General features: G+C 41.0%; 4 protein-coding genes across 6 annotated transcripts; all 4 read left to right on the top strand.

Annotated features, from left to right (window-relative positions):
* The first annotated feature begins 1,991 nt into the window (after positions 1-1,991).
* On the top strand, positions 1,992-36,743 carry LOC115036050 (apoptosis-stimulating of p53 protein 1-like). 3 transcript variants are annotated; one of them, XM_029494152.1, is made up of 24 exons: positions 1,992-2,169; positions 5,267-5,414; positions 7,588-7,695; positions 11,477-11,532; positions 21,839-21,934; positions 24,538-24,594; positions 24,818-24,938; positions 25,217-25,296; positions 25,392-25,559; positions 25,665-25,805; positions 25,923-26,118; positions 26,447-26,575; positions 30,216-30,283; positions 30,563-30,770; positions 30,953-31,180; positions 31,319-31,534; positions 31,898-32,048; positions 32,127-32,164; positions 32,275-32,648; positions 32,957-33,094; positions 34,026-34,159; positions 34,587-34,753; positions 34,905-35,104; positions 36,291-36,743. In XM_029494152.1, the coding sequence occupies exons 1-24, from the start codon at positions 2,053-2,055 to the stop codon at positions 36,330-36,332; spliced, it is 3,381 nt and encodes a 1,126-aa protein (XP_029350012.1). In that variant the 5' UTR covers positions 1,992-2,052; the 3' UTR covers positions 36,333-36,743. The 3 variants fall into 3 exon arrangements, with proteins under 3 accessions (XP_029350012.1, XP_029350013.1, XP_029350014.1); XM_029494153.1 differs by lacking the exon at positions 21,839-21,934; XM_029494154.1 differs by lacking the exon at positions 26,447-26,575.
* Positions 36,744-40,719: 3,976 nt separating this feature from the next.
* sdsl (serine dehydratase-like) lies at positions 40,720-43,975 on the top strand. Its single transcript, XM_029493868.1, has 9 exons — positions 40,720-40,850; positions 41,307-41,460; positions 41,554-41,590; positions 41,671-41,810; positions 41,900-41,988; positions 42,094-42,327; positions 42,434-42,564; positions 42,690-42,776; positions 43,154-43,975. The coding sequence occupies exons 2-9, from the start codon at positions 41,314-41,316 to the stop codon at positions 43,255-43,257; spliced, it is 969 nt and encodes a 322-aa protein (XP_029349728.1). The 5' UTR covers positions 40,720-40,850; positions 41,307-41,313; the 3' UTR covers positions 43,258-43,975.
* Positions 43,976-64,809: 20,834 nt separating this feature from the next.
* Positions 64,810-77,793, top strand: syt14a (synaptotagmin XIVa). Its single transcript, XM_029494059.1, has 5 exons — positions 64,810-64,897; positions 72,310-72,591; positions 72,693-73,126; positions 73,908-74,097; positions 77,480-77,793. The coding sequence occupies exons 2-5, from the start codon at positions 72,327-72,329 to the stop codon at positions 77,791-77,793; spliced, it is 1,203 nt and encodes a 400-aa protein (XP_029349919.1). The 5' UTR covers positions 64,810-64,897; positions 72,310-72,326.
* Positions 77,794-83,774: 5,981 nt separating this feature from the next.
* On the top strand, positions 83,775-100,430 carry sertad4 (SERTA domain containing 4). The gene is made up of 4 exons (XM_029494142.1): positions 83,775-84,385; positions 96,671-96,840; positions 97,145-97,263; positions 98,016-100,430. The coding sequence occupies exons 2-4, from the start codon at positions 96,690-96,692 to the stop codon at positions 98,886-98,888; spliced, it is 1,143 nt and encodes a 380-aa protein (XP_029350002.1). The 5' UTR covers positions 83,775-84,385; positions 96,671-96,689; the 3' UTR covers positions 98,889-100,430.
* The last annotated feature ends 14,515 nt before the right edge of the window (positions 100,431-114,945 follow it).

Genomic DNA, 114,945 nt, shown 5'->3' with positions numbered 1-114,945 from the left:
ACTTGGAAGAACATTTTGTTTATAAGAATACAAAGTCCTGCAGAGACACACACCACGCACACACACACACAAACAGTATAACGCACACAAACGAGATGCCTACATGGCAGTATATAAATCCCTTCTAAGGTCTTTGATAATAATTTGGCTCACAACAGTGCATGTAGTGCAACATACTGCTTCACTAATAGTCTTAAAAAACTCCCTGAAACTGTCTGAAATATCTAAGAAGATGCCTAAATTTTTAGCATTAAGGTTTTTACTTTTTTTCCCTGAAATGTGTTGAAACATAATTCTAGGTACTGATTTCCTTCAAATAAAGAGTTATGGTAGTTTAGAACAGGGTCTCCAGGAATTGGGGGACATAAATAAGTCAAATCCATACAACAACTAATCTGTGATTGAAGATTTATTGGTGCTTATGTGCATTAGAGAGAGAGAGAGAGACCTGCAGTAATAAAGAGGTCCAAAGGCATGGGGTAAAGCAGAAAGGATAAACAGGGCGGTTTTTCTTTTTGCTGGTATTTTAATGCAATTATTTTTTCATAAAATTCACAGGGACTATATTTACATTTATAGTAATTATATAATATGTCTGTATTGTTTGTAATCTGCACTCACTTCTGATTTTCTGTCAAATCCAATTAATACAACACAGCTCCAAATGTGTGTGTGTTTTGAAGCACATGCACTCAACATGTGATCTTGTCTGTGTGTGATAGAGAAAGAGAGGTGAGACAGCTTCTCTTCCAGTCCACCTCCTGTGTCCTGTCAGTGTGTGCGTGTGCTTGTGTGTGTGTTCGACAGCACAGTTGTGCTGCAGTATATCAGCATTGCCCCTCTAATCTCTGCTGTCCACCACTGCCTCTGGACAGCCTTGCTCCACACCACTGTCAAGCATTGCAGACATACTTATGTTTCACTGATACTTAGTACATTAATAAGTAATTCATGTTTTCAGGATTATTTTTAAGTGCATTGTTCAAGCGCAGACTCTGTCATTGCTGGCGGGCTGTCATATGTCTGTTATTTAGATTATTATAAAGGCTGTGGTTTTCCTTTTATGATAAGGACTCAAAGTAGGAAGTTCTATGAATAGGTCTGTTAGTCTGTAAGCATCACTAAAAGTAAAGTTCAACGAAGAACCTCTCAGTGTTTCAGTAGAGCAGCGTTAATGGTTTTGAAAGTGAAAGTCACTATTGACCCTGAGTGACCTGGCCGGCTCCAGCACTGCTGGACTCAGGGCTAAAAAAAAAAAAAATTGGCATCAGAATGTCTGGGGCTTTAAAAGACTGGTCAGTTCAGTTGTCATGTGCCTGCCCAGAGCTAATCAGACCACTGATGAAGTGAAGACCTGCAGATTTTTGGATTGGTCAAATTAAGTTTTAATCAATGTGCTTGCAAGTCTAATTAAATGCACGAATAGACGAACATCATGTGTAAATATATGCTGTCGCAACATCTGAGCATGAACACAGTTTAGAAAAGAACAAAAGCAGGCCTATATGAAGAACTGGAAAAAAAAGTGTTAGACTTTAGAAAAAACCAAGACGTAAAGTGCAAGATCACTATTCAAACTATGAAGAAGAAATCTGAAAGCAGGACTTAAACTACATCCTCGTATGTGATAAAGTAGTCAATAAAGATAGTAACTCCTCTATCGTATCAGAGGTGGGTGGTGTTGACTGAACCATATCAGATCAGTCGCATGTTGTCCTCCTACCAACAGGCAAAAAAAGTGTCCAGATTCTCCCATCTTATTTCCCATCAGCCTCTCCTCTCTGTCCTCATATCTACTGAAAGCCAACTCCCATGCTCCCCTCCGTCCCATCCCTCCCCCTTCACTGACACACACTCATATTTTATTTCCTGTCCTGGCACATGCACGCACACACACACACACACACACACACATACACTGGCATTCACCCATTGCAAACACGCTCTCACCTGCAAAGACACCACTCTCTCCAATTATCTGACCAAACCCACACATGCACACACACGCACATACACACACGGCTGTGCGCATCTTTGCTCGATGTTTTTCCAATGAGGCGTTTCTTTGGGCGGGTGTGGGCGCATCTGGTGTTTCTGTCTAAAAACCTTAAGCCCAGTAAATGCAGAAGACCGAGGAAGAAGCTGAGGGGCGTGAAAACCAAACCATGGGTGAGTGAGAGACAAATATCAAACCACATGTATGTGCTTCTCTCAGCGCGTCAGTCTTTTCCGGCAGGGTTTTAATCCAAACAAACAGAACTGTAAGAGTGTTTCAGGGTGTGGGATGATAAAATACTTTTACTAACACATGTGATGATATCAACATTAAAATAAAAGGCTTGAATGTTAAGATAGCCCAGATTTCAGAGGAGTTTGTTATACTTCAGCAGTGGGCTAAGGGGGCGGATGATACCAGTTTTGGGTTTCAGTGTAGAGGATGGGCACCAATGTGTTCCACCCTGCCATGAAATGAACTCACAGCATGTGCTGAAATGCCCCGGAGTAAGAGATAAAATGAGCACTGATGCGTTTTCCGCAGCTGTTAGACTAACTAAGGAGACTTAGCTGTTTGTCAGTGCTGCCTGATCACAGTCTAACTTTTTCCTTTCTGACTATCTGAACACCTCCTTCTCTCTGTATGCCTGAAATAGCCAAAGTCACCCCACTCAGCTACACAACTCAGTCTATGTATGTCCCGTTTACTGACATAGAGAATAAAGTCGTCACAGCAGGGAGTTCCTCACGATGTTCCATTTGTGCACTTACTGATCTGGTTCTCTATTTAGTTTGCCTGAAATCTACTTTAATTTAATTAAATTTCCCCCCCCCCCCTCCCACGCATTACATGATACTCTCTTAATGGATGTAATGTTGACATGGTCTAAGTGTAATGTGATCACTGTTAGTTGTACAGTTTACAGTACAGTGAAAACCCGTTTGCTGGCAACAGCACAGTTTACAGTCGCCATCAAACTAAAGTATGCTATGGTGATTTTCCAGCAGAATTAAGTTTGGTGTCCTTCTTATGACCCACATAAGCCTGTCTATTCATAGACGGATTTCAAGTAATATAACCTGTCTTGTAGTGGCTGTGTTGGAGGGGCACAGCGGGTGTAAACAGCTGATTGGATTCCTCACACAAATTTCCTACTTAAATAACTGATATTTAAAAATAGGTGAAGCTAATTCTTCTTCTTTTAAGATGACGTCATAGCAGGCATGTAAAATACGCTGTGTTTATTACAGGCCATCTGTGCTCAACTCCTCCGATGACTGCAGACAACTGCAACTGCAAATGGTTCAGATTTGTGTCTTTGCTTTGTGCTAATGATGTAGTTTTATAACTCTCATTAAATCATCACCCCCAGCACCAAATATCTGACAGAGATCCGTAATCCTGGTTTCTTTTAAGAGTGAGAATACGAAGGGGAGAACTTTTTGAAAGTTGGGATGACTTCCAGTCTCATATTTCTTTTAGTTTAACGAGGCATGTGATCAAAAGTGTGTAAAACACTCTTTGTTTTACCCATAATCAGCCATTCGGTTTCCACAAAATAGACGGATAAAACAGTCTTTCACAGTAACTTGCGTGAGCAAGTGAAAAAAGACTTTTACCTACACGTCTTCCAGTTGTTAGATATTTTCTCATTGTTCCTGCTGTGAACCTTAGTTCTTGTGCCAACCATTACAACATTTGTGGCTTAGCTACACAGCTACTGCGCGGTTCATCAAGTTCACAGCCGTGCTAATGGGTGGTGTGTGTTTCTGTGCTGCCATTGTAGAGGATGGTTGTTTCTGGGAATTAGTATTTTATTAAGTATTTCATGATTTTATGATTATCTGCCTTTGAATGATTTGATTATATAAAATATCTTTTCACCTCTGCCAACAGTCCTTTTTTAGTGTGACAAATGATCATGTTTTTGGCCACGTGAAACAGGACTCCTGCCTTTGTGTGGCCACGAGTAGCCTTCTTTAAATTAGATTTGTGGAATAGCAAGATTCCTTCTGTACTTGCAGGGTTTGGGGGGTTTAGATGTGTGTCTAATCCAAGCTTTAGTGAGAGTGTGCCTGGTCAGTATGTCTGCATGCAACTGGAGATTGTTCTGCATGATCTGGGACAGGTGTATAGAAAACTGGGGATTAGCGTATAGCACAATTTGTTTTGTATGCGTGTGTACAATTGAATGTGTGTGTATGTGTGAGACAGAGAGAGAGCGGGAGAAAGAAACATTGAGATTAAAAGTGTATCTGTTTGTGTGCGAGAGTGTGTGTATGTGTGTGTCTTGCTTAGTATGTGTGTTCATATCCCAGATTACCCTAAATTTATCTTTCTACCGGCGACTGACTATCATGACATCACCGGTGACATCACTGGCGATAACACAGGATGTCCTTTCTCTGATTGCTATTTTAATCTGTTGGCTAAAGATTTTGGAGGGTTTGATAACAAACTGATTTTAATGGAGGCCATTACTCCCTTACATTGGCCTAATAACAAGTGCCTGATATCAAACTGCAGCTATGCAGTGATTCAAATGGTTATATTATATTCAACTTTCTCTTATCAGCCTGAACAAAGCTAACTAAAGAACCAGATATAATTGAATTGGGAACCTTTTCTAAATAAAATGGAAAATTCAATGTTTTTTAAACCCAGACTTGGTTAACCTTTGTCCTGAGCCCAGAGGGAACTGTATGCATGAGTCGTTGCATATACCCGCAGTTATTATCGGTAATTAAATCTTTAATCACGCCTTGTGTTGTTCTGTTAGGTGGATGGCTTGAACGTGCTGCCAGCTGCATTTATCAGTAGCTACTGAACATCTGTCTCTTTCCCTCTTTTCTCAGTGACCTTATCACACTCTTGCATCTTGATGTCTTGAAAGTTAACATTTAATTAGACTGAATTTCCATCTGTAGCTCCCCTTACCAAGGTGTGACGCAGATGAAGATGCCTTAAACTCTGATTGGATTGAAGTGCATTCACATGATTGTGAATGCGATTAATTTGATCTTCTGGATTTTCTTCTTTGAACTGAATGCAAGCATTGCTGAGACGGGAACAGAGCTGAATAATGTCTCAGTTTTCTTTGACACAGGGCTGAATGAGTGGTTAACCAGAAGTTACCTGATGATGTAATCAGCTATCAGCCATGTCTGATGCCAGTAATCACTGAGAATTAATACTCGATACTTAATCCATGGGGGATAGGGACAAGGCATTTAATGGCATTTAACCTTTTTTTTTTCTCTATGGTTACAGGTGATACTTACAGTTTACCTCAGCGACACCAAACAGATGCTAACTGAGGTCCCCGTTACTCCCGCAACCAGAGTTGTTGATGTTGTTGAATACTGCAAAGAGGCCGGCGAGGGGGAGTGCCACTTAGCCGAAGTATGGAACGGACATGGTGAGTCCGTCAATGATAAACAAAAAGAACTGACTGACATCCAACTACTTGGGAAAACAACAACAACAACAACAACAGCAAAAAACCTTTTAGGTCTGGTATGGTCTTGACCAATGCTCCACTAGTTTTCTTTTTTCACTGGAAGTAGCTGCCTATTACTGAAACAGCAACGCTGCAGGTCATAAACACAGTAATAATGCAACCAAGTAATAAAACAAAGTAAAGAAATAAAAATATTGCCAAGAGGCCACTACAAAAAGTTGCCATTCGTGCAGATTATGCACTAATTAAATCAATCAATTGTTGCAGCAGCTTTGTGTGTGACAAAGCACATCTATCTGATAATACACTTAAAAATAGACACTTTCTAGACACAATCTGCATTTCCTTAACCTGTATTGTCTGGAACGTAGCAGCTGCAGGGAGAACAGAAAACTAAATAATTTATAATAATTCAACATTTTGCTCAGCAGGATCATCTTTACAAGGAGCAGAACTTTTGGATTTTAGCAGCCATGAATGCAATAAATACATAGATAAATATAAACCATCCGCACCACTGTGTTACAACTTCAGTGTCACCACTACATCGCCAAGAATATCACAACCTGGGAATTCATTGATGATTTTTATGTTGTGGAATAAATCCTAACCGAATTCTGATTCAAAAACCCAGTGACCTTGGTACACAGGAGCCAGAGGGGCTGAAAATGCAAATTTATTTCCACACCTCGTTCCTGCAGCATCTCTCCTGATGCGGAGCATAATCCCACTAAAACTCAGTTCATCTCATTCTTTGTCGTTTTAGACCAGACCTGCTTCTGTTCCACTGATGTTTGGTACTCAGTTGATTAATATTGACAGGCTATCTTTTGAGCATCAGAGTATTTACATGATTTTAATCTGGAATTATATGACAGGATAATCCCTGCGTGCCTCTGGCCTAGATTGTTTGTTTTGGAGCCAATTATAAACGAAGGCCTGTGAAATCAATAAGAGTGCTAAGTGCCTCCTGAATGCTGGCTGTCATTGTAAAACCTCAATAGTCCATCGCATGCAGACAAAGACAGTTACTGTGTCCATGAAAGCGTGGCCCACATTCATTCAATCATTGTAGAGCCCACATAACAGCATGGTGTGTTTGTGTAGCAGCGTGGTGTGACTGAGCGGTCAGACGGGCTATAAATGGCTCTAATACCACACTGTTTCTTAGAGGGTGACACTGTAAAGCGACACATAATAAATGGTGGTGTAAAATGCGTTGTGTCAAAGCTTAGCTGTGTGACGAGAGGCTGTGCCTCAAGGCCACAAGTGGCCTAACAGCCGGCACGCACGTGTGTGTGTGTGTGTGTGAGAGGTCTCAAAGCCACTGTCTGTGTGTGTTATTCACCCACATGGGTTGATGGACTCTGGTGAGAATATTTTTATTTGGTTTCTAAAACATGACTGTGGTCTGGCCTTCTTTCTTGGTTGTTTTTCTGCTTTGATCACATAAGTCCATGGTCGTGATTAACATTAACAGCTGTTTACTTCTCAGTCCAGAAGAACTGCTGTGAGCTCACCGTCAAACTGCAGTTCTTTACTCTCCGCGGTGCACAGAACGCAGAACGCGACACTAACGTTCACTTTTGAGTTGGTGACATCTTTTCTTATACTGGAGTCAGCTCTAACCAGCTGATCTTGCCCCTTTCTGATAGCGACTCCATTCTGGCTTGAATATGCGCCATTACTAAAAGGGTGCAATAGAAACTCGAGCTCCCAGCAAGAAACCACATGTCTGGCATTAGAGGAAACATACAAAAAGCTAATTTGAGATTATAGAAATCTGATTATTGTGTTACAATTTCTAATCTTAATGATGTTTACACAGAGTCAAATGTTCAAACTCAAGTCTGGTTTTTATGGCTGCACCACACTATTAATTGGAACTATTTTATATACGTTGTGTATATCCCCCAGAGTTGTTTTTTTTTTTTTTTTTTAATCTTTGGCAACTTCCTGCTGAAATCTGAAATCAAGCTCCGTGGGATCAGCCACACAGCCTGATTCATCAACATGACAGCAGCAATTAAAAAGTTAATCAGCTGAAATGTGGTCTTTCCCAAGCCTCTCTAAATTAGACACTTTTTGACTTTTCTCACATGTCCTCACGTGTCCTTCTGTCTCTCTTCAGAACGAGTCCTCCCTCAGGAGTTGCTATTGTTGGACCTCCTTCAGCAGTGGGGGGCCAGGAGACCAGAGGTCAGCTTCTACCTCCGACACTGCCCCTCCTGGCCACAAGGTACAGGAAATCAAACACACACACTATATGCTGAATCCAACTTAACATCTTTGTGATTGCTAATTGCTGACTGACAAGAACAACTTTCACAGAGTTCATATTTTTGTCAGTGTTGAGCAACATTCAGTCACATGTAGAAGAAAGCACAGAGACAGTGGTGTGTGTGTGTGTGTGTGTCTGTGAGGTTTAGAGGTTAGGTCAGGTTCTTTGTCAGTAATTAGCCAGATAAGCTGATTAGACTTACATAACATGGTACATACCTGAAGGAGAGAGAAATAAACTAAAACTAAAATAAAATGAACATCAGAAAATATTCTTTAAAAATATGTTTACAGCTTTTTGAATGCTTAACCAATATAACAGTGCTGAAGAGATTTCTTTTCCCTAAATTTGAAAAAAGGAAGTGGGTGAAAGATTGAGCAGTTAGTGTACAACTGCAGGGCTGCTGCTGGACTTTACTGTCACACTGGTGTGATTTTGTGTCTGTCAGGGGGAGGACAACCTCACCACCTGCTGGTGTATCCCCTTTATACTCCCCATTCATTAAAAACACAATTATCATTCATTAGAATCTTATCATTATCAAATTCTTCTGAATAGTGAACTGCATTCTGAAAAATCTACAGAGCGCCTATTACTTTTTTTTCCAGCTTGGCGGAGACAAAAAGCCCATTGCAGGATTCCATTTTTAGCATTTTCCCAACAGATACATTCCTTTTTATTCTAAAAGAAAAAAAGACTGGGGTCCAGTGTCTCATCTAGTTTGGTCTGCTCTGATCTGGTCTAGTCTCTACTCTGTCCAGGGGTCCGGTCTCTGGTCCGGTCCGGTCTAGTCTCTGGGGGGTCTGGTGTCTCGTCTAGTCTGGTCTGGTCTGGTCTAGTCTCTGGAGGGGGGTCCAGTTGCTGGTCTTTTCTAGTCTCTGGGGGGTTTGGTCTCTGGAGGCGTCCCATCTCTAGTCTGGTCTGGAGGGGTCTGGTCCAGTCTCTGGTCTGTTCTAGTCTCTACTCTCTGTAAGGGGCCGGTCTCTGGTCTGGTCTCTGGAAGGGTCACATCTCTAGTCTGGTCTGATCTGGTCCGATCTAGGACCTGGGGGGGTCATCGTTCCTTGCTGTAGCCCAGTCCATCACTTGTCATCAATTAAACAATTATTGGTTCTTTCCTTCTTATTGTAGGGCGACAGCGTTAAACACTACTCTCCATTTGTCTTTCTGTCTTGCAAAGCAGAGTGAAGTAGGCCATGAGGATCCTTTACACACCTATAGATTGAAGCAGAAATTATTGTGAATGAAATCGTTTTGAATCGAATCGTAGCCCCAAAAATTGGAATTGAATCGAATCGTGAGATAGTAAAAGATTACCACCCCTAATATCCATGCCACTGCTCTCTCTTGGAAGCAGCTAGAAGCGCAAGTTTTCAAACCTAGTTCAGTGGTTCTTTTTTCTTTTCACTTTTCTCTACTGCTCCACTGTCAAGGTGCTTTGCTGGTCTACTTATCTACAGTTTTAATTGGAATAAACTCTCATCATACCTAAAATGAAAGCAATTATGGTAAGAATAAAACTCAAATATTATAAGTTCTAAATCGTGCTTATGGTAGCTGTGTCTATTGTTTATAACTTTTAAAAATATGTGCCAAGCATCTTTTTCCAAATTCAGGTTAATACGACATCAATGCCTGTCCCATGCACAAAGCATTAATCACTTGTTAGATGAGAGATTCAAGGGGAGTGAATGGAACTGGCTGTAAAAGCAAAAAGACATGCTTGAGCAATGGTTCAAAAATCTGAGTATACACACAATTTGCAAGACCCAAAAAAAGGGAGATTAAAGAGAACCGATTTATTTTCTGCAAAGATGAGGCTCTTTCTGGCGCAAATCCCTTCTCAAAGTCCTTGATCTGCCTTAGGGTAAAAGAACACAAGAAACTCCCATCATGACAGAGCAGAGGTAAGAAATAGCTCCTCTCCAGTTGAAGCTGTGTAAGGCTGAAAATAAATGGGAGAAAGCACTTAGAGCCTGAAAAGCAACAGTGTGGGGTAAACTTCTTTGAAATCAGATCTTTGCAAGCTTCCAGGCTGCTGTTAAGACAGCCGGGAAGCAGCTGGAGGCCCAACATCAAGAGCCCCCCCCCCAAAAAAAAAAAAAAAAAAAAGTATTACAAGCCAAGGAGCGACAGTGGGCAGAGAGGTTTGAGGACCTCAAAGAGGAGTTCAAAGAAACAAGTGAGAAGAGGTACAGAAGGAACTGGTTTGTCAGGATGTTCGTCTCCGGCTCTGGACTGGATACAGAACAGAAGGGGGATTGTGTATGGTTTCCAGCTATGTACAATAATCCTCCTTTCAAACGTGCATGGCAGCCTTGAACTTATCTGCACATTACTTGAAGGAACTGTTTGTGAGAATGTAATTGCTGAAATCAGTTGGATCAGAAACAGATTCCCCTCTGTCCGCTCAATACTCCGAAAGAACTGCAGCAAATTTGACTTTTCTTCCCACGTTTCCAGCCCCAATATGCAAGTTTAATGTCAACTATAGCTCTTACAAAATACATGAGTGATTGGCTCTTTGATTCCTTTCCTGCAGCAGCCAAACTGTCTCCTCTGTTTGCTGCCAATTTGTGTTTGACTCGTCACCTTACATCATAAAACAACTGCTTAAACTGGACAATTGCTGCCCAAGGATGAGAGCAGCGCATTACCCTAATGCATTGCCTCCTCCTGTGATGGGTTTGCATCTCCCACTCAAGGACATCACCTTCATCATTAAAGCTTAGCCTGCTTTTCCACAGCATCAAATAGGCGTGCATCTAATGATGTCTGTCTCAATGAATGAATGAATTATTAACACGCTTCTGTCCTACAGTTCCTTGGTGTAAACACTGTTTTAAGTCTTGTGTTGAGTCCTGTGTTTAATCGGCTATGGTGAATGCTAAGTACTGCTGTAAGTGCTCTATTGACTGGAGGTGAAACTTGGAGCGGCCCTTGGATTAGCCCAGATTTAACATGTCTGGTCTTAGTAGCATTAGAACGAACGACGCTATTTATAGGTTACACACTCTCAGGGGACGATTCAGCCACACACATGAGAGAAAACAAGTGATTCCTCTTTTTCATGCGTAGTCAGAGTTCATCTTCAATTTTGCTCAGTGACCTTTCTATCTCACCCCAAAAAGCAAATAGAAACATTTTTCATGACCTGTTTTTGCTGCTATAAATAAACCAGCGTGCATGCACGCTATGCAGCATCAGGATTACGACAAGGCAACACCAACATCGCAGGCAAGCCGCCAATAACATCTTTAGTACGAAGAAAAACGACAACTGATGATAATCAAAGACAGTATGCATAATAACTTTCCCTGTTGTCCGTAATAGTTGGTAGAATTCCGAATTTAGAGTATGATTGATATAAAAAATCTCAAACACATATAAGAAAATAGCATCAATATATTTGCAATAGATTCTGATAGAAAATTTTGATTAAATTACGTATTTGTGATCTATATTAGATTAGATAATACTTTATTGATCCCCATTGGGGAAATTCGAAACATGGGGTGTATTGGAAAGGAAAGCACGTTTTTAAATCCAAAAGCAGATGTTGCATGTCCTTTTCACATTGTGCTAAAGCAACCACATGGTTGAATGGTTAATTGATGCCAGGACCCTTCCTCTCTCCTTCCGTTTCACACAAGGATCAACGCAACCAGGTTCTTTTTAATGTCTTGTTTCAGTCTCCGGCCACATTGTTCAGATTTCTTTTCATTGTTTATTTATGCAGGAAGTCAGCAGCCTTTGGAGCAGAGCTGGACCTTGGAAGAGAACTCTAATGACAGGGTAGGTGTTCACACACACAAACACACACACACACACTCACAGGTGGGCTTGAAGCTGAAACACATACTGTGTTATCTCCAATTAGCTCAACGTCAACCTCTGGAACTTTTGTACAAAGAAATAAGGACCTTCAGCACTGTAACACATAAATATATTGATGAGAGCTTGATTTTGAAAAGATATTGTAGATTCCATTGAACTTTTATCAATGCGATATGTCCTGTACCTGTACTGTATACGGTTACAGCTGATACCGTACCAACAGCACATTACAGATCAGATCAGATCTGATCAGATCAGAAAACTGATTCTCACATTGATCGCTTTGATCTCAATCCTGATGTAATCCTAATATCTTAACTACACACTCCAATAATAAGCTGCACATGCTCATTGATGCAGTATTCAGCTGCTGGTGCTTGTGATATTTAGCAAACTTCTAATGTGAAAGTTGAGAGACTACTTAGCAAAGAGCCAGCTAAATGAAATACAAGCCAATGATCAATAATACTGTGGTTGATATTGATATTTTGTTGGCAAATTCAAACATCTTTGCATTTGTCTGTTACTGTGAGTTGTTGCACACCATACAATACAGTACAATGTCTGTGCAAATTTTGAAAGTGTGTGTGTGTGTGTGTGTGTGTGTGTGTGTGTGTGTGTGAGAGTAGGCTAAGGGATTAGCTCACAGATTAGTGACAGTGATGATTATAGTTTACTGACAGTGAGACTTTTTAAACACACACACACACACACACACAGAGTAAATACTCTATATAGTATAATTATCATACATTGACAGACAGACAAATGCAACAAATTAGAATTAGCCTTTTGTCAACAGTATGACTAATTATCGTGAGGTAAGTGTTTTGTTTTGCCCACTCACTTTATCCTGTTATATTCGCCAAAATAATGACTGTCAAAGTAAAAACAGCGACTGACCTCATGCTGGCGCTTTATTTGTGTTTAACTGCTATTTTCATCTGCGTTAACTCTTGTATTGAATGTGGGCTAGACGTCTGCTTTGGACACACTGGTCAGGCCTTGGTTAGCCAGTCACGAGCCATGTTTGGATATGTGTATCTGTGTTGGTCAGTCTGCTGGTTAGTCACCCAGTGTAGATATCTGTGTGTAAGTGTGTGTGTGTGTGTGTGTTGGTCAGTCAGTGAAGGTAGGATTAGCTTGGTCCCATGACATAACCGGGCTAAGAGGATTGTTAGCTGGCCAAACAGCTCCTCCTCCTCCTCCCTCTTGTCTTCATCCTCTCACCTCACTCACTCCTTCACAGTCGTCTTGAAGTCTGTCTCGCTTCTGTCCTCTGCCTTTTATACTTGGTTTAAGGCAACAACAGAGAGTTTGGGGGTGAGTGTCTTTTTCTCTTATGTGAGGGTACATGTTGATGTTCCTATATTGATGTGCACGTGTGTGTGTGTTTGTGTGTGTAAGTGTGTATGCTTGCGCTACACTTTCTCCCCACCTCACACTTTTTTGCAGCCTCTACACATCAGCTTGTCATTCATAATAGAACAATGGGACAAGTGAAAATAGGAGCGGATGTAAAAGTGACTTTGAAATGTGACTGAGTGTGTGCTTAAACTTCTGAAAGAAATTCACTCTGACTTATTGTGCGATTCAAAATAAGAATATTGCCAGAATAGGACGTCTGGCGCTTTGTGTATATATGCGTGTTTGTTTTCCCAGAGCAGGAGCACGGTGAGTTTTTATGTCAGTGTGATGGGAAAACTGGACAGTAAATGCAGGAAGGGTGTGCCCTTTGGCCATGTGTGTTTGGACTGACATTGTTACTTTGTTTGTGTGTGTGTCTGTGTGTAAGTGTCAGGCTCACTTAGGGATGTTGGTGTATGACTCTAAGTTAGGGTGTGACTACTGGCTCTATATAATCATATCCAAAAGCTCTGACTTACTCACTCACACAACAAACATACACCAGATGCTGTTTATTCCCACACATGTAAAAATGACGGTGTTGACAGATGATCACGTCTGTGCGAAATAGCGCAGAGAGTTCTATGATTCCAGTGAAAAGCTCTGTTAGATTAGTTATTGTCATTCAAGTCAGTCATTGCAGTGATTCACGTTTACTTTAATGACTGAATGAGCAAAAATTAAAAAAATCAGGACAAGTGAATTCTTTTTTGGGGAATTTCTAGAATTTCTAGATATGAGTTGGCATTTTATAACGGTATTCTCCGTCTCTGAAGGATCAATTCTAATGATTTGTTGTGATATTTTAGAATTTTTCTTCAAATCTATGAATATTTCAGATTTAAATGACAGTGGCCCCCTCAGGCCAGAGCTCAGGTTCAGCCTTTCGGTCCACTCTGACAGGGCTTTGAAAGAAGCACAGCTATGCTAATAATGGTAGCCGCTTTAAAAACACACATTTACCAACTGAAGTGTCTCTTAAGGAGACTCCAACACTACCAGGACTCTACTCAGGAGTCCTTATATCAATTTTTGACTTCATTTGTTTTATCATTGATGTATCACAGATAACTTTTTGAATAAGTGAATATGTTAACCATAATATCACAGAAGGATTTGACATTACATTGTGACAACACAGCCCGCTACAAACTTTGCCTCTAACCTGACGTTGGCCTCAGGTGCAGTCACACTCTTGGAGATAAACCCCATCACCACACATACACGCACAATTCAGTTAGTCGATCCCTCAGTGTGTAACTCTGCCCCATCCAGCTGTGTGCAAAAGCACTGCTGAGAGATATATTAAGGACTCAGGTGTGTCTGTGTGTGTTTGCGTGCTTTTGAAAAAACACACGTTAGGGGTTGTGTTGATGCAGATTAAGATGAATGTTTTTACTGTACGCCATTTTCTAGGGCTATTTTCTGGCATCAGGTGAATTCTCCATTCATCTAGCTGCTGGTTTTGTATTTATTCTTGAACTCTGGTTAAGGTGTTCACAGTTCTCTGGGGTGGGGTTCAAAGATGTGCCCTCTCAGTGTAAAGGATGGTCTCTGCAACAAGCGGGCCACCCTGCTGTGTGAATGTTAGTCACTGGAGTGGCTCTGATAACAGAGTTTTTCCCTTTGGGCTGACCGGGGAAGCAGGAATGTCTGAAGGCTGTTATTGTAGATTTGGAGAAATATTTTTACTGGAGGCGTACAGCAGATGTGAAGGGGATGGGTTTCATTGCTAGGGGGACCTATGATCAGAAAAACCTGTGCGCATGTGTGTTGGTGTGTGCCCAGTGTGTGCGTGCACAACTATGAGAACAAACACACTGGAAACCATAATGCTCACACACTGAGCGGGTCAAATATTTCCATGTGCTTCAGATTATCATGTGCGTAAAACTGACATAAAGAGCAGTGACCAGCAGCAACATGAGATGTGTTGATAAAATTACAAAGAAATTGTTCGCAAAAACTGATCGATAGCAGCCACTTCGTGTTGCGCAATTTCAGCAAAATGATTCAGAGCGGAGCTATTCATTGATGCTATTACAACGGAACTTTGGAAATCGGGTTTCACGGGAAGTACAGGACTTCATTCTGAGAAAACATTAGTAACACATTTCCCATACTCAGGATCTCAACATTCAGATACAGAGGAAACTGTGTGCAGAGGAGAGTCTTTTCAACCAGCAACAGAGTTGAGATAACACTGCAGTCATTTCCACTTCGGTTGCCAGATTCTCTCTGTTGTTGCTTTAATTAGTCCAGTCAAAGCCTTTGCAACATTGTCTTTAAAAATCCAAATAACTGTAAAAAATTAGACAGCTGTAATGCTTCTCTGGAAACCTTGGCACAGATCAAAAAGGGGAAAACCCTGAAGTTTTAACATATATGATTGACATAGCTCCCGGCAACTTGACAGCAAAGTCTCCCACCATGGGCCGGCGACTTACAGTTTTTTCCAATTGCGAAAACACAATTTTGCGAACTAGTGCGGTTTTATCAAAATACTTAACACAATTCACAAAAGCACACACCCAAACTGCAAAATACCTCAGATATCTGCAAAATGAAGCACTGAAACCAAAACTACATATACCATTATCAAAATTAAAAAGTGGCACTCATGTCATTCATATTACCAGATTTTTGTCTAACCAACTACACACCGTTGGGCATAATGTAAAGCACTCTCATCTTTAGCATGCTTTGCCATAATACTAAAATAGTTGTAGAAAATTCTTCAGCCTGTTCACATGCACAGAAATATTTGCAGATATTTAAAATTTTTAAATATTTTTTTATTTTTCACCAAACAAGTCAGTGCAACATATGCACACCAGATATATTTTCATTGAAGTGAACAAAAATATGCTCATAAAAAAACTGTAAACTGAAAAAGAAACTTGCAAGAAAAATATAGGCAAGAAAAATAATTAGGCAGCATCTTGGGACGCCATCTTGGGTCTGGCCACAATGCCTCGTCCACATCACAGACAATATCTTCCCTTGCCAGACATCGAGGGAAGAAGCGCCTGTACCCCGGTGAACATTTGGCCCTTTCCTCCACAATGGTTACGTCTCTCTGTCCTTTAGAAAAACAAAAAAAGAAATATTGGACAATGAAGCCTAAAGATATTTCCCCCACAGTAGAGTAAATTGTACAGGAAATGTGTACAGTTAGTGTATGACATCAGCCATTCATGAAGTAAATAGGTGTCACCCAACTGATACACTATGACGTGGGGTGTACTACATAGTGTGATAGGTTACGTACCTGTGCTCCATCCAGTCCGGATGACAGAGGCAACAGTAAAACGGCTCAAGTTGGGCTGCACTCTCTGCCCAGCCTCTTGAATTGTCAGCCCATGGTTGATGACACGATCAACTAAGGTTGCTCTGATTTCAAGTTGTTGTCTCCTTTGGCTATGAACTCCTCTATCAGCTACCTCACACTCTTTCTCCCCCTCTCATTCTCACCCTCCCTCTTCCTCTTTTTCTCTCTGCAACATCTTCCATTGTTGTTGTAAAAGAAAAAGGGTGCTCACCTGTGGTGTTTTTATAGTGCTTCCTTCCTGATTGAAGTGTTAACAATTAAGCATTTAGGTGTTTGGCCAAGTTCAACATATATTGGCCAAATAACTCAAGTAGTGTTGTGTCATTTTGAATGGCAGTGTTTTGAAATTTCAAACGTGACTTAATGTCCGATTGTTGTGTCTTATGCAGAGAACCGTGTTCAGTTCATTTAAAAAGTGCCATTTTGAATTACAAAATGTGTGTAAAGCAGAAAACGTGTTTAGAGTTTTGGAGACTTGACAGGAGGTTATGCTGTGTGTCAGTTTAAATAATTGTCAGTTTAAAATGGGAAAAAATGTAAATGATAGTTACAGGAAGAACTGGAAAGGTTACAGGTAAACATGTTTTGGACAATAAACCACAAATGGCTTGTGGAATACAGTAGCAAAGTTTGTAGGAGGTCATGAGAGGTGATGGTGGCTGTTTAATGAGCTGTCTTTTAACATAATATGTTGGCATGGTTAGTCTACAGGAAATAATCAGTTCAAAAAAGCTCTGTTTTTCCCTCTTCTCCTCCTCCTTCTTATCCAACTGTTCCAAACAGACCAGAAATGTTTTTATCCAACCAGTCAAATGAAAGCTATCTTCATGTGGGTTGTCAATGACCTCGTATAACACTAAACTCTACCAATGATTAATAAGAATGCATCACATGCAGACTTTGCTGTAATTTTGCATGTAAAAATCTCACATATCACTTATTCAAAATGGAGCCAGCCCCATCTGGAGGAAATACTAAAATGATTTTCATGTGGCTTTATCATTTAATGTGATAGTGTTGTCCACAATTGCAACTGTGTCCCTCAGATCGGAAGGTGTTTTTTTTTTTTTTTTTGAAGAGCTGTTGATTGTACCAAAAAACAAACTTGAGCAAGTTTCAATAGTTCTGACAAACATTAATGTTTCAGCCTCCAGCAGCTACTGAGTATGCATGAAAATGTCATCCAATGTCAGTAAAACTAATGATAAGTTATATATCATTATAGAAACACAGAGCAGTTATTCACTGTAACAGTTCAGACACACACACACACACACACACACACAAGGCCCACTCCCACAACAGAACCTAGAAAAACAGCATTGGCAGAAATTCCAGTCTGCTTGCATTACTGGATGTGTCTGTGTGTGTGTGTTAGTGCATGTGTATTTTACTGAGGAAACAGATGTGTGTCTAGTTCACAGAATGAAAGAGAAAATGTGTGACGCAGCAGTTAGGTCACATGTCACTATGCGTGTGCATGTGTGTGTTTGTGTGTGTTGCAGAGAACGAGACAGAGACAGAAAGAAGAGGCAAATATGACGCAGCAGGAGTCAGCTGTTACTCTTTCGGTGTGTGCGCACACGTGCGTCACATCTGGCAGGAATGCGTTCCACGAGATCGTTGCGCATGCTTGCATGGCCACTCATCAGTGAGCATAGACGTTATTATCATCGCCGTTATCTTCCTCACAGCACACATCTGGAGCTGGAGGCGGAGGTTGATTGAGAGCAGCTCGTGCTCCATCAGGCTGTGGTGCAGTGATTTCCCTTCTGAGAGAAAGTGGGAGAACGAGGGAGGTGTGAGGGGGAGACAGAGAGCCAGAGAGGGGAAAGTCGCTGCAGCAAAAAGCCAGCTGCAGAGGAATGACAGGGACTGAGAGAAGGAGAGATGAAGGAATGCAGATGAAGAAATGATGTTGATAGGGATAGAGGAGGAGGACGGGGTGGAGACGGATGAAGTGATAAAAAAAGGCATGGATGGAACTAAAAGAAACAGATGATGGTGTTAGAAGTGGCTGGATGAGCTGTATAGTGTAAAGGGAGCAATGAATGACTCTCTTTCATTGTTCATTTGTACAATTTGGTTTACATGTTAGTAGTAATTAAATGCAGTTTCACATTAATGGGCCCTCCACTCTGTCCACACGTCATACGAAAACTCACCAATAACTGAGAGAGTCTGTGAGAGAGAGAGAGGGAGAGAGAGCGAGCGAGAGGAGGGAGGGAGGGAGGGAGGGAGCGTGGGCCGAGTAAGAGAGGCAGAGAGCGGGGGGGAGAGAGTGTCGTAAATCACAGCACATCAGCAGGCAGACGAGAGGGAAAGTTGTGATAAGGATCGCTCTCGTTTCCCCTCCTTTAAGCTTTTCTCCCTCCGGCCTCCAGCAACATTTTTCTACCTGAAAGCATTCAGGTCCAGTGTGTCTCTGAGTGGCTGTGAGGATGGAGTGGAATGAGGTGGATCTGGTGCAGGAATTCACTGTTGAAGGACAATGCAGCAAAATTAAAGTCCGCTCCTGCAGGATCACATGGGACAGCCTGCAGGTAAATACAGCACAGCGGGAGGCTGATGGGAACTGCATGTTAATGTCAGCCAAGTGGGGTGGGGGGGCTCCGAGCAGCACAGTCTTAATAACGGCATTAGCGGCAAGATACATGACACTGCTGTGAACTGTCAGGTGAACTGTTAACTTTTCAGCAGATGTAAGATGCATGTCATCATGCCATCATTAGAAAGGTACAAGCTGCAGTCTCTGCGCATATAAACTTCACTGACAGGAAAACTCCACCTTCTAAATAACAGATGACAGCCAATTAGGCAATCTGAAGACAGCGTATGCTTCCGCAAACCTGACACTCTGAATTTTTATGTTTGATGACTCAGCTGCCCACAAAATTAGTTTCTGAAATTGCCACGATTCAACAATTTGCTACTGATTGTATTGAGAAGCCCAGATGCAGTGGAAGGTTCTGGAAAATTTAGTTCTGTCATTTTTTGATGTATCGTCACCTGATGGATTTAATGCGCAGTAACATGTCATTCAGTCATTGGTGTAGCATTTGTGTAGCATTTAAAAGTAACTTTGAAATACCATATATCATACCTGAACAGTGCTGAACAATAAAGTAAAAAAAAAATAAATCACAGCCTTCAATTAAATAAAAAAAAATATATTGGAAATATTGTAACAAATTTATTAAATGTATCTACAAGGCTAGCAGTTATAGAAATGTATCACAAACTACCTGAAAAATTAAAGCACAATAACTGAGAAATGACACAGCTCACACAACTGGAAACTTATCGCATGTTATTGTGCTGCCGATGAGGCCACCTACTAGCTGTGTTGAATTTCCCAGGCTGGATTACTTCTGTCATTAATCCAACATCACTAATAGCACTGCTTGGTATGAGTTGCACCACAGCTGCTACAGCCGGCCACCATTGTGACAGCAAAATGGATAACAGCAGCTCATAATAACAATTTTAAACATTGAAACAATCTGAAAAAGGGAAACTACAGGGACAGCTCATCCAATTCTGTTTATAGTCTTGGTTTTCTGACTTACTGCTTTCCTGATGTGGCTCACAGGTCTCGTAGTGTTGTTGTCTGCAGAAGTCAGTGAATATTGGACTTGAGTGAATGTTTACCACAAATCCAGAAAATCAACTACAGATAAGTGACACTGTTGCTCCATAACAGTTGGATTTGTAAATTGACGTGTTCCCCAAATGATGTGTTTCTCTTGTGTTCACATCTTGTCTCTATGTGTTTAAGTATAGTGAGTCCTCTGATTGCAGTGCATATGTGGTTACTACTCTAAAATCAGTCAAACATTGTCAGACATCTAGGAGACTCATGTTGAGGCTATATGGGGGGAATCCTTGCTGGCCTATAGCCTCACCTAGCCCCACCTTAGTGCCAGAGTTTGACTGCATTACACTGGGAGATGTTTCTACCAGCAGGTGTCTAAAGCAGAATATTAGAAACTCCTCTGAATATATAGTGTTATAATACAACACCTCAGCCAACTCTGACTTCAGTGCTGAAACATATATTACCACCTCTGTGACAGTGTCAACAAACACGATGCATTATAACAGTAGACTGTGATAGGAAATAGTATTGAAACAGATTGTACACTGCAGGTTGAGCTTGGAAAGTGGAGAAAAAAAGAGAAAATCTGAGTAAAATAGAAAAATGCAACCGAGGTTATCATTGCCTCATATAGGGAATGCTGGTGGGGCTCAAGTTGTACACCAATCGCTTAACACGACATCACTGCTACGTGTCCACATGATAACAGTGATGGTAATTAAACCAGCACTGCTCTTCTTCCACTTGGCAGCACTGGACTGGAGTGGGAAGCACATCTGCAGATCCTTCATCATGCACATCAAAGTGAGGATCTGCAGAATCCCATAGGTCAGCAGTTAGCTAATAATATGTGGCAGCACTGCCTGGAAAAGTCTGTGTAATGTGTATAATGCCATCATCTAAAACATGATGTAGTGTGCGTTATGTTTGAAAACTGTGCGTCTGCATAAAGTTAGTGAATACTTCTAACAGAGCCTGTGGGCAGTGATGCTGTCTGTAGCACAGTGTGGCTATCGCTGTCATTAATCATTCATACTGATATTTAGCTCAGTGCTAATGCTGCCAGAGACAGAGATTATTCTCCCTGAGCTGTTAAGTGGCTGCTGGGTTTAATTCGTTTGACTGATTTTACTGAATTTCTCACCAGCTCCTCCCTGAGTCGTGGCACTGAAGTCTCCACTGAGATATGTGAGAATTTGCTTTGAACATTTAACAAAACCGACTGGGGCCTCAGTGCCTTCCAATTTAACTGCAGTCAGGGGTTTAGATCTTATTTCCAACTGGATAGAATTTGAAAACTTTTGCATTGTCTAGCCTCGCTGTGTACTGGCAATGAATGTAGCAGGCCAGTTGCTGTTTATGGATGTGTGTGTGTCCATGTGTGAACATGCACAATAGCAGGATGTGGCTGGGCTGAAACCTTCCTCTGTTGTCTGTTAAAGCCATCCCCAACCCTCCCACTACCACCACACCCTCAACCCCCCAAAATACACAGCCAAACATTTCCGTCCACAATCAGAGAAATGTTTGTTCTGTACCGCCACCTGACTGTGTGTTCTGGTGTGTTCCTGACTTGGCAAAACACCGATAGCAAAATACATGACGGATGATCAGTGTGATTCGTTGTTTTCAAGCCAAGCTTGACGTCTGTGTCACGGAGCTCGAATGACCAGGCCAGATAGGATTCCTCAAACTAGTGCCATAATTCTGTCGCTCTGTCAAGGCCACCAGCTGCTGGCCCAACATTTCTACGACACACTCAGGATGCTCTTTGACCTCAAGTGTGAGATGATATGTGTGTGCAGCTGTGTGTCATCTTGTCAGGAGCTATCCTTTTGCTCCATCACGTGTAAAGGAGATACACAGAAGGAATTATAGGCTTTTTTATGGACATACTGTATTAATCTGTGCAACCCCCGTGTGTGTAGGTTCCCCGAGTGGAGCTGACCCTCTCTGAGCTCCAGGAAATGGCCACAAGACAGCAGCAACAAATAGAAGCCCAGCAACAGATGTTGGTCGCTAAGGTAACTTGAACGGATTACCTGTCAGTAAGTGTGATGTTATCTACTCTAGAGTCTGCCTGAAAAGGTCAGCCATGAGGCACCAGCAGCTAAGGCCTCCAAAGAATGTGCGTGTGTGTGTGTGCGCGCGCGCACGCACGCACATGCAAGGATCACGGCTCATGCATCTTCCCTTGTAACAGGACATGTGAGCCAGGTCAAAGTTTAAGGACTGGAAGGATCTCAATTCACAGCTGTAGACAACCATTCCCCTTCCAGGTTTGTGTGTGTGAATGTGAGAGACACAGGTCATGGTCACTTGTCCCCTATTCCCACATTAGGAAGTGACCCTTCGGTTGGCAGGATATGCGGTCACTACAGGAGCCACAGCTGCTGGGAAGTTGAAGCAGAGCTGTATTCCAGGAAAGAGTCGGGGTGTTGAGCCAAGGAAAAGATAGTTTTAATTTGTTAAAGGCACTCTACTCATTTAACAAAGTGTCTACACAGGAAGGAATAAATGTTTTCAACAGGGAGCTGGAATAAGCTTTTCAAGGCCAATTGTGGCAACTTCTTGCTGATTTTAAGCATTTTTAAAAGCAGTAATTTCCGTGCTAAAATGACAGTTTCCTTCCAGTGTGTAAGTGCTGAAGCATTTCACTCTCCGCGTGGAAAAGTCCTTCAGCTGCCCCATTTTCCGTCAGTTCGATACATCCATCACTTCAATATAAAAGGATTCAAAGTAAAAAATGTATTAATAAATAAAATCTAAAACACAGCTACAGCATGTGCACATTTACTCCTGCATCGAAACAAGCTCCTGTTATGTAATTTTTTTTATTTGTGTGTGTGTGTCTGTGTTCGAGTGAATGATTGGAGGCTTCTTGCCAACATTCCATTTCCCACTTTGTGTGTGTGTGTGTGAGAAAGCGAGACACACACTGCAAACTGGTCAGCTGTACTACGTGCCAACACAACGCTGAGGGAGAGGTGTAAACTGCCTCAGTCAGCATCACACATGACAGGCCTTGTTTTTCCTCTTTCTCTCTCTTTCTTTCTCTCCCTTTTATTTCATTCCCTCCAACTTTGAATGCACAAATCCATGAAAACCAGTAGCCGCACGATTATACACAATATGGCGAAAGAGTCCTTTACTCCAATTATTTGACAATACTGCTGTTGTGGTGGATATCAGGGCAGGACAGGAAACTGGATACAGGGACAAGAGGCTTTGGTGACAGGAGTAACGAATGAACACCTCAAAGAAAAAGGAAATGACAGTGGATTTCCCAAAGGCCCCCTCCCTCAGTGAACATTCGTGGAGTGGACATCAAGGTGGTGCAAACCTACAGTTATTTGGGAGTACAGCTGGACGACAAGCTGGACTGGCCCCCTAACACAGATGTTAGGGGGACAGACGCTGTTTTTCTTAAGGGGTCGATTCCTTAGACGTCAGCAGAAAGATGTTGCAGATGTTTTATCAGTCCTTGGTTGCAAGTTTACTGTTCTGTGCTGTAGTCCAAAACAGAAGGATGCAAGGCAGCTCGACAAACAGGTCGAAAGAGCGGGCTCTGTGATTGGAACCAGATTAGACTCACTGGGGGTTGTGTTGGAGGGATGCACACAGGAAGGTAGACTTCATCTTAGATTACTCAGACCACCCACAAGTGGATCACAGAGACCACAGCAGTGGACGTTTAAATCCATCCACGATGAGGGTTGGAAAGAAAATCATTCATTCCCATTGCCATCAGACTTAACTATTAGAAGATAAGCTGCCAGATAGAAGAATTTCATCCCGGGGATTCCCCTGAGTACTTCTGATTCTGATTCTGATTATTAGGGTTTTAATAAAGACTCACTAAGGTAGCACAATATGTAATAAACACACATTATTGTGTTGTGAACTCGGGCCCCTGATCATCTCTGCTTCAGGCTTAATGTCCCCCGAGGAAACCAGTGTTTATGCTTTTCAGGCATAATGCAGTCAACATTACGTTACACCTCTCGTGTGTGTTAAAGCTACTCCAAAGCCGCACACATGTTTTCAGTTACTGGCTCACAAGGTGGGCGGCGCCATGATGGGAACTCATGTCACCAAAATCTGTGAACGAATTACAGTGATCAACCCCAGTTTGCATCCGTGAATGAAAACACGTTAGTGAGTTTAATTCATGAAAACAATCAGTTCGGAATTATGTGGAAATATCAAACAAGGGATGATCCAGTTCCATTAGAGGACGGGCCACTTGAAACAGTAATATTTATATTCTCTGTCTACTCTCTTGTAAATGTTATCTTTAATGGCAGCACCTGTATCAGTCGGTATTAGCACAATTCTGAGTGACAGCATGATGAATGTGAAACTGTTGCAACAATAAAAAGAGGTATGTGTATACAAACTGACAGCATGGGGCTGACAGCCTTGATTAATGACTCAAACACTCCAAACAAATTTCTTGTTTTTTTTTTTTTTTTTCACCAATATTGCGAAAGCATTCAGTGTGCTCTCCTTCGGACATAAATGTGGAACACAATCAGTCAAGTTGAGACCTGGAAGAGAGGAGGAGAAGGTGTAGGGAAATGCTCATAGCATTGTGTCATCGTGTCCTCATCTTCTTTCCCTGTAGGAGCAGAGGCTGAGGTATCTTCAGCAGGGAGGCAGGTCCAACCAGGGACAGACACAGGTCAGGTCCATCAGTCTTTGAAGAGACCTTCAAATCATTTTTTACATAAATATGTGCATTGGAAGCATCTGTCTGTGGAAAATTTAAAATTGTAAGCAAAGTTATGGCAACTTTGATATCTTTTTGATATTGCAAAACGTTAGGAATTTCTTATCATGCAATTTATACGTGGTTATATAGTTTTGTTTTGTTTTTTGTTTTTTTGCTCTCCTCTTTTGTACAGTCGGAAGCTGAGAAGCTGCAGCGACTGAAGGAGCGAGTGGAGACGCAGGAAGCGAAGCTGAAGAAGATCCGAGCCATGAGAGGACAAGTCGACTACAGCAAACTAATCAATGGAAACCTCTGTAAGCCTAAACCCCCTAAACTCACTGCAGAGATAATTGCTATGGATAACAGCCACTGCAGTTTATGGCTACAGGACTATAGACCATGAATTTAATCTTCTGAAGTATTCGTGTTGCTGCAACACGAAGGAAGCTTTTGAAAAACAGTGCTACACCTGATATATTTTCAACTGTTCACCTGATATGCAAAATATGCCCTAAAACGTCAGAAACGATTACTACCATGAACTGATGTCACCGTGAATGTGTCTAATTTCTCTCTTGGCCTCTGTGTCTAGCTGCAGAGATCGACCATGTCAGCAGTCTGTTTCAGGAGAAGCAGGCGGAGCTGCAGTCTGCAGTGATCAGAGTGGACCAGGTAATGTACTTGAGGGTGCGAGTTTATTATAAATGTGTCAATTCCACAAAAGGGTCGGTCGTGGCTAAGTCCTTTTTAAAACCTTTTTTCGCCAGTTGACTCAACAGTTGGAGGATTTGAGGAGAGGCCGCCTTCAGTTACACTCCGTTGCACCAGCACAGGGGACTCCTGGGGGGTCACATGGAGCTGTCCCTGGCCAGAAAGGCTCACCAATGTCAGGTCCTGCAGCCTTGGAGCTGAGGAAGCTTTACCAGGAGCTGCAGGTAAATCAGACCATTTACTGCTGCTGTTTCCTTCATTAGAAATACATACATTTTTCTCATATGGTTCATGAGAGCTTATGAGTGTTGATCTGCTGTGTGTCTCAGGCTCGTAATCGCCATAACCTGGAGCAGAGCAGCAAGTTGGCCCAGAACAAGGAGCTACTGAACAAGAGGAATGCCCAGGTGACAGTGATGGATCAACGCATCGGAGACCTGAGAGAACGACTGCATAAGAAGCGAGCCGAGGCACTGGACATTATTAGTCTTTATTCAAGGCTAACCAGCTAATTATAAATGCATGTCATTCCCCTCAGCAGCCCAAAATTTTCATGCTGTTGTTGTTTTAACTCTCTCCTCCAACAGTTAAGCCGTATGAACGGAGGAGGCATGTCCTCCCCTCAAACCTCCTCCCACCCCGGTGGTGGAGTTTTGGGCCGAGTGGCAGCTGTCTGCCCCTACATCCAGGTTCCATCTGAAGGGAGACAGGAGGCGGGGTACCCCCTGCCAGGCGACCCACCGCCCAAACCCACTCCCCTCAGCCACACCCGCTCGCTCTCAGGTAGGTCCAAAATGGCCTGAAGCGTCACCTTTCCTTGCTGCATTATCTCGACTCTCTGCCTGAGCTCTAACTTGCTGTCCTTCCTTTTCCTTTTCCTGTCTGTCAACTCCATTTTTTCCTCTCCCCTTATCTGTCGTTGTTGATGTTACCTTATATGTTGACGTGTTAATGTTATGGGTAATTTTCGTGATGATTGTTTTGTCACTTCTTGGTGTTGTGATGGTGGTGGCTGTTGTGACTCTTTTGTGACATCACCTCAATGTCATCAACTGATGTTTGTGCCGTACGTGTCGATGTCATTGTGATGCTGGGTGTGACCCTGTGACAGAGGAGGACAGGAGTGGTGTCAGGAACCCTCCCAGCCAATGGAAAGTGTCAGACTTAGACATCGTCTTGTCAGAGCCCACTGAGACATGGGAGGGACCTCAGTCCCCTCAGGGGGGCAACAGTGTCAACAGTGAGTCCCTCCCTAGGTTGTTAGAGAAACTTGTCCGCTGGGGATAGATTAGCTGCACCGATACAGGTGTAGTTGACCTGTTTACATCGCATTTCTAAATTATGTGTGATGTTTTAGTGAGATTATAACGCCTTTGGCTGAAAAATTGAAGGCTGCCTTCAAACCGTCCTTGATATGGACTGTTTATGTCCGGCTATAAAAAACAGATGGTGAAGAGGCGGAACATAATTGAATCAGATACACAGTCGCCTCAGATCAAAAGGTCATATGTATAAGGACACAGACATCTGGCAGCTGCTCGGGGTCAAGAAGGCCAACATAAACAACATAAATGTATGGACAACCATAATCCACATTTAGATTTTTATTCAATTATTCCCTCAAATCCTCCTGCCTGATGAGAGATAGTGAAGAACAGTTCACACCCAGGCTGGAATTCGCAAATGAGTTTCTGCTCAGTTTAACTTGCGTGTGTTTAACAAAGTGTCTTGAACCAGGAGTGTTACAAATCCCATTGTACTCTTGAATGCCAGAGCAAATGGCGCAGTTCTATTTTTTATCCCAGCTTATGTAACGTGGAGAAAAGATTGTTGTAAATCATGTCAACAGTCTACTGGTGGGCAGGCACAGCAGATGAATAAGAGGAAGTCTGAGGTACACTGACTTGTAGCTATATTCAGTACGTCTGTGTGAGTCAGATAACAGGAGACTGCAGATTAGGAGAGTGTAGGGTCATGAGAGCTGAGTGCTGCCATCAGAATGATTTAAAGCTCTCTAACAAATCTTAGTGGGCTTACTGTATGAATGCTATCAGAGGTGAAAAAAAGCATATTGCATATTGAAATTTCTTCTGATCAACAGAAACAGTTTCATGTTTCTCTCACTATCAATAGTAGTGTAGCGTAGTAACAGGCTCCACATGCCAGATCTTCTGAAACAAAAGCTCTTTTGTTTGAAAGTTCCATTCGAGGCCTCGGTTAATGATCAGTAGGAATAGATCCAAAATCCCTGATGCTTGTGTTTCAGAGAATACAGATACCCTCTCCTTTAATTAAGAATCTCATTTGGCCCAATAACTGCTGTGAATATGTGATATGATAGGTGATGGAAAATTGATTCATTACAACACATAATGTTAAATGTGGTGTTGATTAGTCTATAAATATTTATCAACTTTGCAGAAACAATTTATAATTTTAGGAAATATGTTTCTTTTTATTTTTTGCTAAAAAAAAGATTAAAAAAAAAAAAAAAAGATTGATACTACTCTTACTAGCTCTGCTAAATACAAAGCAACAGCCAAATATCCAATTATCGGCATCTCTAAAGATCATCCATTAAAAACTTTTTTCTCTACTTCCAGTCTTTATGCTGAGCTAAGATAATCAGCTGCTGGCAAGTTTTATACTTACAAATGTGAGAGTGGCATCAATCATCTAATGCCCCCCTTAAAATATTGAATACACTAACTAAATCTATTAAGCATATTGATCAGCTTCCACACACTAGATAATACATTATATACGTCTTTTTTGTGTGTCCGAGTGTGAAGGACTAATGATATTTTTAGACTATAATGCATTATTTTGTGCCACAAAGTAACATCATGTGTCAGTTGAATTGAATCAATAGAGTTGGTAGTGATAGGTGTGACCTCCCTTTTGAAATCATCTGTGATGGTGTGCAGTGCTGTACTCTGTGCTGTCCTTCCTCTTCAACACTGACTGACTGCGTCTAATCGGAGCTCTCAGGCAGATGGCCAAATTTCCAGCTCGCACGGAGGTAACTGTTTGTTTCCTGTCGTGACTGTTTTCTTCCAGAGGTCAGCAGGCCGCAGCAGCATTCCAAAGGTAGCAGAGCGCAGCTTAGTGTCCTGACGGCAGGACACACAGGTTGAGTGGTTAATCAGTATTAGTCTGGAATGTGCAAGAACTGTGACATGGCCGTACCACAGAGAGATAGGACAAATGTTACAGTAACAGCTTCCAGACACATTTTGACCAAATACCAGCCGACTACCTTTGACATGAAGCAGAACTTTAATGTCCCACAAACGACTAAATAGCATTTCACATGGTTTTTCAATGAGGCTCACAGGGATGGTACGAAGAACAACATGCTGGCCTGCCAGGCTGTTGAAAATCTTTCATAATTGCATTTCCTGACTTTTTAATGACCAAATACCTGCAAAACTAATGATATGCACATGATCTTTAAATGAATGTTGTGTTCACTGCTCTAAGCTGTGATGCTGTACACTAAAACCATGTTAAAGTTTCCTTCTGAAAACATGTCAGTGTCTGCTGATGTTTGATGGTGATGCTTTTAGCTTAAATCACCAGAGTGCCTGGGAGAACAGATAAATACATAGTTGTGTTAATACTGCTTTCAGTCAGTTCTCATGCAGAGACGTAATAAGAAAGCAGTTCTCTGAAGGCCTCGGAACACCACGGTTTGGTGATATTAATACTGTGTTTTGATACTAACCAGCTCCATGCTGACTTTCACGGGGCTATTTCCTGATAACTAGTCTTCTGTTTATATGTCAGCGTGTGTTTTTTTACCTGATGTGAAACTGTAAAGCATTAAGCAAGGCCACCGACCTCCAGCGTGGTCATGAGGTAATTGGCAACATTGGCTGAATGTAGTGATTGGCAGTGACTTTAACCTCAGTGTTGTGTTGGACTGTGTCATTTAGTTATGTAACACCCGCTAGAGGCTTGCTTAAACTGCTACTTTCTACATCCAGCTGATACCTTTGTTTAAGGCATTGGCTTTGTTTTCTAAAAGCTTAGCATTTTAACAGAGTCAGTCAGCTCAGTTTTAAAACTCCAAGGAGGCAGCTTTTTGTTGTTTGGGGTTTTTGGACTGCACTGTGTTACAGGGTATTATCCATCTTACTCAATAAAACACAGTATAATCCTTAAAATGAACACCACCCAAAAGCCAATCATGTGACTGAAATCATCAGTTACTGTAAATAAAGATTTAAAAAAAATCTAACAAGTATACTACTCATCCATTTTTACAACCAAGCTCATGTGTCTTGTTCCATTAAAAGTACTTGCTATGTTGTGGTTTGACAATAGAAAGCCTGCCTTGTCAGGTCAAATTTAAATAATTTCATGTTTTAGAGGCTGTTGCTTTTTTTTGTTTTGTTTAATTATTAAGTTGTCCATGTGAAACCAAGAAATTGACTGTGTAGTTCACCGCAGAATCAAAGTTTGTCAGGTACGCAGTCTGATTAATGATTTTATTATCCCCCTGAAATAAAGTGTCAATAATCAAATGCTTTATTTTAGTCAATTGTTTTTATGTATATTCTTTATTGCAGTGTGGAGTTACAAACTGCTCTTCAAATATTCTGGCATGTTATTCAACATGTTAACAACCAGATCTTTTCCAGCTTCCTCACACCATAGCATGAATTATAACATAGTTTAATTTAATGCCTTTTCAACATGCCTCCTGCTCCATAACTCCATTTTGCCTTTAACCTACTTTAACACACTCAGGAACTCGGATTTTCCTCTCTGTAAGTGTCTGTTGTGACCTCTTCCTCTCCTTAATAGTTTTTCCTGTGGTGATCTTTGTCAATTTCTGAGCACTTCCTCTCTCTTACTCTCCCCTCTGCATTTAGCTAATGAAGCATCCTGGCCTAGCATCAGTAAGAGTGTGTCAGACTGGAGGGCCAACAGTCCAGAACAGGTACTGTTTCTGAGCTTACCATTACAAATCTTTTTAGTGAATGATGCAATAAAGGAAATATTCTTCATTTTGCTAAAGGCACAACTGAGGTCACTAGAAAGCCCCCTTGGCTCCCAGTTTGCAAGCCAGCACATTAAATGAGTTTTCAAACCAAGAAATTTCTCCCAAGAAAAATCTTCCAAAACAATCATGAGCTTTTCAGTAGAGGTTGTGCAATCGCACTTCAAGAAACTCAGTTGTGGGTCTGTTTTTGTGTCATGCATCTCCTTCTCCCCCCAGCGTCCCTCTGGATACGGTACCTACCCCAGTGCCACCCACCAGGCAGGAGGACATCACAGTGCCACCAGCTCCCTGCCCCGTTCTGCCCCTGGTACTCTGGGCTGGCCACGATCTGGTGCTGCCAGCACAACATCTTCTTCCCCTTCGTCATCATCCTCCTCACAGCAGATACAGCAACGAATCTCTGTTCCTCCAAATTCAAGCCAAGGTCAGTTTATGACAAGGATTATTCTTAAATTCATGTGCCGCATCACCTTTTCTAATTGAAATTGCTTTATGAGTAATTTCCAAGAGAATAAGAAGTTTCTTTCATTCTTAAACAGAAATTGAGTGATGACTCTTTTATGCCATGCTAATTGTCTGATTTATTTCACTGGTCTGTGCTGGTAGGCTCTGCCACCACCTCCCAGCCCTCCCCACTGTCCCCGCAATCAGAGCGTACAGATCTCCCTCCAGCAGTGGCTGTACGTCCTTACGTCCCGGATCATCCCTCTAGGCCCCAGTCACCCAGGAAGGGCCCTGCCACGATGAACAGCAGCTCCATCTACAGCATGTACCTCCAGCAGCCTCAGGCCAAAAACTATGGCTCTCTCAGCAACAGAACTACTGTCAAAGCAGGTAATGAAACTGAGTGAATTAGAGCTTAAATTTGTTTGGATTGCGTAATTAGGCTAAATATATTCCTTCTTGTGTTGGTGTCACAATGTCCCCAAGTGAAAACAAGTCAATATCTCTTCTCTTCTTTTCCCTCCACAGTCTACGGTAAACCCATCCTCCCCACCTCCTCCACATCTCCGTCCCCTGTACCGTTCCTCCAGGCAGGAGGAGGAGGAGTAAGAACAGGAGGCGAAGATGTAGTGGATAAAGAGGGAGGAAAAGCAGGAGGGGAGAGCGCCGATGGGCAAATCATCCCTCCACCAAGCGTAGATAACATCCCTCGTCCCCTCAGTCCCACAAAGCTCACCCCGGTCGGTAGGTACCAAATGACAAATCAGACCCAGCCTGTGTGCAGCCACAAATCTGTTCAATCTGTCTCCAGTGATATCGTAGACTCTGTCAGTCAGAGGGCTATGCTACATTAGATGGAAATACATTTCCAAGTTTGTCTGTGATCATTTCCTGTAAAAAGAATATTTGGGGTTACCGAAATTGTCTTGTTCCAAATGAGCGATTATATATATTTTAAAAGTTGTAGTAATTTTTTCTATATATTTTTTATGAATATTTAAGACCTGGAGCAATGACTAACCTAACCTCAATAAATAAATAAACTTATCCAAAAAGCAATATTTGTAGCTGTAAGCATTGAAGACTCCACCCTACCTGTGTCCCCAGCCCACTCCCAGCTACGTTACCAGAGTGATGCTGACCTGGAGGTTCTCCGCCGACGCCTGAGCAATGCTCCACGACCACTGAAGAAACGGAGCTCCATTACTGAACCTGAGGGCCCACAGGGGCCAAACATCCAGAAACTACTGTACCAGAGGTTAGTATTGCTGTTGTTGAGGTCAGTTTTTGAGTGAATTTGACGCTGAAAGTGATTTCTTTGATTTTCCTTCTGCAGGTTTAACACACTGGCAGGAGGCATGGAAGGAGTCTCCAGTAAGAAACTGATCTGGGGGGGCACCCGTTGGTCTATATGACAGTGTGCATCTTGGATCTTTGCTCTTCTGATTTCTCTGATGCTTAATGTGCATGTTCTACTCCTCCAGGCAACACCTTTTACCAGCCTGACTGCCTTTTGAGCGACATGGACAACATCCACTCAGCCAACGGGAATGTTGAACCTAGTGACAAACACGTCAACGTGGCAGCTGTGGAGGGTGAAGTGAAAAACCTGAACTCGGACCCCCAGCGCATTTCCCCTCCTTCTGTTATCGTAGAAACACCCAAAGAGACAACAGCAACAGCAACAGCAACAGCGGAAACTACTAATAACGTGGCTCCGCCAGCTCAACCCAGCATGTCTCCTGCACCTGGGAGGCAAGAGGACCAGAACAATAACAACCACAGAGGATCCAGTCCCTGTCACAGCTCGGTAGACCAGACCTCTCCATCACCTGCTGCACCGCCATCACAGCCTAAGGTGGGTATAAATACAGTATTATTATTCCTCCAGGTTTTATTGAAACATACCAACCGTGAGCCTTCTTTTTCATAAAATGGACAATGTTATTTGTACATTTCTCCTCTCATAAAAATGTAAACCTAAATCTCTCTTTTTCATTGTATTTCCTTTCTTTTTTGTCTCTAAACAACATTACAGAATGCCTAAAAAATATAATTGTTGTTCCCTGTAAAAGCCAATTTGCCAAATTAAGCAGTAAGCAGTAAGCACTCTGCAGTTCACGTTCTGCATTGTCAACACTTTCTCCCTCTCCCTGTGCGCTGAAGACAAAGCGAACGAACCTGAAGAAGCCGTCATCAGAGCGGACAGGCCATGGTCTCCGGGTCAAGTTTAACCCTCTAGCTCTGCTGCTGGATGCATCATTAGAGGGAGAATTTGATCTTGTGCAGAGAATTATCTATGAGGTAAAACATAACATTTATTCATATTTAACTGTACTTGCATTAAGAGTCTGTTGTAATAAAAGAATAAACCAATGGGATAATACCTAAATACGGTTGTAATAGTATAAATTCCAAAGGAATTTATTAAATTGTTTGTATATCAAAGGGAAAACTGTGCTATGATTCTTCAACACTTGTGTTTTGTTCGTGCTAACAACCTTCAATCAATTAGATTTTTAAAGTCAACTGGTTTCCTTTGACAGAAAAAACTTTCTTTAATCTTTCACTGCTATTTTTTTTCCCATTTAACATTTGTTAAAAGAAAAAATACACTCCCTTACGTAATAGAAGATTAATTTTACATGCCAGCAAAAACGGTTAACCCACACACAGATGCCTCAACAGACTTGCTGTTAACTGGAAGAATTTTAGCCTTTGATACCTTGAGGACAATACAAATTCGGTATAATGTCTTTGATCCTCCTGCAATACTGTCGAGGGAGAAGTGGTCCCAGTTGTAATAGTGTGTTACAGGAGCAAAAGGCTCCTGTGAACAAAGCCTTACATCTTAAGAAGCAAACTCCATCTACTACCGACGGCTTTCACTTGTAGGTTGGACAAAAGTGCTTATTGATTCCTCAGACTGGAAAATACCAGCTGATACACAAAGAAGCATTAAGATGCTTCACATCCAAAAACAAGTTCAGTATTGAAGGTATCAAATCCACGGGCATTAAGACTCAACACGGCAAGAATTTTCCAAGCTGTTAAAGAAATGTGCAACATTTCTTTAACAGAACTCTTCTCCGAATTCTGCAGTGAAATCAGGCTCTTAGCACCCTTGCAATGGTTTGTCCAGGCCAGTTACCTATTGTTGTCATAGATAATAATAATAATAATAATAAAAATTATTTCAATAGTTTTACGTATGTTCTCATTATATGTCTTCAAGGTGGAAAATCCCAGTATGCCAAATGATGAAGGCATAACTCCTCTTCATAATGCTGTCTGCGCTGGACATCACCATATTGTCAAGTTTCTGCTGGACTTCGGAGTTAATGTAAATGCAGCTGACAGTGACGGATGGTCAGTACTGTTGAGTCATGTAATCATTCAGACTAACAACAGAGAGGCTGCATGACTGGAGGGAGTCTGGGTAATGAGCACAGTCTGTGGTGGCGATGCTGGAGCTCGGCTCAGAGGCAACAATGACAGAGATAATTGCATTTCTAAATTCATTTTTGGCTCAACTGCTTTAGCGGTATTACGGGGGAAGAGATTATCAAGTCTAATGAGGCTGTGTATTCAGAAGTTGCTTGATTTAATTACTGATGCTGCCAACTCAATTCGTGTTTAGTCAACGTCAGTCTGTTTTATGATGACATAATTGTGTCTGTTAGATTTAAGATGTGAGTGCATTGCGTGAACATTGTTGTCCTTTCCTTATCAGAGGCAAAGGACACTTGGCAAGCAGAGGAATTTTAAAAGTCATGTTTTAATTTGTCTCTCCCAGGACTCCTCTGCACTGTGCAGCTTCATGTAACAGCGTTCATCTCTGTAAGATGCTGGTGGAGTCTGGGGCGGCCATTTTCGCCACAACAATTAGCGACGTTGAAACGGCAGCAGATAAATGTGAAGAGATGGAGGAGGGCTACACACAGTGTTCTCAGTTTCTCTACGGTAGGTGAAGGCAGAGAGACTGATGGCAAATCAATATCTTAACTCTGTGGGAGAGCATGTAGATTTTTTTGTCAGGAAAACACATTCGAAACAGTATTCAAGCATGAAAAGAACAGTTGCTTTTCAAGACTGAATACCTTGAATTTCTCAGGTGTACAGGAGAAGCTGGGTGTAATGAACAAAGGCCTGGTCTACGGTCTTTGGGATTACACGGCACAGCAGGCGGATGAACTCTCCTTCAGCGAGGGGGATGCCCTGACTGTGCTCCGTCGACGTGACGAGACAGAGACAGAGTGGTGGTGGGCACGACTTAATGACCGGGAGGGATATGTGCCCAGGAACCTGCTGGGGGTGAGAGAACAGTCCAACACACATCACCTCACTGTAAATACATGCACACATAGAAAAACACGAGCGCTCATCAACTGCCAGGCCGCTGACATCATTATAATGACTAACCAGCAACACTCACATTCACAAAAGGTAAACAGCACAACTCTGATATTAGAGCAAATCCCTTCTTTACGAAATAATTCACACTAAATGTCCCTGCCAGACTACCCAGTAGATTGTTTGTTAACAAATGCCCTGCTTAGCTATTGTTGCCCTCAGCTTTCTGTTCTTGCAAAGTGCAAAGTTACAAAGTATTCTTACTTTTTCTGTCCTTCATAAGGGCAAGCACATCATTTTCTAGTTACCATTAACTTTGCCGGTTGTAAGGACATATGTTGCTCCAATAGACCATCAATATAACAGGTCTGTAATGTGTCTGATGTCTGATGTGTTGTGGGGGGCTAATTTTACAAATCACTGCTGGTGGAGAAATTTGACATACAGTTGACGACTAATGCCGACAGTGAATGTCTCATAAAGACACAAAATAAAATGTCACACTTTGCAGTTTATATAATAACAGCCTTTCAGTGGCTTTTAGAATAAAGTCAGTAGAAGAAGTGAAAATAAGTTTAATTTTAAATTTGTATAAACTGATCTTGACTGGATCTGTCAGTGACATATATCTGAAGATTTTTGAGCAGATTATACCTCTGAATGATTATTATTCTTGAGCCATAGCTACAACACTAGCAGCTAACATCATATTTCCTTCATCCAAAACACTAAAGCACTTATCAAGTAAAACTATTTAACTGCCATGTCTGCAAAGTGTCTTTTAAGGCACTATACACACAACAGCACTTCAACTCAATACTTATACTAGTAATGCTCAGCTATTATAGCTTTAAAAAAAACCTTTCCATCATAGCAGCCTTTACAGCTTTAACCACACAGCATGCCATGATGCCTCAGTGGAAATGGTAATTGAATATTGGAACTGTATATTTACAGTACAAACTGAAACTGCTGTTAAGTTCCAAGAAGTCTCTGTTCATTCAGTGAATGAAGTCATGTGACTCATCAGCGGACGAAATGTGTTAACTGGCAAATTTGTACTGTGTTCATGGTGTTAAAGCACCTTGAGAGCAATGTTAACATGATGTAGTCACCCAGCCCTCTCGCCTCCCCTCCATCTCTCCAGCTGTATCCAAGGATCAAACCCAGACAACGGTCACTGGCATAAAGCCCAGATAGGGGTCACGTGCACGCCCACAGAGGGCAAAGACGCAACGAAGAAGAGATGCAGAGACAGCTTGAAGACGGAGCATTCGCTGAGATAGAAGGAGAAAAGGATGCAGGTAGCCAGGATGCTGAGAGAGCAAAGAAAGAGACAAAAATGAAGCTCAAAGTTTTGATGGACATTTTTTCTTGGTTTGTTTGGATGTAACGCTGGAACCACAGAGACAAGTTCTGATAGAATCATAATATATTTTCACTGAGTTGCTGCAGAGTTAAAGAAATTGTCTGAATCTTATTTTGAGCAACAGAAGCTTGGCAACTTCACTAGAGGTCCGCCGCATGAGCGATGATGAAAAAAAAAAAAAAAGTCCCTTATCTTTTGGATGCAGCTTGAAGATCCGCTCCAGTTCACTTAGCTCAAAACATGATACCATAAGATTAGAGTTATAAAGCTTCATCTGACATTATCCAAATATTCTCAATCTCTGAGCATTTATTTTTGTATGGTGTTAGAAGAAAAAAAATAAAGTAGGATCGTCATAAAACCAAGCTCATTAACTGCATAGCGATATTGCATTTTTCCTCAAAGGAAGTGAGCATAGCGTGTTGTCTGAGAACACTTTCACATTGTGCAGAGTGAAGATTACAAATGCAGTACATTTACAGGTTAGATCAGGCTTAAGTATGTGCGAGATCTGAAACGTGAAAGTGAGGTTGGAGAGAGGGAAATGAGAGGAGGGAACAGATGAACGTGTGTTAAAGGAAGTCGGGTTTTGTCAGCACTGTGGCTGTTAATGGAGCAGGTATTTATCAGTGCGGTGCTTATCAGAGCAGATGTTGGAAATGCAGCAATGAGACGAAACCCAGCGAGCGTGCAGTCATACATCTTGACTCAGCGCAGGTCCATGCTGTCTTATCAACATCTGTTCAACTGCAAAATAGTTGCTGCTGATGAATCAGGCAAAAAGTAGGAAACCTGAACGTGTTTGGAAGGTGTTTGTGAAATACAAATGTTATCGTGAAACCAAAGTGTGTAAAAATGGGCTCAAATGTGAGGGGCAAGCACAAGGAAATGGATAGATGGTCATTTTCTTTACTTAGGTATTCACTCAAAATTTAGTCCAGCCTAGAGCGCCGCTCACACTGGTCCTAAGCCTGGTATGTTTCTGAAACTAATGAACTAACAGTACACAGAACATTTTCTCCCAACTGCCAACCACTCAATGTTTGGTTATTCAATAGTAATCAGTCCACTGTTGACCTTTTACACAAATGCCTGAGTATACATTTGGACAACTGTGAACATTGTCTTAAAAATCAAGTCAAAATCTTTCAATTTATGTGATCTGATCCAGGCACACTTAAACAAACCAGACAGCTGATAATATACACTTTATCCCTGGGCTAACCAGTTTGACTCTCAAATGGAGCTAAATTAGCTCAGAGAGAATGAAGAATCTAAAGTGTGAACACCACTTGACTTTCTCTCAAGTGTCATTTTTTTTTTTTTTTTCATGTTTCCAAATTTCAGTAGTTGTGTTAAATGTATTATGACTGATATTTTTTGTTTTATTTAAAACCATTTTTACTATTATTATTAATAATATAATAATTATTATTATTTGGACACTGCTCTTTATCTTTCTGTCAGTGTTGATGCCGCCACTCACTGCTGCCACCCAGTGTACAGGAATGTTTTGACACAAAATAAAGCATCATTTCCTTTAACATGTGCTGTGTAAAATATAAAGCAATAAAGCGAATGATGTTTGATGTGAGAATGGCGCATTGTTCTGCGTAGTGTGCACCATTACTTTGTGTATATGCAACGTATAACTATACAGCTAATGTACAATAATAATAAAGAAACTATAATCCGTACAGATAATGAAAGCAATGAGTGTGACTGAATTAATCACATATACGCGGTGCTCAGACTTTGATAAAAGCAGTGGGAGAAGAAGATAAGTATCACACACAGTGTAGCAAAAATATCATAAATCAAAAATGCTATAAATCAGAGTGAATTAACACGAAGGAAAATAATGTTGGTATTCGTGAAAGCAAAAGACTCAACAGTGCACACACACCACTGAAAGTCAGTGACACTCCATCTCCCGTTCTGAGACAGAGCCTGTGCCTGCTCAGCATCTGTCTTCATTCTGATAGCCAGAGCTCAGAGCGGGTGGGCACACACGGGAACGCAGCACTGACACTTTTTTATTTTTAAGTAATAGTGCTCTTTTCTGTCCCCTCCATTGCAGGTATGGAGCCATTTGTATGTAAAATACATCACCCAGAGAGCACTGAACATGTCACCACCTGATAGCTAACTGTTCTTTTATTCTTATTCGACTAACTTCCCCATCAGTGTGTGTGTGTGTGTGTGTGTGCGTCCATAGGGATCAGGCCGTGCCAGTTCATGTTAAGAGTGAGGCCAATGAGTCCTCTGACAGATAGATAAATTCACTGTAGGCCTGAAGTCACATCAGTTTAGTATGCATTGTACAGTTTATAGTGTGCAGCATCAAATTCATAATTCATTGTGTTTTTGCTTTTATTAGCCGACGTATAGGTGAACACTATGGCACTTTTCTTCTCGTCTTCAAGCTCTGCTGATTGTCACAGATCCAAAAGTATCTGATTGGGGCCTTTCGCATTTTTTTCCCGGGCATGTAGTCATAAAACTTTGTCAAGGAAAACTTGCTGTGGGAAAAGTTAGAAAGAAAACAAATTATGTTAAATGTTTCAGCAGCGATGGCAGCACACAGCTCTTCACATGCTTCTGCTGCTGAACGTTTCTGAAGTAGTATATTGAACCTACATTTAGTGATGTTTTTTATTATTTTGGCAAATACACGGTGTGAGATACAAAAAGACAGCTGAAGTTGTCATGAAATGTTACGCAACAAATTAAAGAGATACTGTACAATAAATACAACACAGTAAAATGGAGAGTGCAAAAAAAAGAACAGATAAGATAAATCAAGATATAAGGAGAGATTTTTTTAATGTCTGCAGTCCTGGTAGCAGCTAAATACTTTGAGGTTATAAGAGACAAATGAGGTGTGAACAGTCAACATAACATATCCATCAGTTTTTAAATCCAAAGGTTCACTTACTCATTCCACTTGTGCAGCGTGTGAGTTTCTTAAAGACACCACAGTAACCAGCAGGCCTCAGCCCTCACTGAAGCAGCTCAAGCTTGAATCCAGTCTCTCTCTCTCTCTGACCACAACTACATTAATACAAAATGGCCAACGTGCACACATGGACATGCAATACATGAATTCATTGATTCATCTTCTACTGCTTATCCATTTCTGGGTCGTGGGGGTGCTGCAGCCAATCCCAGCTCACACTGAGTGAGGGCGGTGTTCACCCTGAACAGGTCACCAGTCCATCACAGGGCCAACACACAGAGACAGACAGAGACCAACAACCACTCACACTCACACTCAGGCCTACAGACAGTTTAGAGTCACCAGTTAACCCAAACATGATGTCTTTGGACGGTGGGAGGGAACCCACACAGACACAGGGAGAACATGCAGATTCCACACAGAAAGGCAGGTGCTGCTTTACATGCATTGCATTGCCAGTGATTTTATTTTCCAGTTACATCATCCAGTGAAATTTGTGAATTCGCACACCACAAGCACACACAAATAACCACAGACACGCATGCAGAGAGAGAGAGAGAGAGAGCGATTCAAGCCTCGGTTATAAACTTTGGACTTTGTAAGGGAATTAGTTTGCAGCAGGCACGGGTAAGTGCATTTCCAAGTTTGTTCATCTGCACTGGTCTCTACACTTTTGTGTTGAAATAGGTATATGATACACCATGTTTCAACAAGTGCATCGTGATTTACATTACAAATAACTGTCAACACAAAGGTCACAGCATTTTCCGAATTATATCTGGTACAAATGAAAGCGCAGGACAAACAGGCAGGTGGACGGAACAGCTGAGCACACAGAAATTTACTGGATTTGTCTTCTCGTCTCTTGCACCTCTTACACATACAGAAAACAAAAAGCAAGTTACAAAATGTCCAATTTCCAACTAAGTAACGTTATATTATTGTAATACTAAACTAAATATTGACTGATTACTGCGTGCTAATGAGGGTTGGTTCATTTTGATCACCTTGTGGGTAGTTTTTGAAGTTATTTCCACGATGAATGGAGCCATCTTTTATTATTCCTTTGCATTTGTTAAAGGGATTGTTCATATCGGTATCTGAGTGCATTATTCAAGTAGATCTACTTAGTTTCTTTCTCCACCTGTTCTCCAGAATAAAGTCACTGCATTACTACCAGCTGCGATGGGGAAATCTAGCCCAGTGTTTATTTTGAAAGTAGAAACCGGAAGTGGTAGTGTGTTCCTCTTTTCTCCTTCGCCCATGCTAGATGCTACATGTAGCATATCGGGGGATATTTGAAAAATGTGATGTCCCATTAAAACTTCTCCGGTTCATCACCGACCAGAACCTCATTCATCGAGTTATTGCATCCAAACGTGAGTGAATATTCAGCCATGACTTTATCCAAATATTGATGACTTTGTCTCAATAGTTTCCGCTCCTCCATACAGAAATATTCCCAGATAAAGCTGCCCCGCATGTAACGTTTTTACTTCATATCTACTCTACTGTGCTTTTGCTCCTCCTTTCATCGAGTTCAGCAACATGTTAGCTCCGAGATTTTAAGTTTTAAGCAATGTTCAAGAAGTCTAATTATTTTGTATGCACATTTACGTGCATGTCATTTCCTTTTCCACTAACACCTGAAGGCAACATCTGCTGCACAACACCTGACAGGCCACAGAGCAACAATAAAGAATTAAATATATTTAACGTTTTAATAAAGTTGAAAGGCAAAACAAACATCTCCACTGTGCTAAAATCAACACACCTTTCAAAGGCACGCTGACATCACACTGACCAACATATACTTTGCAATGCATCGACATTAGTGGCATCATGGCAGTACATTTCCACCTGAACACGCCGCTGCTGGACAGTGTCAGCATGTCCAAACGGGTGGGGACCACCGTCTATCTAAAGATGGAGAATTCACAGCCCTCTGGCTCCTTCAAGATCCGTGGCATTGGACACCTCTGCCAACAGGTGGGGAGTGAACTTTAAATTCAGATACTACTGCAAAAATCATTGTGGGCAGAGAAACACAGATTTGTCTTTCGTCATGTGTCTGCTCCACAGCTTGCCAAGCAGTCTAAAGGAGTTGTCTGCGCCTCAGGTGTGCCTCTTCGACATAATAGCCATTGGACCAATAGGTTGACCCTGATATAACAGGAAGTTGTTGTTTTTTTTTCCCAGGCGGTAATGCAGGCATGGCTGCAGCGTATGTTGCCAGGAAAATGGCAGTATCAGCCACCATCGTCGTTCCCTCCTCCTCTCCTCAGACGGTCATTCAGAAACTAAAGGATCAAGGTGCCAAAGTCAAGATTATAGGGAAGGTGACGAAGAATAATATTATATTGTTAAGCATGTGGGATCTCTTTGGGGTAGAACAATGTTTTTCACTTTGGAAGATTTCCGTCCGTAGGTTTGGGATGATGCTAACGCAGAAGCTCTCAGACTGGCAGAAACTGATGGACTCACCTTTGTGCCTCCGTTTGATCACCCACTGCTGTGGTAGAAACATTAATCAAAATGGCACAGCTTCTGCAGTGGAGTGTAGCATTACATTGTTTTTATTTAGATTTTTTTCTGAATGTCTGACTTCGCACGCACCACCAGGCAGGGCCACGCGAGTATGATCTCAGAGGTTGCAGCCTCTCTCGGACTGACTGCAAAGCCCGGCGCTGTGGTGGTGTCCGTGGGTGGAGGTGGGCTCCTCTGTGGAGTCATCCAGGGCCTGAAGGATGTAGGCTGGACGGATGTACCGATCGTCGCTATGGAGACAGAAGGGGCAGACTGCTTTAACGCAGCAGTTAAGGCAGGCAGAATAGTCACTTTGGATGACATCACCAGGTTAGAAGTCCAAAGAGCTATGCTAAAAAATTTCTGTGAATTTCTAAGATTAATTACAATGTCTACACCTTCACCCTGATCTCTGGCTCCATCCGTCTTCACACAGCGAAGCCAAATGTCTCGGCGCGAAATCTGTTTGCAGGCAGGCCTTTGAATACAGCAAGTGCGACGAGCTGACAATCATCTCTGAACTGGTGACTGACCAGCAGGCTCTGCATGCAGTGGAAACATTCCTGGGTTAGCATGAGCATGTGCATTTTCCTAATGACGGGTGAACTTCTAATTTTAAGTAAAGTTGAATAAACACTTGTTGGCCTTTGTTTTACTTTAACTCAGCACGTGTGTGTTTGGGCTTTCGATAGATGAGGAGCGAGTGCTGGTGGAGATGGCATGTGGAGCAGCACTCGCAGCGGTGTACAGTGGACTTATACACAGATTACAGGATGACGGTAAGTACTCTAGAGTCCTTGTCACAGCTGTGCTTCTGATCTGTGTGGACAGAAGCTCCTTAGTAGGAACATGAATCTTATTTCCTCCTCTGTCACAGAGGGTGATCCACAAATGTCCCCTCACTTTGCATTTTTCAGATTTGCTGTGACAGGAATGGAGATGCATAAAGCAGTTTCCATTGGCAATTGGTCCTTATTTTTATGCATATCTAAAGTTCAAGGCCTTTTTAACCTGCAGACATCTTAGTGGAAAGTGCCTCATAGCAACAATCTTTTTGGAACAAGTTGGCACTTTTAAGACACTTACTGTGCAGAGGAACTAAATTTTATTGAGGGGAAATTTAGGCCGATACTCATCTTTGTTGTGTTCTCCTCAGGTCGCTTGCCCCTTGACCTGGGCCCCTTGCTGGTGATCGTGTGCGGTGGAAGCAGCATTGACATGGATCAGCTGACAACACTCAAAAATAAGCTACGAAACTGAGCAACTGAGTGTGTGCTGGCAGGTGTGTGTGTTTGGGTACATTGGAACAACTTTGTCTCGGTGTGATTGAACAATGTTGGACTACACAGCAGTATGGTTTCTGGGAATGCTCCCTTAAATGCTGCTGTGTTAAACTATGTAAAATTATTTATCATGAAAAAATATTGGATGAGTTATATATGAATACAGCCAAAGCTCTGATTTCAGTTACAAGGCTTTCCCACATGGTGGGGTTATAGTTCACTGTTAACACATGCACTGAAAAATCAGTCTGAGCTAAACAGATAATTTGTTGATTAGTTTAAGTAGATTCTCTGCACAGTCTAAGCAAGGACACAACTTCTAATCTAATCTATTAAAAAAAAAAACTGCAAATATTTGTGTATTTTTATGTGGTCAGAAAAAAAATACTGTAATACTGGCTTGTCATATTCACCTACACATTAAATGAAGTTGACCAGTCAAGTTGTGCTATGTGCAAGATGCTATTGCTCCTCACCGTGCAGCCTCTGTCAGAGGAGAGAGATGATTTTAACAACCCGTCGATGGGCTCTGTCTTGATGGCTCTAAGAGTACAGGCACAAAATTGACAGCCTCACATTCACACTTCAGTGTGGTGTAGATTTAATTTTAAAAGGATACCTTTTTTAGTCTACGCTATTTAACCCATAATTTGAACTGAGAATTCATCAAAAATGGATAATTGACTAATTGATCTAAGTTTCAGAAATATTCAGACCCTTAATTCATTTTTATTAGCCCATTTGGCAGCAGTTGCTTCTTGGCTGAATCACAACAAACTGAGTTCACCTGGATTTGGGCAGTCTATCCCATTGTTTCTGGCAGATCCTTTTGGGTGCCATCAGATTGGTTGGGAGCCTCCTGTGTGCGTTGGAGCCTCTCCACTGATGTTCTGTGGAGTTTGAGTCTGGGCTTTGGCCAGGCCACTCACTGACAGTCAGAGACTTGTTCCAAAGCTGCTTGAGTGCTGTCTTGGCTGCAAGTTTGTCATGCTGGGAGGTAAACTGTCACCCCCAGTCTCAGTTTTGAGGTACTCCTCAAGGATCTACTCTGGATGCATTCATCCTTCTGGCCAGCTCCCTTGTCCCCCCTGCCACAGTTTGCCACAGGTCAACTCATTCAAAGTAGATTTTCAAACTGGAATGGAAATAAATCCATAACACTGAGAAGGTGAAACTTTGAAGGCTTTGCTATAATCATGATAAAGGCTGATGTTGTGATGCAGTGTTTTGGTATGTTTACAACAGATGTTTGTCAAGTGCCTTACCCTCTAATTTACATATTTGATGTACGATAATTAATGTAAACACCATCAATATTCAATTGCTATTATACTCCTGTTTTATAATGTTTAATTGCAGTTGCTATACATGCACACATACTTTCATGCAGTTGGAACTGGAACAGTCACACAGCAGCCTGACAAAAACAACTGGACAAACTGAGCAATAATTGTCAGCTATTCTTAACTGGATCACTTGTGTTACACTTTGCACCAAATCAGGCAGAGAAAAATCTTTCTCTTAGAAGCCGTTTGCGGTTCTTACACGTTTTTTCCACAAGATCCACGTTCTGATAAAATTCATCATGGGGACTGAGATTATGAAAATTATGAAAATGATGTGACTTGCTTGCTTATGAATTTGACCGCACAGCTTTTTTGACCCCAGGGATTCTGTTGGACCAGTGGAGTGACAAATCACCTCTCCAGCGCTTCTAGTATAGTTATTGTAAGAGCTTGAAATGCATTACAGCACATACATCATGTATATATCCTTCACAAATCAGGAATATAGCCCTCAGTGTGTTATGCTCATGTGTGTCATGTTCATGTGACATATATTGTGCTGGATTCTAAGCATCCCTGTTTGCTTGGTGCTAATAAGATTAATGTAAACAAGATGATATAAGTCTCTGTGTTGCAGTTATAAAACTGTTGCACTGCGTGGTATAAATGCATGCTCTGTGTAGATGAACTTGCTCCACAGAATAACCAATGTTCCCAGCAGCACCATAACAGCGGTAGGCTGATGAAGTGGGTAATTCGCATGAGCACAGATGCAGCGGTCACACCACAAGGTCACACGGGGACCGGGCATAACTGTGTTATAAATGCTGCTCTCGCTCGCTCTCTCTCTCTCATGTCATTAGTGTGACACAGGAGCCTTTCAGTCTACTCAGAAGAAAGATGCGATATGGAAGTTAAATGGCCGCTCTGCCCGCTGATCATCTGAATTGATAGGAACCCGCGACTATCTGCATTATTCTTTAATGGCCGAACTAAATCATCCACCTGCTCATCTAGCTGACCCACAGCTGCGCTTCCTCCTCTGGTGAGAGTGATTTGGGCAGCCAGCAGACCCAGATGCTAATGCAGGTGCCAGCCATTTCTATGACAACAAGAATCTGCCTTGATGAACCCAGGAGAGGGTATTTAAACAGAGCTGCAACTGAATATAGGACAAAGTAAATGAGAATGAATGGAGAGCCGACAGAGAGGGAAATGGTGTGCTTGTTTGGGAATGCATGTCTTTATGTTCATGCATTTGTTTACATATGTACTTTACTATGACAGCCATTGCTGTTGCCAGCTTGTCCCCTCTAATGCACTGTAGTTCACATTTCAAATAACCAATTGAATTTGGATAATTTGTTGCCAATTTTACTTTTATCCAATTTTGAACTCATCTTCGATTTTGTTTATTCTAAATGTAATGTGAAGATGATGTTAAGAGGCTGAGTGCTCAGGGCCAAGCCCCGCTTATAGTCCTGGTCTAATAATATTTTTGATCTTTTCTCTTCACGTTAGTGTAATCTATACACAAGGTTTTCGATATTGACTGAACTGCTATTGGTAAGATTCCGCTAAAGGTATAAAATAAAAGTGTTACAGATGGGCAACAGGATCAGTTAAGTTTTAACTTTTAACATCATTATGAAGTCATCATTTAGCCAATCAGATGCATTTTCATTTGGTGATTGTTCTAAACAAAGAGGAAAACTACTCCTCGACCGAAATGTGTACAGATCACAAAGACACAACCCATGACAGGCAGTCAGAAGGCAACATTGCTTTACTTATGAGGTTGGGAGCTAAAAAACAAACAAACATTGACATTGAGCTAAACGTGATCTTAATTGTTTTTTATCGACTAATGAGATGCGATTTCCTACCATCCCCTTTGTTGTTTAAAAGATCACATGAGGAAAGAAAATTACACCTCACTTAAGTGTAAACATGCTTATCAGTAGTTCTATAACCTATAATCTATTATCTATTAAGCAATTTGAAATTTTGAAGGCCACAGCCAAAAGCCAACTGCTTTTCTCTGCCGTCCCTGGGCTTTCTGTTGGGCATTATCAGCCTTCATGTTTCTATTAGAGTTCTGTCACGTTCATGCTATTTAAGCTTCTTGTTGGATCATATTGGAAAGATTTGTCTTTTTTTTCCCCCCTTCACATATGAACAGACAGTATCCCTCTCCTTCTTTTATCTCTGTCTTTCAGTGTGTGACAAAGTAGACAAAGCCTATTTTAAATGCATGTCAGATAACACACAGCTCTCTTGAACTGATAATTAGGTTCTAAAATTAGATGGGGAACAGAATGATGATGCAGAGGTAGCGTGTTGCAGATGACTCGATTGTGTTACATTCGCTCATGTTTTTGATGGGGAATTGCAAGGCACAGCTCAGCAGCTGCTGCATGTAACCATGGAAACCTGCTGACGGCATTTGGATATAAAATTAATCTTAACATTTTGTTATTGTATTCTACAGGTTCATAAAATACAAGAGCTTTTTCAGAGGCTGAAAAGTGTGTTCTGTGTGTTTATATTTTGGCAGGGAAAGTTTAATTACAGTGCGATTAGATAGAGATGAATTAAGGTTTAATGAAGCACCAGGAAATGGGATGACTGTAGCAACACAAAGTGATTCAAGACTAGGCTAAAATAAATACAGAGCATAGTGAGGCAGTGATTATACGAGAACAAACAGGTTAGGAGTAGTGTACTTTTTAACCTTAAGTAGGAGTGTACAGCTTTGAGGATTGATTGTACAGGTATCTCTTAATCTACACCTCTGACAGTCCACCTCAGAAAACACCTCAATGATGATGTTTAGAGTTACATTGGGGTGGGAAGTTGTAATTTACTGGGTTTTATTTCCAGCAAAGACTTGCTGTTTGGATGTACAGACTAACTGTTGAAATGTTCTTCCTGTGCTGCATTCTGCTGTATTTAGGCAACCATCCGTGTTTAAAGCCACATCTGCCACTTTTGTGATGGATTTCCGCCTGCATGCCTGATCACTGTCAGCGAGGCGAGTGTGGGAAGAGACTTCTTTGGCTTTTAGGGGCTGACAAAAATACTTGCTGTTGATTGTTAGAGTAGCAGTCAGTTCCCAGGAATCAGAGCCCTTCTGATTTCTTTTCCAGCCATCAGCAATCAGAGGATGATTAAGAGCCAAAGCAGTGGGTGAACCATCAGCACTGAGTCATTCACTCAGAGCTGAACATTTCCCACAGCTTCATTTTCATACAACAAATTGAATTATTGTATCCAGAAAGTTCGTCTGCTTTGCTTTTATTTGTATGAACTTATGAAAAGTATGTCAATTACAAACAGTAATGTCCACTGAGCTAGCTAAACTACAACATTACATAATAATGTAGTTTCATATCTTTATCATCAGAGATTCCTGTTTTCATTAATAACCTAACATAAGATTTTTATAGACAGCCTTTGTGTTGGTTAACACTGAAATTTGGAATCCAGTAATCCATAAGGAATCCATAAGGGAACATGCCTTTAACTTGATTTAGGCTACATAATTATATAACAGGACACCATATCAAATGACTATGCTTTGTAATGTTTTTATCAGATAACAAAGGTTTGTGTATTATACTTTGGACATTTGAGGGATAGATGAATTAGAATAACTTTTGGTTTAGCTCAGATACATTACTGATAGCGATCATCATCATTAAGTCAAGTTTACATCTAGCTTATCTTGGCTTCGGCTGGATAAATTACATGAAGATGAATTTACCATAGTTTAATAATGTAGCTTGGTTTGATCCTGTGCTAGGCTGAATAAAAGTGATGTGTCCACCCTGGTTGCATGTTCTCCCCTCAGCTGTAGATGATAGATTAGACATGTTTCCAGCACTTGTTCCAGGCACTCCTCTCCCTCCGCGGTGTCTCACGGACTGTACCACCCCGTCAGTCTCCCCCTGCCCTCCCCTGTTCAGTGGGCCGCTCCCCCTTCTTCACCGCCCGCGTTGGTTCAAGCCAAAACAGAACATCATGGCGATTGATGGTAAGTAGGCCAATAACGTCTCTCCTTTCCTTGTAATTAACTTAAGATGGAAATATTGCGTGTCATTGATGGGTTCTTTGGTAGAGGAAAGTGTGAATTAATTTCGGGAGAGAGGCGCTTTGCTTGGCTTGAATCAGTCAAAGTTGACTTATTTTATTTTCTTGTATTTATTTTTTCCCCCTCTCCATTTCTTTTGCTTTGCTGTGACGGCCGGTGGTGCTGAAAGGACAGCTCTGATCCGGACTGTTTTCATTGGCACGATCCGGCTCCATAATGCTGCTTCCATGTATGCTGGTACTTCTCAACTTGTATTAAGAAAAAAAAAAAAGACTGACTGAGGTTTAAAGCTCCAGTCACTCGCTGCAATGTTGTATGCAGAGTGTGAATTGGTGCCAAGTTTTGAGACCAGCTTTTGTCCCGTGTTTTAACCTCTTTTTTTGCTGTCTTCAAGCATGCACGGCGTCCAGAAGTGTGCATTCACTCTTCACCTTTCTCTGCTTATATAACCTAACAGGTTGTAAGCAGCTTTGGTGCTTAGTTTACCAGTTTGAATAGTGCGACGCCTGCAGCAGCAGAATGCATTGCTTTAGTTGTCACTGGGATGAGGACATTATAGCTTACTGATAAATGATCGGCTTGAATAATAGTGGTGGCCTTTCCTCTTTTCAGTCAGAATCAAAAGCTTTGCCCTCAAAAAATATTATCCACTGATGAAGAATTTTCCATCAATAATTAATTAAAATAAAGAGTAAAATAACAACTATGGCCTCAAATGTGCTCTTATTCCCTTCATTTAAAAATTTGATAGTTCATATTACTTTTATGAGTGAAAGGCTTTAGGGCAGTACAGACTGAGTAATGGTGACTATAAGGAGAAACACAGCTCCACAGTAGAAGTAATGTAAATCTAAGTAGGTGTAGCTATTGTTGCTGCTGTTAGGAGCCAAATGAAATCACTGTCAGTAGATGACAGAATGTGAAATGTTCATCTTAAACTGAAAGTTTGCCTTTCAGCGCAGAGTTAATGTATGATGAGGGTTTATGTGGGAGTTTTATGTCTTTATTTAGAGGTGGGCAACAAAGAGGCCACAAGAAGTGATTGAAGAGAGCGAGAGAGAGCAAGAGAAAGCGTGAGAGAGAGAGAGAGAGAGATAGCAAAGTTTCCAAGCCGGGAATATTGATGTGGCTGTTTATGGTATCTGTTTTAACTGTCACAGGCAAGTAGGATTACTAAAACCTGTGAAAGTTTAAGGTCTTCACCAGTCCTTGGAGACGTGAAGAACAAATATAGGCCAGGAGGAAAAGAGGATGACAGGGTTCACCTCTAGAAACAAGCACAGAGACGTGAACCTTCCTGCTCTTACTGTAAACCAGGTAACTACACCATCCAACAACCTGATGCTTCTGGGTTGAAAGATCAGGGAAAATCATTTTGAGGGGAGCTATATTCTGATGTATTTGGTTTGAGAAGTGATGCATTTTTGTGTCTTAATTTTTTTTTTACAAGTTTTCAATTACCATAAAGGGGGAAAGCAGAGAAAGCCATTCAAACATAAACATCACATCACCAAAAGTTTGGAGTTTCATTTCATAATCCAAAACTAAAGGAAATTATCTGATTCCCAGAAGTACATCATTAGAAGCAACAAATTTACCCGAGTTGCTTAAAATCCCAACCTCCTGTTTTTTCAGACAGCCACACCTCATCTGAGTTAGCTGCTTATCCTACTCCGCCCACTGACCTCAACTTCTAACTACATTAGTCAACAAAAGTGCCGCTTCCTGAAAGGCCATAATTATAGCAGCCCCCACGTCAGCGATATTTCGCCTCAGCTTGTCGGCTCACTGAGATTTATACAGCAGCTGTGAGGCTGATTGACACATGCAGCATCCAGAGGCCGGGCTGTGAACATCAGGTGTTTCTGTGAGATGAGCATCATGAGGTGTCACAAAAAGCAGGAACACGTTCTGCCTGTCATTTCAGAGCGAAGAGTTAATTGAGCTGCTATGATTAAGTCTCTCTGCATCCATTTACACTGCATTTTGTCAGCAGCGATGCGCCATCCGTGCACGGTTTGTTCTGAAAAAACCCAAAAAGTTTTTCATTCCTGATGGAAATACCATTTTTGCTGTGAATTCTATGACTGGCTATTCTCTAGCTTCCATGATGATTCAAAGCAGCGCACAAATCAAAATCTTCATTAACCTCCACGGACATTATGTTGTGTGATCAGGTCTGGTTTTTTTTATATATAGATATTGTGCTTGATCTAAGACTCATCATCCTTAAACTACCATTAGCACAGTGTGCTGCTTTAAATACCAAATACAACAGCTCCTTAAGCTTGTTAATTGGATATAGAAACAGGCTCTCTGAAAAGATCACTGAGTGACTAAACTGAGCTTGTGCACATAAAAGCTTTTTTTGGTTAATTAAGTGACTGCAATATAAATCAAAGTAGTGAGGAAATCTAATCAAACTTGCAGAAGCGCTGCAAAAACACAACCAAAATTTGGATTTTCCCGCACAAATATTTTCTTAACAGCTTCCACTGCTCAGCCTTGGGCACGGGCTTGATGGATCAGCTCCTGTTACATACCGACAGATTGACTGCCAGCCCAAATGGATTTCACGTATCCCGGTTGTGTCCGCTTTTCTGGCCTGCAGACGCAAAAAGCAGCCCAGCTTGCATGCCTGGTATTCTCAATATATGTGGTGTATATGAAGCTTTGATGAATCCCGAGCCGAAGCCAAGAACAGAGTTGGACAGACGCTGGGGGTGTTGAGCTATGGAAATATCATGTGTTAAAATAACAGCAGCAGGGAAGTTCTGCATGCTGACACTTTGACAGGATATTCCAAATGCTGCTGAACTTCCTGCCAGATCATTCATTTTCATGTGCCTTCCCAACCACAGCTGAAACACGCGCACACAAAAACATAAATAAATAAATAAATAACGTGAGAGAGAGAGCATCTGGGTGCATTACAGTTATAGTTTGACCTGAGACAAAAACAAACAAACCATAAATTATTCTCTGGAAACATTAAGACCACATTTTCTACTAACCTTGTGGCTTCCAGGCAAGACTCTTCCATCATCTCTCCCCTCCTCCTCCTCCCTGTTTGTTTTTGAGAGCAAGAAACAGGATATGAGGTGATAATAGCCAATATGTCTTCAGACCATTTTTGCTAATGTGAACTGTGAGAGATTTTAGCTGGAACACAATACATGGATTACCTTCAAAATAAAATCCTTGCCTGTAACATCCCATAAATCATGCAGGAGATTCCATGTAAGCTAGCAGGCAGTGACGAGGCTCCCCGTCCATACAGTGAAGGTGTTCATTATTTATGATGCTTATAATTAAAGCTGCACTCATGAATACTTTTTGCATTAGCAATGGATGAAGTGGCCATACATAATATTCAAAGTGTTGCATAGACCAACCTGGAAATATCTTCTGGCAGGAGTTACATCCACATGTATTTACTCAGTAAAACTGCACAACCCATAGTAATGTGTATAACAACCAACCCTGTAGTTCTTCTTAGCTCAGTGTTTTAGTGTCTTTCACCTGGTTGTTTTATGAGTTCGCTGTGGTTTTGACACTCTTCTCTGTAGTATATCTGCTTTTCTTAATGTTCCTCGCTGAGCTAATCCCCAGAGATCTCAGAGATTCAATGTGTGGAGGGTTTCATGAGCATGTAGTTCTTACTACATGTGGCTTTTCTCTGGATACACAAATGTAAACACACACACACACACTGCTCCTAAGCCATAGGCAAAGACGGATTGCCCACCCAAACAGTGACTCATCATCTACATATTTTCATGCTGTATTAGACTTTTTGGTTTCTTGGGACTTGGGAATTGTTTTGTCACTTGGAGGATTTTTGTCCAGTCTACTTTTTGATTGTCCCTTCCAGTTGACACACTGCTCGGGAGACTGGGAGCTGAATTGGTGGGATTGCATCAATAAATCTCTGATCTGATCTGAACAGATATTTGATCCTGAGGGCTGCTAGTTTGCTAGTTTGTTTGCAGGTGTGAGGATTTTCAACTATACATCATTTGTGAAATGAATTTTCTGACTCTAATTCGGGCATATGCGGCTTTGTTGGTGCTAAAAATAAGATATTGACTGCACTACTTTGAAAGTGTGCTTTCATTGCTCTTGGCTATGGACGGCCCTGGTAATATGGAGCAATGGTTATCAGTGATTTCACACATTTCTCAGAAAACCAAATGCACCAGTGCAGATGTAGTCTGGAGGAAAATGCCACTGCTTCACGAACTTACAGGTGAACTGTCAGGTGTCTGACACGCTCTATCCTACCCCAGCTACTTGGCTTAGCTGGAGCTCATTCTGAAGACCCTCTCCTTGTGCACTTTCATTATGAGAACACAAACGCGCTTCATGAATAAGCTGATGTAGTACGAACCCTCCTTTGCCAGTGACTGATTTTCACGTAAAGGGCTGCTGACAAACAGTCGTCCTTTTAAATCAATTACTGCTGTTGCTGAGAGGATGTGTAGTAACCTAAGTAGAATAACTCAAAGTGATGATCTGTTATTGTTCTACAAATGAGGATGAGGGCCACAAATGTTTAGTAGAAGTAAACCAGATAAAAGGAAATCCGTGTTCGCAGACGCATTTATTTATTAAGTAATTTAAAAGTAATTTAAGTAAAGCTGTCCTTGTCTTTATTGTTATATGAAAAGAGTCAAACGCTGTGTGCTCTCTGCGAAGTAAAAAAGAGCACTGTACAGATTACTCAGTAACTAGCAACCAACGGAAAAGCTGTCAGCATCTAAACACTGAGACATTTTTCTGAGAAGGCATTGGAGACCGAAGTAGAGAGAACATTACTCTTAAATTTGTTAGCCAGCCAGAAACATGGCTCAAAACAAATGATAGTGTTGGCAACGACAACAACATTTGGTCATGACTCATTGTTATCGCTAACAGCTTGACTTGAGCCAAACTTTAATTATGTGACCTTGTCTGTGTAGCCATAATTATATAATATAATGAGGTCGACACCAGAAGTTTACTTCCCTGAGTTCATTTGTGTCATGGCACATTCACTGACCTCAAAAAACCAAACATCTCTGTCAGGTCAATTTCCTCAGCTCAACTTTCTGTGCCTCATTTAGTCCTTCCCTCCTGAACCCAGAGGTGTTGGACTCAGCAGTCTGATCAGAGGGGGCAGGTAGAGGAGATTCCTTTAAGAAACTGGGACAAACCCTAAAAATGCTGCTAGCCCAGCCCTAGATGTCTGAAAGAGAGAAGACAGTGAGGGCGCCGACTTCACCATGATTTAGTGTGCAGAAGTGAGGCTGCATTTCTGGTGACATAACTGATGAGAAGAAAAATCTCAGAAACTGCACATATTGATCACAGCTCTTGCTTCGAAATTGATTCTCGTCAGACTGGAGGAGATTACGTGACCATCTTTGAGTACCGGGAAGGTTCTAAGAGCCTTTTCAGTGTATTCTCAAAAGAATCACAGGGAGGCATGAAGGGGCATTTAAAGTTTTGAGCACTGTCAGAAACTGAAAAGACAGTTCTAGGGTTGGAAAAGTGGAAGAAGAGGTTCGGTCGAGCTTGTCAGATGCTTTAAAGAAGCTCATTTGTCTTTAAATGCATTTGTTTGTCATCAGTATGCTGGGAATTTTGCTGAGCGTCCTGGGAAAATCATTCTCTCGATAATAATGTTCTTTCCATCGATTGATAATTTACAATTTGTGGTGTAGAAAATATGGGGTTTAGTTTTCTTGTCTCTAGGTTTCTGGTGATTCTTCTGTCCTTCCCTTATGTTGTTGCATTAAGGGCAGGCCATTTACCATTTAGTTAAGTAGACAAGACTTTAGGGAATGGATGTAATGTTGTAGCAGACGCCATGATAAAATCCACCTTTTTTTTTTTTTTGGAGACCATTAACACAGTACAGTGCCAAGAACTGGCATCTGTACAGCTAGATGGAAAATTGTAGCTTTTTGAAAATATTGAAAATGGGAGTTTGGTAGCATGTAGTTTGAAATGAACAACCAGGGCTTTGTGCCCTATTCAAGAGTGCAGGCATGAAAATGTTATTTTTGACATTTTCCCTCAGAGCCCACACTTTGACAAGTGCAATGTGTGCTGAGTGAAAGAGGAGTGAAGGAGCTTCTTCCCACACACAGCTGCTGTATCGATGAGCTGGATGGCAGCAACGACTCGGCTCTTGGTCTTGGCATAAAAAGGTTTTCCCACAGTCTTGTCATATAGTGGAAACGCAACTTCCTCGAGTGGTTGTGTTTACATGGGATTCGTACACAGACTCCGGTTCAGGTCTAAGGAAAATTTTTGTTTACATAACCTCAGGTATCATTTGACGGTCTTCCCGAAACCATGAGTTAGGCACAGATTCACGAGCAGTGATTTAATCATTGGAGTGTCAGAAATGTGTTTGTTTACTCACATAAACATTTTTATTTATATTTCACATCAACCAATATTTATTTTCTGCATTTTATTTTGTTTACAATGTTTGAACCTCAGACTAATTCCGTCTGGTGTAGTTTGACTCCAGGTGTATAGCATGCATTTCTTTAGTCTTTATGTGGCCGAGTTCAAAGATTAGTTCGCTGTGAAAAATGAGGCATCGGGCAAATGGCGCATGCCGGTGCAGCCCTGACCTTCACACCACCAGCTATAACATTTGTTTCATTGCCGTCAGGCTTTTTGCGGCTGTAGTTCAGGACTGTACAAATCTTACAAGCGTCACAGTTGAAGCAGCCCAAGCTATTTGAAAGCACAACCTGTAGCCAGATCCCAGAGGTTGCAGAGAGCTCAGAGACCGGGAGGCCTTCACAACTGTGAGTAATAGTCTTGAATTACAGTCGGTCTGGGTGAGGAGAGCTCTGTGCGATGGCTCAGTGTCTCAGGTGTCTGTCTCACAGCGTTCTGGTGGACGCTCACACCCGTAAAGCTTGCTTCCGTGTGGTTCCGGGCCACTGAGCTCGCAGTCTTTGGTCAAATTTGGTGCGATAGAGGACCTCAGTGGGGACATTCTGGTAGAAATGCATCCTTCTCGCTGAATAGAGTTAACGCTGCATCAGTGGCCAGAGTCACGGAGTTGATCTGTTGGTCAACGTGTTTGGTCAAGACTAAAATTATCATATGAAATTTTTTACTCTGGAGGATCAATCTGCCTGAGACTGATGTCAACCACGAGTGACATCTGTCTATCCCTTTTTGTCGGTACGCATATTTTGCTTTCCGATTCAAACCTTACTGCCATGCTCATTTTAGACGCAATCAGTTGTATAAAGCACTGTGTGCTAAAGAGAGAGCGTATTGACTTCAAATGGACCGTTACAATAAACACGGCTGAAGCTTTTTGCTCCCCAAGTCCCTGTAGGTGAGAAGGCAGAAGGACAGAGCTGTTATCTCTGCTGGCACAGTGGCCGTTTACAGAAAGCCCAAATCAGGCCTTCAGTGTGCATTAAGCGTATCCCACCATATCAAGGTTGGGGGGGGGTGAGCTTCTTGCTAGCAGCACACTATATGTGACTATAACGCATCATGTGCAGTTATATATATCTATATCTTAAAGCTCTCACAGATCACATATCTACAATATGAGCGCTCTCTTAAAATCAGCACATCAAATACTGACCTGATGTGAATCTGATCACTTGTGTTAATGGGCCCTTAAATATTCAGGACAGAGCATTACGATCGCTCCGAAATTCAGCTGTGCATCTGTTCTTCTGTTTTGTTTTGTTTTTCTTTTATGTAATCATAAAACCAAACAGTGATACAACACCAGATATTGCCAAGAGTCGCACAAGGAATAGATGACACCGTGTAACATTCAGAATGTTTTCATGCATGCAGATCACTGAACCGTGCCGGCTTCGGATCACACAACCATTTTCCCCTTCCTGCGTTTTAGAGAGCCCAGTGACATACATTCAAATGACATTTAAGGGCGCTGCAAAACATCCCAAGTCTCCCGTCTCTGCTCCCTGCAGCAGCTCCTACCAGCGATAAACGATATCAGCTAACTGTGAAACACAGATGCACAATCAAAGGCATGAGTTTCTATCAGGCTGTGGGCTTTTCTAAATGTCAGTTGCTGCACAGTGACTGTCACAGTGTTCAGTAAATGCCAATGTGGAATTTCTTAAATGATTTTGTTATAATAAAAGATACAGGGGTAAGTGCTGGGATGAATGTATGCATTTTAGTTCTATACACGGGGGCGTCAAGTAACAGTGGGAGAAGCAGCAGAAGCTGATAAGATAAGAATTATTTTTATGAAAATAAATGAACATTCTGTGAAAACTTTCTTGTCAGGAGTTAGGTGAGAGGTTGCGTGATTCAGTATCGAAACAACAACCAGAAGCTGCTTAGCTTAGCTTAGCATTAACACTTGAAGTAGAGGGAAACAGCACAAAACGGGGCATTTCTTATTTCCTTAATGGCGAAGAGAGATTCAAATAAAGTTGGTTGAATTTGAGGTTTGGAGCACTGAATGTACCTACGCAGGCAGCGACATGTAGTATAGAAGCATCAGATAAACATGAACTCATGATGCTAGCTAACTATCACGGTATTTGTGTCCTGCCCTCCATCATCCAACACTCCTCTGCCCACAGAGTAACACAAATCAAGCGGCAGCACAGACGCCTTTCATCAGCTGCAGCTTAGACACTCGGGAACATTATGTAGGCAGTTAGAGCAGAGAAAGACCAGCAGCTCTTTACTTAATTCACTGAAACTCATCAGAAGAAAACACAATGACAGTCGAAGTCCCCAAAAAAAAATTGTACACATGTCCACTGCAAAGAAAGACAGTACACCCACATCAGACTGTCGCCATCCAGTCTTTGTCAGTGTCCTCTTCTCTGTGCTGCCCTTGTCCTGTCTTATTTTATTTTATTTTTTTTAAATGTCTAAATGTTCAATCATATTAAAATGTGATCCCATAAATATGTTTGTTTTGTCTGTTGTTCCCTCCATCCCGGTGTGGCTCATTGAAATTGCATTGTCTTTCCAGGTGGCGAGCGTAACTGTGGAGTACATGAGCTGATCTGCGTCAGAAAAGGTAGGGCAGATCAGGGCTCTGGGAGGCTGCCCCCCCCCACCCATCACCACACACACAGACACACACACCTGCACCTCCCACTCCACCTTCTTCATCAGCATTTATCACTGTTGCCGACTGCCATCACTGTCGTTGGGCTTTGTTGTGTGTCTCGTCCTTCTTCTGCTCAGTGAGCTCAGGGGAGTTAAATGTCAGACACATCCTCACAAGTCAAACCAAGTTTCAGAAATATCATTACACATTACATACATGAATGTTTACGCTGTTACCAAGGCTACTGGGGCTATACACTGCCAAAAACACAATAACTACAATTTCTGAAAAGTAGATAAAATATATAATCACAATAAAAGTTCTTCCTAAATAAATATACACGTGTTCAGATCTATAACTGTGAACGATATGTGCTATATTACACACACACACACACACACACACAAATATATCTACATTACTGCAATTACTAGACAAAGATTAGATGAAGATTCCTCTCTCTCATTTATTTCGAAATCTTGTTGAAGGACACAATTTTTAGAGCTATTATAATTTCTTCAGTAGGTGTTTTATTGATACCCTGTGTATGCAAAATAATTAAACACAAGCAGCACAAGCAGTGTGCAAGCAGTGTTATACAGTTCAATCCAGACAGAACTGCAATATTTTATGGATTATCAATAAAAATAGCAAGTGATTACTTTGTGTCGCAGATTGGAATGGTTTGACTGCATGTTTGTGATAACTTATAGGAACAATTTGCAACATTTATACATTTGAACTCTCATGAGTGAGTAGAGATAATTTATAGAAGATCATGATGATCATTAAAAAAAGAGCTTTTAACAAGTCAGGACAGTTTGAATGCCAATCATTTCGTATTGTGAGTACCCAGTTCCTCTCTGCTGTGGCATTCTGGATGGAGATGAGACTATTTTAATCACAGAAAAACAAAATATTCAAGTGGATTCAGAGGTGCTTCACTGTGAATTAGCCTGCTGAATGGTTTGGTTGTGTAAGTGTGTGTGTGTTTGCCTGTGTGTGTGGGTTTAGTAATTTGGGTTTTGTTTTTTTTGTTTTTTTTTTATCAATTCCAGAGGTGTGTGTGTGTGTGTTTTTAACCTATACAGTAGGTATTGTGCTTTGGAGCACTGTCTGAGCATGTGTGGGAGTTTGTATGGGAGAGCTGGTGAGAGTGCTAATGCACTGCATGTGGAGTGTGTGGGCATCTTTGTGGTTTTGTGATGATTTTGTGCTTTTTGACATTCAACATGGCGACTGTTCCCGTGTGGACAAAAAAAACAACAAAGGCATGCAACAATCAACATGAAGAAGAGGCATCAATAGCAGGGATTTATTTTGCCTGCACAATGACATCATTGTTTCATAATGTGCATTAGGTATGGATTCGATGTTCTCTTTACTCATAAAACTAAACCGTTACAAACTTTAAGTAGCCAGTATGACGATCAGCCATATAACCATCTTTTTTTTTTTGCCATATACCAAGGTCAGGTTGCCATGGCAACAGAGTCAGCTGAGCATCTCGGATGTCCTTTTCCCCAGCAACGTCCTCCTGTTCCTCATGAGGAATCCTTAAGTGCTCCCAGGCATTGTGGGAAATGTAGTCTATCCGATTTGTCTCACCAGCATCAGAGATCCTTCTGTTATTGAAGAAACGCTGTCGAGGCGTCCCTGATCTTCTTGATCATGATGGTAGAATGATAAACACCAGCTCTCCAGCTGTGATTTTAATGCACCTGTCTGTCGGCTCTGATCCAGGTTTTCTGATTTCTCAGCATTTTAAGTGAAGTGAACACCCTCTTCCAGTTAATATAACTCCACTTCTCTGAGTGTCCTGAATATTTAACTGAATTCTGTGACTTGACTTTAGTTCATATTTTATTTTGAAGCAAATTACATGTAAATTTAACAATGTCAGGTTTCCCTTTTCCAAAATGTTTTAGCAGTTCCCCATTTTGGAAACAGTCATTATTTGCACTTCAACTTCCATCGCATAACTCTCCTTTATGTCATTGAGCCTTTGATGGGTCTTTGCAATTGCAGGAAAAATACCTAGAAAGCAGCTACAGATTGAATTTACAAATAAAATATTTCTGGTTATAAACAAGCAGAACATGTAGTTACTCAAAGCCACAGACACAGCTCTGACATGTTTTGCACATATTGGCATGCGAAGAAGAGAGACAATTCTTTTCCTCTCATCAGTCTTATATCTTACTGATCATAATCATCTTTGAGGGGAACATAAAGGTGGCAAGTGTTGGAGCTAATGTCGTCTTTTAATGGCGTATGGTTCCCATCTTATCTTCGAATCCACTCTGAACTGTAGCGTTAAAATGTGTGCTTCACTTTATCATCATGACAAAGTTGCTTCCCCACTTCTCTGTTCTTTGTGCTTCTTTTGCAACAAAGTGTTTTAGTGTTTAATCTTCCAGTGAGTCATCGATCACCTACACTGTTTTACAGCAGCAGAGCTCCCTGTGGCAGAACTCAACATGTGCATGAAGGGATTAAAAGAATGGAGGGAAACAATGAATGCAGAGTTTGCTTTCAGAATAAAATGAAAATAAATCAGGGTGCCCAATGTAAATAGAGTAACTGTCCCTGGGTTTGTGTGATTCAATTTTCCATTCCCTCTTTGAGCCAGTTTGGGAATTATACAGAGCAGGATCCCTCTCCATCTGGGCCGTGAATAATTCAGTCAACAGCAAGAAGCTGATACAGTGTGAGCAGACAGGCATTCCCCCTGAGATAACGCCTGGTGATCCTACCTCACCATGTGACCAGACATTGTGAGCAATAAAGCAGGCTCATTACATGCAGGCAAATTCACCCAGTGGTGCGGAAATGTATTTTTCTGGGGGACAACAACTTAAAGCAAAGATGAGCCGGAAATAATAGCTAACAATATATTATGTAACATTCTTTTCTAGTTCTTGAGGTGTGAGGCAGTGAGTCTGGCTGTGAATATGTAGCAGGCTTACTGCTGTGGCCAACTGGACTGCTCCTCGTTTCCATAAGAGGTGGATGTTAAACATGTCAACTGCATTACTTATCGGAACTTAATGGTATGTTTTCTGTATCAGACTTTGATTGAGACCAATTCAACTTGACAAGAACCCTTATAAACTCATAATAGGGTGAAACATACAAAAGTGCAGCCAGCAGAGTTGTTTCTCCTGATACAAATGACTGAGTGCAGATTATTGTTCCAGGCATAATAAATAACAACACATCATCATCATCATTATTACTGGCCAGAATAGGACATCATCTAGATTGCTCTTTCTTGCCAAATGAGCTCATTATGTTCCATCTGTACAAAGGCATTTGCACATATTGTAATTTCTGTGTTGCCTAGAGTTTCATTCATGCTAGATGAGTTCAGCAGTAATTTTAGAAGTGGGAGATGGATTCTTTCAAATTGTGCTTAAAAAAATAGTTTAGCCTTTGTCTCTTTCATCACATCTGTTTTCGTACTGATAAGACCCTTTGGAAGACATCGCTGCTGCTTTGGCATAGTCACATCCTTTTCACACTTGGTTGTTATTTATTGTTCATGACATTTGACAACTCTTGGCCCTCTTTAAAATCTCAAAAAAAATAAATGTTGGGGGCCGACATCTGACCCTGTAACCATACAGAGGGACTTTTAATGCGATGAGGAAGAGTAACATTAGTCTCTTAACTCTGTTGTTAAACAATAAAAATTATCATTGACTTATCACAGTGATAGACAATGTGGTCATTATATAATGAAATCCTGTAGCCAGGCCACAGGTTGGGAAGATTTTCTCTACGAAAGTATCAGATGGACTGTATGAAATAGTTGACAGCAGCTCGACCGCTAAGACGTCTCCCGTTTGGCCTGATGTGACAATCACATAGCACCAGCAATAAGCTGTCTGAAGGTCGTATGCGAGGAGGAAGGTCGTACGGCTGTTTTTCTCTCGTCAAAAATTCAACAGCTTTCATTCTGGTTTAACAAAACAAATGAGGTTTATTTCCAAACCCAACTGGGTCAGCTGAGCCTCGGCACTCAGTGTTGCATTTAATGAGATTTGGCAGGGCCTGCCTGTCTGGGATCTGTGAGCGATGCTGCACCTGAGCCTGTTGCTATGGAAACCAACAGGTTGTGTCCCTGCAATGATACAGCCTCCGCCTTTGTCTCCTCTCCTCTTCGTCTCGCCCAGGCCAGAGAAAAAGTGACTTATTGTAGTGGGTATTGCGTTAAAAACATTTATTTGTAAAAAGAACTTTAGTCTCCCTTGAACATAAACCAGCCAATAATAAAACACCAAGACCCTTAAAATAAATAAATAAATAAATAGAGCCATTCCGGTGGCGGGAAATAAGTTTGTTTTATGCATCCATGTGGGGGAAACATGACTTAAAAAGAAAGAATAGTTTATTTTAAGTGTGTTTCTGAGAAGCACAGTCTTGAATCACTTTGAGAGTGGTTTTATTTGTTTACCAAAAATTATGCGAAAGCTAAAACAACAGCATCATTACATTTAATTTCTGTGTTTCAGTCTCTCCAGAGGTGTTGGGGTTTCTGACGGCCATCGGACTCTTCATCATCCTTATGACCCTCCTGTTCTGGTACCTCAACAACAAGTTGGCACTAGAGAACCCAGGGAGCCTTCAGTGCCTTGATGACTTCAGGAAAACCACAGAGCAGCAGGGTGAGGCTACGTTCAAACACCTTTCATTGCTGCGATGCACAAATCGTTTTCCAAATACATTCAATGATGTATATGATGTAAAAATAAACGGTCCAAGTGTAGACTACCTCTGAATACTACGGCCCATTATTCAGCAAACAGCCATGGTTTGAGTGATGGTGGAGCGTTGAAAGGCAAGATGTGTGGGCTGGAGACTTGTCAGTCTGGACCTATGCTCAATTTTCACCTGATAGCTGCATAGTGGATAGATATCTCTGTTAAACAAAGGCACAACACAAAAAATAGAGATTATTTTGGTGGTAAATCTAATAAAAATAATGCTAGTTTTATAAATTAAAGTGCGCTACTGAACTCCAGGGCTCTCAATCAGAACAAGTGAAGTCACTTAAAACTATGGATCAGTGCAGCATAAGGCCTGACCTCTGCAAGGGGACATTTTCCAGTGGCACTGGCCTTTCTCAGCCCACGACGGGATTGCTGTTGCTGACAGATGTAGGGCTGTTACCGCCTCGTCTGTCCACAGGGCATCAAAAGTTTAATAGGTTGGTGGCTCAGGGGGAGCCCCTATAGGGAATCGGCCCAAGCCTGACGCGCCACGTAAACACTCAGTTAGAAACAAAGGGGGGCTATGTAAAGTGGTTATGTGATTATTCTTGGTGTCTAGTACATTTTTATTTATTTTTTTTACATTTTTGCTAAATGTTTCATCTACAGAACGGCTCATGACGCTTGATCTCTTCCAGGATGTGTTAAATTAATAATTGCACTGTCCAAACACCAAACAGCGCAGCTGTAAGAATATTAGTATTTTAATTCTTTTATTCTACCTCCAATGTGCATTTCAAAAACACTCTTTACACATACTGTTTACCTCCTTGAGGTTGTTCAGGGTGAAAAGGAGACATTTTAAATCTTTGCTGCCGCCTGCTGGAAGACACATGACACTCCCATTGCTGCGTAGGAGGTCAGTATGAAAGCAACTGGTCTGATGTGATAGCGATTTACTGTGTATTGGAAAATACAGAATTTCCCATAAAACATCTGAATTTAGAGATGTGTATGCTGATAACATTCAGTCTTAAAGAGGTTGAGGCTTAGAAATATAAATCAGTATAGCACAATCCAAATTGGCTGCAATAAGATTTCACAATGTAGGTCTTATACATCTTTTCCAATATGTTCCTCCAACATGGCAGTATATTATATTTCAGCATATGGAGGTTTTTTGTCATATATTTTGTATAAATATGTAACTGTTTCATAATAAGACTGTGTTACATAATGTCTGCTGATGGACAGAGCACCATGGTAACGTGAGTGTTGCCAAAAACCTTTGCTCCGCTCAACATGATAAATATATATCAGCATATCTGGCTGATGTTAAGTGTGTAAAGTTCCCATATCGTAACGTGTAATGTTCCACCCTAATTGCCGAGCCGAGTTTTATTAAGTTTGTGTTTCTCTTTCTTTCTTTCTTTTTTTGGGTATGCACCGGCAGCTGCTGTCTTTCCCGGCCCATGTAGGCCTGTGATACATGTGTTTATGGTTAAATGTGATTCAGTGAAATTCCCATGTTGACATCTTCTGAGTAAACAGCAGCATGATTCGGTCTTTTAAGGAAACAAACATTTAGATTTAGGTAGAGTAGATGACAGCCACGTCCAGAACAATTTGAAACATGCATGCTGTAAAATGAGAAGCTCAGGGATGACTTAATCCATATCATGGATTTTCAAGACTCATAAATATTATGCATCCTAGAATCTTTTAAAGGATTAAAAATAAAACCGCAGACACCTTTGAGAATGGATAACAGGACAACACCTGCAACCATAAAAGAAAGTTAATCATGATTTTCTGTAATTTTCTAAATGAATTCAACACATTAACAACACCTGAGGATAATCTGGATGATTGATGCAGGGGAATAAAATAAAAAAAAAAACAAAGACTGTGTTGCAGGATGAGTGTGTCGATCTTTGTGTCTTTTGACTGTAGCACTTCGACACGGCTTTGTTGGAAAATTTAGTAGATGTCTGTCTCAGCACTTTTCTGATGTTCTTCCTTGAAAAAGAAATTCACTTAATGTCTTCATTTTGTCAATCTCTTCCTCGTTTATTTTGTTACCACCGATGTGGTATAAGTGTCATTCTAACAAAAGGCAGTTTGGGGCAGTAGGATGTGCCATTGCATCGTTTAGCTCTCCTTTGCATCACAGCGTGTCTCACGGTAACCACACCACGATTCTGCTCCCCAAACAGACAAGGCCTGCTCTGACGCCGACCTGCAGGGCTCGTCATCGGACAGCGAGGATGAACTGATGGGGCAGTACCAGGAAGCAGTCAGCCGCTCGCAGGGCCTCCGGGGAGCAGCCAAGGCGGCAGCTAATGTCAAACGCGCAGGAGGTTTCAGCTGGGAGAGTCGACAGAAGTACAGCCCCCTGACCGCCGATTATGATGGCTACAGCAGCGAAGCCTCGGCTGATGATGGTAGGATCCGTATCTGTGAAATTAATTAGAAAAACCAGCATGCTTCCCCATTAGTATTCATATGTGTGCATTGCCTCTTACAGTCGCTTCCACTCATCTGTTTATTTTTCCAAGAACGTCCAGAAAAGGACAGCTAGACTGTACAAAAATGTAAAACAAATCAATTTTAAAACAAACAAAAAAGTTGCAGTGAGATTAGATGCTTCCCTCTTATCACTGCAGTGAGCTGCAGTCAGTCGTGCAGACTTCTGTACTTCCACCATGCCAGCAAACACAAAAGCACCACACAAAAACATGCACACTGACGCACACTGCCAGTTAATCCAGAGAGGTGATCAAAGCGAAGCTCCCGTTCAGTGCACTCTCCGTGGGAGGGTTGTGAAACAGTCAACTGTCTGCATAATCTGCACAGCCGCAGCCTTGCACTTCTCTTTTTTCTTTTATTTCTCCATTTACTGATTTGACGCATCCCCGTTTTACCCATCTGCCACATCCGTCATCACAAGGCTTTCACCGTGGGAGATGGAGATCTCTTTATTATTATTATTATAATCATTTATTTAAGCGCAGACCCAACCACAGGAGAACACGGCCAATGACCTATTTGGATGAGTCACTTTGTTCTCCTTCTCATCTGTTAGACTTCTAGACTGAAAATGAGGTCTTCTGATTAATTAAGCTTGATAAAACTAGGCAACACACTTCAACTGAACCCTGAATGTGAAGTCACTTGATATATTGAAATCTTTGTCATCACGTGCTACAGTAGTCTGTAATCATTTTGTTCTAGTGGATCCATGTATTGGAAAACACAAGTGAGTTGCTGACAAGATGAATGCGATCTTAGCATCGCCTTCATATCAGCATGTTAACTATGAAGCTCCAATCAGCAGGTGGTTAGCTTAGCTTAGCTTAGCTTTAACAACTAGCCTCGCTGTTCAGATTCCAAAATCCATGTAGCAGCTGTGACAGAATGTTTTTTCAGAGTTTTGCTTTCACAAAATAGTAAATAATAAATGTTTAAATTGAAAAACAAAATAAAACATATCAAACGAGTCAGTAAGAACGATGATTTGTAACAACTGCATGCGAGAGCCATTTATAGGTTCGTTCTAACTCTGCAGTTTAGTTTGGACACATGCAAAGATGCAAATAAGGTTTGAAGCGTTTGACATCCTTAGACAATAATCAACCATGTTTATGACTCACACTGTTTTTCAAAGACAAACACAATCCAATCTTTGTCAAGGTCCTCAACTAGTGAATCACGTCTGAACCAGCTCTGTGTTATATAAGACAGTGGGTTGCACAGCTGAGTGTCTGGCGCCGTCTATTTAAAGCAATGTTTGAACTCCTAGCAAAGAGATAAATAGTGCATGACATGCTTCTAACTCCATTAGTAAGGAAGCAACGCACTGCAAAAGGTTGTTGTTATGCAAATGCTGCAAAAGTTGCGCGTGTTCTCATAACCACTAGATGGTCTCTGTCGTCCTCAGTTGGAGTTCAGATACACAGGATTGTAAAAAAAATATACAAATAAAAGTAGGGCAGCTCAAAAATATTTTATTTTTAGATTTTCTACGATTTTCAAGTTATTCTGAAAACCATACACTGAAATAGCTGGGGGGGAGAAAACATCAGCTTTCGTGCAAATAACAGGTTCTCTTTTTAAGGCCATATGACAAAACAAAACACAACAGTGTCATTTAATCTCTCTCTCAGCAGCGATTCCTCATCTTGAGGCTTTAAGGATAAGAGCTAATCAATGAGTCTTGGCTAACAGTCAAGTAGCTCTCTGAAAGTGGTGAAAACAAGCAATCTGGATTACTGATTCGTTTCTGCCCACCAAGAGGACCACTTTCCTCAGAACAAAATCTGATTATTGTTCATTCATCTTTGTGCCTGTTTCCTGCAACACAATTCATCTTTATCTTGCGTTTTCACGGTGCCACATGCAGCTGTTTTAGCGCAATGAATGGTTTCAAATAAGAGTTATTTAGATCTCGCAGTCCCATCGTACAAAAGGCTGGCACTTAAATACCGTATTTTTCGCGCTCTAAGGCGCACTTAAAATCCTTACATTTTCTCAAAAATCGGCAGTGCGCCTTATAGTCCGGTGCGCTTTATGTATGATTTCTTGTTGTGCTGACTGACATCGAACCAGTTTTATGTGGTACACAAAATGTTTTAGTCCGACTTCGGTAAGTGAAGCCGCTCAGTTTGGACTGTCGGAGCATTCCCAGCTGACACAGGGAGGTTGTGTTAACGTTGTTCCTTGGTTGGATATGGGCTGCAACGTCAGACAACGTTAGATTACTAATTATGTAGTGCCGTCCAAAATTTAGTCAGTGTTACCTTACTATAATTAGACGTCAAGCCAGGTTTTTAACGTAAACCAAATTTTCAAATCCGTAACACAATCCAATTATAATCAAATGTTGGGAGACAATGTTGTTCCAACGTCACACTAACTTCAGGTGTTTGATATCGCTGGCAGCGATAAACCAATCAGAGAGCAGAACGCAGTGCGCTTTATTTTTTCGCTCTATACGTTTTATCATGCGCCTTATGTATGGAAATAGACCCGTGCATTGATAGTGCGCCTTATGGTCCGCAAAATACGGTAATCCAAAAGGAGCTTTTTTGTTTTGTTTTGTTTTTTTTTTTGTTTTTTTTTAAGACAAGGATCACAAAATATGTGTAACCTTCATACGATTCTACATCAACCTTAAACTACACAGCAAAAGCTTTTAAATGAATTTCAAAGAAACTGTTCACACTGTATTCAAGACTTTTTTGTATTTTGTGGTCATACTTTTGAAGTCTGGCTCTTTCAGTGGTAGTAAGGGACCTTGTGAGGAAGGGAAAGCAGAGATTTGACTGATTGAGCTGGAAAAACGTTAACCTTTTATGTCATATTATATTTTTATATTGCAACACTTTGAATATGAAAGGCCAACTTTTTCATTGAAAATTCAAATTCAAGGGTCAAAACAGATCGCAGATTATTTCCTCCTGTGAAATAAAAGAGCACACAAAGTAAACATCCGAAGAAGGAAATCAGTTGTGTTTGCAGTTCCTAATCTTTTGTATCATTACCAGATTATTGCCATCAGATTACTTTTAACACACAACACACTAATCTAATCTTCACCAAGGGAAGTGAAAACGCACACAGTCACAGCTGCAGTTTGGTTGAAAATACCGAGGTTCATTATTTTCCTCCCCGTGGTACGGCTTTGATGGCTGTGGTTTTCTCTCTCACCAAGTCATCATGGATCCCAGCAAGCCATCAATGGATCAGCAATGATGAAGCAGCAGCCTCATGCCAGCGCCGATATTAAGTCACTTTGCAAACAAAAAAATATGAGCAATTTGGAGAAGGGGAGTTTTTATTTTCTAGATTTGTATTTATTCTCATTTTCATTTCATCAATTTTAAACAAGCTATCTGCCAAAGTTCTAAGGCGTCTGTAATATTTCCTGCTGCTGCCGCTTTTGTTTGACTGGAAGCATGTAAGCTTGGTCCTTGGGACATATGTATTATACATGCAGGAGATTGTGCAGAGGCTGCAGATTCTGGGAGGATGGATGCCCCGGTGGTTCCGCTTTCAAAATAGAAGGACTCCCAAAATAGTAAATAAGAAAGCAATGAATAAAGGTTTGTCTGGATCAGCTTCCCTTTCCTGAAGTTGGAATGTCTCATTGGACAAAGACAATATATGTCACAATACTTTTTCCTAGGTGTCCTATTAAAGATGACAGTAGCTAATAAATACTTTCAATGTAAATGTAATTATTAAATCAATTTCTAATAATCATAAGAAATGGCTTAACATCTTTATTGAATTTAAACTTTCACTTCTATGAGTCTCAATATAATTAATTGTGATGAGTCAAACGGGTTAATTTGGATATGACAGATAAGAGAGACATTCACATTCACGTTCATGTTCCCTGAACATGAAAAGTAATAGACCGCAATTGAATGCATCCAACTAATTATGGAAGCAGATAGAATTTTAGCCGTATTGGTCATAGATTAATGGAGTACTGTGGGAATGAGTTAACCTTTATTAGCACTTTGACAGTTACGTTTAATTTAAGGGATTTTTGAATGTCTTTTTTGTTAGATGGTAACCTAAACCAACAAGTTCTGTCATACAAGTTAAAGATATTTTCACATAATACATCAGTCAGCACCATGGCCGTGGTTACATGACTTTCAAAAGTGGCTAAATGAGGTTGTTATAGATGCATGCAAAGTCAAACAACAAATTGGAAGTCTAGGTGAAGTCATGGAACAATGGTGCTTTTTGGGTTAATATTAGCTTTTGAACTCCAGTGTTTGTCTTGTAAATTGAATAGCAGGCCACCTTTCAGGCTGAATATTTAGGATGCAACATATTATCATTATTGACTTTTATTTCAAATTCAGAAGTTCGGAAATTATTTGAACTGGAGTTTTTTGTGGAACGTTTGCGATTAAAAAAAAGTGACAAAGCCTTCAATACAGTGTAGCACAGCAGTCGCAGCCAGATTTAATAGCACCATTTAATGTCCAACAAATCCCTCACTCATTGCCCATATTCCTTTTGTCATATACAGATTTAGTGTCAGCGAAATCAAGCTACGTGTCTTTATAGGCTGCAAAAGAGTTCCAAAATGTTTTTACACAGGAAATCAATACCAATCTAATGTGATTCCACAGAAATAGCAAAGAAGGAACGCTTTTATTGCTGTCCAGAGTTATGAAATATGTCTACTAACACAGCAACAACAAGTTTTAGGTGTTGTGGGCTAACAATTTCTCTGTTCAGAGTCTAGTTAAGTCTGCAGAAATGTGCTCACCCACCCACGCTATCGCCTGAAATAGGTGTATTTTTGACCTTTTGGGAGATATCAGTTTTATGCTAATTACCTCCTGAGTGTAGCCTTATGCTTTATGTTGACGTGACAAGGATATCATCTTTCTCAGAGCAGCCCAGCTGAGCTCATTCTCTCAACAAGTGCGTTGGGTCTTGTATGTGCTCATTTATACACAAAAAGAGGTATAATAAACACCAGCCGATGTCAGAGTATGTATACACAGGTCCATAAAACACTATAATTTTTATTATATCTACACATTGTTTGGTGTAGTTTAAACTTACCTTTCACACATTGCTTTGTTTGAATGAGGGTGATCATTATACATGATATGTTACACTTCACTCTTGGCGTTACTGACTGCTAGAATTTGCACTTGATTGTTGTTTTTGAAATCTTACTGCCTCATAAAACTGCAAGGTGCTGAGTGCACAAGAGGGCAGCCATGCCCCCCCCCCCACACACACACACACGTCTGTGGACACAATGAGGATAAAGTGTCGCTCCTCTCATTTGTCACTTAAAATTTTTCTGCTTGAGTTTCACAGTCAAAATTCCCAAAGCTCAAACAGTTTCCCCACTCAGAGGTACAAGAGGGCAAAACAAGGCAACTGCCAGTGCAGACAGGGATGAAGCTCTATGAAGGAAGGCTGAGTTAGACAAGAGGAGGAATAGTAACCATCCCAATTAGCAGGCTGGAGAAAAGAGTACTGCTTTTACACAGCAGCTTCCATCAAATCAACCGCCCCCGGCACAAGAGGAAAAAAAGCTGCTCAAAATGGATTTTCTCCTTTTATCAAGCCCTACATGACACTTAGTTAAGACTCCTTTGCCTCTATCCTGCCACTGATATGTGCCACTTTGAGGTGCTGTCTCACTGACATTATTAAGAGCGAAAGTTTCAAGAACTTGGGAGCAAGCTTGAACAATGAGTCGCAGCAGATTACATCATCATAGCATTGGCTTTTTCCAAAAGTTAGGAGACGGCATGAAAAGAAGTTATTTTCTCCTTCATCTTTTGTTTTCTTTCAGTTTTTTTTTGCATGAGATTGGATATAAAGCACTCTTTGCAGTGTCCCTACGGGAGTATTAACATCGGCTGCTCAAATTTTATGAATCCAAATTGGACAAGGGAGGCAGATTTGAGATTGCAGCTGGCTACGCTATTCAAGGTTGTGTTTAGGTACCCAAGAAAAGCTCAGTATAGCCTTTCTGTTTGCCTTGTGGGCAACTGAATCATTTAGAAAGGTTAGAGGCATGAAATCTGTGGCAGATTACGAAGAATTCAGCTCGGTCCTTTTATGGTGCACATGATGTTTTATGTAGGTGGTGCATTCACAGAGCATGTTATGCTCATGAGGATGGGCAGAGTATGTTCCATTTATCAGTGAAAATACATTCTGTGTTAAATATAGTTTTGTATGACTCACTGATAAAGAATTAATGAACAACAGAATATGCATTTTTGATAGAAAGTAACATAAATGATTGACACATTTACTCAGAGTTTGAATATTGATAAAGTATATTTTGCAAGACTAGGGGAGTTGCACATGCATTCACTGTTTTAATTTGATGATGATTTTATGCTGTGTAATTACAATTGCTTCACCCTCATCTTGCACAGTTACATAAAAAAAGATTAAAATACTTAAATACTAAAAATAAGATCAATCTATCAACATTGAATACGATTTGAAAGTTGCAGAGGCTTTTAAATAAAATGCTGCACAGGTGGTTCCAGAGACGCTTCTCACAGTTATTACTTAAATTAAAGGTGAAAAATAAATCTACTATTGGATTTACTTAAAATGTAATGTATCTTATAGAGCGACACACTTAATTGGATTTTTTCAGTTTTGTCTTTTTTTGGTTGTTGTTGTTGCTATTTTCATGTTTGTGTGTGTTGTGGTTATGCCTGTGTCCTATTTAAAGAACCTTGAATGTACAAATAAACCCTTCTTACCTCTCTTTCAGCTGCAACTGCAGCTGAAGTGTATATAGGAGGGCGTTTGTGCATTTCACAAAATGTTAATGACTTTGATTTTCCACGAAATGAGGAGGATGGGAAAGCTGTGTTTTTCTAACTCTGGTGTGTTTGTTGTAATATAATCAGACTAATGTTTTAGAAATTTAACTTTTGGAGAGTTTATAAAAATCCTAAAGGTTCTTTCCTTAGTTTGTGGTTTAGTCATTCTGTTTTGATTATTTCCTCTTACATGTCAGCACCTCACCAGAGCAGACTGCCGCTTTCATCATCAAAGGACCATGACTATCGAGTGTAAAACATTTTCTGCAAGCCAATTCAGTGGATGGTTCCAAGTCAGAGGAATTCATTTTCTGGGGACCTTGAATGTCTCCACCAAATTTTAAGGGCCATTTTGATTCACAGTAGTTAAGTATAATTGGTATTGCCATTGCTATAGTTGTGTTACTGCTGTGGCCACAAGCCGAGTTGGCTCTCTTCACATGGTTCAAACAGTTATTGTATTGTATTGTATATTACTGTGGTTCTGAATTCTCCACTGCTTTCCTCCTAATCAGTAAACTGCATCCAGCGGATGAGACGAACGCCGCCACTGGATGAGCTTCAGCCTCCACCCTATCAGGATGAGAATGGCTCTCCGCGGATGTCCTGCACGCTGTCTGACTTGGGAGATGCCAAGTGTGATTTGTCCCATACCAGTGGTAGTCCCCACCTGTCCTTCGGCAAATGTCCCAGTGAAGGCAGCGACGGCCATGAGACTGAGAGTTACCTCAACAAGGGCTATGAGGAAGATGTACCCAGCGACAGCACTGCCGTCCTCAGCCCAGAGGTAAATACAAGCGCAATTATGTCAATGTCAATATATATGATTGAAAATTTTATTCATTGGTGAGACGTTGAACATATCACCAATATGTTCTTTAGGATATGTCGGCCCGAGGATCAGCTGCACAGCTCCTGAAAGGTTACGAACCAGATCCGATTGCAAAATATGGCACCCTGGATGTGGTGTTCAACTACGACTCAGAGGAGCAGCAGCTGGCGGTGACCATCATGGCGGTCACGGACCTCCCCAGCCACAAACACACCGGTAACATCTCCTGGCAGGTCCACCTGGTGCTGCTGCCCACCAAGAAGCAGAAGGCAAAGACGGGAATCCAGAGAGGCCCTTGTCCCATCTTCACGGAGACCTTCCGCTTCAGCCATGTTGAGTCAGAGATGATCAGCAACTATGCCATCCGGTTCCGCCTTTACAGTATGCGGCGGATGAAGAAGGAGAAGGTGCTCGGGGAAAAGGTGTTCTACCTCACCAAGCTCAACCTTCAGGGGAAAATGTCTGTGCCAGTCATATTAGACCCATGCTGTGCTCTCCCGGTAAGTATGATCAAAGCAGGTGTTAGCTTTTAAACACGTGCGCAACATCTCATTAATTGATGCTCAATGTTGGCTGATCGTTCATGTAATGTTTTCAGAGTGAGATTATTCATTGCAGCTTATTAGCACGTTAAGATCTTGCTTGGTGAACCACTTCATTTTGTTTTGTTTGTTTTTATGTATATATATGAGAAATAGATAATTGTACAGTTGCCTCTATTTCACATCAGGGAATAAAACAACAATGTCTTTTTTTTTATTTATTTATTTTTTACACCGAGATACATAAATGCCAAAGATTAAAGAGAAGAATAGCTGTCTAAAACAGCACTGTGTTAAAACTACAAAGGGCCATTATTCTGCAAAGAATTGGCCATGCATTAGTTCACTTGCCTTTTCTTGTTTCTCAGAATAGTATTTTCTTAGTATTGCGCCCTTTAATCATGCAGAGATTCAGACTTCCAATTGTATCAAATTTTTCCCTTCTTTCTCTGCTTCAGTTGATAATGTGCTCTCCCTTCGCTCAAACTGTGGGGTGAGTGAAAAACTCAAATGCAAAGTTAAGGAGAAGCGCAAATTGGTTGGAGTCAGCATTTAACACTGACAACTAAATCTTTTTGGGGCTCAAAACAAGAAAATGAGAAATCCTGCTTTTGTTTGCTGCGAAAGGTCAGACATTTGTAGACGTCTCTAGGTGGTGTCATGAGAGGTATAATGAGTTTGTGCTTTGACTTTTGTCATATGACTGAGAGATTTTCTGAATGTCTGTAAACACTTCCAGGGTGGTGAATCCCAGGTCAGCCTCTCAGATATGACATGCAGTGAAAGCGCCTCATCATTCCAGTCAGTAAGTCAGACTTCCACTCCAGAGATCCTTGTGGGCCTGGTGTACAACGCCACAACAGGACGTCTCTCTGTGGAGGTCATCAAAGGTATCCATTTCAAGAACCTAGCTGCCAACAAGCCACCCAGTAAGTACCCGAAACATTTTATTTGAGTAGTTGTGGAAACATGGTTTAGGATACTAGAAAACCCAAGTTGCGTCTGCGTGGAGGGATTTGTGTATCGGCCGTCATAATGCAACTTTAATCTTCAATCATATTGTAAAGATAGGCAGTCAAACTTAAATACATCATTATAAACTGGGTTCTTTTATTTAAATACAACTGAGCCAAAGAGAGACTACTGTATGCACGCTGTTTTGGTTTTCCTCTGACATGATCCCTGGTTTCCCTGCTTTTTCCTGATCAGTCTCCTAAGCCAGTTTCCAGGGATCTGAGCAGCAAGTTCAAACAAAAATTACCTCTTGTTGAACTTTGTGCAATGTTGTTGGCCTTCTGACCCTTTTTTCTCTTTCCTCGCATCTTCTGTTATGTGTGCACCTGAATATCTCTCACCCCTACTACCTTTTTGACATCTTGGTCCGTTGTTTTTTCTTACTGCTGTCCAACCCTTGTTGTCAGATGGGCTGTTCTGTTGTCTAAAACACTTGATAGGTGGACAGGTTTATATTATCAGAGGTGAGTCTCTGTCCCTGCCGCAAAGTGAGGTGCTCTCTGTATTGAACACTAGACCTTTTTGTATTATCCTCATGGATGAAGATAGTTAAAAAATAAGGCATTTTTCTAATTTACATGACATGAGGAACAGTTGAATTTTGTTCACTTAGGTTACTAAATCTGCTAAATAATTCAAAGCTCAATATATCGTTGAATTCAGGGTTAGGTTTAACCCTAACCCAACTTCAAACTATTGATTATTCCAATCAATAGCTCGAAATTTTAGGAAACAAGCGAACCTGTTTTCTTGCACAGAGAAGATAGATACCAGTTTAATGCTAAAGCATTTAAGCAATTAAGCAAGACCAAGAAGCAAGCTAGCTCAGCCTAGCATAGCTTAGAATGATAAAACGCAGAAAATTACTGAAGCAGGCTAAGAAATAGTGCAACACGCCACCGCTGTAAATCAATGTTTAATAAAGAAAACAAAAAAAAAAACAACCAAAAACAGCATTAATAAATATGTTAATCAGGAGCATCCGATTTTATTACATTTGGACAGACTCTTGTGGTTTGTGGCGTCATATTTTACATCCATCTCACTCTTGGCAAGAAAGCAAATGTGATTGTTTCGAAAAAGTTCAATCTGGCCACTAAAACAATTACTACTCATTTTAAATGTAAATTTTGACTTGGACAAACTCCTTAAATCCGACACACTCATCCATGAAGATGATTGCTTGCTGAAACCTTTGATCCCTTCAGTTTCGAAGGTTTACCTCTTGTTTTGCATGCATCCCCTGTTCCACCCTCCACAGTGTCTCATGTCTCTCCAGTGTTTGTGCTTGTGATGCCTGAAAGTCTTTCAGTCAGAAATAACACTTTTCATGTTAACTCAATGCAATTTGCTTGATGGCTGATGGCCAGCTAGAAGGAAATGTTGTGTGTCACTGGCTGTGCTTGCTTAATTCAAACAGTACACCTTGGGTGTAGTTTGCATTTTTTGAGCTCTGCCTACAGCACATAAATCAGAAACAGGACTTAGGCATAGACTAGCTAAAATGCTCTAAAACACACACAGTGGTGTCCTCCCGTTCATTTCTGTTTCTTTTATTTATGAATGTCTCTACCTAATGACTAGCAGCGAGCTTTTTATATTGTTTGTTCTTTCCCGAATAGCTTACCCACACACTGTATAGTCCTCAAATTACGTTTAGGATACAGTCACATCTGGAAACACTGAAAAAAACCTTTGTGCAAAATCCTCATTGGGGCGTTGATTAACTTTGTGCGTCGCACAAAGTGGAAGGAGCGCGGTGAAAGATGCGGAGCAATTTCAAAGCTCCGTTTCTATAATTTCAAAACAGTACCAAACCGACAAGTCAAGTTAATCATCAGTTGCAGCCCCTCTCATTCAGCAACAATACCCAAGAGTCATGCATCACTGCTACTGACCACTTAAGACATCCACAGCTCTACACAGCCCATTCAGCAGCAGTCAAAAAAGAAATCAAGGCAATTTTTTTCACTGTGCTTTTATGTCAAAGAGAGCAACTGAATGTGTGATTCAGGGTGGTGAGCTAGGCGTTGGAAGGCAGCTGGCACTCGACGGCATGAAAGCCTCTGCAATTCATTCCTTCTACTGCCTCTCAGACAGGAACATAATACACAGCATTATTACTGCGTATGGTTGTAGACGAGGGGCGAAACACTCTCAAAGACCCATTGTGATTGCCAGTCTTGCCTCATTTACTTCAGCTGGATTTGTGGCTTCAGTTTATGTCATGATTTCTGCATGTAAATGAGGAGTGAATAAAGAAACCGTGAATGCTGAATCACTTGATAATGGCGAAAATGATACTGTTTTTCCCTCTACGTTTTCCTCTTTGCGGTTGAATGAATGATATTTATTAGAAGCAAATGTTTTTTCTTTCTAGGAAATGTGCTCAGATTTGGAATTTAGAACATAATGGAATCGGCTGAAAAACCGAAAATTGAAGATGTCACTCAGATAATTAGTGAGAGAGCCGTTCTAAATTTTTTAACACTTTGACTATAATGGTCTCTGGCTAAATTTCTTTTGTGTGGCCAACCTGTAAGTGACATGCCATTGTCAGGATATATTAGAGTCACGCAGCAATAGCGGACTTCTGTATTTGTCTCTGAACGTTTGAGCATTTGTTTGCAGCAGGCATGCATCTCGTCAGAAATATGTGACTTACACTGTGGACATAGCACGTTCTGGGACATTGCCACTGGGCTCTAAAAATCCGCACGTGCCGTGTCTGTGCACTCTGATATGTTAAAAGTCAGAGAAAATCATAGCAGCTCCTGGGGGCTTCTCTGATGAAGAAAATTAATTTCAGCTACACAATTTATTCCCGAAAATGCCCCTCATCCTCTGAGCACATGCAAATCTATTGTTAACTTTTCCCAGTCAATTTTTATTTTAGCATTATCCCCTATTTCAAGTTAGATTTACAGTAGTTGCATAGCAACAAGACTGAATTGCTTCTTGAACCCTTTGAGTTTCTGCTCTCAGGAGCAGTTGCAGCTGCGCTTTGTGTTAGATCAGAAGAAAACCGCATACTATGTGGTCAGGATCTTATATATCAGTGACTGGGACATCCACAAGAGCAAATGCTTTGGGGGGGAAAATGTGTCACAGTTTGCTGCAGAAGAAACAGCTGCAGCGGAAGGTGATGCTTTAATACAAAGAGAATCAACTGAGGAGACAGAAGGATTTTGCACAAATGATTCACAAATGTTTGAGCACTGTAAACCACATATTTAAAAATATGCCAAAAGTTTGACATTTTATTCCGTCCAATAATCAACTGATTTCCCCGTCTAGACACATACGTTAAGCTGACGTTGCTGAACTCCATGGGCCACGAGATGTCCAAGTGCAAGACATCCATCTGTCGCGGTCAGCCCAACCCAACCTACAAAGAGACGTTTGTCTTCCAGGTAGCCCTTTTCCAGCTATCAGATGTCACGCTCATCCTCTCCGTCTACAACAAGCGCAGCATGAAGCGTAAGGAGATGATCGGCTGGATTTCCCTCGGCCTCAACAGCTCTGGGGAGGAAGAGCTCACCCACTGGACTCAGATGAAGGAGTCCAAAGGACAGCAGGTTTGCCACTGGCACAGTCTGCTGGAGTCTTAACAGCAGCAGAAGTGTAAGGGGAGAGCATGCACGGGGCGACTGCACAGAGCAGCAAGAAGTAGATAAGTTCAGCTGGTGTAGAGGAATGTGACAGAGCCATGTTTCAGTTGCTCAGCGTAAGCATTTTCATCACTCTGCTTGCAAAGTCACACTGACAGCCATTTATTGACAGTATGGCTTTCAATGTGATTCCACATTTTCCAAGGATTGCCTTGTAATGTCCTTCGGGTTTCTGCAGATGGCGCTCTGTTTTTGCCTATTGAAGTTAAACAGCCTGTTCCAAGAAGCAGGCTCTCGATAACGTCGATGAACGAACCAATTCAAATTCGCATCCCCACACCTCTAGCTGAAACAACTGCAGCGCAGGTTATCATTAATCATGTCATAATGATCTCACTTACAATTCTTGAGCAAGCCCTCAAACCGTTAGAGCCAAACTATTGAATTTTTCTCAGGTTTTGTTTTTTTATTTTTGGGTCACTGAGATGACCAAGGGAGGGAAAAGAAACATTAGAAAGCCAGAAAAAGACATACATAGCCATTGTTAATATCAGAAAAGTGTTTTTATCAGCCTTTACATGGTCTGTGTGCCACTATTATTAAAAATGCTGACTGCGAAAACCCATTTTCACAGGAGACATTTTACATTTGCACTTGCTTTTCTCACTGCAGGCTGTGTCATGTCATTTTCTGCTCTAGCCAAACTTTGACTTGTTTAACTTAAACTTAAGAATAATAATTTAAAAATAAAAAAAAAAAAAGTCGGTGAAATGAAAAACACCCAGCTGTAATCTCCCTGTGCTATTTCATTTGTATTTTGCTACATACTAAGTATGCGTCAGATTATTTTTATATCAAAAAGGCCTCCCTGTAAAGCATAAGCAAATTAAAATGGCGGACTCTGCACTCAGGGGAAGATGCATCCTTTACTCCTTACATCACTATGTTTTTGTCAGCTCTGTCCAGGCCACGCTCACTTTTGAAGACAGCCAATCATAAAGGATCTGATTTCTTTTTCACTATAATGATCGATTTGAACTGCTTCTTCTTGATTCAGCAGTTAATCATCAATATCACTGAGAAGTCCTGTTTAGGAGCTTTAAGCTATTTCCTTTGACCACTTTTCCCAGCTGTCCTGTTGCAGCAGTAAACAGTGCAGGACAGAGCTCGGCTCTGCATGTGAGAAAACACTAACTAATGGCAACATTCCTACATAGCTCTTAAGTTTGGACTGCAGCAGATGTTGGTTGTTTAAACCAGAGGCGTGGCTACATTGAGCTATCATCAGTGCTCATGCTAATTACTTTTTTTTTTTTTTTTTTTTATAATTTTACGAATCAAAATAAAAAGATTATTTTGGGACTGCGAACATCAAACTCACAGTTTCTTCCTTTCAGGAAAGACATAAGTGATTCAACTTTCATAAATGAATTATAAATAGAATTTAGGTTAAATCACCATGTTGTAAATGTTGCTAATTACGATTTTGCCAGAGCTTCATTTGCCATCTGCTGCACCAAATGCACAAGACTCTAAGGGATTTTTTAAAGGCATGCTTGATAATGGGCTATTGTAGAATCTATGGAGAATAGATTTAGGGAATTCAGTTGACACTACTACAGTTTTCGTAAATCCCTGTTCAGTCGACACTGCCAAGGTACAACACCTCAACATTGTTTGAGCCTCAACTTAAGGAAACAAAACCACAACAAAATAATTTCAGACATTTTTGTCAAGCAAATAAAATGCATGACAAGTAACTTGACATCACTGACAGCAACATTGTCATGCTTGACGTTAAGATGAAGTGCAGAAGTGATCCCTGGAAAGAAATGAGCATTTCACATTGTCAGATATTTTTGAAACTCCTGACAGATTGTGATATGTTATATATAGAAAAGTGTAGTAGTTACTGTGGTGGTTTTATGATCTTGAGTTTCCATCCACCATTTGAAAGTTCCACTGAATGTCAAACAATTTTCAGAAGAAATTTCAGATACTTTCTTATAAATATATCTTGAATAAAATATAACTTGGTAACACATCACAGCAGTGACGCTAACAGGTGAGGTGAAAATGTACCTGTTATGTTCTTTTACCTGCTCTGGTGCTATGTATATGTGCTGTGGCTGCACACACACAGAATCCCTTGCCTTATGCTCTAGTCAGTTCACACATTTCTTTAAGTGGACCCAGTTCAAAAAGCAAACACAGACACACCGTAATTACAGAAAGCACACACACACACACACAGAGTACAGTGACACGCCGCCTCACTGAAGCAAATTCAGTCTTTAAGAACTGTTTTCAAAGGAGCCTCAGTGTGCATCAACAAACTCGCAGAATGTAGACGGGAATGTGGGTTGTATTTTCAGCTGTGGCCACTTCTCACTTCATTTATTTTGCTAACAACAGAAAAACATATACTCTTTACTGTGCCTGTGGTTGTAGTGAAAGCTAGCTTTTTGCATTCTTTACCAAGTGAAAGTACACACGTGTGTGTGGGTGTGTATGCGTTTGTGTGTGCGCGTGTGTGTGCATGTGTGTGCATTGAATGGAGAGGTACAGTAAAGGGGGCGTGGGGGGCTGTGATATAGGTAGTTGTTGCTTTTTCTTGTTAAGTATGACAATTTCTGACTTTAAATATAGTAAGAACAAAATAAACCACTTCTTGATTGTCTGCCATATACTTTATATACAGTAAATGTTTTCTTATCTATTTTTGTAACAATAATGGGGAAGAAATTGTGTCAAGACAGTCAGTAGTGAATCAAATAACCCACTCTGTGAGCAATACTATTGTGGATTGCTACTCTTTTTGTTTTAGTTTACGTTTGAAGGATAAAGTAACATGATTATGTATTAAAGCTTTGGTCCTCCTTACATTTCTATCTCTAAATACAGACAGGGACGTGATGGAGACCAGCAGAGCTCATGTCAAATCAATCTGTCATGACTTTGACGCTTTCTAACAGCGCGAAACAAAAAGCACAGCCTTTACAGCACAACAGTGAAACACACCATGTGAGAGACTGGCAGTAAGATCAGTCATACACATAAAGAGAAGATGCATTATTTGTATCCAGAATAAGCAGCCAAAGCTATAAATTCAGTTTCATGATTTTGACATTTTTGTTTTGTTTTGTTTTGTTTTTTTATTTAAATGCGAATCATTTTATAAACCTACAGAAAGGACTCACACATCTTGTGTGTTGTCACAATTATTTAAAAAAAAAAAAATCTTAGCACCAAATAGAGACAAAAATGATAATTGTGTTATTTTACAGTTCACAAATTAAGACACATAATTTTCCATTTTGAATTTCAGACTAAATGAAATCGCGTGAATGGTTTCCAAAGTGAAATATTGCATTCAAGTACTACTAATTTTGTGAAATTTAAAGTCCACCATCAAGTAATAAGTAGTTTGCTTTTGAATTAGGTAGCGAGCGTCTTCTAACCATTGAATGACTAAGGCCTGTTTCTGCACCAAACTGCACCTCGCCCTTTGGTGTTGTTCTTGTCTTTCACAAGATGTGTTTCTCTAAAAAGGTTTTTAAAAAGACATATTTATTCTTTGCAGTATTGTTACTTTTGTTTTCATGTACTTGACACATTTTAAGTACTCTTCTGGCTTTTAATTCTGATCTAGAGTTTTGTTTTGTTTATTTTTTTTTTCTCAGAAACTACCTATGCCACAGATGGCATTGGTGCCTTACTGTTTTTCACTCAGCTACCTTGTGTCACAGTGTCTTAATGTATTTGTAAAAGTATTTTTCCTCTGTACTTAAGGCTGAGTTTGACTTGTAAAATGTCTTATAAATTGATTCATGATAGAGACAGTTTATATGTGATGATATTATTGTTTAAAAAATAACAAGGAAAAAAATACATCTGTTGTAGTTGGGTTTTTTTTTTTAAACCACATACTGCATCTTTGTGTGTGTTAGGCGATCAAATGCATGGTGCAATAGCTAATATTTCATTTGTACTTGGAGGTACAGGGGGTTGCTTGTATGACAGAGCTGAGGCTTTACTTACATTAAGGGTTTGGGCTTTTGCCTCAATTTGGCAATGTGCAGCTCGGCGTTAATAAATGTAAGGCTTGCCTGGTGTTGCCACAAAACAGCCAACAGGTGGAGCAAGTATTGCATTTTTTTATTATTAGTTTTTATTTTTATCATGTGGCCAGTTGGTAAATAAGAACAATTTTGAACTTAAGCTGTTTCAGAAGCCGTGAACTTTTTAGTGTCTGCGAATTTGCATGAGTGCTGCAAGTTTTTCTATTTCAAAAATCCTGCCGCTCTCATGGGCACTGCTTGACTTGTACAATGTTGGCTCATTTCACTGTTCTGTTCACAGGGTGAAATAACTATTCAGCTGTTGAAATGAAAGCAGTACAGAGTAGTGTTACTGAAAGAGAACATGAATGGGGTTAGTACATGTTAGATGCATTAATGAAAAAGACAAATGCGCATATGCCCAGGTGGAGCAACCACTACTACCTTTAAGTCCAAATCTGAACATAGTTGTTTGTTGTTGTTGTTGTAAATAATGAAAAGGCATACTGGGAAGCACTTAGGATGAGTGTTTACACTTTGGCTTGCTGCATCTATTGTGCAGACAGATAATATCTTTGTAACCATTCGTTTTTCCTTCTCTGCAGGGATTTTGTTGTGATGTAAGACACCCCTGCTTTGTGTGATCTCGGCACAAACGTAAATTGTTCATTTCCAGTTATAGCTGCAAAACAAAAACAAAAAAAAAAAAAGAAAGAAAAATGATAAAAAGGTAAAAAAGAGAAGAGCAAGACCAGACATATGAGGGATTTTGTGGTGTTTTTTTTTTTTTTTTTTTTTTTTTACACAATTAACTGTGTTCTCCAGCACATTCCACAGCTGAACACAGAACAAAGCGCTTAGGGGAAGAAATGCTGGAAAATAAGATTCAGTGGCTGCTGCTGAATCAAAGGGGAAATGCATAACAGATGAGAGGGGCTTGCTCCCTCCCCTCTCTTTGTCGGTCACATCCCTGCAGAGCAGATATCCAACACACAACCCATCTAAAAAAAAAAAAAAAAAGTGTTGAAACGCCTTCAAGTGCTGTCGGAAATATGATGATTAGACACTCAGTGCACAGGCCCAACCAATGTGGTTTTAATTAGACATTTCGAGGACTATTAAATGAAAATGGAAACACTGACGAGTAAAACACTGGTAAAGCTGGTGATGTAGGGCTTTGCTAATGATTTATTAATAATTGGGCTTACGAGGGAGCAGGAATTATTTATTAGGTGATACTAATAAATAATAAACAAAGCTGAAACATTTAGCTGATTGACGTTGACAGAAAAAAAAGATGTATCAGATTTTTGAGCAGACCTGCACTGAGCACTGAAGTAATTATCAGAAAGTCTGCATCTATTCTGATGAACAAATGGCAAACCTTTAATCGTTGTTGGCCTTGAATGACTGTAAAATGAATTATGGGAGTATTTTTGGTTGGCTTAAAATTTTCAGAACGCAAATGAACAACTGTTTGATGGAGTCAGCAAGAAAGCATTGAGCAGATGAAGCGATAGTTCTCATTGCCCACTTTGCCGTCAAAATATATGAAGCCTATACGTATTTTTTTGAATGAATGCGAAAAACGTTTTGGTTCCACCTTTAACATTTGTAAAAGTTGTTTATTTTACTCAGAAAATCTGGTATCATTCGATTGTTAGATAAAGCAAGCAATCTTAAGAGCACTGAGGAAGATTATGTAGAAATGAATCAATAATGTTAAAAAAAAAAAGAAGAAGAAATCGTTAGTTGTGCTCCCTATAATAATCAACACAATCAGCGATTCTAAATCTGCTTTGACAATTCGACGGCTGTTCGCTCTCCAACTTGTTGACGGGGGAGACGGAGGAGGGGAGATGTCTAATTTCCGAGCAGCCCCTGAAGCCGGCTTGCTTCGGCAGTAGTTGACTGGAGGGAGCGGAGCTGCGTCGCTGCTGTTTTCTCTCCGCCGCACATTCACATTAACTGTCAACCCGGCCGTGACGGAGCCAGCAGCTCGGGACCCTCAGCCGCCGTGAATGGACTAGACTACCGCACCACCGACACGGACACACGTAGCCTCTTCCGTTTTCTTTTCTTCTTCTTAAAAAAAAAGAACAAAAAAAAAAAAAAAAAAACACTTCACCGCGGAGGAAGCAGGGAAAACAAAACAAAACAAACAAAAACAAAACGCTGCCAGCTAAAGCAGAGCGCGTGGGGATGCTTCACGCGGGGTCTGGCGAGAGAAAGGCGCGCGCGCTTAATGATTAGTATTTGGACAAGTCGCCAATTAGGCGGTAATTACGTAAGTAGCGTTTAAACAGACTGCGTGCGCTTCGCGTGTCTGCCGCTCGGCTAAAATTAGAAAAACAACACGGAGCCGGCGGAGGACACATAGTATTTATTCAGCGGGACTTTTCTTTCTTTCTTCCCTTTTTGTTTTTGTTGTAATTTTTTTTTTTCATTTTCATCAACCCACCTTGGATTTCAGTCGTTAAACCACAAAGCAAGTGTGGAGCCGAGGACGACATTAAAACAATTCAAGACAGGTAAGCTAACGTTCCCACGGCTACATATGTCCAATATGTAAGTATAAGGTCCACCGCATACAGAAGTTAAGGTATGTAATTTTGTTTTGTTTTGTTGTTTTTTTGCCACCCTAAGTTATCCTTCTCACATACTCGCTTGTTATTCTTTTTTTCCCCGTCTCTCTCTAATACATGAGGTCCAATTTTTATGTGTCTTTGTTTACGGGATGTAATAATTACAGCATCCATCGGGAGTCAAACTAAATTTTAGGAAGTGCACATGTCGTCGCCCATATATAATACACTGTTACAGTCAGAAGGAAAACAGTGAGTTTGTTGTTAAGTAAATGAAAGAGATCATCATAAATGGTAAGGAAGTACTTTTACTGTAGTAGTTCTGTCCACTCCAGTCCAGCATCTATCAATGTAAACTTGTAATACACAAAGCTGATTGAAATTGAACATGTTTAAATTGATTCTGTGTATTTTTCCAAAACTGTATCAGTCTAGACAACGTGGTTAATGTATGCAGTGTCCCCTGAACTAGATAAAGGTGTATTATATTGATTAGATGTGATACTGCAGGATTAATGAGATTCGTGGCAGCCAATGGCTCATAAGTATGACATGACAGAGACCCTGGTCTAACACATTATGCAGGCTGACATAACCAGCCACCCTCCTGGCATCCATCCAGCCTCACTTCATTATTTTGTGGGGACAGCACTTGGCTGCAAATCCCAAAGTGGCGGTTGCCTGTATTACTGCTGCCTTCTGAAAGCACGGGGTTTAGGCGATTTAGCTGAATTCTGAGCTGCTGTTGTAATTCTCTCCTTGATGTCATTTCTCTGCTTTCTTAGACTTAGTGTCACGAGCATCGACTCTACTCAGAGTGGACTATTAGCACTTTGTTACCCTCATTAAAAACGATTAAAAGGAAAGCAATTCCAGAGGAACACATGTTGTGAGTTGATATCATTAATAAACTATTTCCCCTCTGTCTTTAACCATTTTATCGACTGTTTTGATGAAACGGAGGCTTCTACTGCAGACGGCTGGTAATAGGGTTGGATGCGCTTCACCTCCACTCACTGCCAACAACATCCGGAGTCACTTGCCAGGAATTCCACCTTTGCTATTTGTTTCACTTGGAGGGAAAAGTGTGTTATGTGGAATATAGGGAGGCACGCAACAGGGAAGAGCATCCAGCTCAGATTAGACTCACAGACCAGGGAAGAGCGGTTGTAACAAGAGGAAACACTCTGGCTTTGCAGCATGGTGGACGGGTTCCTGGCATCTAGCTTGGGCTAGTCCGATGCCAGATTTCTTCTCTTTGCCGCCTGCCAAAGCCCTCCACCCCATCATCTTTATCAAAAGCCCTTGCTGCGATTTCCCTCTTTCATTTCTGTCGCGGCGCTATCAATCATATCTTGCTCTCAGCAGACTCTTCTGCTCATTAAGGATGTGAACCTGTAGGTAGCCTGCAGCCCCCTAAACATTCATCTCTCTCAGCAGGGTGCAGAGTCTCACATCTGGAACAGCATTTCAAAACATGGCTCTTAGCAGACATGTAGTGTAAGCTGAAGGAGATTCAATACATTTTTAAAGGCTGTCTTTCAGCAGACGCAGTGCCAAGCATAAAATTAACATCACTCGAAGTGGGCTGCTCATACACAAACCTGTAATGGTTTGTAATGTGCCAGAAAGGCAGAATAAAGCAGGTGCAGAGGGTGAAGTATATTCCAGTGCAGTCACTGTTGATGATAGTTGGCTGGCTTCATGTCTCATTCCCTTTGTCCCTCTCCTTTGGTGCTCTGTTTTGTGTAAAAGGTTTCAGCCAAGACAAGTTGAGCTGATTTAGTGCGTGTGTGTGTTTTTTCTGCTAGTGAGAGAGAGGACTGCAGGGTGTAGCCCCAGACTTCTTTCTTCCCCTCAGGCTGCTTCCCTGTCATGAATACGCCTTTGTGCTTCAGAAAGACACACAACTAAGGTGGACAACTTAAGAGGAGAGAACACACATTTGTTTCAACACAAGTGTAAAAATAGAGGAGCGTGTGACGTGACCTTTATTTATAGCAAGAACCTTATGACTAGCATTTGCAGCCTGCACCTAAATATCCGTTAGTTACTTAAAAAAATATATTTTCCCCAGAGATCATCACTTTCCTGTATGTTTCTGTAGGTAATTTAGACCTGCCCCAAAGTGTTCCATTTATTTAGATGATATTAAGGCAACATATTCAAACAGTGGTTTGAAATGTACAAGTAGTGTGTCATTTCCCTTAAGTGGTCAAATATGTGTAATTTTGGTGGATTTTACATCCCTTTCATTAGCTTTGAAGGTGTCCTTCAGTTTCATACTCTATTGCAAAGAACATAGTTTGAAAATCCCCTGAACGTTGTCTGTTCAGGAGTGTAGAATGGATTACTTGAGGATACTGTAATGTGACAAAACAAGTTTTTTTGTTTTGTTTTTAAAATAAGCACATGCCGATGCCCTTGTCTGTTTTTAATGTGGTGCATCCACCTCTAGGAGAATGTCACTGATGTACCCACAGAGTCCTGGCTTGCTAACCCTCACAGCCACAACAAGCCATTCCCAGATAAACCATAATGGAGCTCCGTACAGCCGCCTTGTCACAACACATGTGTCACCACTCACCAAGAAGCGTGCCCCATGAAACCCTTAAGGGCTCTGAACCCAGCTTAGTCACGCCACCGCGGCCAAGACGGCCCTCCACCATTTGCACACGGCTCTGATGCCTCTTGACAGGCTGCAAGCTGGCACAAACAGAATTGAAAATGCAACAAAAAAAAATTGATATCATCAATATAAGACGGCATAAGAGAAGAATGGCAGAGGAGGCTCCTATTTGGTTGGCTGCAATTTCTAGCCGTTACCAGACTACCCTTAAAACAAACTGAAACAAGATGGTTGATATGGGATAGAATTTTTTCCCAAACCCCGAATTGCATTCAATGACAGGGTCTATTTACACTCTGTGTCAATCAGGACAAATTCTCATGGGCAAGAATCCCTCCCTGACCAACAGAAAGGCGGGCCGTACAGAGCCAGTATAGATGTTGTCATAAGCCCCAGTTATAATAGAACTGGAGAGACTCTCTTTGCTGAAAGTTGAGCAAAGAACAACGCTGGTGTTTTTTCTTGACAATAAAAATGTTCTGTCCTCCTGACTGGCTTTAGCAAGGTTGTTTTGTTTTTGTTTTTTTTTTTCTGTTTACCCAAGTGGCGGTGCTGGTGATGTAAAAAAATGGTATGGATGCAGAATCTGATTGGTTGAAGTTAGCTCATAACAGCTAGCGATAGGCAAAGTAAATCCAATCAGCTGCAAAGTAGTTTTTTTTGTTTTTTTTTTTAAGAGCGTCCTATCTCCCAAACAGTTCGATGAAGCTTTCGCAGATGGTCCTGTGTAACAAACCATCTGCAGATGTAGAAATTAGATTGTAAATACAACATATTATCACCGTTGGATGTAAATCATGTGTAATCGTCAAATGTGGATGAAATTACAAAAAGTCCAAAAAACATTGCTTAGATCACACTCAGATCACGAACATGTGCCTGCTGTCCTCCTCTTCATTATAATTTCAATTAGGCATAGAGATATGCACTAATCTAAGTTCCATCTGGTGTTATTTTCAACGCCTTGAATTATACCACACACACATAATTAGTGTATGTTGCATCATGTAAGTGCACTTTGAAAAAATAGTGCTGCTTATATTATGAAAAGAGGGCAAAGATATTACACTGCCCGGGTCTCTGAAACATTTTGTGCGTGGACATCCTGTGCAGAAGTTTGTATAGATGTTTGCCCATGTAACTGTAAGAAGTGTTTATGTGTGCACTAGGACTTAAGTGGTATGCTTACTAAAGCACTGTAGAAGAATTTTGGGGGAAGCTGTTTTACCTTAATGTAAATTAGGCCCCCGCGATTCGGAAATGGAAAAGCAGTAGAAGATGGATGGATGGATGGATAAATGAGGCCTAACATGTATTGCATAAGGCAGAGAACTGATTTTTTTATTTATTTTATTTTTTTTAAGAATCTGAAAACCTGCACAAATTCCAAAGCAAGGACATAATGTCACACATAAGTACATAAAAGGAAAAACCTTTGAGGTTTCCCGCACAGCATAGTTTTTGCAAAAGCCTAGAAAGCATTGATTGTTTTGGCATTGATTTATTTTTTGAGCTTGCTTCTCCAAAGCCTCTTTAGCTGTTATGTCTGATTTGCCCACTGTGGTAATTCTCAGTGTTTCTATGTGACTGTGGTCCACTCCAATAATGGGGGGCTAATTACTTGCTATTTGAGTGTCTCAGTTTTGATTCATGGCGTACATGCCTTGTTGTTGCCACTCTGAAGGAGAACTTGATGTCATGAAACCTATTATCTATTCTCTATCTGTGCTGTCTTGCTGTGTGCTTCACCCTTTGATGCCGGCACTTGCACACTCTCCACCCCCACGCCACCAGGCATATTGATGGAATAAAGCTTCTCCATACCGAGAAGAGGTGGGTTGAATCTTGGCTTAGAGTTCTCAGTTACAGTATGATGATCAAAATCATACGACCAGCTCTCCTACCATTTATTAGTCATTAGCCTGCTTTCTTCCTGGTATTTACCTGTAGTTTTTATGTGATATAGATACTAGATTGATATTATCTATAGTAAGTAAATAATTCAGCTATTAGTGATGTGCCAGAGATATCTTATGATAATGACGGGCGAGAAAGGATTTGGGGGGGTTTGTTTGTGTTGGGGTTTTTTTGGTCGATTTTGAACATAATGTTTTATTTCTGTTTGGAATGAAACTGAATGTCTACAGGATTTCTAGAAAACTGTTTTACAAATATTAAGAGTTAAGCAAATCTACATAAAAAGCTGGAAGTGCTAATTCTCTAGTTGGGTGTCATTAAACCGTGGCAGAAGATAAGGATGCAACAAGATGACTTAATTTGAGAGTCCCAGTCAAAGGATGGGAAAATATGTAGATTGATGGAAAACATTCATGTTGTCTCATGTATTAAAATTTGTGTTTAGGTTTAAGCTTGAGTGACATTACATTTGCATTTGCATTTACTTGTTGTTTAGCATGATTTATTCACTCAATCTGTTTCTGTTGCCATTTGTTACAGTTTGCATTTACTGATTTATTGACTCAGTGTAAAATTCAAAAGTATTTCTTTACATGTCTGTTCATTCATTCATCTTCCTTCACTTATCTGTTTCCGGGTTGTGTGTGGGGGGGGGGGTAATCACATTGGGCAAGGGTGGGGTATCCCCTGGACAGGTTCCAGTCCATCACAGGGCCAACACACAGAGACAGACTGAGACCAACAATTACTCACACTCAGACTTGTGGACAATTTAGAGTCACAAATCAACCTAAATATGATGTCTTTGGACAGTGGGCGGAAACCGGAGTACCTAAAGAAACCATGAGGGAATTGGACCTTAGCCCAAAGTGTTTTGTGTCAGATTTGATTGGATTTTCAAAGTAACTTTTGCAGTTGCACCTACATTTGAAATCTGAGTGTGCATGTAATACAAGAGGCAGAAGAGAATTTAAAAGGCTGAGCATCAAAGCTTGCAGGTGACAGGAAATCCTATGGTGAAAACATACAACAGGTACTCCACATGTGACAGATTTCTGTGGCTCTGTCCCTGTCAAAACTCATCAACATTCTCTTTCTGTGTGTGTGAGCTGAGGCAGCAGGCATCAAATGAAAAAAAGAAATGCAGGGGAGCAGGGACGGCAGCAGCAGTACTCAAGTTTTCCCTCTTCTTGGGAGATTCAAAGTTCCTGCCGTGAGATCACAGAGCTCTATGGAAGCTTGCTGTTGAAGCTCCTGTCAGCGCAACCACAGGCAACTCTTTCAGGGCTACGCCCACTTATCTTCTCACTGTGGAGATGTATCACTTAGATTTGGTCCACCACACAAACTGTCACTGTATGTGTGCATTTGTATTTGTGTCGCACAAATACACATGCACACCTGTCTGTGTCTATACAGGAATAAGTACTGACATACACAGGCACTGACACTGACAAGAGCTGACATTGTCAAGAGTGACTTAGAGGATTTTTCTCGCTTTGTACATATGCACAAGGTTACCGTCAATGCAGTTCTCAGTGTTTGATACATATGGAACGCATTTCAGTGTTCCATATGTATGACACTCCTAGCAGTTTGTTCCATCAAATTGGCCATTTCCTGTGAAGTGTCTCACCAGTAAAATGATATGTGAGGCATGGCAAATGGTTCATCGCTGTGGTTGAGCATTACAACCAAAGTGCCTTCACTTTGTCCCCAATTCAGTTATTTTCTACATTTATTTGGTCTGTCAGAGAGATAATATGGTATTATCAGAAGTTGACAGTTAATCACAGATAATAATAGTTAATCCTTGATAATGCATATGTGTAGATGTTAAACATTATTCTACTGCTTCATTCATTCATTCATTTTCTACCGCTTATCCATTTGCGGGTCATGGAGGGTGCTGGAGCCAATCCCAGCTCACATTAGGCAAGTCGCCAGTCCATCACAAGGCCAACATACATTTATTAAACTGGTTCTTCAATTAAATGTTGGTATAAACTGATTTCACAATTTGGAGGGAAAAAAAACAAGGCCAACATACTGAGACAGACAACCACTCACACTCAGATTTGTGGGCAATTTAAAGTCACCAATAAACCGAAACATGTATGTCTTTGGACGGTGGGAGAAAGCCGTAGTACCTGAATACTGAATACTCAGAGAACTTGAATACTCCACAAAGGACAGTTGTAACCACTATGCTGCTGGCCTTTTTTTTTTTTTTTTTTTTTTTTTTTTTACATTTTTGTGTGATAAATCATACAATTTGTCATTATTAACTGTTTTCCAGTGTGTAAGCACTTCCATCTCACACAATTTGTTGCAATCTTGGAAGATCCAATGCCAAAGCATGTCAAGATTGAGGCAGGAAAATTGCCCCAACATGAGTGAGAAAAAATATATGGACTATATTTTTGTTTAGGACAGTAAGAATTTTTTGTACAAAGAAGAAACATGTTTGCCCAGGAACACACAAGTATGATTAGTGACTATAATCACTGTTCTCAGTCTCTGTGCAATCATAACACCGTCATGTGTTTTATCAATAACATTTTTCATGAAATTATACAACTGTTATCAGAAATGTGTAGTGAAAGTGTGTTGCACTGTTTTGGTCTTTTTTATTGGGGGGGGTGGGGGTGTTGGTTTTGATCTTGATGCACAGGGTGTGTGGTAATGGAATACGGCAGAACAAAATCTAAACAACACACTCTTACCTGTAGAATTCCCTATCCTGCAATTTATCTTCCTGATTCTGTGTGTGTTGTGAAGACCCTCTTGGGCCGCCTGGGATCTGTTTTGATGTGAAAACCACAGACATGAACTCTTTTCACTGCTATCTGTTCCCCTAAGGGTCGGAAACACTTACTAAAAACCTGGCCAAAAGTACAGGGAGTAAACACTTGACACGTACACACACACACGGGGTAGTACATGCAGCACACACTCTGTCAAACACATGCTGGATCGATTAGCATTTTTGAGGCCACGGAGAAAATTACTTTGAGAGAGCACAAAGTTTATTAGAGACATGTTTCATACTGCCCCAGAATCACAGTTGAATCAAAACTGCCCCCATGTTTGCCTGAAATATCATATTTTCTTCAGGTGTTCTTTACTAAACGCAAGGTTTAGAGCAAGTAAGTGGAACTTCAAAACACTTTTAAAAAGCAACAGCTTACAGAATGAAGATAACAAGCAGATAAGCTGAAAGCTCCCCCGTATACTGTTGCACTATTTACTGTTAGGCTGCTTATTTTTCAGGTTGCTATTTGGCTCTGAGCGAAGGGTCATAGTTTATCCACCTTAATAACACAAATGCATGTGACCAGAGACAGCACTACTTTCGTCTTCAAAACCTCCTTTTGATATTGAACAGCATTTGCGAACAAAATGTGAAACAGTGCTCATATCTGAGGCATGCAGCCCAGCAATGTCTGCAGGGAAACAAAAATGGATTTGCTGAGTCAGTCCTTAAATTCAAAACTGCAAAGTTGAATAGGAAGAGGAGGAAGTACACAATTAATTTACTATAATTTACAGTCACACTTTTCACAAGCACCAGACCAGTATATCTGCTTGGCTGATGGTAGATTGAAGATATACTTGGACACGTGTCAGCCAGTAAGAAAACAATTCCTGAAAAGTTATTTGAAAACAATGTGGACATTAGACAATCATCATTATAATACTCATTAAAATTTTAATATTGCTTTAATATCAGACAGAAGACAAAAACAGACTGCTAATTACTAGCTGGTGTCCTAGATTTTACTGTGAGACAACAACAGCTAGCAAACTCATTAAGCTAATTCGGCATCTATGAGCTGGTTAAAGACTTTTCTTGGGTTGACCTTTTAATGTTTTCAGCTGAATTTTAAATGTCTTTAAAAATGGTTATGAATTTGGATTTCAGCAACTTGTCTCTAAACTTTTTTTTTTTTTTTTCTGTACTGAAGCTAGCAACCAGCTAGCACCAGCCCATCTCATCGCAATCCGGTAACGACAGACTGTAGCCTCCAATCAGACCCAAAGACCCAATGCTGCTTAGAGAGTGTATTATAACTGCTGTATTGTAAACACAGTAATGGGGATTTTGGGGGGATTTTGTTTCCATAGATGCTGGAAGTCTGAAGAGTTTTTGGTATTTGTTTCCAACAATCACTACCACCTATTACCTAACATCAAGAAACCATTATGTGGTGTAGAACACATAGAAATAGCCTGTTAAAGATACTTTTATTAAGATATGTTGTATCCACATCCATGCTGTTGTGTACCACATCATCCGAAGAGCATACTCCTGACACCCATCTAGATTTGATGTTGTCTAGAGGTTGCTGCTCTTTTGAAGAATGCAATCTTTGTTGAAATGAAAATACCATTAATCAAACAATACCAAAATTTAATACAAATCCCAAATTAAAATCTTCAAAGCTGCCAAAGACATTGAATAATATTAGGATGTGGATGCCAAAAATAGCTTGGCTTGAGGAAGATAAAATAACACCTACAGTATATGTGGGAAAAGTAAGAATCTCACATTAGTGTTGTGGTCCTGGAGCACCTTGGTTGACTGTCATGGCCTTAGCTGACTTCCTCTCCAAAATATTTGAGGGCACTACAAGCTGTGCATGTCTGAGTGTGTGTGCCTGTCTATCTTAGCGCTGGAGGGAGTGAGTCAATCACAGCAGCAAAAATCATCCCTGCGGGCGATCTGTCTCCACTCATGACAAGGCTCCTAAGGCACTTATCTTTCCTTCCCTGACTCATTCCATCTATCCATCCCTCCCTCAGTCCTCCCTTTATCTGCTCCTCCACCTCTTCCCATTCTCCTCCTCCTCCTATTCTCCATCACTCTGCCTCCCTCCCACGGTTTGTCTCGTGCACTGGCACTGCAATTAACTTCTCATCATCAAAGGGTGTAATGAAAAAGAAGGCGAGATAGAGAGTTAGACAGAGGTAGGGAAGCTGTGAGAGAGGGAAGATAAGAAGGATGAAGCCAGAGGAGCTGTGACTTAACAGAGGTGAAGCAGTGCCTCACATACACACTCAGACACACATACACTCATTTACACATGTACACATTCACAGGTACCTTTTTTTTTTCTCAAAATACACACTCTGTTAAACACAATCTCACACACACGCAGTCACTCTCACATTCCTGTGAGTTGCAGACAGAAATAGAGAAAGAGAGAGATGATATCCCCCCAGGAGATTTTTCTCTCCTCGTTCCTTGTTTTTATTTCTCAGCCCGTTTCTCCCTTCCTCTTTCACAGACGCACACACACTTGTTCACAGTCTACCCCCCTCCTCCTCCTTTTCTTTGAAGAACAAGAAGTATTGCTGTACATGCAGGGAAGCTGCTCTGTCGGTATTCCCATTGTTTTGTTTTTTTTGTGTGTGTGTGGTTGTGTTTTTTTTATATTTTTTTTCTTCTCCTTTCTCAACCCCCCACCCACCCCACGCACCCTTCCTGGTTCAGAGAGCTGTCAGCTGTGACCGCTGTTGAAAGGATGTCAGTGACAGAGGGAGAGAAACACAAGGAGAGAGCGAGACATTGAGACTGGGGGATGAAAGACGGTGAAAGAGGGTGGGGGCGATGTCGAGATGGAGGTCCCTACGGAGGGCAGAGGGAGTGATGGCATGCTTGTTTCTTTGTGCCCAAGCAAACGTAGTAACAGCAGCAGTGAGTGGAGGTGATGGAGAGGAAAAAAGCTAAGGGTAAAAAAAGCAGCTCGGGGGGAAATGAGAAAGGCCAAAGCTGCTAATTAACCATGGCGCTAGCGCTTGATAACAGTGACATAATTGGCCCTAGTTGGTGGGCCTTGGTGGGGGAGCCCTGAGCAGCAGAATATAGCTTGCACAAGTGTGGTTTAACAATGACAACAGGTGATAAAATGTGAATAATCCATAATATTACATTGGGGATTGAGGCCAAAACAGGCTCCATCAAACTAAAAAGACAACCTCATCTCTTCCATCTAGATTTTCTCTGTAGTTCAGCCATATGCAGAGATTATCGGTGAATTGTTGATTTGAACCATAATATGTTTTCTCATTCCCTAAAATTTGAATTTGCGCTTTCAGCAACTGCAGTCCATATTACTGTTAACATAAGCTGTGTTGCCTGAAGTGTAGGAAATGATGTGCTCTCTGAAATACAGAGCTGTCTCTTCACCTCCTGACTGAAACCTTTGCTCGAACCTTAACCTGAATCCCACTCTCTGCATCTTCTTTATGAGTTAGGATAAGATGGGGTGTAAAATTTACAAAATAGACAGATTAGTGATTCAGCTGCAGCAATACAGAAATAGTACTGGGTTTTTGTAGTTGGCTGTTGGCCTGATGAATCCTTAAAAAATAGAAAATGTAAAGCTCCTCCATGTAATCCATTACTCCCTGCAGCTGGTAGATAGGGTTGGTAACAGCGACACAGTCTGAGGTGACGTTTCAGTGGTTTTAGGTGTGTCTGATTAGTCTGTTAAAAGCAAACACTTGAAAAGAAGCACAAAGAAATAAAACTGCATCCAAGCAAAGCAGGGAGCTTATTGAAGCGGACATTTTAATCAGCTACCCAACAGGGGTAAGGCTGAGATGGTGTCGCCTCAGTTTGGTCTGTCAAGATGGTTTGTGGGCGATGACGTCTCCTCGTGTGGGCAGGTGGAGGAGGGGCAGGAGGAGCTCTGAGGAGGATAGTGGTGACAAGGAGGTCCAGCCGCTTACGCTTCAAACAGCTGGCTTTGCATTGTGCATGAAGGGGAGGAAACAACAGCGAATCAAATGACAGCCATTCATTGTGATCAAAAGGACGATGCAGTGTCTCACTGCTGGTTCAGAGAACGACTTTGGCTCTGAGACTCCTTGGTTTTTTGATAGCAGGGCTTTGTTGTCAGATTGGGGGGGGGGAGCTCAGTTGGTGCTCACCACTAAGCAACGTTTCTCATGTTTTGTCCTACTTACACCACTTAAAAAAAAAAAATGTAGTATGACCCCAAATATCTGTGTCAAGTAGAAAAAAAAAACATCAACATTCAAATCAAACCTGCAGTGAGCCTGTTGAATACCTTTTGTGAAGTTGTTTGCCTTTTTCTGCTGGACCCACTGACCCAGTCAGTGCACATCTCTTCCTCCCAGATTACCATGCTATTGACGCAGCTTCCCAGTGCATTTCCGCTTGTGGGGTTCATTTCACTGAGCAAATTGGTGTCAAACATCTCGCTGACTACCCAACCGCCTAATCAATAGGGAATTCATGGTGTGAGTGGGTGTCATCTCTCCATCTGTGTCCCACTTGTAACGTATCACAGAGTTGCCAGCCATCTGCCAATTTTTAGTATTTGCCATTATTGTCGTTCGGATTTCTCACACAGCTTGCATGGAAGCAGGTTCCTCCACACAACGCCAGCGTATTTTCCAGTATCACAGGCAAACTTGTTAACATTTACCACATCATTAGGAAAACATATGCAAAATGAAATCCATGCAGTGACGTGTTCATTGGTAATGTAGTTTACAAACTGGTGTTTATTATGAAAGATTTTCTAATTAACATATACAATTGGAAATGTTCTGTTCCCACATTTTTGAGCTGATGAATATTTACTTTGAGTACAAACCTGTTGTCCTCTCAGTTGGGTGAATTTCAGATATTTTTTTTTATTTTTCCCCAGATCGAAATTGGAGAGAGAGATGACCCTTGTTTTGTCAATGAATCCCTTCCTGGACCCAGAAGGAGACCCACCGCTCTCCACGTATCCGCCCATATGGGAATCTGAGCGCTGTACCAAGACTTGCCTGTCAAATGCCCCACCATGCAGCTCCGAAGAGCAATTTACACAAGGTACACATGCCAACACAGATGTTCATTCAGTCGTTTATTGAAGCTTGACTTAATCAGATACTGTTCCACAAAACAAGCTCAGCCTGTGGTAATTGAATAGATATTCAAGGAGTAAAGCTTGAAACGAGACGGTTGCACCTTCACTCCTGAAAGTGATGAGACATATTTTATGGATTGAGCCTACAGACTATTGCGGCTGTTGTAACTTTACATTATCAAGACATACAGTAATGCTTAATCATATGTCCGTAGTGTTAAATTGCCATGCCTTTCAGCTGATTTATGGTCATGTTTTGCCACTCAGAGCCCTCTTGCAGACGAATTCCTGATCATGTTTCGGTGTCAAGGATTGCATACTTCAAGAGGAAGTTTGTTGATGATGATGATGAGCCTTCATTCAGTTTCAGAACATACTGCCAGACTGTAAGTATTACTACACCGATACTGAAATCACAGTAGTCTTGTTCTCCTTTAAAATCTTACTGTTCAGATGTGACTTTAAACCTACAATGTCTTAAATGTTTTAAACAAATATACAGGTATTGAAAACTGATTATGATATTTTAGTTATTAATTTCATTTTCTTTTTTTCTTTTTCTGTCTCTTAAAGTTATTATAATTACGTTATTACAAAATCTTCTTTGGTTAAAGTGTATGAAAAATATGCATCTAATTAAATGAATATAACTATTGCAGAGTAATAGCACACTGGTTGATACTCTGTCCAAAATCACTATTCAATCAATAACATATTGCAATCACTGATAGAGCCGCCCTATCAAAGACACAGCTTAGCAGAGTTTCATTTTGGCATCTATGAAAGTGCACCGCGGGTGTTCTAACAGTTACAACAGTCCATGTAACACATAAAATCTTGGCTTTGTTGTTCATCGTGTTTTTCATTTTCTTATCTTCTTTCAAATGATTGCTACATATAACTATTCTCATGAAATTGTCTTCTATTCCAAATCTCAAGTCAGATTTATGTAAATACTACACAGTTACAAAGTGGAGTGATTTTAGAATTGAGGAAAACTTCTTTTGGACCTTAACTCACGTACAGCTGCTGATTGATATGATCAATCGGTATGATGTGTTCCCACTGAATCAGTATGTACGTGGCTATTTAAACAATTGATCAAAATACATAGATCTAATGGAATCATATCCTTTAGGTTGCACCAGTTTTGGAGGAGCGGGCCCATGTTCTGCGTCTCTCCCTGGAAAAGATGAGATTCATTGACGACCCTGAGGCCTTCCTCCGACGCTCTGTGCTTGTAAACAACCTTCTTCGGCGTCTGCGAGCTGAGATCCTGCTACAGAGCACGGACTGGTGCTTCCCACCAAATGCAGCATTCGCCCCTGGCCCCTGTGTCCTCCCAGCAAATAACAACCCTGCTCACCAGGCCCTCCATGGAACATTACCCACCCGGATCTGCTTAGCCCCCCAGGCTGGACCACCCTTCAGGAAGCGCTTCCGAATGGTCCGTGGAGGACAAGGGGAGCTTCGCCCTGACTGTGCCCAGACATGCTGCTGCATCTACGCAGCAGCAGCTGCTGCAGGACACTACCTCCACCTCCCCTTCTCCATGTATGATGCAGCGCTCTCTACCTGCCCATCCACACCGCACTCATCCTCATTTTTTCAGATAGCTAGCCATAGCAAGTTAGGGCTGACCGTGGCTGTAGAAGAGCGTGATGAAGAGGATGAAGATGTTGAAGAGGAAGAGGAAAATGAAGAAGAAGAAGAGAGGGAAGAGGAGGACGACGAGGAAGATGATGAAAGGCAAGCAGGGCCTTCTGTTGTCAAAGACAAGTCAAGACAGAAAAGCAGGACTAGAACCTTGCTGGGTCATGCACGTACAAGGACAGAGGAGGACAGCTGCATGGCAGGTACGTTAGAAGAGGACGAGGATGGAGAGCAGGAGGAAGAAGAAGAGGAGGAGGATGAAGAGGAAGAGGAGCATGTTGGGAGACCCTGTCATTGGGTGTCAGAAAGGGAGCTCCACAAAGTTAGCTTTTGGCACCGCAGGGCTCATAGACAATGATTGTGCTTTCTGACAAACTTTTCATTCTGCTTGAATGAAAATGTAACAGTGATGACTATTGTCATCAGCTGAAGGTTATTCAGATGAAGACGTGAGCTAACTACACTATTATGATGCCATATCAGCTTTATTTTAATGCTCCAATATACTCTACACAAACAAAACAAATTCAACTCTTTTGCTTGTGTTAAAGTTGAATCAAAAAATCTAGAATTCATGGCCCCAATTGGCATTGGAAATATTTCTCAAGCAATCATTGTCTCATTTGGTGGGATCTAAAATCCCAAAGGTGAAGTGGATCTTGCTATTGCACTGTCTCCAAGACCATTTTCAAGCCCCGCAGCACGAAACTAAAAGTCTCAAATGGGGCTTTATATTGGTGCAACGGTCTCATTTCAGGACCCTAAACAAGCATATGAAATGAAGGGATGTGGATACACGAGTGGATACTTCTGTGCGTGTATGTGCGTGTGGGTGTGTGTGCGCGCGTGTTTGCAAAATATGATGTAGCATTTTAAAACTTGATTTTAAGCTGTTCTTTTTATTACACATGGGTTACACATCAACAATGTGTGCCTGCTGATTTTGATTTTGATTTTGATTTTGATGCTGTCTCAGGCAATGGTGAGTGACTGTGCTGCAGTGGTGGCACAACATTTATTCTTCAAATTATTTCAGAGACAACAATCACAATCATTGGAAATGTTAAATCGCAATTTCAAGTGCCTTAGTGTTTTTATAGATACATGTATATTGTGTGTTAATGTAATTGTTCTTGTTACAAAGTAGCTATCATCTGTTCCAAATGACTGCGTTTGACTAAAACAGGGCATGTAGTTGAATGCAGGGGTTCATTCAAATGTTGTTGAAAGGTTCCAATTTCAATTCAAACTAAATTTCCACTCCCAAAATGTGCTGTGTTTTCAGTTCAAAATGCATGTTTTCTAGCCCTACCTGTCTTGACGATGCTCAAACATAAAGCCAACCTTCAAGGACACTTGGCAAGGCCTTGAAAAGCCAAGCTAGCTCACCACATAATTTATACATTTATTGTATTTGTTTGATTAAAACAGAAAAGGCTTGTTATAGTTTGGTAGGTCTGTCCATTGATGTTCAGTAACCAAGAATGTACTCAATCACCAAGCATGAAAACTGGATCTTATACTCTGATTTTAACTGTTTTAACGTCATCATTACACTGAGAGACTGTAAATACAGATGAACCAGTGTATGGTTTTATCTTTATCCTCCCAGTCACTGGAGGCTAAAGGTTCTTGCCAATGGGATTCAAGAAATTCATTTATGTTGACCTCAGCGTTTCCCATACATTCATTTATTTATAGTGGCAATATGATCGATTTATAATTTTTTTCATTTCAGTTGCTATTTCAACGAGTCATTCAAGAAAATGAAATAACATGTATTTATTTCTGTTTCATGTGTCTTTCAAAGGTGAATCTTTGAAAAACACTGGACCCAGTTAGCCTCAAAATTTAACAAAAAAAAGCTGTTGAATTGTGTTTTGGTTCTTTGTTGTTGTTGTTGTGTTTTTTTTTTTTGTTTGTTTGTTTGTTTTTCAACCAAGAGCCTAAATATTTGATCATTATTGACAATATGCCTCTCTGCTCTCTGGTTGACAGCAAAGTCAGAAGATGGATATTCCTTCAATGTGAGTTGATTAGCCAAGAGGACGACTGGACTAGCCTGGCTCTGTCCTGATGTAACAAAATGTATTTACCAGCACCGCTAATCTTCTCAAGAAATGTCCATCCATCCATCCATACATTTACAGTCACACCTGTTAATCCCTGAATTAACATCGAGCTTGGTTGAATGAGATCACATTTGTTGGCGAACACCGTCAGCCTGTTTGGGTACTGTCTGTCATTGTAAGATAAATAAGTAAACACAGATCCATGAGATATTCCACAGTGCTACCTTGATGAAAAAAATCAAGGACTACCAAATCAAACCAGATCTAATCTACCTATATGAGCCTTTCTGTCACAATGGCATGATCAGTAGTTTCTTATTCGTTTGTATCTGTTTGACACTTCTGAAGATTACACTGGTGATAAACCCACACCAAAGTTGTTAAAAGAGTAAAGATGTATTTGTCAGATTTTCTTTTATGTTTTTTTTTTGTGATCTATACTTAAATAATTTGGATGGTCTCATTTGGTTTGCAAGGTGGATTTATTCCTCCCTTGTCCTCTCTTTTCACTGATACACAAAACTGACAGTTTGCATCACTACTGACATCAGTGCCATATCTTCAACAAGACGAGCCGAGAACCAGCCTATTTAATTTGAATCCCCGAAACCCTGTGATTATTGGTGGTATTTTTGAAAAATGAAAGAATTTGATGAAGCAATATTTGTTTCTGACACAAGAACATGTAAAACTGCATTGTCTGTTATTAAAAACAACAAAGGAGCGTGTCTGCTCTGATAAATCTATGTGATGTTCTGTGACAAGTGTAAAGATCATTAAAAGAAGTGTTGGAAAAATCCAGCTTCCTCCTTTATTTCTTCACACTATGATCATGCTGATTCTTGCAGCTCTCAAATACAACACAATGACACGTGCGTGCGTGCGTGTGTGTGTGTTTTAATTTAGGTGTGTGAATTCCTCTTTATTGCCTTGCCTCCCTTCCTGTCTGCTGTTCAGTGGAGTGCAGCACTGCAGCTTACTGCTCGTGCCAAATGTCTCTCAGGTGTCACTTTGCTGCTCGATTCATGTTAATCTTTTTGACATTATGCTCAGAGCAGTCACCTCCACACTCCTCCCTGCGCTCCCTGTCTTATCTATTGTTCCTGCAATATTCACTTTTGTTGCAACATAAAATGGACCCTTCTTCCTGTATCCCATAGAACCTGGAGAGAAGCCAGAGACTATTTGACAATATTCTTTTCATACGAGCATAAAGCAATCTAGGCTTACGCAGTACTGTCATCCACTGGCATTACTGGGCTTTTTGTTAAATGTTCTTTTGATCCAGTAATAGTGCTCACTATGTGTGGCCTAATTACTGGATTATTTCTAATACTGCACAGGTTTTGCGCGACATTGCTCCGGATTGCTTGACAGCAGCTAAGCCATTGTAGCACATGATGTAGAGAAAATATGCGTGTGTGTTGGGAGGATGTAGCGGTGTGAAGTGGGGAGGTTAAATCACGGGTCTGAACATCTTGACAGCTCTGTTGCGAAGGTGAGGATGGGAGATCATCTTTTCATGACACCTCTGCCGCAGGGCTGTGTGTGTATCCTGCCGCTCAGTCTACCCCATCTTCCTCCTCTGCTTCTGATCCATCAGTATCACCGGCTCTCTTTTCATCACTCTCACTGTTAGCAGGCTGACCTTTTAGCAGATAAACTGCTGTAAAAAGCAGCATACTGCACACAACAACGATTTACACATTTATTTATTTGTTTTTGTCATCTTGTATGAAACCCACACTGAGAGGAAAATTCAGTGGCATCTTTACGAGCTACTGCGTCGTCGTCCGGTAGTACCCAACCTGTTCTGTCCGCTGCACCTCAAAAGCACCGTCAACTGCCACAATGTTTCCTTTAGAAATGACTTAAAAGTGGATTTTATTGAGTGTCGCTGATTCATTTATAGATCATTTTAACTGGACTAATCATCTGTCAGTTGGATTAACTGGCTAACTATTTCAGCTGTTCAATCAGAGGTTTTCTAGCTGATATTTCATTTTGCCTGTAATATTAGCAAAATATAGCTATAGGAGCTATTTCACTGGTCAGCTGTGACTTGTTGCGTTGTCATTACGTTAACCTATTCAAATGTTCTGGCTATCTTGGTGATTTTAATCCAATGTTTGTTTTTTCACTAGTTTTTTCTCTTCATTTTAGCTGTTAAACCTTTTATTCATTACTTTTAGCTCGACATTTTAAGCAGTTCCTTTTAGCAAATGTACCCCTATCCCAATACATTTAGAGGCATGTTATTCAGAAGATACTAAGGGCGTGCCGGATGCGTATGTGTGTGGATGAGGTCCAGTCCTATACTTGTGGGGTCCAACAGGTTTTTGAAGGCCAAAGTGCTGCACCCTTCAAGCTTAAATGAATGTTTAAGGATGAAGACTTTAGAGTTAGAGTTATATTGGGATTAGGTTTAGGGTCAGACCTTCAGTGCTGACCGTTGGGGGTAGAATAAGGGGCAAGTGAATCCTTCGTGTCAACGATGGGCAACCATGAAAAGGCATGAATTAGTGTGTATGAGTGTGTGTAATAATACTGTTTGTGTGTCTGCATACAGAAAACAATGCTGTTCATCTCTGTGTGTCTGTCTCTGCCCCACACCTAAGCCGAATAACACACACACAGACATCGCCAGGCGAGTGCTGAGGAGAGGGAAGCTGTCATTTGTCAACAAGGAACTTTGGCAGCTCACCGTTGCCATGGGAACTGTCTGTTGCCGAGGACTGGTTTTGCATCACAAGGTCCTCAAATTGGCTCCAAAGCCTCAGAGGTCCCACCCCACCTCCACCCGGCTCACCTCCGTCTCTCCCTGCCTCAAACATATTGTCAGAATTTCCCTTTTCCATTTTTTCTCCTCACTTTTTCCCCCCCTGTTCTGCTGTCTCCTGCCTTAGAGACAGAATTCCTCTGTTTGGGAGATTCACCACAGCAACACAGATAGATAGGTGGACAGATTGGAAGGCAGGTAGATAGGTAGCTGACTACGTGGATATAGGGCGATAATTTTCAAACACAGTGGTCGCAGGTCAGGACAAAGCTGTGTGGACGTCCTTGGTCTCCAACCTTGGATGTGCCTGACCTTCAACGGGAAGAAGCCCAAACCAACCTGACCGGCTCCGCTCCGAACTCCTTACCTTCTTGTCTCCAAGGCTGTGCCCATCCACCCATCAGAGCACACTTCTGCCCAGGGTCACAGTGGAGACTGACTGGGAGTGCAGTCCTGATCCCCTTCATCTCAACGCTCCACGGCATGTAAATATCTTGCCTTTTTGTGTACTAGTAGACATTTTGACATGTTAGATTGACATGAGAAGATTGCAAATGTGACCTGTTATTGCAATTACAAGTCTAACAAAAAAGCGTAGACATTGTCATGGCGACCTCAATGATATGATCTCAGTGAGTCTGACTCTTAGAATCACAAGGCAGAGGCATGTCCAATAAAAGGCAGTTTGCCCCCTTCCAGCACTTACACGTTATTATGCCTGAATTTTCATCCGTGTCCCTGCAACTCAAGCCCAACGAGTCGATCCCCATAGGATCAATTTGATTCAGCTTACATAACAACCGCAGTTGTCGGGCTGTTGTTGATGTTTCTGGGTCTCTCCCGCCAGCATAATGCGCTTGTATTTTCCATGCAGAAAGAGGCTGTTGGTATTTGATAAACATTTGCAATGAGTAGGATGTCCTCAATCCTCGACTGTGACGCTCCACCAGTGAAAATTTCACAGCACCAACACAAAGTTGCCCATGAATTGTTAGTGAGATAAAAAAGAAGAAGAAGAAGAAGAAAATATGTTTCATCGGATTTGAAATAACTGATACATTTTTCAGGTCTTTCATAACAAAAAAAAAAAAAAACAAAAACATTAATCCTATGGTAGATTTATTAGTCTAGCTTGTAAACACCCTAAAGCAAAATATATATATAAAGGAGGACTCATTGTTCATGAGACACAAGTACTCACAACTTGCTGCTCAGATTATTTAATGACGCTTAGCTGAGGTAAGACGACATCTGCTGAACTGTCTGTTCATCTGTTTCCCACAATACACTGGTGTATGAAAACACTGCCTGCAAGCAAATATGGGCATATAATGAGTCATTGTCTAGGTTTGGTGCTACACTCCCGCAATACGAACGAACCGTTCCGAGACGTTCTTCTATTGTGGCATTTCAAAACTGATCTGATTGTTTTATCATGATGTACATTTGCTCTCTGCAAAAGATCAAGTTATATAAATTAGACATGAGAAACCGATATCAAGGCACACCTTGCTCCAACACCTACATTTCCTAAACTTTATGAACTTAAAGCCCCACTTAGCAGTTATTTTACAAACAATGGATGAAATCAGGTTAATGTGAAAGGAGACATTTGCAAGTATTATATAATAATATACAGTATATATATATATATTTTGCAAACCCAACAAAACACATCATACTGACTCTACTCCTCAACTTTTTGAGTTTTTGATGTTTTTTCAACTAATTGGTTTCACAGATGAGACTGTTCTCAAGTCTCATCTGTTGGGGACGTTCAGTGGAAAATTACAGATAACTTCATGGAGAACTACCTGGAAATCTGATTTTGAATTTTGATGATGGCCAACCCGCTTACAAACCCTGTTTTTCTGTAACTCTTGCATCCTTAAGAAGTAAATGATTGCTTAATGTGCTGGCAAACAAACTGACAACCTGCCGGAATATTATTCAATTTTTTTCACAATTGGATCCACATTAAACGTTTTTTATAGTTGGATTTTACCACAGTGTTCTTAGTTCTGAAGCCTCATTGATAATTAAAAATCTGTTTTACGTATTTTTGAAACAAGAATATTAATTTAAAAATAAAAATGTAGGCTTCTCGCCTGATGAATGGTGTGATATGACACTTCAAACGTGTCTGCTGAATATGCTGCCATCCGACGTTTTAGACCGAACATAACGATCATCGTTACTAATGCTCAAGGTCATGAATTATATCAAATGTAAGATTACCTTAGTCCTAATTAAACTTTAATCTCGATTCATTAGTAGTCTTTACGCTGCTATGAAAATTGCTGCAGAAAATAAAGAGACACCGTAATTTGACATTCAGAACCTGTGACATTTATTTTCTCCCCCCATTAGTCTTTCATCACTGTCAAAAGCGTTCTTCCCGCAGCCAAGTTTTTCGAGTGAGCAAATCTTAAATTGCAAAGGATGCATGGGGGAGGTTCGTAAGTTTGAGTATCGTGTGAGAGGAAAGAGGCAGAGCGAAAGGCCACACCCTGTCTGAAGACTGATATCTTTGGCAACAATTCACAGTCTCCTGCTGCGGTCCTGAATCACTCTCCTTGTTTTGGCTTGTAGCAGCAATGAGGCCTGACAGACCTGAAAGAAAGAATGAGGTTAAACATTGGAGGAGGGGAGAGAATGGCCTGAGAGCATCCACAACATATCCTCCTTTAACCTTGTTCTATATCTGTCCTGCCGCATCCCTTTTTTTGTGTTTTTTTTTTTTTTTTCCCTCCACACCAACTGCACGACCCCTGGGATCAGCTGATAAGCTACACATCTATCCACTCCTGCCCCACTGTCCTATTTCCTCAAGTCATGTCCTTTCCTGCTCTGCACCAAGGTTTCCTTTAAGCGACTGAGAAGTACACGTGGAATCAGGAAGGACAAGAATGAAATGTGAGAAATATGAAAAATGGGTGATAGAGGAAGACCTGGCAACCCTCAGTGTGAGTCTCCTAGCTTTGATCTAACCCTTTAAGTCTGGCCCTGCTTGTACTAAGCGTTTTTTCTTGTCACTTCTGACTTTCAAATGTCAACGTCTTTTTTTTTTTTTTTTTTTTTTTTTTTTCCCCACCCTTTCTGGCTACATTTATCATGTGAGGCAAGCCAGGTCGTCTGTGCCTGATTAATGCCACTCTCCTGGTCTCTCAGCTTGCTGTCTCCGACCCAGAGCTCCGTTTGTCTCGAAATGCAGCAAGTGCGTTTTGAAGCGCATATGAGTGGTGCAACCAAGCTGAAAGATGCTGCAGACAGAAGGGCTTCAGCAGGGTATTTTAACAGCACACAACTGAAACTGTATATTAAACGTGCATTGGTGACTGATGTGCACGCTGTCCAGTGGTCGACATCTGCTTGCAATTCCTATCCCTGTTACATATAAGCCCCGCTTCAAGTTCCAGCCACGCAAATACAAATGTAGATAAATTTAACAAGGCATCCACAGATATCACAGCCGTTGCTTTTTTGTCTATAAATCATGGTTTCCCTTTCCATAAATTAATGCAGATAAATAATTTTCTATCAAATGAGCAGGTGATTTTGACGAATGTTAAGTATCTGTAACTGACATTTTGACACTAAAAGCACTGATCAAATGTGTTGATGAAGGTTGTGAGCTCTGGAAAACAGCTATCTTGTTGACCTTGACTTCAGATTGTTTATTCATTCATTTGTAGAAATCATTCCTAATAGAATCGAGAAGCTTTCATGCTTCGTTGCTTTAGTGCCGGCTTGTGGCGACAGTTCAGTTTGAATAGCTTAGAGAGCAGGAAATAGTGCTTGTTCACTTTTCTCGACAAGAGCTAAATTCGACTCATTCTATTTTCATCCATGTCATGTCAAATGATAATATACATTATCCCAAGGCACTTTGCAGAGTAAGGCCCAGACATTTCCAAGTTCCCACCATGAGGAAGCACTCGGTGACCTGCTCCTTTTCAACTGGAAGTAACCTCCAACAGAACCAGACTCAGGGATGGGAGCCATGTTCCTGAACTGGCTGATTTGAGAGGAGGAATTGGAGAGAGAGAAGGGAGCGATACCAGGAACAGCTTTATATGTCGTTGTATCCAGCTGGTGGTGACGGTGGTGAGAGAAAATTGCAGTGGTAATACTTAACTAATTGATTAATTCATTCATCTTCTTCTGCTTGTCAGTTTCCAGGTCTCGGGGGGTGCGGAGCCAATCCCAGCTCAGCTCAGTGAGGGGCGGGGTCACCCTGGACAGATCACCAGTCCATCACAGGGCCAACACACAGAGACAGACAGAGACCAACAACCACACACACTCACACCTACGGACAATTTAGAGTCACCAGTTAACCCAAACATGATGTCTTTGGACGGTGGGAGGAAAACGGAGTACCTTGGGGAAACCCACACAGACACGGGGAGAGCATGCAAAGTCCACACAGAAAGGCCCCAGGCCGGGAACCGAACCTGCAACTTTCTTATTGTGGGGCATCTGTGCTAACCACTGCAACCGGCAGCATGGCAGCATGGTGGATGTTTGTCTCTGTATGTCTCTCCAGTGCTACTAAAGAAATGAAAGATCAATGCCACTCTTTTGGTTCAGTAAATAGGATCAATTTTAGAGCTCATGTCATGTCTCCTGTGCTGAAAGTCAAGTCCTCCATGCACACTGTCTGGGCAGATATTATCATTTGGTATTCACTAGAGAGCTGGCATCAGTCCATTTTCAGGCTAATGCAGAATCACTGAAAACGTTGAGACAGTCAGGACCAGCTCGATATGTTTTGCATGTTGCTTACTAGCTATGGGGCCAAATATGATACCTTCCTTGAGAAAGTGAACCACAAAAGCTTATCAAGTGGAAGGCATTGAAATCACAGTGAAAGCAAAACGTAAATGTAAGTATTGTCTTTTTTTTTTTTTTTTTTAAATACTTGAAATATCTGTAAAGAGGTTTTTCACACGTGGTTACCAAATTTTACACCACTTCTTCCAAGCCACCACAGACTGTATGCAGGTAAGTGTAAATATAGACTCAGACTGATCTCCCACTCTGCGAGCATTCATCATATTAAAGCTATGACTCAGATCGCCCTCTGAGTCATTTCTACTGCTCCTCACAGCCTCAAATAACCTGAAACTCCAGACTCTAATTGGCACAAAAGCTACATTTTTATAAACTGGTCTCTGGGTCTCCTGTGTTTTTGTGGTTTAGTCAAGAATTATGGTTCCCAGTGTAAGCAATACCAAAATAAGGGGGCATAAGGATAGGTCATAAGTACACTGTTGAACCATGCAATACTACAACAGTATGTGCTGAGAAAGAGCCCATACTGGTCGGCTCTCATTCCAGTCTCAAACACTTTCATTTACTTTATTCTTTGCTGCAGCTTCCTCCAGTTTTTATTTTCTTTAATCTAAAGTCAGTTGGAACCCTGTCGATTTATTCATTTGACCTTAAGGGCAGGATATACTGTACACTATATGTAATTTTTGTGTTATCTCTGTTATCACTCCCACTCACAACTGCTGTCTGATTATTAGTCATAGAGGAAGAAAATACCTCCTACGCATTAATGTACCACTGAGAAAGCATTTAAAATCTATGTTACCTGAAGAAAAGAGGCAAGAGATTAAAAAACAGCTCTAATGGGATTTTCCAGTGGCTTTACAAAATGCATCAGTAAACTGTTGCGCAGCAAAGACGGGTCTTTGTTGAGAACATCCTCTGCAAATTCAATACAAATGTAGTTAAAACTACATTTCAGGGCTTTCTGGGAACACAAGTCATGCTTTTAATTTCCAATAAAAGGAAAACTTCTCATCTTGGAGCCGAGAGTTGAGGAGAGTAACTTCCCCCAGGCCAAACAAACACAAATTAGCCAATTTTATGACAAAAGAAGATTAAGTTTTAACCGCAATGTTAAATTTATGGAAGATGGTAGTTGGAACTGGATCAAAAATCCCACTACAAAACTTTCCCCTGGTAGCACAACTGCTTAGCAACAGGAAAACATTGACAATGTTGAGCTAACACGGCAAAGAGGATATGATTATAAAAGGCACTCAAGCCAACTGACATTAAACTAAATCGAAAAAATGTCGACAAATTCTGTCTCCTGCCCCAGAGAAAGACAGAAAAAAAAATCAGCGTTTGAGACAATGATCCAGTACAAAAATAAATAAAAAATAACTCAACAAAGAGTAGTGGGATGAGGATATCTCAACAGCTGTTACATTACTTGCCCTAAGCTTTCATACTGACATTCATGGTCTCCAGATGTTGAATCCTTAACTTTGGTGATGCCTGACTTTTCTTTAAATGCAACCACAAACGCTTTCTTCTTTGGCAGCCGCCCTAACCTCGACCAAAGCAGTTTGGAGTTTTCTTTGCCCTCCACCCAACAACTTTGTGTTAACTGCCATCCGTTCTCATTAACGAATGATGCTAAATGGTTACACACTGTGTTAAAAAGTGACACCTACGGTTCCCTGACTGAACTCCCGTCTGTGATGGCTGATGAGTGAGAATGTGTTGAGATTTGTTAATAACGCCCTGACTTTCTTTCTACACCATGAGTCACTCAATCTCCAAAACGTGTGTGATGGATGGCCATGACATTTGGCGCATATATTTATAGTCCCAGGAGGTTAAGATGTAAAAACTTGCTGATGGCCTCACATTAAGCGGCTGCATATTGTCTTAAACAGCTCCAGTCTGGTTAATTATGTCGTCTGTGCAAAGTGGACAATGTGGATGTTTCGGAGACTACTTGACCTTTCTTCTATTACCTCACATGGGCAAATTACTGACCGGATTCATGCTCTAATGGCAAATACTTATTGGTTTTCTTCACTTCATACACAGTTCACTGCTGGACTCGATGATGTTCAGCGGCTTAGATCGTGCGCTTCACCTTCCTAAATATTTAAAACCTGTGGAAACCTTGAGCCTTGAAGCAGACCAGCCAGGAGGAAAAACGCCTATGAAGACTTTATGTAATGATGCTCATGCCTGCTTCTATGTGTGTGTCTGTGTGTGTGTGTGTGTGTATTTGAGACAGAGCACGGGCTTGCTGTACAGTTTGGAGAACTCACCATGTGGCTGCAGTTAGGAGAATGAATCCAGCTACACTGGTGTGTAGAAATTGATACCCTCCCAGAACCCCCCTGAACCTCCAACAACACCCCCCCCCACCCTCGCTCTTTTGGACCCACAAAGCTTCTGAACAACAGATGCAGTGTACTCAGGACTGTCAGTGAAATCACAGCGAGCCCGCCTGTGTGCGCTTTGTGGACACAGGAGCTACACCTTCCATGTGCGTGCTAGTGTGCGAAAATGACACGTTCGTTGCTACATGCCTGCTGGTTTGTTTTGGTGTGTGTGTGTGTGTGTGTGTGTGCGTGTGCAGTCTGTGCCATTTCTCAGAGAACTGAAGATACATTCTTTGAGGGGTGGGCGGCCCGGAGGAAGCAGAGGGGCTTTCAGATGGGATGACGAAGTTGCTGTTTAACTTGGAGAGTCTGACTGTTTTTTCTGTCCAACCTGTGGCGAGCTGGAAACAGTCTGAAACGAACCCGGAGGACCGCTGGGAGGAAAACCAAGTGTAGGGCAGGAATGGGAAGCTGGGTGGAGAGATGGGCATAGACAGTACAAGAGAGAGACCTCACACATCAACACTTTCTAGAGTTTAACTGACGAACCCCCCCCACCCACACACACACAAAACCAAACAGTGTTGTAAAGAGGCCTTAGAGTCATGGCTGTCATGACTACACCTCTCTGTGTGCATTTGTGTGTTTTCATGTTTTTCCACTGGACTGAATCTACGGGACTGGGCAAATGTGTACACATAAAAGGAGTTTTTGTGTGTGTGTGTGCGTTAATGAGCATACAGTGTAGTAGCTGCATGTACAGTAAGGCCACAGCCCAGTTTATTGAGCTATAACTGGATATCTGGCCCGGACGAGCTACAGCAGGGAGCTTTGGCTGACATACACACTCTCATATACACTCCCATTGATAGGAAGTGGTACCAACAGAAAAACTAGGTCCCAAATTAAAGCTCAATTTAAGGACCACAAATGTTTCATCAAGTACATTTAAAGTTTTGAGTGTAAACGGCAGTGAAGCTGTACATGTTAGCTTTGGCCGCATGGCACCGTCCCCCAACAGGATCATCGGCTCACGACCTTCTCAAAGTTCATCCCGTTCCTTTTTGCCCATGGCAAATGGATGAACTTAAGAGTCAGACAACATGACGCAAGCAGATTTAACACAAGAAAATGTGAGTGTGTGACAATGGCGAGCAATGTGTAGTGTATGAGCATAAAATTTAACCGACCGCCACCGGCTGCTCAGCCTTCATGGCAGAAATAACTTACAACCAACAACTGCACACGTATTCTTCTCCTCTGGTCATATATGTTCCTAACGTGTTCAGCATAAGCTGTGAACAAAATCCAACATTGCCAATCAATATTCAATCACATTGAATGTAGAGTATTTTTACCATGATAAAAACTAAATCATGCACAACTCCTATATATACTGTTGCATGCTATAAACGAAACACAGAAGATACGGATTTCAGATATATATATATATATATATATATATATGTGAATGCAAGCAAAGTCGCCCTTTAAGTGATGGAGCACCGGACTGTTCCACTGTGTGGTCACACATAACTGAAAGGAAACGCATTGGTTTCTTACCATTAAACTTAAGCATTCTCCTTTGATATATGTGCCTGTTTAAACTTTGGGAGAGAAATGCAAGCGTAGAATTTTACAGCAATTACAAATCTGTCTCTGTGTTTTCTCAAACGTTGCCTTGCAGATTGATTACAGCTCACATTTGTTTTGTCCTCATGCAATCCTTCTGCCATAAACAAACCATATTGATTTCCTTATGTCTGTGTGTGTTTGTGTGTGTGTGTGTGTGCATGCGAGCATGTGAAACTGAGAGAAACTTTGTCATTTATTTGTTTAAGACCCAAAAACAAGCTGAGCGTTGTCCAGTCGCGGGCCTCCAGCCAGAGTGCTCCCTTCACTCTCCACGCTTTATTGTTCTTCAGGCTCTCTCTCGGCTGCTAGAGGATGTTGTCTGTTTCTGATTCTCTTACTGGCCTCTCTTGTCTCTCACACACACACACACACACACACACACACAACACACATCCACACAAACATACACACAGACTACAGGCAAACACACACCATTCATGTGGGAAAGAATGGGCCCAGTCTGGATTAGACTATTCCCCAGAGTAACACTAGACAAGGCATTCAATATCTCCAGCGCTCTCTGTCCAAACAGTATCTTGGCAGAGGCTGAGTGGAGGGCTGGAAAATCCCAGAGCTGCTGTTGAGTTTTTGGTGTGACCCACTCTTTTATTATAACGACTCTATAAATGCTTACAGGCCCTGGAGTTGGCCCGTCCTGAGGCGGGCTTTCAAGAAAGACCCGTTACACAAACACATGGACATTATGCACACATGACGCACAGTTGGTGCACATACATACACAAACAAGCCCCTTAAGAGGTGTAGATACGGAGAAGGAAAGAAAAAACAAAAAAACACGCAAACACAAACTATGTACTCATTCATTTTGTCCACTTTTCTCTTGAGGAGTCAAGCAGTGGCAGCTGGGAAAGAGACAGCTGGGACTCCTTAGTCTTGGTCCTCTGTGTCTGCGCACACACACACACACATAAAAACATCATTTCGCATGCGCCCTGGAAAGAAAACGATCAGTGATGTGGGAGGAAGAAGTGAAAAGAGGGGAGAGGTGGCGGAGAAAGAAAGCAGTTCGGTGCGTTTATTGGAGGACATCAAGCTTGACAGATTTTTTTTTTTTTTTTTTTCTGCATCTCTCATTTCTGTGAGGCTAATAGAGGCCATAAAAGCACTCAGAGAGCCTCACCTTGCTGTAGTGTTTCAAACCACTTAACTTCTGCTCTTGACCAGCCTTGGTAACTCACAGAGAAAGACAAATAAAAAGAGAAGTGAAAAATCATTTCCCCCCGCCCCTCCATCCCGCACCCTCCCTTTTCTTCCCCTACCTCTTACATCTGGAAAATCATCATCTGGCAGCTCGCAGTGGAAGCAGCCAAAGCCAGTTTAGATACCGTCTGAATTTTCCCTCCTTCCTCCCTTCCCCAGCTTTTTCTCTTTCGGCACCTCTGGATTCCGCCTGTGACTTTTTTTTTTCTTTTTTTTTTTGTCTGCCTCACCTCTTCACATGCTTTGATACTCCTCGTCACATTGCGTTTGCCATTTTTCTCAGAAGGTTTTGTTGGAGAAGATGTCAAAGATTTGTTACGTTCTGTTTCTCACTTTCTATTCCTTGCTACCAATGCCCCCTTCTATTTTTAGAACTTCATCAGAAATCGCCAGCCTCCCTTCGCTCTGCTTAATTTAAACTCCTTTCAATTTCAATTAGCATTTTTTGTACATTCTAGTGCAAATCACTAAAAATCAGTGGCGTTATGGGGAGTGTTCAAATTGAGATGATCAGTGCCAGAATGTCTTTACACTAAATGAGAAGCTACAGAAAGTCATGCATAAACAACATGTTTATATGTTTAATGGGGGGGAGGCTACGTGCCAAAATATTTATTGGCTCGGTACTAGAGGTTGCCTGGCAACCAATTTAGAATCCAAGAAACTAATGTGGAAATAATCTGGCACAAAACCGGACCCCCAAAAAAACCACAGCATCTTTTTTTTTTTTTTTTAACATTTTGGTTTTCAAATGAATTAAGCAAACGAGATAAAATGGGGTTAGGGTCCTTCATGAAGTTTGAAGGTACAGTTTTGCAAACTTTTTTTTTTTTTTTTTCATCTTTTGAATGTTATCCCAGCTGATTATCTTGCTTATCTAAGCTAACTGGCTGCTGACTGTAGCTTCAAAGTTAGGCTATCCTCGTGACAGAGGTATTGATCTTTTTCTTATCTAACCCAAGAAGAAATAAGCTTTTTACTCAAAATGCCAGCTGCTACTCAGATCCTCAGTGTACTACTAGACCTTCAAAGGTCCTGTTATCCTAACCCTAACCGTATTCCTCATTCATGTTTCGGAACTGACTGATATCACCAGCCTGTGCATCCCCTGTCCACCTGACAAATACAGTGTTCCAAATTATTACGGAAATTATATTCTTCTCTGTTTTTCCTAAATAGTTGATGCAAAGGACAGTCAGTGTAGTTTTCAAGTTATAACTTGAATTTTACCAAACTAACCCCCCAATAACAGTATTTTGTTTTCCAAAAATAAGTAACTTAAAATGCATGGTTCCAATGTATTGTACACATCAAAACATTGTATAGGTTGAAAAGAACTGAAAATTGTAGTTTGTTCAGTTTGCAGCATTTGAGATCATTATCAAAAACAGGCCAAGTTACTTGTTGACATAGGACCCTTTCTTTGATGCCACTGTCGCGATTCTTGCATCCATTGAACTTGTGAACTTTTGGAGAGATTCTGCTTGAATTTCTTTGCAGGGTGTCAGAATGGCCTCCCAGAGCTGCTGTTTTAATGTGAACTGCCTCCCACCCTCATAGATC

The sequence above is a fragment of the Echeneis naucrates genome, chromosome 22 (genome assembly GCF_900963305.1).
Source record: "Echeneis naucrates chromosome 22, fEcheNa1.1, whole genome shotgun sequence".
NCBI classification, from domain to species: Eukaryota; Metazoa; Chordata; class Actinopteri; order Carangiformes; family Echeneidae; genus Echeneis; species Echeneis naucrates.
The sequence above is the reverse complement of the archived record's forward strand: the minus strand, read 5'-3'. Positions and strand labels throughout refer to the sequence as shown.

Coding starts and splice junctions, on each gene's coding strand:
- LOC115036050 (XM_029494152.1), top strand. CDS start 2,053: ATGAGGCGTTTCTTTGGGCGGGTGTGGGCGCATCTGGTGTTTCTGTCT. Junction 5,415..7,587: donor CGAAGTATGGAACGGACATG/GTGAGTCCGTCA, acceptor GTCTCTCTTCAG/AACGAGTCCTCCCTCAGGAG. Junction 24,939..25,216: donor ACTAATCAATGGAAACCTCT/GTAAGCCTAAAC, acceptor CTCTGTGTCTAG/CTGCAGAGATCGACCATGTC.
- sdsl (XM_029493868.1), top strand. CDS start 41,314: ATGGCAGTACATTTCCACCTGAACACGCCGCTGCTGGACAGTGTCAGC. Junction 41,811..41,899: donor AAGTCAAGATTATAGGGAAG/GTGACGAAGAAT, acceptor TTCCGTCCGTAG/GTTTGGGATGATGCTAACGC. Junction 42,565..42,689: donor TGCAGTGGAAACATTCCTGG/GTTAGCATGAGC, acceptor GGCTTTCGATAG/ATGAGGAGCGAGTGCTGGTG.
- sertad4 (XM_029494142.1), top strand. CDS start 96,690: ATGACCCTTGTTTTGTCAATGAATCCCTTCCTGGACCCAGAAGGAGAC. Junction 96,841..97,144: donor CGAAGAGCAATTTACACAAG/GTACACATGCCA, acceptor TTTGCCACTCAG/AGCCCTCTTGCAGACGAATT. Junction 97,264..98,015: donor TCAGAACATACTGCCAGACT/GTAAGTATTACT, acceptor CATATCCTTTAG/GTTGCACCAGTTTTGGAGGA.
- syt14a (XM_029494059.1), top strand. CDS start 72,327: ATGAGACGAACGCCGCCACTGGATGAGCTTCAGCCTCCACCCTATCAG. Junction 72,592..72,692: donor CAGCCCAGAGGTAAATACAA/GCGCAATTATGT, acceptor TGTCGGCCCGAG/GATCAGCTGCACAGCTCCTG. Junction 74,098..77,479: donor AGCTGCCAACAAGCCACCCA/GTAAGTACCCGA, acceptor TTCCCCGTCTAG/ACACATACGTTAAGCTGACG.